At 49.0% G+C, this 121,896-nt stretch overlaps 1 protein-coding gene across 1 annotated transcript; it reads right to left on the bottom strand.

The window, feature by feature from the left end:
• Positions 1 to 18,595: 18,595 nt before the first annotated feature.
• On the bottom strand, positions 18,596 to 62,122 carry ISX (intestine specific homeobox). Its single transcript, XM_069491256.1, has 9 exons — positions 62,054 to 62,122; positions 60,776 to 60,919; positions 57,977 to 58,099; positions 53,109 to 53,281; positions 34,179 to 34,273; positions 33,024 to 33,329; positions 21,598 to 21,749; positions 19,778 to 19,894; positions 18,596 to 18,844 (listed from the first exon to the last, which is right to left on the bottom strand). Exons 1-9 carry the CDS (start codon positions 62,120 to 62,122, stop codon positions 18,596 to 18,598), a joined length of 1,428 nt encoding a protein of 475 aa, XP_069347357.1.
• Between the last annotated feature and the right edge of the window lie 59,774 nt (positions 62,123 to 121,896).

Raw genomic sequence — 121,896 nt, 5'->3', positions numbered from 1 at the left:
GCCGATATTTATTTTATCTTTGCTCTTTATGCTTAGACGTGTCCTCCCCATGGTCCTTCCTGCTTCTGTCCTGCTGTCCTTGGCTTTAAGGCACTTTATCCCGGTTTGAGGTTGGGCATCGTTATAGAGGGCTCTGCCCCCTACCCTTCCCTGCATCCCTCCCTGGACAGGGCTCCCACGGAGGGCAGAGGGCGAGGGCTCATGTCCCCGTGAGCCTCTGGCTCCCCAGAGAGAGGGAAGGAGGAGGGGTGGGCTAGAGGGGCCCATCTCCTCCCCAGCCCTCTGATCCACAGGCATGAGGGCAGCAGGGGCCAGGAGTGGGGTGCTGAGGGCAAGGAGAGGGCGCAAAGTGGGGAGCGTGATACTTGCCCTCCCAGGAAGGCTGAACCAATTCGCTGCAATGAGGCTGAGCCAATTCTGCTGAGATATCCTGGCCCCCAGACACACGGGAGCATATTTTGAGAGGGTGTGTGCTGACAGAGCTCTGGATCTGAGTTCTAGTCCTGGCTGGGCCGTGTGTGTGGCCCTGGACACACCTCTCTCTCGAGCCTCAGCCCCCTCATCTGTAGGATGAAGACAATCACAGAACCTGGCCTGTTTCTCGGTGTCGTTCCGAGGGTGCAGTGAACAGACGGATGCTGCAATACCTGCTCAGGGCCTGGGACCCCCGCTCGGCTTTCAGGGCTCCACAGTGCACCTTGCTTGGTGCCCTGCAGGGTCTGGCCCTTCCTGGACCCCAGGAGTGAGCCCTGGGACGCTCTGCCTCAGGTGGCCAAGCCGTTCCCCTCCTCAGTGCTGTGACAGCGCCACTTTATAAACCAGGCGCTCTCCTCAAGAGCTGTGCCCCGGCCACATGCTTTTATCCTGCAGCCATAAAGTGGAATCAGGGAAGAGTTTACAATCAAGGCCATAAAGCAATAATAGCAAAGAGGCCATTTCGCTGGGTTCACGTGGAGGTGAGCAAGGAGTTCAGAAGTTCAACACCTCCAGGCACTTCCTGGGTGGCTGATAACACTCCTGGGTGCTGAAAGGGGCTGTGCCCCAGCCCTGGAGGCTTCTCAGGGTCTGAATGAGGGGGCGTTGTTGGTGGTTCTCAGCTTGGACTGGTGGACATCTGCGGGCTGTAGTGTCGCCCCCAAGACAGGACATTGGGGGTGGGGTGTACCTCCTGGAGCTCAGAGAAGTCAGCTGAGCTCTGCTTCGTGGGGTCCCACGAGGCTGGGTTCATGTCCTGACTTGCCATGTCCTGGCTGTGTGACCTTGGACAGGTCCCTCTACCTCTCTGGGCCTGTTTCCTCACTGATTCATGGGGGAGGACGTAGCCTCCTCTAGCTGAGCTCGTGGCTGACACACAGTTGGGGAACAATGAAAGCAGCTCCCTGGGCTCTCCGTGCTGTCTCCATCCTCTCTCTGTGCTGGGCCCTCCACCCACCCAGTGCTCAGAGAAGTGGACCTACGGGACCTCAGAGTCATCTGTGTCTATGAGGGGTAGACGCATGAGCTTGGGCCTCTGGCGCCCAAAGAACTGGGTTCTAGTTCTGGTCTGAACACTTTCAAGCTCTGTGACCTCAGGCAAGTTGCTCAGCCTCTCTGAGTTCTAGTTTCTACCTTCATAGACGGCAGATTTTGGTACCAATGTTCTGGGGCTGTGCACCTGCACAGCGCTCCGTAGCTGGCCGCTGTCCCTGGTCCCGGGGGAGGCCTCACTCAGGGCATTACAAGGGGAGATGAGCTCCAGCGTCGGGGCTTCCCACCGCCACTTAGCCGGGAGCTCGGTCTGAAGAAGGAAGGCACCTGTCACATCTTCTAATGGGATTTCTCAGGCTTTAAAGGACAGAATAGAGTGTCAATGGCAAAGCAGATCGTGTAGGGTGGTCAGAAAAACCGTCCCATCACAGAAACCTGAGTATTCAAACCTGCTTTACCACCACAGGAGGCCGGCAGCATTTTGAGATCCTTTAGGGCAAATGATGTTCTGTGAGAATATCCGACCCACTGACTGCGTCTGTAAATAATGTTTTATTGGAGCACACCACACCGTTCACTTATGTACTGTCTCTGGCCGCTTCTGAGCCGCAGCGGCAGAGTTAAGTTAATTGCCGCAGAGACCATGAGGCCCATAAAGCCTGAAATGTTTACCATCTGGCCCTTCATAGAAAAACGCTTGTGTCCCCTCCCTAGTGGCCAGGGGACCTCAGGCTGGGATCTGTGCTCGCACCCACTGTCCACTCTCTATTTCCTAGATGAGGATGCTGAGGGTCGGGTCTGCTCACTGCCCACTTAGTGGCAGAGAGTGACTGGAAGGCACCACCCCAGGGCGGCTTCCCTGGGTCAGGCTACGGCGTGGTTACCTTGTGCTGCCTCACCAAGGGGTCACGCCAGCGAGGGCCAAGCGGTGGTGGGCGGCTGTTTCCCACAGCTGTGCCGCCCACATGTGACATGTTCTGCCGCCGGAGTGGGTTCCAATCCCCTCTTTGTTTCCTCAACCCTTGCAGGCAGATGTTTGTTGATAAATACTGAATGCATGAACGCAGAAGGGCCGCACGGGTGCATGTTTTAGAGGGCTTGCAGAAGGTCCCCTGGCCGGCACAGGCAGATTTGGAACTCAGATCCCAGCCTGCCACCTCCTGGCTTCTCAGAGCCTTCGTGCATCCCAGAGGACACAGCTGGGCATATCTCAGGGGGTGGCAGTGCTCTGCACCCAGCCTGTCACCCGATCCCTCCCCTCAAGCTCTCTGTCCCCTGTTTATTGCGTAGGTCCCTGCACGTTATCCACTCATCGGTCACGCGCTGGAACACGGAGTTTACCGAGCCCTTTAACGACGCTGAGTGAGTCACTTGAGAGCGAGGGTGTTTTCCTGTTGTAAAAGAAGTCGTGTTGGTGGCGTGCAGAGCTGGCCAGCCCCAGCCGGCAACTTTGTCCTGGGCTTGATTGCATCATGATTGAAATTTGAGGGAGGACCCAAGGGTGGAGAATCAGGGTTCTGAGGATCTCACACCCAGCGCTCCCGATTCTGTTTCAGTCGAGGCCGCCGCTGCCTTCCCACCAGCCTTGTCTTCCCGCCTCTGGGATTTTGCTCCTGCTGGCCCCTGTCCTGGAGGGCCAGCCCTCCGTTTCTGTCTGTCTCTGTCTCTGTCTGTCTCTGTCTCTGTCTCTTGCTCTCTCTCGGGGCTTAGGAACCTACTTCACCTTCATGGGACCTTTTCAGACCCCTCAGAGTTACTCTCATCGCTCGTCCTTTACCGAACTCCTTTGCCAGAATTAATTTTGTCACACCTTCAGGCCCTTCCCTTGGGTTGAACCATTTCCTTCCCTGTTTCTCCAGGCAGATGCCCCATTTCCTGAAACCCGCCAGAAAATGGCACAGGACTGGACATGCTAGAGCTTAGCACCATAAGTTGAACATTTGCTGTGTGCCAGGGACGGTGCTAAGTTGCTTACACACATTGCCTCATCGAGCCAACAGTTCTTCTGTCAGTCCCATTGTGCAGATGAAGACATCAAGGCTTCTAGAAACAAAGACTTGGCTCAAGCTTGCACAGCTGGGCAGAGGTGGCAGAGCTGGGACACAAGCCCAGGACTTCCAGAGCCTGGACTCTTAATTCATCACACTCGGTGGGTTTAAACCCATGGGGACTGGTGGGTGAGTCCTGCCCTCTGGTTTCTTCATTTCCTGAACTAAAGCCTTGCATGGAAAGTGTGTGTATTAGAAAGAACAAGGGCTTTGGAGACAAGTGGTCCAGGTTCCGGGCTGGGCTTCACTGTTTACTGTCCCTTGACCTTGGGTGTGCTGCCTCTCCTTTCTAAGTCCCCTTCTATAATGTGACGGTAACCATAGCAACCCCCTGGGGCCACTGAGAGGACGGGGGATGCTATGTGTGAGGTGGTACCGCAGTCCCAGCTCACCGAGAACATCTCTTGCCTGTTATTCTCTTTCCAATCCCCCTTTTCATGCTTTATGCTCCTCTAAAATCCTTATCTGATTTTGATTGCGATCTTTGTATATCTTGGGATTTAAACAAATCTTCAACTCCCAGCATATGGTGAGTGTCTCATAATCGTTTGTGAATTGATCAAGTTACGTTCAGGAGACATGTCTTGCGGAATTTCACCTCAACACGGGTGTTGGAGGCAGAGATATGCAGGTTTGACTCTTGCCCTACATTTACCTGACCCTGGCTCTGCAACCGGGCAATTCATTCAGCCGCAAGGAGCCTTGGCCTCTTTATGTGTTCAGTGGAGATAACAGAACTTATCTCATTAGGGTATTTTAAGAATTAAGCGAGATAATGAAGATAAAGCAATTTGCACAGTGTCTGGCACATACTGAGGCAAACACTTGTTAGTTTTGATGATAATAGTTATTCCCATTTTTATGTTAATTAATGAACCGGGAAGAAACTGATGTCAGAGAGTTGGGGTTATTTGCCCAAAGAAAAGTCTGAGAAGAGTTGGCACGAGGCACAGTTCTCCTCCTCTGTAAGCTGTGCACTGCTCAAAGGCACAGGGAAGTCTACAGTAAATAAACATTTATCAGGTACCTACCATGCGTCAGATGTGTGGTGTGAGCTGGAGGCACAAAGTCAACCTGGGCTTAGTCCTTCTTTCAAGAAGCCGGTGGCTTAGAGAGCGCGACAGGCAAACAGAAACTTCCCCAGTCTGATCCCTGCTCTGATCCGGGCACACGGGGTGCTGTCAGCACCTACCCCAGTCTGCGGGGACAGGGACAGCTTCCTGGCAGAGAGGAGGGAATATTCTTGACGGAAGGAACAGCACGTGCCAAGGCACAAAGACATGAAAGCACGATCCAGATCTCTCCCAGGAAGTTGGAGTAGATTCACCTTCCCAGAATCCTCCACTGAGGGTAATTAACAACCCTGGACATTAGATATAACATAAATATGAGAAGACTATAAAGTGGAGAGAAGATGTAGGCTGGCCGGGGAACTTGAGAACAAGGAAGGGCGTGGTGGTGAGTTCCCGAGTTTCTTTTTTCCTTCTATTTCCTAGACTTGAAGGTGAAGAAGCTGTCAACCTGGAAATGGACTAAAAAGCCCCCCAAAAGTCTGCCCTCTCTAGCCAGAGGACCAGAAAAGGGGCATCCTACTAAGATGGAGATCTTTTGAACAATAACTGCTTTATTCTAGTCAAGCACCACAGGAAAAAAACCAAAAAACAAACCCATAGCCCAAGGAGAGTTGGCCTCTACTTCTGCCCTGATGAGCGTGGAGCAAGGCACCCTAAACCCTTGCCAGGGCCCGTCTGAGGAGGATGAGTAAGGAGCCAGGAATTTTATCCCTGCTGGCCAGTAACAAGCGCCCCCACTCTGTGGTGTCAGGGAAGACCATGGGGGAGTCTCACTGTACCTGCCAGGCAATAAGCCCCTCTCCCTCTCTTTTGGGGTGATTTCAGAGGAGGCCTTGTGGAGAGTTAGGATTTTCATTATTGCCTAGCGATAAGCCCTGCCGCCCCCCACCCCGGGCTCCCCTCCGCCATTGCAACACCAGATCAGAGGGAGAGCTGGAACCTCACCCCCTCCTGGCAGTAATAAACCCCTCCCCCTCCGTGGGTGTTGGCAGAAGCCGTGTGGAGAACCTGGACTTCTACCTCTAACTGGCAGCAATGACGTGGCAGCCCTTTCCCCCCTGCAGAAGTGGAATGGTGTCAGAGACACAGAGCACAAACAGAAGGCTTCAGTAAGAGCCAGAGTCTCAAAATATAGTATAAAAATGTCCACGTTTCAATAGACGCTCACCAGACAAGAATGCAGAAGATCTCAAAGTGAATGGAAAAAGCCAGTTAATTGATGCCAATGTTCAGATGACAGAGAAGTTAGAATTATCTGACAAAGATTTTGAAGAAGTGGTGATAAAAATGCTTCAGTGAGCAATAAAGAACACACTTGAACAAACGAAAAATAGAAAGTTTCAGGAGAGAAATAGAAGATGTAAAGAAAAATCAAATGGAAATTTTAGAACTAGGAAATGCAATAATTGAAAGAAAAAGCTCAGTGGATGGGCTCAACGGCAGAATGGAGGAGACAAAGGAAAGATTCAGTGAACTTAAAGATAGAATAATAGAAATATGTCTCACCGGGTAAAGGAGACCAGACAGTGCTACTTGTAGGTGGCACCACAAACTCTTTGGGTGGTTTTGACTTTGGGCGGATTAGCCAATCTTCCCTTGTTATTCTGCAAATGGGGACACTGACGGTCAGGGGCCTGGGCACTGTCCAGAATGCATCCAGCAGGTGAGGACAGCTTGGACCAGTCGAAGCCCATTGCGAGCCCCGTCCTCTGTCTTGGGCTGCGTCTTCTCCGCGGGCTTTGTAAACATGCTGGAGAATGGGCTGGGGCTGGCGACACCGAGAGCAGAGTGACTAAGCAGTTGCCCCCACATACCACCTGCAACGTGTGGCCCGCCAGCCCCCAGTGAGCATCAAAGTGGCAAAACATGACAGAACATGTCCTGGGAGGACAGTGCTTGAAGATCTGGGTCAGGCGATGTAAGCAGGACGGGCTCATCAGATGGGGTGGAGTGACCTTTCACTCTGGTTTTAAACTCTTCGGAAGTGTTCTCAGCACTTTCCACAGCCGTGGAAGGGAAGGGAGTATGATCCGTCTGCAGAAACAGTTTGCATCAGAGAGGGTTTGTGAGCTGTGCTCACTGCTGCCGGGGGACTCTGCAGACACAGCCTGACCTTGGCTTTGGGTGTACTTTTTCACATCCCAGCACTGGAGCTGCAGAAGCCTCTCTCTGATGGGCTGCAGAGGCGGGTGTTTACCTTGCTTTTCAAAAAGGTCACTGGGCAGAGAAACTCTGACTGGGGAAAATTAGTTCCAGAAGATCGTGCCGTGGGTGGTATGCAAGCACAGGGCAATTGTCATTTCTTTGCAGTGTGAAGGCTGCAAGGAGCAAGAAGGCAGGAGAGAGGAGCTGGGAGATGCTGGGCCTCCGATTGGCCCAGAGAGATAAATACAGTCAAAGGCTTCTGTGGTCTCCGGGGACGGAAGCCATGGGTGGAGCAGGAACAAGGCCTACAGGGAGTGGCCGTACCTTTTTCGAATCATGGAATCTTTTGGTAGTCTGGTGAAACTATGGGCCCTTTCTCTGAATAATGCTTTTTAAACTGATGAAATAAAATACAGAAGATTTTAAAGGAAACCGATTATCTTGAAATTCAGCTATCAAAACAGCAAAACATTCGTAATACTGTAGCACAAGTGGTTCTTTATTAACACACAAAATATTTTGAGATATCTGCAACCACTGTGAAGGGAGAGGAAAATAGCTGCGGTGACAGTCACAGGTACTCTTAATACTACTGTGTGATTTGTTGTTTGCATCCGTAATGGAAGCAAATGCCACATCTTAGAGGTTTGTGGAAACACAGACGCACATGCCTACGGGTTGTGGGTGTATAATGAGGCATTAGTAGAATCGAAAGGCTCCAAAAAGGTTAGTGCTTTGAATAAATTGATTGTAGTTAAGGTTAAATAGAAAGGTATTAAATAATATCCTTGTTTGCTGTCTGAGATTCTTTTCTGAATCCTTTTAAAACTTTTTAGCGTGGTAAAACGTGTTAAATATATATTTTGTAATAATGATAACTTTTTTTTTCAATGTAGGAGGGAACATGTACTTATTTCTCCGTTAAGCCACAGTTAAGGTGTAAGTATACTGTTTGATTCTCATGGCCAGGCCAAAGCATATTAAACCCGGATGTATCAAGAAACACCCCTATAAGGAAATGATGTCTTGAGGGTTAGATGCCCCCAAATTCTGACCCCTGGGGACTCAGTGTAGTGCAGAGTCAGAAGGAAGGTCCTTTGGAACGTGAAGCTCTGCTGTTTACTAGGGGTGACCGTCGACTTCTGCTTGAGTCTCATTTTTCACAATCTACACATGAGAATTATAATCCATCCCCCACAGTGATGTGATGAGGATGGGAGGAGTAGGGGCTAAACAAATATCAGTTCCCTTGAGGTTCCACAGGTTGTGCACAACCTGCAAAATTGTAGGGGATGGCTCTGAGTACCCTTTTCCTTTGACTGCAAGACTCTCAATTATTCAGGCTTTGCCGGTGGGTTCTGCACACCAGTGACACACGATTCAGTCGAACAACTCCCTGCTGAGAATCTACAAGGACGTGTGCATGTTCCACATCGGGAGCTCTGAGAGTGGGGTGGGAGAGAGCACAAAGACCACAGAGAATATTTTAATCACATCTCCCAGAGACTTGTTAATGTACGCTACGGTAGCCGGGATGTACTTGGCATCTGCTATGCATTAGATATGCCAGGTGATGCTCTGTGCCTCAGTTTCCCACCAACAAAATAGGAATGCTAATAGTGTCTACCTCCCAGGGCGGTTAGGAGGACTCACTGAGTACTATTTATAAAGTGCTTAGGCGGCACATAGCGCTTGTCTGTGCCTGCCAGGGAAGCGGGAAGCGTAGTCACTTATCCAGGCAGCGTCCCTGCACAGCAGGCTTATCACTCCTGATGGTCAGGTGGGGAAACTGAGAAACGAGCATAAGATTACTGATGACATCATTGTCAAGAGAGAGGGACTCTGAGATCTCATTCGGCTCAATCAGGGAAGCTGTTCTTGGAAAACGAAAAGGTCGTTCTTTGAACATGCCCAGATTATTCCTACTTTGAAGCCGCTGCCCTTGCTGAACCGTATGCCTGGGACATGGCCCCTCCGTATTCTCAGGGTGGCTTCCTCCATGGTTTAGGTCTCAGATCAAGTGTCCTGCCCCGCAGAGGTGTTGCCTGGTCACTCTAGCTTAATTAGACCCTCTCCCATCTCTATCACATCGCCCTTCAAAATCTTCATAGTTCTCTGAAATGATTGTGTTTATTTTTGTTTTCCTGGTTCTTATCTGTGTCTCTAATACAGCAGGGAATTTCTCTGACTTGACCCTCACTGTTTTTCTACCTTCAAATAGTGCTTTGAACAATGCCGATTCTCAAATATTTACTAATTGACTGAATACTACATTGCTAAGTGGCTGTTGAGCCTCGGCTCACACACCTGCGCGGTCAGGGGGCTCATTACCTCCTGAGGCCATCTGTTCCGTTGTCTGTGGCTTTGACTGCCGGAAAGACCCGTTTATTTTTACTGGCTCTTTTGGTACCCACAGAAAAACGTCTGTTCCCATCCCTTTGGAGGTGAGCTTCATCTCTTCTTCAGTTGGTGGTCTCATTTCTGGTTTGTTAAAAGATTCCCCCTGTCTTTCCTTTCCCACCTTGCTGGGTCCTCTCAGGTGAGACATAAAAATGGGGGTTGTCACCCCTTATCTTTCCAAGGTACCCACCGATGGCTGATCGCCCACTCTTGGGAGCAAATACCTGCCCTAACCCGGGGCCTGTGGTGTCTCGGACCAGAAACCCACTCGGTCTGGCTTCTGCCCAGGAGTGGGAGGGAAATGTGATGAACAGACCCGCATTTCCCCGGCTTTGTGGTGCTATTCATAGATTTCTTGTGGGGGCAAAGAGGCTCAGTGGTCCAAGCCTGAGACACACTGGGTTCCACCGAGTCACACCTGCCTGTGGAGCCGGGTTTCTTTCCTGCAGACCTTCCCAGAAACACTGGACATGCAGTGGGCTCTGAGGCTCTCTAAGAGGGAGCCGCGGTTTACGAATTCCCACACCGGCTCATGCTAGGAACACTTGTCATCAGTTTCCTGCAAACATCTCAGGAACCACAAGAAAGCCAGGGTTGCTCACGCGGGAAGTGGCTGGGCTAGCTGTTTCTTCAGGCTTTCTAGCTCTGAGGTTTCGTGATTCCGCAGAAGAACCTTCCAGGGAGAGGACGTTTTTCTCCTAGCGAGGGGCCTGCCTCGCCCTGGTCTGATGGAGGGAGCAGGACGCTGACGGGGCTTTAAAAAATCTCCCCTTCCCGGTCGCTGTGGGCAGCCATCTTTCCTCCTCGTCTTCCCTGACCATTCTCCACCCCCAAGCAGGCTCCCAGTTTACGACCTCCTTCAATAACATCTCGGGGTTCTTGGGGCGATAAGGACCATCGTGTAATTGTTTGAGAGCTGTAAAGGACTTAAATTGGTTAGGATTCTAATTACCACCAAATGACTTTATTGCCTCCTGGGATAACAGGGCTGTAACTTTCCTTCCCTGGGGAGTTCAGGTCCCCACCCCAGGGGTCACACAGCGGTCAGGGCCCAGGCGGCTGGGGAAGAGGTGACAGGCCTGCTTTTCCCAAACGCGGAGAGTGCCTGGGAGCAGCCTGGGTGGTGAAGGCGACCACACTGGAGACCCCCTCAGCCCCTCCCCCTCCATCCCCCCATCAACTTCCTGGTGACCTGGGCAGGCCCCTGCCACTCTCTGTCTGAGTCGGGACACTCATCTTCGAGGTCTGCTCCTCTACCCCACATGGAGGTCTGGACTCTAGCTCTGTTTATTTATTCTAGCATCCAGAAGTTTCCAGTAGCGGGAGCCTTGAGGGGGGAGGCATAAACATAACTAGCCACAATGCAGGATTTATTCATTCATCTAATATTTATTGAGCATTTATCATCTGCTAGACCCTGTGCTAGAAAGGAGAATAGACACAATAAATAAGAGGTGGCTGTAGATACACACGAAGACTGTATATACACACAGACAACACGTGCTTACATACACACACCATCCGTACATTTATAAAAGCTTTGCTATTAGGCAAACCTGGGTTCAAATTAGTCCTCTGCTGTGGGACACTGGGTCAGTTGCATCCCCTCGTTGACACTTAGGATGCCCATGTCATGGGATTGATATGGGAATTCAAGCATCTGGCATAGGGTAGGACTTCAATATATGGGGCCACTGTTATCATAATAAAGGTACACAGTGTTATTGTAAAAAGGAAGAATCATCATAAAAGATAATGTATAACTTATCTGTGGTATCTATCTACAAAGACAGCATAATGCTTTTTCTAAGCTACAAAGTCATATGCAGGTAACGGCCACTAGCACATTCTAAGCACTTTTGTTATATAAAGGACATTCTTACTTCAAAGGAGAGAGTGAGGACCCTGCAGGTGGGGAGGGCAGCTCTTTGAGTTGTGCCTTGAAGCATGAGTAGAATTACAATAGCTGGGGAGAGGGGAGGGCATTCCTGGCCAGGGAGAACACAGGGCAAAGGGCAGGAGATAGGAATGCACCTGATGTGTTCTGCAGCCTCAGATCATTTAGAGAGGTTGGGGCACAGGGGTGTGTGGAAGCGAGGAGTTGCAGAGGTGGAGGGAGAAGGGCACTTCGGGAAACTTCGTTTGCTAATTTTAGTGTGGAACTTAAACTCATCTTCCCATTATCTCTGCAACTCTCAGTTTATTCATCCAATAAATGGGGATAACAAGACCTTCCTCAGAAGCAGAGGATTATATTAGATGATGTATTAATACAAATAGGTACTAAACATATGAAAATATTCTCAGCCTCATCCACATTAAAAATGTAAATAAAATAAAATAGTCATGAAATACATATTTTTGCATTTTAGATTGGCAAATATTTAAAAGTGTTAGTGAGGGTTTGATATACTCTCATGTATAAGGGGGAGTAGGAGTTACTAAATCATTTTCGAAGGCAGTTTGACATCAACTATCCATATTGTAAATGCAAATCTCTTTGACTCAGTAATTCTATTTTCAAGAATTTATCTGATACATATGCATGCATATATTAATAAATACTGCATAGAAGGATGTTCACAGAGGCTTTGTGATAACAAACACCAGGGACCGCCTCACGAGGACACTGGTGGAGCCTGCTGTGCTGTATTCACCCAGCTGCTGAAGACAAGACAGAGTGAAACGTGCCTCACGGGGGATTATCATTAGATACTTCATTAAATGGAAAAATCAAGTTGCAGCACAGTATTAGGATCTCCTTTGAGTAAGAGAAGGATAAAGATGTCTTTATCTGTAAAAACATCATGTGCATGCTGATGGCTGCTGCGTGGTAAGTTGGCTTTTGCTCCGTAACAGATTACCCCCAAAACTTAGTTGCTTGAAACAACAGCCACTTCTTGGGTTCATGATTTGTGGCTTGACAGGGTTCTCATCGGGTCTAGGCTGACTCGGGTCATCTCTGCTGGGCTGGCTCGTGTGTCTGTGGTCAGCTGGCCAGGCCACGGCTGCTGAGCGATCCAGGATGGCCTCCGTCAGGGGTCTGGGTTTGGCAGGCTGTCAGCTGGGGCAACAAGGGGAGGGGCCACCTGGCTCTCACTCAGTTTCTTTGTTTAGGGGTCCTGGGATTCCCAGAGCGCAAAGGCAGAAGCTATGGGGGCTCTGGAAGCTTAAGGCTTAGAATTCACATGTCACTTCTGCTGCATTCTACTGTCTGGAGCAAGTCACAAGGCCAGCTCAGGTTCAAGGGTGGGAAAGTAGACCCCTCCTCCCGATGGGAGAGCTGCAAAGTGTTATTCTGAGTTTACCACGTGACTCTCAAATGTCACCTCGTGCAGAGCTCTTCCCTGGGCTCTCCTGACACCTCTGCTTGAGTGTCTAAAGGCATCGTAAGCTTAACCTGTCTATTTACAAACTCTATTCACTACCTGTCTCAAACCTGCTTCCGCCTTGGGCTTCCCCCTCCCAGCAAGTGGCCACTCCTTTCTTCTAGTTGCTCAGGCTAAAATCCTGAGAGCGTTCTCCGTAACTCTCTTTTCTAATCAAGCACCAAATTCAGCGTTCACCCCCACCTCCCGGACACCAGCTGCTGTCACATGTCAGCCGCTGCCCACAGCCATCGCTCCATATTCTCCTTGCTGTCGCCTCCCCCACGGGGCTCTATTCCGCCGGCGGCAGCCAGAGAGATGCTGGTAGGATGGGAGTCAGATCATGCCTCTCAAAAAACCTTAACTTCTTTTCTGTCCCAGTGGGAGTACAGTCAGTCTTTCCCATGGCCAACGTGGAAGGCCCTGGGTCTCCTACCACTTCCCCAGTGCTCTCTGCCCCAGCCGTGCTGGCTTCCTGCCCGCCTGCTGATCCCAGGTGCAAAGCACACTCCTGCCCCAGGGCTTTTGCACTTAATATTTATCCAGTCTGCCTGAAACATCCTTTCCCAACTATTTGCACGGCTCACTCCCTCACTTCCTGCCCTTCCTCCCTGTCTGCCCTCAAATGGCACTCCCAGATTCACCGCACAGACCGCTCTGTCTAAAACAGCGGGCATGCACACACTCTGTCCTTTGCTGGCCCTGAATCAGCACCGGACATAATATACATTTATTTATTTACTTATTGTCTATCTCCCAACATTAGAACAAAAGCTCTGTGAGATCAAGGATTATATCTGACTTTTATACTGCTATATTTCTAGGAACCAGAACAGGGCCTGGGACGTAGTAGGCACTCAATATTTGTTCTGCCCACATGCAGTGCACACACACGTGCACGAGTCTATATGTGCATAGAAAATTCCTGGAGGGATACACAAAAAAGTGTGGCAGCAATTACTTCCAGGGAGTGAGCCGGCCGTGTCACAAGTTAGAGAGAGAAATGGTTTCTTCACTGATGATGTGCAGTGTTTGAATTTTTGCTGTAAGTGTATCATTTTATAAATGAAAATATTAACAAATAATAGAACAATTAGTGTTTTTTCTCACTTCTTTCATATTTTATAATTTTACATTCTGCTATCAAAGAAAATGTCTACCTGCATCTTCTGGTGCTGGAGGGAGCTGGGGGGTTACCCAATGGGCCACTGCTGGAAATCTCAGGAGGGAGAACGAAGGGCCAAAAGTGTTGTCTGGAGCCTGGGAGAGCAGGACACAGGGACAAGAAGAAGTGGACAGAGAGCTCTGGGGCTGAAAGCAAGAGGAGATCAGGGCCATGCACAGAGAAAAATGCCGCACGGGGCAGGCCCAGAATTAGAGCAGAGAAGCCCTCCCTGCCAGGAGCTCTTGGTCGTAGGATGGACTTTTAAAGTAATCTCAGGGAACAGATGCAGAGGACAGTAAGGTGGAAAAGCCCTCTCCGGCAGCGGGTTCCCTGCTTCTCGGGCAGATTCCCACGCCTCAGACAAAAGGTCTGAGCAGGATGTTATGGGAGAACCAAGGATGAGGAGCCTGAGACTGGGCTTTGCTGTCCAGCTCAGGAGTGAATCATCTGTAGAGGGTTCAGCAAAACACAGGATTCATTTGACAAGGAGTTGAGCTCCTGCTCTGTGCTCATAACTTTTATTTGGGGCTATCTGGCCTCACTTAATCGCTGAGTCTAGACTCCTGAAATGGTTTGGTTGTGACAAAAACTGGCTTAAACCCTGGCTTCCACCGAACAATATCAGCCCAAGTATCTGAAAAGTGCAGGCAGGGCTGGATCGAAGCTCAGTTATGTCTCCAGGCTTAGGCCTCATCTCCACCTTGCTGTCCTCTGCACCAGCCAGACCCTCAGGCCCACATCTTCCCAACTTCATGCCGAAAGAGAAAGACTGTTTCCAGGGGTCACCACCAAAGGGTTTGGACTGAATGCTGTTGGCCATACCTGAGGTCCAAATCATCCTTCAATCTAACTGTCCCCAAGGATTGGTGGGGGGAGGTGGGTGAAAAGTCCTGGCCAAGGCTGGGTTGCAGACCCTCCTAGGGTACAGTGAGAGGTGGAGTTGGCTCCCCCAAAACCACATGGATTGAGAGTGGAGAAATAGGGGTCCCCTAGGAAACCTAAGGTGTATCAGAAGAAAGGGAAATGGAAGCTGAGTTGACAAACAATAGGTGTTCACTACAGAATCCAAAATGTTACCTATTTGTATCATACAGGAGTGCTTTTAGCTGCAAGAAATAGAGACCAAACCAACAGTGGCTTACATAAGTACAGATTTAAATTTCTCACATAACAAGGAACCTGGAAGGAGGGCCAGTGTGTCTATGAGTCTCTTAACCTTTCCCTCATGTTCACATAGTGGCTGCTTCGGCTCCAGTCATCATATCCGCATTCAAGTCAGGAAAAAGAAGGACAAGGTGTGTCAGCCACATCTGTCTTCTATCAGGAAAAACAAAGCTCTCCCAGAAATCCCCCAGCAGACTTCTCCTGGGACTCTTAATCCAGAGCTTGGTCTCAAAGCCACACCTTAGCTGCAAGGGCAGCTGAGAAAGCAAGTACTTGGATTTTCCAAACCTCTATAGTGGAAGCTGGCAATGGAGAAGGAAGTTGGGAATGATTTAAATAAAACTTTGGCATTTGTTCATTTGTGCTGGTCCATTTTGTGCTGTTAAAACAGAATACCACAGATCCGGTAATTTATAACGAATAGACATTTATTGGCTCACAGGGCTGGTGGCTGGGAAGTCCAAGATCAAGGGGCCAGCATTCAGCGAGGGCCTTCTCATGTGGAATCACATGGCCAAAGGGCAAAAAAAGGCAAGGGGGGATAGAGAAAGAAAGAGAGATGGAGAGCTTAGAGGGAAGGAAAGAGGTCTGAAATTATCCTTTTATAAGGAACCCACTCTGGCGATGACAGCACTAATCCATTCATGAGGACAGAGCCTCGTGGCCCAATCACCTCCTAAAGGTTTCACTTCTTAATATATTGTTATGATGGCAATTAAATTTCTAACACATACTGCTTTGGGGGGACACATTCAAACCGTAGCAATATTTATATAATTTTGCCTTTTAAAAAAAGTTATCCTTGAATCTCTCTCAAGTCTCTAGTCCTCCTAGCTGGACTATGAAGCTGTCACGGGCTGACTCAGGTGTGTCCTACAGGATTCCTTATTATCATCATGCTTAAGCCTCAGAGCTCTTGGAAGAGCTGACGAAAGCGATGCACCCTTTCCCTGGGAAAAATAAACGCACAGACACTCAATATCACGTTCTCTCTTGGGAGTTCCTTGCCTTCCTAGAGACTGGTTTAGGAGCTCCGGGGCAGAGCTTGAGATGAGCAGAGCTGCTCAAAGTCAGAAGTAGAACGGGGTAGAAGGTGTATCGGGGAAAACGGCTTTTTTCTTAACACGTGTTGAGTGCTTCCTGCGTATTAACATGTATCAACTCATGGAACCATCACAGAGACCCTAAGAGGCAAGAACTGCTGTTATTCAGGGAGCAGGCACACAGGGCGATGTCATGTGCCCCAGGTCACGCAGCTGGTAAGAGGTCTAAAGTGATTCCTTTGTTCCCAAGACATAAGATAAAGGGAATAAAATAGTTCCAGGGGGGAAATCCCTAGGAAGGAAGAAATGGTCCCTCAGAATCAATGTGTACCTCAGTAGTGAAGTTGGACATCTGGTCACCTGAACCTCTTACGGTTGGCAGATGCTGTTCCTAGAGGAGCCTGGGGGAAGGCGGGTGTGTGGCTGAGAAAGGGGATGGGGACCCCGGAGCAGAGGGGACCTGCGCCTCTCCCATTCCACTTGGAAGTTTGGAGATCTTCAGTCTCATCCGTGCCCTTCCTATCACCAGGGCAGGGGGAATGGCCACGAGAGGTCTGGAATGAGTGAGACCCGCTGCCTGGCCCAGGGCTGCCACGGCCCCGAGGGTGTGGGAGAGCCTTCAGCCTTCCCTCCTGCTCACGAGAGAGGACGCCAGGCGCATGCTCACCTGGGGTGGCCAGGCGCATGCTCACCTGGGGTGGCAGGCTGCAGCAGAAGACGTGGACCACCAACAGGGGGTTGAATGAGGTGGTCACGCCCAAGGCCAGGTCAGATGAGACACACCTCAGCGGATGCCAGCGGGCGACTGAGCACGCTGGGAAGTGGACGTCCCCTGTGGTGGCATTTGCACAAACACTTTCTCACCCCTCACCCTCAGCTAAGCAAAGACCCCCATGGGAAGGAGGGGAACGCAGAGGGACAATCTCAAATGTGACTGCCTTCAAACCTGAAGGGTCTAAGGAATAAGTAACCGAGGAGTTACTGGAATAAATTTCCTGCAAACAACAGAACGTAAATCCAGTTATGGCAAAATGCTAGAAATTACATTTTGCACATTTGAGTTTGGGGCTATAAAATGGGTACTTGCTACCCAAGTTATGAGCGACTCAACTTTGGTAACTGGATTTTTTCTCCTTCGGTCTCTAGTCTTCTCTTCTCACCCAGAGTGGTCCAGAGACTACGTGTCAGTGGCCACATTCACGGGCTCCAAGCGATTTGGCACTTCTGAGTCTGCAGAGATATCCAGTGGCTGTCGTCCGTGGTCTGGCACATGGCGTGCCTGAGGGTGGAGCTAGCCTTGCTACCTCTGATTTACAGATGGAAAACCGAGGCCGAGCAAGATTAAATGGTGAGGTTACACAGTGAAGTAGACAGAGAGCAGGAAGAGACCTAGGCTCCCCAGCTCTCAGTTCAACTCCGGGGCGGGTCAGGGCCCCAGGTAGATTGCAGAAGATTCCTGGAATTTGTGCATGGAGGTCAGACTTGTGCATAGAGGTCAGTGCAGACTGCCCAGCTCAGGGGAGCAGGCGCCATGTCCCCCCAGCAAGGACAGGTCTCACGTGCAGAAGGGAGGCTCAGTAGGGAGCCTCCCTGTGAGCAGGCGTTACTCATCTCAGGGCTGGGATCCAAGGCAGCCACTTTTCTGGTGGAATCTGGGAGTAACAACATCGCTCCACAGTGGACCTAACCCTCACACCTTGCAAAGTACTCTCACGTCCTCTCAGAGCTACCCAATTGCTCGTTGAGGCAGGCCAGGTGGGAGTTACCGCCTCCCTTTCACAGACAGGAAAACTGAGGCTCAGACAGGGCGTGTGGTTTGCCCAAGGCCTCGCTGCAAGGAAACAGAGTGGGGTGGAGTCTCAGGACAGAGTGAGGCTGGTCTTCCAGCCGGCCCACCTGAACACGTCCTGGAAAGATAAACTGAAGGAAAAGAACTTACTGTCTTACTCTTCATGCCAGAAATGGTGACATCTCCTCTCAATCCTACAGAACAACTGAAGATACTAAATTCTGTTTTAATTAAAAAAAAAAATCCCTATATTCCTCTCTTACTCTGGGATGTGCAAATCCAAGCCACGAAGAGTATGTTAGACACGGGCCAACTGCAAGGCTATTGAACAAGTGTTCCGCTTGCAAGGGAAGGTCAGCACCACCCTTTGACCAGCCTGGATGGGACCCAAGCTGTTCATCCCTAATTATGGAGCGCTAGTAGCTGCTCAATGAATGTGTCATGAAGCACGAATGAATGAATGCACGAACAAGCAGCCTCTCTTGGCCTCCTCTATGCCTCAACGCTCACCATGGTTCACCTCACCGAAGTAAGGGTCAGAAGGGCCCTTAGAAATCATCTTGTGCAACTGCCTCGTGTTACAGACGAGGTCCAGAGGGGGTGAGTCACTGGCTAGAGGTTGCACAGCAAGTTAGAGGAGACACAGGTGCAGGAGGACAAGCTCCCTGGTCCAGAGCTCATCCTGAGGCCCCATCCAGCCTGTCTTCTGCACAGGAGAGCAGCTTTGGCCAGGAGAGATGGGAGCTGTCCTTTATCATTGACTTCGCTGCTGAGCCTGGTGCAACCTTCCAGCAGGCGGGTTGAGGGTAGCTTCCTGGGCTGTGCGCCGTCTTTGGATTGTGAGATCGGTTCCATCTGAGGCCCAGGGCACATTTGCCACCTGCCTTCACCTGGAACGGAGAGTGGCTCATCTGGGGAGAAGACGTCCGATCCCTATGTTGAAGTAGCACAGATGCTGCCCCATTTGGGGTGCAGAGGAGGAAGGATGCACAGTGTGGGGACGCAGGTCTGCTGGACGAGAGGGCTGGAGAGGCTGTGTCTCCCATGGGTCTCCCATGGGTGCCATGGGAGGAGGGTGATCTGGGCAGGGAGCCAGGCAGAGGCCGGCTGACCTTGCGCTGGTGGGCAACGCCCCATGGGAGGAGCCGGCCTGTGCAGAGCAGTGGGCATCAGCATGGGGCCCTGTCACAGGAGAGGTCAGGAGAGAGACGTGAGTTCTCAGTGTCACCCCGGGCCATCCCTGCAGCCCCCAGCCATCCCCCCCACGGCTTGGGCAAGTCAGGGTGGGGAGCGTGACCGACCTGCCCTGGTTTGCCCAGGGCTTTCTGGGTTTAGCACTGAAAGTCCTGTGTTGGCCTGTGCAAACCTGGATGGTTGGTCACTGTAGGTTTGGAGAAGTGCATGACGCGGGGTCTAAGGAAACCTGCTCCTGATCCTGCCACATGCGGCAATTGTGTTATGCAGAAAAGTCACTTTGCTTCTCAGAGACCAGCTTCTGCATAAGCAAAAAACGAGCAAATGAAAGATCCTGCCTCACAGCGTCACTGTGGGTGTGTGAAGACCTTTAATCCGGGGGCAGGGCAGGACTGTCTGTTCTGTTTGCTGCCTGTCCCCAGCGTTTAGCATCCGGTGCACACCCAGAAATGTGTGCTGTCGCCATGGGCGGCTAATATTTACGGAGCACTTCCTCAGGGCCAGCACTCTGTGTCTCAGTCATTTCATCCTTATTGTCCTCTGAGGGTCAAGGTGACTCCTCCAGGCCCTACCTCGGGCAAGTGCAGAGTTGGGTTCAAACCCGGGGAGTCTGGCTCCACAGCCCACGTGTCCAAGCTCCGAGTACTGTGTTTCCCGTGACCCTGTTTTGTACACTGTGAAGTTTTGCAAAAATATTACAAGCCCCTCCCTGGAGGAAGGAGAAGCACCATGACTGTCATTCACGGAAAGGACATGGGGACAGAGAGAGGTGGCCTCCTGCCCCATGCCGTTTCTAAAAGAATTTTCCTTGCACTTTTTACTGTAGGCAGAGCCTGAGGCATTTCCTCACATCTGGGTCTGGCCGGGATGTCCCCAGACAATGGCTCCCTCCAGCCCCACCTTGAGGACTCAGCTACTTACGGCCACGTCCGGATTTGTGGGCAGGGTCACGTCGGCCTCGCGCAGCTGCTGCGTCGCCCCAAGGCTGCCAGTCTTCTCCTGCTTCCGCCACTTGGCCCGCTGATTCTGGAACCAGATCTGTGGTTAGGGAGAGCGTGCGGATCAGCAGAAGTGTTTTTCTCCATCTGGCACCACCTGCCTCGAAGGCACAGTAACGACCCCTTCCGAGGATGGCACTTTTCGGTTTGTAAAGCTCTGTGGCCTCCAGGACTTCTTTGGAGCTGGCGGTCACCCTTCCGAGAGAGGACCGGGGTTGCAACCTGCAAAGCCTGCAGGGCCGGGGGGACCTGCCTGCGTGAAGCAGCTGGGTGCCTTGGGTTGGGAATGGTAGGGCCTGTGTTGAACAGAGCCTGAAGGGACAGCGCTCAGCTCTGGGCAACAGTCCCCACGTGCACACGTGAGTCCAGGGTTGTAGGTTCATCCAATTTCCAAGGTGGAAATATCGGTTTTTATGTGGCAGCTTCCAAGTTTTGGAATACTGTGCAGACCAAATAAAAGCCATGTGTGGGTCACCAGCAGGCCACCAGTTTGCAACCCCTGTGGGCAGCTCCTCTTAGTCATGAGTGCCCTGATGGTCCTTGGCACGTGGCCATCTCCTGGGCGGTAATTCTGCCGAGGCACGTGTTAGATTCTGGGCTCTCCGGCAGGCACAGGTGCTACCCACTTAGCTGGCGCCTGATTCCACATGGGAAGGAAGAGGGGAGAAGTCTACAGGGTTGGTCCTTAGCCAGAAGGAAAGGAGGTTGGAATAGAATAAAGAGTGGAACGGTGGCCTGATTTTGAATTAGAATGAGTCCATCACATTTGTGAAGAAAAATGGAGTGACTTAGAAAACTGTCCTATAGCCACAATTGGAGCTGGTGGAATCCCGCATGCTAGATGACACTTGCAAAACTGGGAATGAGTGAAGAGGCCAGGATGTGCCCTTGGTGAGTGACAATGGGCTACTGTATCTCTAATCATGCAGGAAGCAATAGGCACTCTGGGGACAAGAGATTACAGATGACAAGTTAGGCTGCTGGTGTTTAAACTGGGTCTCTGACCATTGGTCCAGGGTCCTTGCTACTTCTGTGCTGCCTCCAAAGTGATACCTACGTGGTCTAGATCAGGCGTTGGCAAAGTGCAGCCTGCAGGCTAAGTCTGGCCTGCCACCTGTTTTCAAATGGCCCATGAGCTAAGAATGGCTTTCACATTTTTAAATGGTTAAAAAAACTGAAAGAAGAAGAATATTTTGTGACACAGGTAAATAATACAAAATTCAAATTTCAGTTTGCATAAATAAAGTTTTATTGGCACCTGACCATGCTCGTTTGTTTACCTATTGTCTGTGGCTGCTGTTGTGCTACCACGGCCAGGCTGAATAGCTGCTGTGACAGTGACTGTGCACCCTGCAAAGCCTAACGTCATTACCATCTGGCTCTTTACGGAAGAGTTTCTTGACCCCTGGTCTAGATCGTCAAGACCTATTTTGTGAATGAGGCTGAGTGGTGAACAATGTTCTGGAATTATCACAGGGTGGGGAGGAAGGGCACAGGGCAGAGATCCATGGTGGTCACCATGGTGCCACCTTGCCCCTTTCTACTCCCAAAGGGGAAGAAACTGTCTTGTAACTATGGTGGCCTCATTTCTTGGAAAATAACGTTTGGCTGTTATGACTGTGCCCACGGGACAGAGACAATGGAAACTGTCAGATGGGGCAGCCCGGGAGGGCCGGGGATACCTCGCATCTCCCCCAGGGCCCCAAGGGCATGGAGGCTGGGGCTGAGGCAGGGGCACTGTACCTGCACCCGGGCTTCCGGGAGGTTGATCCTGGCTGCCAGCTGGCTGCGCACGTGGATGTCTGGGTAGTGGGTGAAGTGGAAGATCTTCTCCAGCTCTTGCAGCTGCTCCGTGGTGAAGGTGGTACGGACCCTCCGCTTGCTCTTCCTCTCTTCTGCACGGGAAAGGGTCCCGGTGGGGTCAGTGGCCTTGGTGTCAGCACCTTAGTGGGGCTTTTGTGCTTCCTTGTTCTACCCTTTCAACCCCTGCTGACACTACTGAGTCTTGGTCCCTGGCAAATCCTCTCTGATTGTGCCTTTCTGCTGTGCAGCCGCCTTCAATGACCCCGCCTTGTCTACAGTAGGAGATGGCAAACTATGGCCTCCAGGCCAAATCCCGCCCACTGTCTGTTTTTAAATAAAGTTTTATTAGAACACAGCTTCTCCCATCGGTTTGTGAATTAGCTCTGACAGCTTTTACACTGTAACGGCAGAGTTGAGTCGTTGCAACAAAGACCATATGGCCTGCAAAGACTAAGATAATTACAATCTGGCCGTTTGCAGAAAAAGTGTGCCAACCTCGGTCTACAAAGTAAAGGCTGAGCTCTATAGCAGTCGAGGCCCTTGGCAGCCTGTCTCCAACCCACCTGTCCAGCCTCAATTGTGCTCAGGGCCAACTATGTCATTGTGGGGCCCAGTGCAAAATGACAGTGTGACACCCCTTGTACAAAAAGCAGGCAAAAAGCTTTTTCCTTTCTTCCACAGTCTCTCTCTTGAACTGTCATGGTGGGTTTTTTACTTGCTATTTCATGTCGTGCTCCCCTGAGGGAGCACAAGGACTCCCACAGGGTATGTGCAGACCCTCGCAGGGACCCGGGGGGCCCACCATGAGACGTGGGGACCTGGATGCCCAGTGACGAGACTTGGCTCCACCCTGCAACTCCCTGCCTGACCTGGACCCTCCGAGAACCCGTCACCCCCTTCGCCTCCCAGGATGGAGGGAGGCAGAGGTCGCTGGGCAGGGGCAGGGAAACGGTTGGCCGAGAGCCCATCCCAGGGAGGTGGGAGGTGGTGAGAAGGGCACTGACTGTGGGGTGAGGCACCCAGCCCCCGGCACATGCTCTGCTGGCACATTGGGTGTCACTAACCAAACACGGATTCAAACACGCAATTGTTAAGAATTTCAAGGTGGTGACCGTAGGTGTTCAGCCCACTCGCAGGGCTGCCTTCCAAGAGCCCTGTGCATCTGCGTGGGTCACACACACACCACGAAGCCAGCCCTGCCTCCGTCACCCTGTCAACCCACACACCTCACTTCATTCAAGTTGGGCTACTTACCGTCTCTGCCACACGCCACGTGTGTGCTCATCTCTCTGGTTTTTCTCAGGCATCTCCCTCTGTCTGGGGTCACCTCTTGTCCCTCATCTGCAAATCTAATTTCTACTGGTTCTTCAACACCTAAATTCATTCTTCTAATCTCCAAAACTTCCTTCCTAATCTTTCCAGCCCTGGGTGATCTTTCTTACTGCAAGAATTTGATTCCACTTGTTAGTTTCATCACTCCTTCATCCATGTTTTTGTTAAGCACATGTGTCTTTGTGCCAGGCACGACACGAGGCAGTGTGCCGTAGAAATGAAGACTCGGTCCCTGGGTGGAAGCACCTCATCGTCCGGTAAGGTGGGGGATACGGACAGGCTTGCACGTGACCTAGAGTGCACGGTGATTGTGGCTTCAGCAGAGGGAGGTGGACATGTATTTGGCTTTATTTCCCAGAACCACCTCTTTTCTGGGGCCAGTAAAGCCCTCCTTTTGGAAACTATTCCTCCCACACACCAACCAAGTAGTTGTAGTAGGAACTGGATTGGTCCAAGGGTGGGGACCTGAACTGGACCTATCAGAATCCATCCCTGGAATTTTTTGCAATAGAACCAGGAAGGAGAATCAAACTCCCCTAGGGATGTAATGGTGGCAGATGTGAAATGTGAGATGAGGTCCATCAACCACCATCTTTCTTGTCATGCTGCTGAAGTTGTTCGCAGGGAGAAGGCATGGAGTCAACTATGTGACCTATTTTGGTGGGAAGCTGCCAGGGCATGTTGACAGATTAGACCTTGGCTAAGGGACAACTCTTCAGTTTTGGCTTGAGCAAAAGGATAGGGGTGTGTGTGTGTGTTTATGTGTTTGTATGACAGGGAAATCAGGTGTTCCATGTGGACCTGTTAGGTTTGAGATTTCTATTGGCTAGTCAAACAAAGCTATGCAATAGGCAGATGCTTTTATAGGTTTCAAGACTGAAAACCAGTCAGCTGAGTTCACGTTGCAGATAGACCAATCACAACGAAGAAAGAACAGTGGTCCTTGAATCTGGCCACAGCAGGGAGCGTAAGAAGGATCACGCTGCTGGCAGAATAGGAGCATTAACTGGCATTGCCTACAGCTCCTGGCTGGAGCCAAGTGACCGTGGACGTTGGAGGAAGGACCAAAACAGAAGGTAGGGGGTTTGTTTTCCTGACCACGAACTTCTGTGGGCAGAATTGCAATTCTAGTCTTAATTTGACCAAAGACAGTCTATGTGATACAATTTTCAGAACTGTAGGAAAAGCGCAAACCCTTTCCTCAAATCACTTTCCCTTCTGGGGCCCCGTAGAATCCCTATAATTCTGCTCGACTACCGTGACTCTCCTGATTTCTTCCTCGTTCCTATAAGAAAAATCTGCTCTCAGAGAATGATTGAGAACCTAGTACTTCCTGTGCCTGTCTCAGGGTCACTCACACTCGTGCTCGGAGGACCGAAAAGCTTCCAGGGAAGGGAGCCCACACGTGCCTGCTGTGTGAGCCCCCCGAGGGCAGGGACTGTATCTGAGACTAGCTCAGGAACTGGCGCCTGGTGGGAGATTAACAAACATGTGCTCTAAATGAATAAATGTGAAACCCAGGCTCTGCTCTCAACCCCACGGGACAGAGAGGACATTTCCACGTGACTTGTCTGAAACATACAATGTCAGATGTCACATGTCAGGACAACTGGCAAGAGCCGAATCTGCCACGAAGGAGAATATTTATTCTATTTTTAGAGCTGGTGGGGGTCTGAGCTCCAGCTGAGGTCTCCTGGCTCCCACCTGGCCCACTTTCTTTTTTTCCACAAATAAGAGAGGTAAAACCACCCCAGCTGTGATTGGGGTAGACACTCAGTGAAAAATAGATTTCATCTGTGATGGTTTAACAACTGAAGAGATCAGCTAACCTTGTGTATTTTGGTGCTTATTAATGATCCTGCTATCCTTGGGTAGGAGAAAACCCACTGAGCTGGATGTCAGAAGACCTCGGCTCTGCCCCTGGCTCCACTCTACAACTCGGGCCACACTTTATTCACTCTCTGGGCCTCTGTCTCCACATCTGTAAAATGGAGCAGGAGAGAGGGGTTGGATGGTCAAGTCAATACGGCCAATCCCCCTGCCATTCCGTAATCCTCCCTCTCTTCGGGTGGGCACAGATGGCTTGAAAGGCCTTGCCCCAGGCCTGCCCACAGCAGCAGTTTGCTCCATGTCAGGGAGAGGACCAGAGAGGGGACATTTCCTCTCTGGGAATCCACCAGGCCCAGTTGCGTCTATTGTGGAAATGGGATTTCAGGTCTGCTTTTGGTCTCACTCCTCCCTGCCACCCCTCACTTTTGTTGCTGGTCCATTTTTATCCCCTCAAAGTACTTTTGCTCACTTTTGCTGCCCTTGGCAGCTTTTTGGGAGTCACAGACAGAGAGGTTTTAAATGTCATTACCCACTAGAGTGAGAGGTTGGCTGTGGAGCCCCCTTTGTAGGACGGTTTCCTCTCTGCCTCTCCTTCTCCACCCTCCTTCTCTCCCTGAGTCCATACTGCTTGTTTTAAATCTTTGTTTTTTCTTTTTAAAGAGATATTTATTCTCTTTTTAGTGCTGGTGACGTGTTTAAGGCATAGAACTGAAGCCAATCAGAATCATGTAGAGAGAAATGGCAGGTGTTAGTCCATTGCCGAGAGCTTGGCGAATGTCTTCCCAGGACCTGGCTCTAGCAGGCACTGAGGGCCCATCTGCAGGAACAAGCCATGCCTGGCAGCATCTCATTCATTCACTCACTCATTCACTGGGTCAGCATTTTAGCTAATAGGAAATGATACAGTGCTGTTCTACAGGAAGTTGCAAACAAAATCACACACGGGGAGATTCTAGGCTGGCTGGGAAAACTGAGGCGTCCAGGACAACATGGAGCTGAGATCCCTCTGGGAATGGAGAACTGAGAGAGCGCGCAGGGTGTAGAACCAGAGCACAGGAGGTGAAACAACATGGAGAACAGAGGATTAGAAACGGAAGGGCGATTATAACAAAAATAAGCCACCTCCTCGGTTTCCCCCAGAAGGATACTCAGGCAAACAAGGTTCGTGATTAAGAATAGACTCCTTAATACAATAATGATTTCAAAGCTTCCACTTGTGTAAGGAAGGGAGCAGCTTTTAAGATATATATGTCTTTCCCCTATGCCCAGCAGGGCTGGAAGAGCAGGATTTGGAGGGAGGTGTAGTAGGAAAGGATCTAAAACCCTTCCCTGCATAATAGCCTGACTCTGACTTCAGGGAGAGGGGGCTTCCTGGCAAATCACGCTGGTTAGAAAAACATTTTTTCTCATTAGCTTTGAACTATACATTCTCAGGGTAAGTGTTTGGCCTCGAGAGATGATGATGATGATGATGATGATGATGACGCTGGTGATGGTGGTGTGTGTCTAACAGCCCCAGTGATCTCGCGAAGAATAGAGGGGTGCCTAAAGTTCATACTGGTGGGAGATGGAGGCTGAGCCCCAAACAGCCCAACCTGCAAGGCTCAGACTGCCCAAGCCCCTCCCCACAGATTGACTGTGGCTTCTTGGGGTGTCAATACTCAACACTGAATGTTCTCATGCAGCCCTTTCTGGGATGGCATTCCAAACTGAAGAGCCCCAAGCTGGAGAAACATAAAAAGGGGTGAAGAGGAGAGGAATCCCAGAGCTGACATCACTCCCTGTGGGTGGGGCCTCTGACTTATGACTGGAGAGACCAGAAGCCAGAGCAGTTTTGGAAGAGACACAGACTTGCACCTGGGGTCAGGGAAATGAGGTTAGGATCTGAGGCTGGACCTCATGAAAAGTTGGGAAAAGTTTAACTCCTTAGAACTACACTGTCCAATATGGAAGCCACTAGCCATGTGTGGCTATTTAAATTAAATAGAACAAAAAATTCAGTTTCTCAGCCACACTAGCCATGGCTTAATAGCCACATATGGCTAGTGGCTGCCATGTTGGACAGCACAGATACAGAATGTCACTATCATCGCAGAAAGTTCTGCAGAAACTACCTTAGAAGGTTTCCCACTGGATTCTTAAAAAAGTCGTATTCTGGGTCTAATTTTAAGTTTCTTTCTGCATTGCAATTTCCTCCAATTGCCACAAATCTCTGGAGAACAAAGTATCCAACAGGCATAGTGTCAACTTTGATGGCCTTGGGGAAACTGGAAGTACAGGGACGGCAAGAGGAAGCGAGGACTGCCCCACACTCACCTCTCTGCGGGTGCCTGGGGAGGAGGATACGCACGGGAGGGGATGGTGCCCAGGAGCTCTGGTGAGCACTCTTAGCAGAGTGCACCCGACCACGCTCCACAGGATGAGGTGGAATGGGGAAGAGCAGTGTCCAAGGGGTGGCTCAGGGAGGACGAAGTCCCTTCAGCTTTCCCACCATATGCAGGAGGAGGCTGCAAGGGGACCAGGAGTGCTGATGCTGGGGTTACGGACCACAGAGAGTTACAAGAGAGAAGCAGGTGAGAGAGGGCAGAACAGCATAATATGGAACAGAGACGAAGGTAGAATGCAGAATTTTGGAAGCAGAGGGACCTCACTAGACAAGAGGCTGGAAAACATGAGCTCATTGATGTAGCATGCACGGGACCGGAGCCTCCAGCACTAGGAGGGGCCAGGGTGTTCTTGGTCCCTGCTTAGAGAGGACAATATTCTGAGGCAGGATGGATCATCCCGGAAGGAGCACTGGATTGAGAGTGAGAAAATCCTTGAGTTCCCGTCCAGGCCTGGCCTCTCTCTACCAGGTTCTTGGCAGAGAAGCTGCGACCAGGTGATCACAGTGCAGCCCACCCTCTGCAGCCAGGAGTGGGCCTGCAGGGGCTGTGGGGACAAGGGATGAAGGCGGCAGGTACCTGCCACCCCTCTCAAGTTGCTCCTGTCCCATTATTAATGGTGCGGGTTGTGGATCACACTTCAGTGGGTCTTCAAAGAGAATGAGTCAGCAGAACTTAATTAAATCTGAGCCTTTTAGCACATCGATCATAAGAAATACACAATTTACACAGGTGATTAGGCCACCTAATTATGAAGCGATGTTTCTCTGTGCTCGGCTCCCTCCCTGAATTGCTCCTTCTCTGGGGTCTGCTAATTGGCCCTGGCTGCGCAGCTAAGGGCCGGGGTTGGGGGGTGTGTTTGCCATTGGACACAGTCTCTGGAAATGCATCTTGTCCTTGTCTTCCTAAGGCAGTGGGTTCAAGGAGGGGGTTGAGGGCACCCTTTGCAGGGGGGTGGTGTGGGTCAGGAATCTCCCCGGGGCTGACCTGTGCTGGCCTGGTCTCTCTAGTCAGGCCACAGGCTTCCCATAGCTCCCTTGTGCCTACAGGGCACAAGGCACGCTCCTTAGCATGGCATTCAAGGCCTTTCACATCCTACCTTTCTAGCATCATCTGTTTTCTTCCCCCTCTTCATTTCTGTGACTTTAGTCCCACCTGACCATTTCCAGATTGCCCAAACTGGCCACAGCCTTGTATTCTCCAGGTGCTTGTTCTCACTACTCCCTAAGTCTGGAATGCCTTGTCCTCTGTCTTTGTCTAATGAACTCCTACTCATCCATCAAAGCCCAAAGCCATCAAATTGTTCTCTTTGCTAAAATACATACAGAAAGCCGACCCAAGTGGCAAATATGCAGAATGCCCAAATTAGAGACACACAAAGTCACAGGGTCCTGCAAATCTGGGGAACAGGCCAGAACACCTGGCTGGTGGAACCATGTGTGTTGGGCTCACAAAATATGAACAACGGCCTTCTTACAAGGAGTATCTATCTGGGAGAATAAACCTCTTTAAGAATACACTACTGATCTGAAAGCAAAGAAACTTGAGAGTTTCCTGTATGGAGACTGAAATGACCTATGCAGAGTCCGGAGGCCCCTGAGGTAAGGAGCCAGCATCCCAGCGTGGAACGGTGTGGCAGAGGAGGGGGATCAGCAGAGAGAAGACTCCAGACCAGGCCCAAGCACACACCGTTCCACCAGCCACATGCTCTGGCCTAGGCTGACCTCAGTTGTTTGGAGGTGGACTTCTCACTCAAGCTTGGCCAGTGGGGTCCCTCCTCTGTGGCTTTTGGACATGGGACTTTAGAGAGCTTGAGGACAGTCACTGGAGGCTGATGTCACTCTGGGAGCAGTTGGAAGCCATTTGGAGAATGCCAATGAGCAGTGAGAAGGGGGTGAGCCCGCGCAGAGAGACACAGCTGCAGAGCCTTGATGGTATATTGTTGGTTCTGGCTCCCAGCACGGCTGAAGATAGCTTAACTTTCCCTGGGCTTAGTTTTGGAAACTATTTCTCAGCTTTCTTCAAGGCAATATACTTCCCTCTCCATTTTAGCTAACCTGGGATAATTTTTGTCAATTGGAACCAAAGAGTTCTCATGAATGTTGATCATTGTATACTTTCCTGTCTAAAACCCTACAATGGTTCTTTACTCCCCTTGGGATACGAAGCAAAAATAAAAATCTCCACTGTGGCCTCCAAGGCCAGTGTGGGGTGGCCCCTCTGGCTCCCAGTCCACACCTGGGACCCTTGAATATCACGTCTGTCAGCAGGTCCTTGTCCTTGTTGCTCCCTCTGCGGAATGCCCTCCCCTGTCACCCTGCTCAGATTGCAGCTGCGCTGTCACCTCCTCTGGGAAGCTTTCCCTGAGCTCCCGGACAGACCAGACCTCCGCTGGGTAGTCCCTCAGAGCAGCACACCACGTCTCCCCGGCACAGCCACGGTGGTACTTGCACTTGCATTAGTTATTGTCTGATGGCCCCTCGTCTCCTCTGCTGGACCACCAGCTAGCCGAGGGCAGGCCGTGCTGTGTTCGCTTGTTACACCATCCCCAGCTCCCAACTCAGTACCTGTGCTGGCTGTCAGATGGCTTTGCCAATTCCTTGACACTCCTCCTTTCAAATTCTCCTCCCCTTGAGTGGGCCCAACTTAGTGGCTCATTTCCAAGGAAGAGAATGCAGTGAAAGTGACGTGATGCTACTTCTCAGGCCAGGTCATCAAGGAAGCAGTCCCCCCCCCCACCCCGCCCGGCGATCTCTCTCTTGGATTGCCCACCCTGAGAGAGGCCGTTCTGGGAGGAGACTCAAGCAGCACGTGGAGCCCCTGCACAGGGAGGGACTGAGGCCTCCCTCCGACAGCGGGCACCAGCCTCCCAGCCACCGAGTGAGCCACCTCGGAAGCAGATCTGTTATTCCAGTCCAGCCTTCAGATGACTGCAGCCCCAAATAATGGCTTTCCTGCAATCTCATTAGGGACCTTGGGCCAGAGCCATCCAGCTAAGTCACCCCCAAAATCCTGATCCATAGAAACTGAGTGAGACAGTAAATATTTATCGTTATTTTAAGTCACTAAGTTCTGGGATGATTTGTTGTGCAATAGACATGCCTGGCACCCAGTAGGTATCCAGCAGCGGTTTGTTGCATGGCTGGATAAAGAATACAATGGATATATCAAATTTAAATTAGAGCCAACACTTTAAGCCTCTTTCTCCGCCCATTCTGTTTCTGCTACTCTGACATTCTGGGCCCTGTGGCTAAGGCTGATGCTGTCAACGCCTGGCTTCCACCCCTGGACCTTTCTGCCCTCCAGATCCACTTCCTACCACCAGGGTTTGTCTTTGTGGGTGAAAACCTCGAAGAATTCTGAGGAGTATATTTGCTCCATTTCCCAAAGAATTTGAGCTTCAGTTACACACGGCGGTGGCTGGTTTAATAACACACCCTTTATTCATTGCCTCCCCTTTCTTGTATTGTTTCGCGGCTCTCCTGCTGTTGTTCCTTGCACGTCTCAAACCCACTACTTGTGCTCAGGATCTTTCCCCAGGGTCTGTTTTCTGGGTGAGCCCACACTGGTACGAGGCTCTGCCTTGGACTTTCTCGTGCTCCCGCAGGGGCTAAGACTGAACCAGGTTCTCAACTCCGTCATGTGAATAGAACCAGCCTCCGGGTGTCCCTGAGCCCTGTAGGAATGTCCCCATGGCCAGGTTAGTTTGTGGCTTTGGTGGCAGGACTCAGAGATGGGATCCACCGAGGGAGATCAAACCACACTTCTCTTGGGGGAAGTACAAGCGGTTAGCTCCAGGTCCTTCTGCCCTGCTCCTTCCCGCTCTGACGGGAGCCCCTGCGTCTGCCTGGCTGGGAGCCAGAGCTGTTAATCCCCGGTGATGAGACCCACATGGGCCTTGGCCCATCCGTATTATTTGCTTAGAGTTTTCCCAAATAGACTTTTTTGTTTAACTCAAATAAATACATTTGTTTTAAAAGAAAACCCCATAACATGACCATAAATGGTTAGCCAGTCTGTTTTGTCATAAATAGGTAAATATGGAAGTAATTATAATATAGAACTATTGACCTAAACAATCTTTGTGTAGCCCCCAAAGTCATCTTGAGAAGTGCCACTGGGACTGTCACCAAGCCTTTGGAAACACTGAGTTCAGGCATAGTGGGAGACGTGTGGATTTAAACTATGTTCAGGAATAATCTAGAGTGGGTGGTCTCAGGCCAGCAGGTTTATTTCCAGCGCTAACTACTCAAGCAGTTTTTGTGGGGATGTATCTTCTCTTCCTGGTGTCGTTGTATGGTGGGCTCACAGGGTGAGAGTGGGATGGGAGAATTGCCGTAAAGTGCTGCGGGAGCCATAGGGCACTCTGCAGTGTTACTACTGCTATTCCGACCAGCACTTGCTGGGGGCTGCTCTGGGTCCGCCTGAGAGCTGATTGCCAGAATCTTCCACGGAGGCCTAGAGAGTGGCTTCCTTTCTGCTATCAGCGTTGTCAGGCTGGGGGAAGGGAGGGTGCTCTGGTGGGAGAGACCAGACCCCTCTCTCTCCCACTGAGACACAGAGGGGGATCATGGATTTATACAGCTGCGGCCAAAGAGGCTCAGGTTAAAACCCCAATGGAATTGCTTCTGTGAATGTTCAATTGACTGGAAGATAATGAACTTCCAAAAATTAAGCTGGGGACCCTTTCCCGGCGATAGGCGCAGTAACAGGGAAACCGCCAGCTGCCCGTGTGCCGGGGACTCTAGCCCTCCTGGGTCTGTCCCCTGCCTGCAGTTGAGCGGGACCCACCCCACCAATCAGACCCTCCTGTGGGAGACTCACCCGGCGGAGGGGTGGGGCCCTGCACATGACAAGGGCTCCCTGAGCTTCCTTTCCAGCATTTTCCTGGATTAAAGGGGTGAAAATGGGGAGAGAAGTGGGAACCTCATGGGAGATATTCCAGGCTTGGCAACTGTCAGGCTCAAATGGCCTTTGAGACATCACCAGCTCCGACATTTCTTCTTCCCTCACCCCAGCCGTGTCGCTGAGGACGGAGCTGAGTCTACCGTGTGCAGGGGCTTTCCGGGGGTCCCACAGCAGGCCAGGGCAGAGCCGAGACTCACATCTGGGACGCCTAGCAGGGTGTGTGTATTCACCTCAGTGCCCTAATGCCACCTCCCTCCCTTCCTCAAGGTGACTCTCAAGGAGGGCCCTGAAATCTATCTGGTCACTGTTGTTTGGGGACATGCCTTGGGCTGGTCAATGGCTTGGGGAAGGTGATCAGGGTGGGCAGGTGTGCAGGCTGAACTCAGATGATGGGGAGAAGTTTGTACTGGATCTTAGCAGGGGTTTTCGGGCAGCCAGAGCCGGGCCCTGGTTGTAGGTTCTCTGCTTACCAGCGGTGTAACTTGGGGACATGGTCCACCTCTTCCCTTTCACACACGAGCTTCCTCATCTCTCCAGTGATGACAATGACAATCATGCCTTTCTACTGAAATTAAAGGACAGTGCCTGCCACATCGTCAATGCTGAATAAATGGTGACTAGCATTCTCAGCTGGGGCCTGGTCACCCGAACGAGCCCGGGTCCCTGCATTCTGCACCTAACTGAGCCTTGGTGTCCACATTGAAAAAACACAATTCTGGGTTAGACTGAAAGGAATGGAAGGCAACCAGCTCAGAGCCTTAGCATTCTTAAAATTTTAGAGCCTTAACATTCTCCCTCTGAATTTTCTAGCCCTCTATTCTGTTGGTACGGACAGAGCAGCTTTCTCTCTGCCCGAGCCCAGCCGGGCCTTGGTGCCCAGGGAACAGAAAGAAGTGATCGGAAGACACTTACCCTGGGGCTGGTCCTGTGGGGGCCTCTCCAGCCTGGAGCCTGTGGCCACTGCTTGCCGAAGTCCCTCTCCACCTGCTCCTTCCGGCCTGACCGCGTCACTCCTCTTGGAGGGCCTCCTTAGGATGGCCTCGATGGAGAACGACAGGCCCAGCTTCTCTGGGGCCTCACAGCACCCCGAGCTCTTGCTCTCCATCCCCCTGCAGGGAGCGGGGCCCACCTTGGCGCACTCGGAGGGACAGAGTCGGGGCTCTGGGTGGGCCCAGGACGATGGCAGTGGGGGGTTGCGTTCTTCCTCCCCTGAACCTCCTGGGATCAGTGGGGCACGTGGAGGTGGAGAAGGAAGAGTCTCCAGTAGGGTTATTCAAGTGGGATTCTGTCTCCACAGCGGCTTCCATGGACCACTTGAAAACACCCCTGGGACCAAGGGGACAGACCACAAGGGAGGAGCCGGAAGGTGCTGTGTCCTGTCCCACAGGCTCACAGCCCTCGCCAGTTTGGCGTCAGACACTTGTCACCATTGCTAAGGTGGGCTCAGTCTTCCAGAGAAGGGTCTTCTCAGAGGCAGTTACTTTCATAATCATCAGCCTAGGCCAGTGTCTCTGAGGTCACTGCCCAGGGGGGACAAAGAAAAGAGTGAGAGACAGGAAAGGGCCTGGAAGGAGGAGGTCTGTCCCTAGAGGAGGTCTGGAGGCCGCATGTGCACCTTGGCCGCTTCTCTGGCTTGTGGCCCTTTCCTGTGGGCTCTGGCCAGCCTCTGGGGGGCTCTAGTGCCACCCTTGGGCTCCAGGCGGCTGACCAGCCCTGGGATGCACTGAAGCTTGAGGGGTCTTCCCAGAAGCCCTCCTGGACCTCCTTCACTTCTGCTCCTTCCAGACTCCAGGAGGTGCCTTCCGGCACATCGGCTCTCCTGCTGTCCTGCGGGTGGAGGCTGTGGAGGGGGCCCTGGGGTGCTGCGGGCCTGTCTCCTCTCCTCTCCAGGGCTGGGCTGAGCTGCGGGCTCTGATCCTTCTCAGGCGGCTCTGGGCTGGCCCTGGATTTCCTCTGCTCTCTCCATGACCTCCCTTCACAGGTCGAGCCCTCTCTGCATGGTCTGGGGTGCTCTCCCTTCCTTGTGGGGGCCTTTCTTTTTTTTTTTCCTGCCTGCAAGCCGCTTACCTGTCTCCTGAGACAGCACTGAAGGGACCCCTCTCTTGCTGGCGGGAAGCTGACCGTTGTCGATCTGTCCCTGCCAGGAATTCTGCTCCAAATGACTGTGTAACCAAGGAGGAGGGGGCAGTAAAACGGGCTGATAAGAGAGGAAACTCTCCACACCCCTCCAGGCCGGGGATGCAGGTGTCAGGGGACAGCAGTGGCAGGAGGCAGGGGGGTCCGAGGATGGGTACCAGAGGCCCCGAGGAGGGGGCTGTCTGGGGACTTGGCCAGGCCCGAGCAGGAGAGGGGAGGTGGGGGCAGAACGGCCAGGAAGTGCACCCGGCCCCAATAAAATGTGTTTACTCAGCTAGGAGAGTTTATGGGTCACACACAGGCTGGGGGCCGGGCCAGGGTGCAGCGGCTGGGTGTCGGCCGCAGGCATTCCCTCTCCGATGTGCTTTCGCTGGCTTGCAAATAGCAGAACAGGAAAGGCTTTCTGACAAATAAAGCCTAAAATCTCGGGAGCTCAACTGCTCACCTATGTCACACTGTGATGCCACCATCCTCTAGTTGTGGCCTCAAAGTTTTCTAGGGAAGGGAAAAGAGCAAAGGAGGGAATTTTAATGAGTCACATGTGGAACTGGTTAATAGAACTTCTACTTGCATTCTGCGGTCAGGATGAGTCATGTGACCCTGCCCAAATGCCCAGGGCTGAACGATGGAGTTTTCCTCTGTACCAGGAGGAAAATGGGCCAGGTTTGGTGGCCTTTACATTACAGAGGCCAGAGTCTCGTAGAAGCCAGGGGCCCTGGCAGTGGCAGTAAAGGAGAGAGGTAAGAAGAGAGAGGGGATCGAGCGCTCTCTGTGTGCCAGGCCCCATGCCAGGGGCTTCTTGCGCACCAATCTCCTTTAATCCACTCAACCGCCCTATCAATTAGGGGCCATTAACGCCATTTTGCAGGAGACACGCCCAGAGAGGCGGAGTGGGGAGCTGGAGGCTGCACAGCCAGCCACTGGACGCAGCAAAGTTCCAGCCCTGGAGAGTCTGGCTCCGAACCCCACGCCCCTCCCACCTCGCCTGTTCCCAGGGACCATCTGCTCAGCCCTCTCATGTCACAGAGGAAGAACAGAGCAGCACAGAGAGACGCTGCCTGAGTTACACCTGTTGTTTGCAGCACCTTGTTCGATTTCCTTTTATTTTGCTTCTCTCTGAGGAGGGCCCGGCCCCGGTGGGGGGGGGGGGTGGGGATCGCCCCCCTGCTGTGGACCTTGCAGCCCATCTCTGCCGAGGTTAGCCACAGCCCTGACATTCCTGCCTTCATTTCCTTTCTCATTTCCGTGTGTGCCCATTCTACAGATATCTCTTGAGCATCGCTGTGTGCCAAACACTCGGGGAATGTAGATGAAGGAGACAGAGCCCCTGCTCTGGGGACTCACCTTCTGGGGTAGGGGTGGGATAGGAAGGAAGGGGGGATGGCTGCGGACACACCAGTGGCACAAGGTGGAGAGGATTAGTGGCCAGTGATGGGATCTTATGGACAGAAGAGTGAGAGATCACGTGGCTGTTTGATCAAGGCAAGCTTTGAAGAAGAGGCACGACAAAGGAAGGAAGGCTGTCGTATACAAGTCCCCTGTCTTAATTGTCTCATTGAATCTAACCCCAAACTCACAAACATACAAATGCTGCTGAGGAGATGCCTTAACCCTGTTTGTTTGTTTGTTTGTTTTGAGGCAGAGTCTCACTCTGTTGCCTGGGCTAGAGTGCCGTGGCGTCAGCTTAGCTCACAGCAACCTCAAACTCCTGGGCTCAAGCTATCTTCCTGCCTCAGCCTCCCGAGTAGCTGGGACTACAGGCATGTGTCACCACACCTGGCTAATTTTTTCCATATATTTTTAGTTGTCCCGCTAATTTCTTTCTATTTTTAGTAGAGATGGGGTCTCGCTCTTGCTCAGGCTGGTTTCGAACTCCTGACCTTGAGCAATCTTCCCGCCTCGGCCTCCCGGGATTGCAGGCGTGAGCCACCATGCCCGGCCAACCTTAGCCCTGTTTATAGTGAAGCAACTGAGCTTCAGAGTTTGAAGTAACTTGCCCAGGGTCCCACAGCGAGGTGTGGTAGGGCTGGGAGTCCAGGCCAAATTCACATCCCTTCTTTTTCCCGTGTACCCTAATGACCCTCAACAGCAGCATTTGAATCGGGCATGGAAGAATGAGCAGGCCACGTGGCGATGACAGTAGGGACAGTGGCTTGGAGCAGGGACGTGTTGAGTCACACAGGTTGCGCCATTACTCATTCCAAGGATGGGAGATTTCATTTTCTCAAGAGGTATTTAGGAAGAGCGAGCTGGAAAGGTAGTTTGGAGCCACCCGTTCATTTATGCATCCACAACATAATTTCTAAGCACCCACTGTGATGTGCCAGGCGGTGATCTCAGTGCCGGGACAGTTGTGATAAACGTGACAAGAGCCATATTCGCATGAAGCTTAGGTGAGCACCAACAGATGATAAACAGGTAACAAATAAATGCCCAGTAGAATTTCCACTTGTGATGCCAAAAGATAAACTAAGGCACAATACAATTTTAGAGTTTCTTTTTGCAAACAGTGATTTAGGAATCAGGCAACCCCAAATCAGAAGGGGGTCAGTGTGGAAGAAGCAGAAGGCATAGGCTTTTATAGAGTGAATGGGGAAGTAATACAAGGAAGATATTTGATTGGTCACAGTTATAAAGTTGCCTTTAAAAAAAATTTTTTTTTTAAGTTTTTTGTAAAGACAGGGTCTTGCTATGTTGTCCAGGCTGGTCTCAAACTCCTGGCCCCAAGTGATCCTCCTGCCTCGGCCTCTCAAAGTGCTAGATTACAGGTGTGAGCCACTGCACCTTGCCTATAAAGTTGCCTTATTTCGTCTTTTCTGTTGGAAAGTCCCGATTTATGTAATTATAAGTTTGTTGGCTGCTTCTTTTTGGTTGAGCTTAAGTTCTGTTTTTCTTGAATGTAGGCATTTACAAGAAATAGCTCAAGTTTAGTTTCGCTTACGTTTGCAAATCAAGCAATGTTAAGGTCACTTACAAGGCCTACCTGGCTTTGTCTGCTCAGAGATTCTCTGTTTTAATTTACTTTTGCAGTGATAACGTTATAAATAAAATAAAACAAGATAATGAGCTAGAGAGAGGCCATTGAAGAGAGATACTTGGATTATTTTCAGATATGAATTTTATCCCGTGGGCAACACAGAGCCATGGATGCTTTTGTGCGAGACGGCTCTGCCATCACCTGAACTGCAGGTTGAGGCGGCGTTGGGAACCCACGTGAGACGGAGGTAAGTTGGGGCTGCGCGAGGGTGTCTGGGAGGGAGTGTGTGTCAGCATGATCTCAGCTGCAAGTAGCCAAATACCCAACCTGAAGAGGCTTCAACATGGGGATTTGTTAATTCATATGGTAACGTGTGCAGGTAGGAGGAAGCCAGGAGGCTTCATCCAGGCAAAATAGCAATGTCAAACCAGGCACTGTCCATCTTTCTTCTCTGCCATCCCCAATGCATTGCTTGATTATATCTTATTTTTAGTTTTTATTATTTAAAAAAGTATTTATTTTAATTGACAAATAAAAATTGTATATATTTATCATGTACAATATGGTTTGAAATAAGTATACATTGTGGAATGGCTAAATCAAGCTAATTAGCACATGCATTACTTCACATAGCTATCATTTTTTTGTGGTGAGAACATTTAAAATCTACTCTCTCAGTGATTTTCAAGAATATAATACACTGTTATTAACTACAGTCAACATGCAGGGCAATGGATCTCTTGAACTTATTCCTCCTGTGTAACCAAAATCTTGCATCCTTTGACTGACATTCCAACATCTTCCCAGCACAGCCCCCCACCCCACCCAGGCAACCATCATTTTATTCTCTGCTTCTAAGAGCTCGACTTTTTTAGATTCCACACATAAATGAGATCATGCAATATTTGCCTTTTTGTGTGTGGCTTATATCACTTAACATAATGTTATCCAGCTTCATCCATGTAGTTGTAAATGACTTCTTTTCTATGTGTACATATACAGAATTTTCTCTGTCCATATTCCATGAATGGACACCTGGTTGCTTCCATATCTTAGCTATTGTAGACGGTGCTGTGCCCGGTGCCTCGGTTTCATTTTTAGGCATGTCCCTACACGGCTGGGAGAGGGTTGCTGCTGCTCCAGGCCTCACTCAGGCCCATCTGAAAGCTGAGGGGGAGGGTTTGCTTTTTCCTGCTCTTTCTATTACAGAGGAAAACTCTTCCCGGAGGTCTTCCAGCACATTCCATTTATTTCCCATTGGCCAGGATTGTGTCACTCGCCCCCACTTAAGCCAATCGCTGGCAGAAAGAATGCAATGACTATGCAGTGTCCACTCCCTGAGACTGTGCTCTGGGACAGATTTCCTCAGCACTTTGGTCTCAGTTCCTGTGCAGAATTAGGGTCTTCCAGCCAGGAAGGAGGCAGTATTGCTGTTTGGGGGATGCCAGCCATGTCGGCTTCAGGGTGTACGTGACAGGCAAATGGGCTTTGATATGAGAAGATGGTGCCAGAAAGGGCGTGTGACTGTGTGTATGGGGCACTGTCCTGAGTGCCACAGGGACGTTGACTGCTTACTCTCCTGTGGTGCGTGGGAGGAAGGCAGAGAGGAAGAAACGAAGGAAGGAAACAGACACTCCTGAGTGCCTCGCCCTCAGGTTGTCCTGTAACCCTCCCCTCGTTGGTTTATGGCTGGACCAGGTCCAAGGCCCCCACGTTATGGCATTTAGTGCTCAGAGCATCCATGGGAGGTGGGGCTTGTTATCCCTGCTGCACGGTTGAAGAAACTGAAGCCCGGGAACGTACGTGACTCACTCCAGGTCTTCCTGTCAGCTGCTAGCAAGAGGCAAAGACGCATCTTGAACTCAATCTTTCTGTCACCCAATCCCAAGCTCTCCCCACCACTCCACACCTCCTCTTGGAATTAATTACTTTTCCGTTCTGAGGTTTAGGAAGGAGCTCTCAAAGATGCATCTGTGTGGAGACTTCCCTTGGTTGGATGTTGAGAGACTTGAGGTCTGTGGGGCTCCCCTCTCTACTACTTCTATCCAGAAGAATTTTTGAGGGACTAACTTTCTGTATGCATCTGGGATTCTGTGGTGCTGCCTGAGCAGAAGAGGGCCTTTGTCCTGTAGGGCTAGGTCATGTGGGCTGAAGGGTCAGGGACAATGGCATGAGGATGGCCTATCATGGGATGGCCTGATGAGAGGATCAGGAGTTCTCAGTGGACCCCTAGTCCTTGTACTATTTGCCCTTGAGACCTAACTGCATTTGACACGGCTTTCTGAGGGAACCAAGATGCCTTAATCTGCCATTCTGAACTCACGTTTGACTGATTCTTTTTCACCCTGGATTATGTTGAGAGCATTCAAGGCCCTCCCATAGTCTGCCAGGTCCTTAAGCTCTCTTGCTGGGGAGTGAGATCTTGTCCCTCCAAGCAGGGTGGGCAGATTGTGGAAGTGTCCCAAAAGGGAGAGTGGCAATTCCCAGAGCACAGGAAAGAACATAGAACAACACCCTCTTGGGTTTTGGCAATCAGAGTCTGGACTTGACTCAAAGTTACCTGTCATCCCTCTGGTTGGGCATATTCAGTCTGCTTGGACCTTGAGTTTCGTGTGATGGTTAAAATCCTCCACTTACATCACTGCTTCAAGTCAGTCATAAAATCTCAGAAGACCAGAAAGTCAGGATTGGTGTAGGATCTTCAGGGCCCTACTGAAGTGCTCTGGGGTAGGGCTATTTGCCTACAGATGTCTCCTATGAACAGTTGTGCCAAGAGGAAAAGCCCTCACCAATGGATTTATAAAGCACTAAGTGTTAGCATAGGGCGTGGATCTGGGGAAATTTCCCCCTCAGCCCTTCATTCAGTAAACATGAATTTGGTGCCTACTGTGTGTCAGACGCTAGACTAAGTAGGAGAGATACATGGAAAAAGAGTCGCACGGCTCCCGCCCCAGTGTGGTCATAGATCAGACAGGACACTGACAGTAAAGCGACAGACAAGTGCTAGAATAATTACAAATTACGGTAAGTAGTTCGAAGGAGTCAGCGCTGTAAATTGTATTACAGTTAGCCTTTGTTATTTATTACTGTATTTAGGAGGGCAATTTTCAGGCAGGGACAAAATGGTAATATCCCTTCCACTTTAACCCTTGGCGTTGCCACGCTTAAGGCTACTAACTCATGGTTGTATCAAAGGGTGGGGCTGTCGAGAAAAAGGAAATGGGACTTTCAAATCGCTGGAAATTGCTTTTATGAGAATCTCATGAAATGCCAAGAGACATCTTGGGTTTACTCCCTTACCTATTAGCGATGGGGTTGTCAGCAAATTAAAACTGGCTTTGTTAGTTCATTTCAATTTGGGTAAATGTGGACTTTGTCCTTGTAGTTCTTGGTTTGATAAAGAATGTCAGGAAAAACAAAACAAGTGAACAAAGAAGTAAAATGATTCTTGAATGGTGGCCATGGTGGAGAGCTGATGTGTGCAGAGAAGTTTGGAGACAGCACAATAGTTAGTGAAAAACTCAAATCTAGGGGGACCGTGGCAGTGCGTCCTGTTGGGGGTCAGTTCTTGAGGTTGTGACTCAAGTGATTATTATGCATCGTGAGGATTACGGTGTTCTTGGAAGTCCCTTAGGGATGTGCCTCGTTGAAATGTATGCATTGGTCTTGGGGAAGTCCCAGGCAGCAGGTTTTTCTCTCTCTAGAGGTGGAAGAAATGGCTGTTTTTCAAATAAGTCCTAGGTGAGGCAGTTGGCTTATAGGGTTCATATTTAATCCATTGATTCCCACTCATTGTGGTGAGATGAGAGACGCAGAGAAAGGACCGTCTGAGGGCGTCTCCGAGCTCACGCTCACTCAGGGCGGTGGCTCTACAAGTCCCCAGCTAGGTGATTCTGTGCCTGGGGAGAACTGTCACAGAACTCCCTGTGGCTGGGCCCCGCCCACAACGGTGATTTCAGAATCCCTTGGTGGGGATCTCACACACAACTTCAAGCTAATCAATCCTTAGGGAGAACAGATTCTGGGTATAGTTACCCTCAGCAGAAATTTGGAGTGTGAGATTTCTGAGGTCCAATTCCAAACTGATACCCTATATCCATGCTTCTCAAACTCCAATGTGCATCCAGACTCTCCCAAGGTCTTATTAAAATGAAGTTTCTGATTCCGTTACAGCCAGGTTGAGGCCCGAGGCTTGGCATTTCTAACATGCTCCTGAGTTATTTGGATGCAACTTGAGCAGCAAAGCCCTAGGTGATATGTAGAATTAAGCACCGTCACATTTGAGAAGCATTTCCTTAGAGGGTGGTCTTGACCCTGGCTTCACATTAACATTACCTGGGTGACATTTTTAGAAATACCAGTGCCAGGCCTCTCCCCCTAGAGTCCCCGATTCAATTGGTTTGGGGTGGGACGCAGGCTGCGGTAATTGAAAAAAAGTAATTTAGGCGATTTTAAATGTGCAGCCAGGGTTAAGAACCTCTGCTCCAGAGGCTTGCTGTTCTTTTAGCTTGAGATCAGTGCTGTTCAACAGAAATACAATGCATGTAAATTGTCACCTGTTGCTCTGTGATAAATTACCCAACACTTAATATTTATTATTTCCCAGAGTTTCTGAGGATCGGGGATCCAGGAGTGGCTTAGCTGAGTGGTTCTGGCTCAGGCCCCCTCACGAGGTTGTGGTTAAGATGCAGGCCGGGCTGCGGTTTTCTAGGGGCGGGCCTGGGGCCAGAGGGTCTGCTGCCAAGAAGGCCCCGTCATGGGCTGTGGATAGACACCTCATTCCTCACCGCCCAGGCCTCTCTGCGGGGCTGCTCACAACGGAGCAGCTCACTTCCCTCGGAATAAGTGCTGAGAGAGGAGAGAGACACACAGAAAGGGAGAGAGAGAGACACACACAGAAAGGGAGAGAGAGAGAGACAGACAGAAAAGTTGGTAGGGGGAGAGAGGGAGAGAATTTGCCTTTCCTCCACCTTTTATGTCGTGCGTGGGCCCTTAGTGGGTGGGATGCCGCCTGCCCACATTAGTGGGGTGGATACTCTATCTGCTTTACCCAGGCCACCGAGGCCAGTGCTAACCTCTTCTGGAAACACCCCGAAGACACACCCAGAAGCCATGTTTTACCAGCTATCTGGACATTCCTCGCCCCAGTCAAGCTGACACATAAAATTAGCCGTCACATATCTCATCACTTCTGATGTCATCTATTGGCCACGCAGACCAACCGTGATACAATGTGGGAGGGGATGACACAAGCTGTGAATTCCAGGAGGAGGGGGTGGGTCACTGGAGGTCATCGCGGAGGTGGTCACCGCAGCGTGCACGCAAATGATTCCAAATTCTCCAGTAGTCACATTAAACGGCATTAATTTTACTAATGTATTCTATTTACCCCAAATATCTAAATGTTATCATTTCAACATGTTATCTGCATAAAATTATGAATGAGATGTTCCACATTCTTTTTTTGTTGTAACTGTGATGTGTATTTTACACTTACAGCACATCTCAGTCTGAACTTGCCCCATTTCAAGGGGTCCATAGCCAAGGTGCTTACTCTCCTTAACTCTACATGCGCCATCTTGTCTGGATGTACCCACACGGTACAGAATCCCACTTCGTAAAAGGCCCATCTTCTCTTTCTCTGCAAATGATAGACCCGTTGGTTTACTTACATTCCAACTAAACCATCTGCCAACTTTTCTTTTTTACAAATTGCAAGTCTGGGTTTCTCAGGCTTATATTTTGTATGAGGAGCCCCTGGGTTTTTGGCACATTTTTCCCACACTATTGACCTTTTTATATCACTTGTGCAAAAATTTGTCAGGAACAATATAAGAATTGCAGCAGCAATGACTGATTTTGGCCTTTGACTCAGTGGAGAGAAACTAATTATGTGGAGAGAAACCAATTACGGGCTAAACTACAGGAGCTCGATATTAATCCCTGCCCTGCCACAGGTGCTTCTGCAGAACTCGCACCTTAGCACAGCGTGAGGGCCGGTCGGTAGGAATAGTGTCCCGATGAACCAGACGACAATTTCACCCACAGCACGAGAGCAATGTGCTTTGGTCCCTGCTTCCTTTAACGGGTATTTTATGACTTGAAAGGTTTTTGGATGAGCTGAATGCATTATCCTTTGCTATGGGGAACAGAAAGTTAGAAGTCTTTTCTATGCAGATGACATGGTTTTATTGTCATGAACCAGGAATGGTCTCATTACTGTCAGAAAAAAATGGCTCAGGATGAACTACTCCAACCCCCCAATTGTCATTTTTGGCAGATGTCCTCCAATATAGAGTTGGCTTTTACCCAACAACTCGTGAATTGCATTCACTCATTTAGTCACTTGGAGCTCCATTTTCCCACTAAACTATTTGGGGGGCTCATCAGGAGGCTATATTTGCTTAACATTAGGCATCGTATGGGTGTAGTGTTAGGATTTTTCTAAGTCCTTCTGGGAGATTAGTAAAATGTACTTTGAAAATCATTTAAGCTGAAATTATTATGGCTTATCTTGGTGGACTATGACATTGTTTCTTGATGTGGGAGCAGATCCATAGCTGTTTTCTGCAGAAAAACGGCTTTCTGTAGGTATTCTTCCCACAGGCGTTCCCAGAAAGTTCTCATAGGTATTTCCAAAGGTGCTTCCACAGGTATTCCCACAGGCATTCCCACAGGTATTCTCAGAGATATGCCCACAGGTATTCCCACAGATATTCCCACAGGCATTCCCACGGTTATTCTCACAGGCATTTCACAGGTATTCCCACAGGTATTCTCAGAGATATGCCCACAGGTATTCCCACAGATATTCCCACAGGCATTTCACAGGTATTCCCACAGGCATTCCCACAGGTATTTCCACAGGTGTTCTCACAGGTATTTATTTCCACAGATATTATCACAAGCATTCCCACAGGTATTCTTACAGCTATTCCCACATTTATTCTCACAGGTATTCCCACAGGCATTCCCATAGGTATTTCCAAAGGTATTCCCAAAGGTATTTCTACAGGTATTCCCAAAGATATTGGCACAAGTATTCTCAGAGGTATTTCTACAGGTATTCCCACAGATATTCCCACAGGTATTCTCACAGGCATTCCCTCAGGTATTCCCACGAGTACTCTCACAGACATTCCCAGAGGTATTTCTTTGTGCCTGTCTTTGTGCGAAGGGTTCACTTGACTGATTGTTAGCACACATGGACTCTGCCTTTAGCTGGTAGTGTGAATGCCTGTGCTACAGGCCAATCGTTGCCATAGACCATAACTTCACACAGGTTACTCTTCACATGACACCTCTAAAGAGGTGGGGAAAAATGTATTCCCTGGAATTCCTCATAGGAAGGGAACTGGATTTTGCTAAGGCTCACATGATGCTCCTTTTTTGAGAATCCACAGTTAAATTCTCCTCAGACCACTAAGCCAGGAAAAGCTCACTTCTGGGCAACTTGGCATTTTCTCCCATTTTAGATCACTGCCTCCTGATCACATGTAGGTGGTTTTTTCCCACGGCTATCAGAAAGCTAAGTTTAAAAATTTATCTGGCTTCTTGGTTCCTAGAACATCCTGGCCCTGTCCTCTTCCTTTTTCTCACCCTGGTTTCTTTATATATTTAAAGACCAGGCTGGGTTATATGTATTCAAATTAACCTCCTCAAGCCTTTTCCGGGATGAGGCAGAGATGTCGATGAATACTAGTACGAAGAACAGAACAATCCATCTGTCAGCTTAAAACAACCAAGGAGTATAGCGGGGGACAGGAACCCACGTTTCCTGCCTGCCCAGCTGCAGTTTTCCTGTCAGACCATGAACGAGACACGTGAGTTTCACAAGAAGAGTTTAGCTGTTTTGGAGGTGACACACTCCTGCCCCAAAAGATAGAAGTCCCGGAGGAAACATAACCACAGAGTTTTTGATACATAGGCAAGTCCCAAACCCAACCTGCCGAAACCTGAGGGGCCTCAGCAGAGGCAAAGAAGAATTTGCCTGTGACGCACGCACATGTGTGCATGTGTGTACATGGTGTGCATGTGTGTGTATGCGGTGTACGTGTGTGTACGTGGTGTGCGTGTGTGTGTGTGTGTGTGTACGTGGTGTGCGTGTGTGTACGTGGTGTGCATGTGTGTGTGTACGTGGTGTGTGGGTGTGTACATGGTGTGCGTGTGTGTACGTGGTGTGCATGTGTGTATGTGGTGTGCGTGTGTGTACATGGTGTGCTTGTGTGTACGTGGTGTACATGTGTGTGTGTGCGTACGTGGTGTGCTTGTGTGTATGTGGTGTGCATGTGTGTGTGTGTGTACGTGGTGTGCAGGTGTGTACGTGGTGTGCGTGTGTGTACGTGGTGTGCATGTGTGTGTGTACGTGGTGTGCGGGTGTGTACATGGTGTGCGTGTGTGTACGTGGTGTGCATGTGTGTATGTGGTGTGCGTGTGTGTACATGGTGTGCTTGTGTGTACGTGGTGTGCGTGTGTGTGTACGTGGTGTGCGGGTGTGTACGTGGTGTGCATGTGTGTGTGTACGTGGTGTGCATGTGTGTACGTGGTGTGCATGTGTGTGTGTACGTGGTGTGCATGTGTGTGTGTACGTGGTGTGCGGGTGTGTACGTGGTGTGCATGTGTGTGTGTCCGTGGTGTGCATGCATAAGTGCACTCTGGGGTGTGGACAGGGAGAATCGAAACCTTCCAGCCTGGCAAACAAACTCGTCATCATCTGCCCTCTGCCTCTGCTTATCTCTCTGCCCCAAATTTATCCAAGTGACTCCTTGTCCTTGAACAGCAGCATGTCCTCTCAGTGACTTTCTCTGCCCTCCCTGGCTGGCTCGAGTCCCCTTCTCTGTACAGCCTTACTCGTCCGTGTCCCTCAGCTCTCTGAACTTCCCACTGTTACAGTTCAAGTGGCATGGTAATTGTTTACGTATGGAATCCCCCTGCACCATGAGGCCCTTAAAATTTAAGCACGTTGCTTACTCATCTCTCATACCACACACCTGACACAGTGGCTCACTCTTGGCAGGTGCTTCAGTGAGGGTCTGCTGAACAGAAACGTGTGTTAGCACATTAGTTATTAATAGCATTATGTTTGACTGCATGTCACAGAATACAGAAATAAGTGTCTTAAAAAATACATATATACATATATATATATATATAGTCATGTAACTAGAGCCCCAGTGTTGTCAGGCCAGGGCTGGGTTGGCAAACCCACTGTCATCAGGGTCTACCTACTTTAGGACCAGCTTCTAGCCTCAAGGTTGCCTCACAGTCCAAGATGGCTACTGGGGCTCCAGACATCAAGTTTGCATTCCAGGTAGAAGGGAAAAAGGACCAATATCTCAGCCAGGTCAGCTTCTACTGGAGAGCCCTTCTGGAGAACCCCATTCAATGAACTTCTCTTTCATCTCATAGACACCCCCCCACATTTACCTCTACCCCTTAGCTGAAAGTAGGGATAGAAAATGTGGTCTTTCATCTTTGAACAGTGTCACTCTGAATAAATTGAGGTTCTGTTGATTAAAAGCAGAAACAAGAATATTGGATATGCAGCCAGCAGCCTGTACTATGATTCACAGTTGGGAGCTACAATGGGCAAGTCCCCCAGAAACCTGGAGAAAAGAAGTTAGATTTCTCTCTTTGTCTCTTTCTCTCCTTCCCCTCTCCCCTCCCCCTCCCCTTCCCCCTCCCTTTCTCTCCCCTCCCCCTCCTTCCTTCCTTCCTTCCTGTTTCTTCCTCTCTTTCTCCCTCTCTCCCTCCTTCCCTCCCTCTCCCCACCCCCACCCCTTCTCTCTTCTCTTTCTTCCTTTCCTTTCTTTCCTTCTTTCCTTCTTTCTTTTTTTGACAGTCTCCCTCTATTGCCTGGGCTACGGTGCAGTGGCCTCATCATAGCTCACTGCATCCTCAAATTCCTGAGCTCAAGCGATCCTCTTGCCTTGTCCTCTGGAGTAGGTAGGACTACAGGTGTGTGCCACCACACCCAGCTGAAATGATCCTTTCAATGACAAGGTCATAATGAACACATAATTCGCCGAAGCAGAGATTTGCAAAGGCAACTCAGTGAGCCACAAAGCCTGTAACCTCTCACGAATGTGTCCATGTGAAAAGGATCTGTCAGTGGGGACAGAGAGATCCTGTGACACAGAGGGAGCCCTCAAAGGGGCAAACATAGGCAGTGTCTCTTCCCCACCCTTGGGGTCAGGGCTGTAGCCAAGGGGAGAATTTTAGCAAGTGGGCTTTAGTTATTTTGGTTCCACTGGGAAGACCATACCCTTGAGATGTGTGTAACGAATTGCCTATGAATCCAAGTCTGCGTCACCATCTTGGAGTATAAATGGCTATAAAATGAAATGGCTCAAACCCTCCGTCACTAACGTGAGCATGCCGAGACTCGAACAAACGTATGTAACACAGCAGGCAATAAACGCTATGCAGGGAAAGAAGCAGAGTAAGAAGATGAGAACGGGAGGGAAGACGCCAGGCTGGGAGTGCAGCGTCAGGGAAGCATCTCAGAAGGGACGTGAGAATAGACACCAAGACTCTGGCATCCTTGTCCCAGCTCTGCTGTTGACTTGCTCATGTGGGATACACCACTGGGCCTCAGTTTCCACCTCTGTGGCCTGGGGGCGTTGGGCCTGGTGGCCAGAAGAGCGCGATAATTAATAACAGCATGGACAAGGCAGCGGGTGTGCCCTGCATTTGAACCCCTGCTCGGCTGTTAGCTGCAGTAACTGAGCAGGAGATCTAATCTCTCTGAGCCGCGGTTGACTGGTCCGGACAATGGGAATGAGAGCAGCTACCGCACAGGCGTGTTCCGAGGTGGCTTACGTGAGGCAGCGTGACCAAAGTGCCTGCACACGGTAGGGGCACAATTTAGAGCAGTTCCTTCCCCTGCCAACCCCAACAGGACCAGGAAAAGCCATCCTTTCTGGACAGCCTGCTTCCAGCTGTCACCGCCACTGACTCCAGACTCCCTTTTGCAGCCTGTCTCCCTGGTGACAGTTGCTATGACTGTCTCGGAAGTTCAACAGCTACCACTCACCACAGGGAAGGCCCCATGCGCTGCTGTCTGGAGTCCTTTTAACCCACGATTTATCAGGCTTGTTGTCCCTAATGACTTCTCAAATGAGCCCATAAATTAGAAATGTTAATACAGCAACCCTGGGGTCCTACACTGGTAGCCCGTGTCACAGGGCCCATTTATGGACCAGTTATGATCAATTGACATTCCTACCTGCGTTAGCATCAGTCAGGAAGCAAACGGCTCTCAGACTCACGCTCCGGCAGTTGAAAGGAGACGTCAGCGGTGGGGTGGAGGATTATGCGGCTACAGTGATGTGGGGCCTCGTTTCTCCTGTACCCACAGGTGCCTGCTACTCTCAGGAGTGTGACCTACATAGGCCTCTCACCCCTTTGCCCCACTTCTGCATCCCAGAGCTTTGCCTTCATGGACTCATTCATTCATTCACTCACTCATTCATTCACTCACTCATTCCCTCCTCCTTGCCCACCTTCCTGCCCTCCTTTGTTGAAGGCTTACTGAGTACCTGTACCTCTTTGGACAAATCTGTAATTGGATAAGTAGTGAAAGATGAAGGTGATGATGTTCAAAAAAAAAAAGCCCTATCTGTTTTTATGTATTTATACATGCCAGAAATTCCATTTTCCAGAAAAGGAAACTGGGGCACACAAGCAATAAAATAACTTGTCCAACATCAGAGAGGTTAAGTGACTTGCTCAAAGTCACACAGTAAAAAAAAAAAAAAAAAAGGCCAGGGAGTTTTGGGCAAGTTATTTTAACATCGTGTGCTTTAGTCTCTTCTTCTGTAAAATGGTGTTTAGAACCTGTGTCACAGGGCTGCTCTGAGAATTGACATAGGAAGGACTTCCTGGAAGAGGTGGCACTTAAGCAGTCTCTGAGGGGATGGGGCAGAAATGTGCTGTGGAGCTGGGGATGGCAACCCAGGGTTAGGGGACATACCTGGACAAGAGCTGCAGTGAGTTTTTTGGGGTTGAAGGGAGGCCGAATGTTCCTGCCAAGGATCCTGGGCTCTGGGCCTCGCTGCAGGGAGGGCCGAGCCTGGGAGGGTGGGCCAGGTCTCCTGTGCCTGTTCTCTCCACCTATGTCCAGCCTTTTGTGACCTAACCTAGGTGGGGATGCGATGGTGTCTCCCTTATGGCTACTGAGAGGATAAGAAGGGATGGGGCGTGTGACCATCACAGGAGGGTAGCGAATGGCGACTCGGTGGCTTGCGTTGATAGACCTCATTGTGGTCGGAAACAAAACCCGGACTTTGGAGCAGCTCTTACTTTGTTTAAGGCAAAATAGAAGAGGGGAGGGGGAGCACGTGGGAGCGCAGCAGGCACAGGAGGGGGCATTGGAGTGGACGTCGAGGAGCTGAGCTGCTGGGTCACCCAGCACTGCCGCAGAGGGGCGGCCAGCCAGCTCAGGGCTGCTGGCAAGACAGGCCGGAGGGACGGGCCGCTTGGCAGGGCTTGTCTGCGAGGTTTTCTGTATAGAAGGCAGTGCAATCCTTCTCTCATTCTGGAGGGGTCTGCTGGTGCCTCTGGAACTTTCTGGAAATGGCAGCATTCACACAGAGGGTTTTTGAACAGAAGAGGCCTGGAGGGCCCACTGGGCCCGTGTGGGGAACTGCAGCCCATGATCGATCTTCTCAAGGCCACAAGGTCAGTAAGTGGAAAAGCCAAGACATGTGGCACCTGGGTCTCTTGATGCCTGGTTTCATAGCACAGAAAATGCAGAGGGTCCTCGAGGCCGTCTCTCCCATGTGACAGAGGACATGGTCAGGAGGAAACAACCCGCTTGGCCGAGCAGGTTGGGGGCAGCGTCACACAGTGACTAAGGACACAGGCTGTCGTCAGCTGGTCTCAGCTTCACCTCCTAATTCTGCCACGTGCCGGCTGTGTGAGCTTTGCCTAGTTACTTCTTGGGGCTCGGTTTGCGTCATCTCTTGAGCAGGACTAACAATGCCTGTGTCACAGGGCTGTAGTGAAATGAGATCCCACAAGCACGGCACAGTGGATACTGTGGCCGACTCAGTGCACCCCTGCCTTGTTGGGCAGCGAAACTTTGGTTTAGGGGAACTGACCGAGGCTCCAGGCCTGGGCCCACATTGGCCTAAACCAAAAACCTAAGAATTATCCCTGACTCTGTTCCCTTACATCCCACACCAATCCGGCAGCAGATCCCACCACCTCCCACCGCCAGCACTACCACCACCTTGGCGTCCCGCTGGGGTGAGCTTGTCGTGTCCCTCCTGGACAACTGCACTTAGCTCCCTGCTTCCTCCTCTCCCTGCAGTCTGTGCTCCATGTAGCTGCCACGCCTGGCCACTCCTGCTCAAGAGCTTGCCCTGACCCCCCACGAATCCAGATGGGAACCCAAGGCCTAGAAGGCTCTGTGCAATCTGACCCCTACGGCCTGGCTGTGCTCCATCTACACAGACCTCCCGGCTAGTCCGTGGGACACATCAGACACATTGGTGTCTTTGCACTTGCTGTTCCCTCTGCCTGGAATGCTTTTCCCTACACAATCTCATGGCTCATTCTTTCTTTCCTTCCGGTCTGCCCAGACACCACCTGCTCAGCCAGGCTCCCCCTGCTCACCCCTGCTCTGGCATGCCCAACCCTCCTTTTCTATCTGGAACATTTATCCCCTTCTGAAACACTATTTAATTTACTTATTTAGTATGTCTATGGCTCAGGTCTTATTCTCTGTCCTGCCCACCGATTGGATTATAAGCCCACATGGGTCGGGATTTCTTGTCTATTTGTTCACTGCTGTCGTCTAAGCATCTAGCACAATAAATGTTGATTGATCAAAAGAAAGAAAGGCTCCGCCCCAGGTTTTCCTGGCTGGGGCCTCCCCTCCAGCCACATAAGTCTGCGTGTCTTCGTGTCACAGGCTTCAAGTCACCCTCGGGAGTATCACTTCCATCTCTGCCCCGCACCGGGCTTACGTGTCTCTCATCCTACCGGAGGAGACCCATCTACCACTGAAACATAAAACTGAATATAACGGAAGTTAATTGTATCTTTTGTTTAATACTATTTTATCATAATTAAAATTGTGCACTGAGTTTTAGAGTGAACAAGGAATGAATCACAATTTTCTCTGTTTGGTGGAATTTTTCTGACAAGATGGTATAAGGGTATGTTAGGACAACCTTCACTTCTTATTAAATTTTCCTTTAGCACAACTAGAAAGAGGGTCTTTTTTGCAAAAATGCTTGAGGGCTTCGTAAGTTTTCCTAACAGCTTCTCTTAGTACTTTGATGTTGAAATGACTCTCTTTTGAGGTACTTATTCATTATCCTCATTGATTTTTCTCTTTGTTAATTATTAACAAGTCTAACCCTTCTACATAGCTACTAATAACCCGCATTTTTTGAGTGCTTGACCATGTGCCAGGCTCTTCATGTCTGTTAATGGATTTATTTTTACAGCATCTGTACATGGTAGGTCCTAGTGTGGTGTGTAGGTTCTAAGGAAATGAGGTGTAAACAAGTAACCTGGTCTTGCTTGTGCAAATGGGGGCTTGAACTGCAGTCTGCTTGCTTAACCACTCATGGGTCAAAGATGGTGTTGTGAGCCATATTCTAATATCATTTTCACTGATCTCATGAAATCCTGCCTCGTTTGTGAGATTTGCATGTTCAAACAAAATTAACCTGCATTTCATGTGCATGGCGTGGGATGTTAAGGTCTCATAGTTCGTGAGGCTGGCTGGTGACTGCTCCAGCCAAGCGATGGGCCGTGAAACGTGGACAGATGTTAAATAAGGTGGAACATTTGAGCAATCCGGCTACTTCATTAGCGGTTTATGTTTGGCCATGGAAGGAACTGCATGAGAACTGCTCTGGGGATAAGTAAACTCACTGCTGTGTGTTGAGAGTGAAAAGCCCAGGCTTCACCCCAGGCTGTATCCTGGATTCGTTGTGTGACAGACATTATGAAAAGCCCATCATGACATTTTTGACAGGCTGGGACCAGGCCTGGGGGCTGGAAGAGATATACAGCAGGATATAGGCATCAAATTAACATTTGTTAATTGTGCTAGACTCTGTGCTAGACTTTCTGGGAGATTAAAATTAGTCTTTACCGTAAACCAAGCAGAAAGGTATTGTCACGCCCATTTTACAGATGAAGAAACCGAGGCATGAGGAGGTGAAATCCCTTGCCTGGCACTTAGATCTAGATTCAAATTTAGGTTTGTGGTTCTCCAAAACCCAGGCATTCTGCACTGTTCTGCACTGCTTCCTTAAGAGTAAAAAAAGATTAGCCGAGGGGGACGGCAGGGAGGGCCGGCAGAGTGGGGTTGGGAAGCAGCCAGGGCGGTGGAGGCAGGAAGGGAGGCAGCCTGGGTAGACTCGGCCGGGCCAGCATGCCAGCACCTGTTCCCCTGGCTGCTGCCTGGGCTCTCCGATTCCTTCTATTTGGAAACAGACTCAGTGTCTAGGAACGAAAAGGGAGGACGGCCCTCCAGTGATTTGATCGCTGCGGCTGACAAACGCTGGAGGACAGGTCACCCCCCAGTTTAGGAGCATCAACAGAGTCTCCTCTCTGCCAGCTCAGAAGTGTCAGGTTGACCAGATGGAGAGGAGCCGAGAGGTGAGGGACACAGCATGGTTTCCCCACGGAGCCCGACGGAACATAAAGAGAGTGCGTCTCTTGATTCATGTACCAATTACACACGGTGCTGTACATGACAAGGCTAATGGGAAATAAACCAGGGCAGCATCTGTCCATGCCGTGCCCACGCACGCTCAGCCCTGGCCGGCCACCTCCTGGCCTGGCCCTGGAGGCTGATGAAGGAGATCCTGTTCTTGGCTCATCTGGGAATCATTTGCAAGGGGCCCCGTGCACCTCACTGTCGGCCCAGGTGGGTCAGTTCCCTAGATGGTCCGGGTCCACCGCGGAGGGTCTTGGCTGAAGCATGGGAATTGGGCCCCTGCACCACGCCTCCTCGCAATTGCAGAGCTTCTGCTGGGCCGTACAGGGCCATGGCCAGCCAGGAGAAGGCTCTCTTCAGGCGGACGGAGCCCTGAGGGTACAGAGCTTGGTAAACAGGAGCTGGTGCAAGAGCATGGGCGATGGGGGCAGAACGGTGGCATGGGGCAGGGAAGCAGAGGGAACCCACCTGGGGGAAGGGGGCGGCCAGGCTCCAGGGCTGGGACATGGGCCAGGGCACCGCCCTCTGCCACTGCTCTGTCCTCCTTCCTCAATTCCCTCCTACACCTTTCTCTCCTGTTTGTCGTGACATCTCCCTCCAATCTCCCCACCCCATGCCAGGACTTTGGGGAACAGACTCTGGAGGAAATGGAAATGATTATTAACACAGGAGAAAGTGTGCAATCTCATCAGTAACCTGGGAAATGGGAATTCAAATGACAACGGGGTGCCTGGGGATTGTTTCATACAAGGGAGGGATATGGCCACAATGTTTCCCGAGGCAGTCACCTTTGCTCCTTTTGAATTTTGTATTTGGCGTGTAACTCTCCGGGTATGTCTCAAGATGCCAATGATTCAAGTTTTGTATTTTTCCAAATTCTGGAACACCGTAATACGGAAAGTAGGCCTTGCAGTCCCTGGCGGGTGATCCCCAAGCCTCTGCTTGGCGCCGGACTGCTCTGGAGCTGGCAGGCAGGTTGCAGAAGAGCCGTGGCACGGCCTGGGCCAGGACACACGTGGGGATACATGCGACCTGGGGCCGCAGAGCCCTGCAGGCCAGCACACCTGGGAGGAGTCCAGGGGTGACACTCCCTGCCCTGTGTCCTTAGCTAGGACCAGGTGGGCCCCAAGCTCTGCCACAAGGTGACAGTCCTGAAATGGGAGGGGCAGAGCCCCCGGGGGGAGGGGTATGCCAGGTAGCAGAGCATTGTCTTTCAGCCTCAAACCCATCCTTCCTTGCCCTGCCCGTGTGAGCACGGCTCGGGTACCAGCCGGCGCGATGCTAGGCCTCGCCAGTAGGGGGCGCTGGAGGAAAAGGTTTCTTTCCTGGTTCCCGCGCTTTGTTTCTTCTGGCTCCCCGGGCGCGGCCGCGAGCGTGTGGCGCCCGCAGCTCACTGCTGTATCTTTAGTGCCAAGAACACAGTGTGGAATTCAGTAGCAGCTCAGTAATATTTGTTGCATGGGTGAAAAACAGCCCCGGGACCAACAGGGCCTGGAGTGTGTGGAAAAGGCATCAGGGCTTCAGCACCGAGTCCTTCTTGCCTCAGTTTCCATAAGTAAGCCTCTGCCTTCTTCCTGGAACCCAGTTCCCATTGTCTCAGCCTGTCCATTCAGCAGTCACTGAGCACCTGCATTGTGCCATGAGCTGTGACAGGTGCTGGAGAGGTAGATTTCAGAAGCACAGTAGAGGGAAGCACAGAGAACACACCTATTTGGACCTGGAGAGGGAGGAAATCAGGGAAGGCTTTCTGGAAGAGAGGACAACTCAGCTTGCATCTTGAAGTTGGACAGACAGGGCATGGCCACCATGCAGCAGTGTAGGGGAATGGACAAGGCTGAATAATATTCATAACTGTCACCTACTCAACATTGACAGGTATTGTGCTAAGCACCTGGCAAGGATGATCTCATCTGTGCACCTGACCACCCTAGAGGCAGGTCCTTTTACTGTCCTCATGTGGCAGAGAAGGGAACTGATTCAGAGAGGTGCAGGTTTGTCTAAGGCGACACAGCTGATGTGCGCCGGGATCAGGCTCCATCTGGGCTTCTACACTGTCTGGCTGCACACTTACCTCTTCTCACACTGCACACCAGGAAACGGCCTGCTGGTGCTGCCTGAGTTTTTGCTCTATATTCCTTCTATGAGCGCCACCCGGTTCAGGGAACATCAGTCTTCCTGGCGGTAAGAGCCTGGTTTCTTGATTTCTTTGATGCTCAATTCTCCAAATCTTGACTTTTTCTAGATTTGGGTCTGTTCTGTCCCAGACCCCGTGTCCAGCAGACCCTCCGTGTGATTCACTTAGGGTGCTCTGGGCTGCAGGTGAGGGAAACCCCAACCCAGCCGGCCTTAAACAAGGAACTTGATTATTTCTGGAGACAGGTGTGGAGTCCTGTATCCACCGTGCCTCCCGCTGCACGCTGGGAACCTGTCTGTTTCCATCCTCATCAGACAGAGGCCCTGCCGAGGCTGGACACTGAAATCCTTGGGCCCCCAGAACCAGCCCTCTGCTGCTATTGGAGGGACTGAGGAGGGCTCCGTGGAGATTCAGGGCCCCGGGAAACAGCCCTCTCCCTGGTTCTCACAGCCCGAGAGACCACCAGGGTGAACCTTACACACAGCTGCCACGAGAGGCCACGACCCAGGGTCAGGACACTGAATTCAGATGAGAGGCCCTTGAGAGCACACCTCCTAGTAATGGCATCTCCACTAAGGAACTGACGCCAGCTCTGGCTTCGAGTCTCTGAAACCAATGAACTCTGTTTCCAAGCAGCTTATGTGAACTTCTTCTGCCAATAAAAGTTTCCCTTTACCCTCTCCTCTTCAGATGTACATGTGGCTTGTCATAGCTGTGCTTCTCTGGTTATAATTTCTAATTCCCAAATAAATGCAATGTATTTGGAGATTTTTTTCTCTAATTTTTTTTTTTTTGGTTGGCAACACCCTACCTCTATAGCACCTTCCTGTCATGCTGTCCTCTTCCCCCTCCTCCTCTTCTTCTTCCTCCTCTCCTTCTCCCACACTGCTTATTTTACTTCAAAGTACTCATCGCCCACTGATACAATCCATATTTATTTGTCTACTGTCTTCCTACCCACTAGACTGTAGCTCCTCAAGGACAGACTTCTGTTTTGTTCCTTGTTGTTTTGGAGCCAGATTATAATTGTTCCAATTTTGAGAAAGTTTTTTAATCATGTCATTTCTTGTCCACATTTTAACATCTCTGAAATTGGGATGTTTGTTAAAATCGCCATTGGCCAGGCAGCAATTATGATATAGTTGTCACAGCCTGTACATTTGAATCAGAACCTCTAGAACAGGGCCAGGTGTTGTGGTTCACGCCTGTAATCCTAGCACTATTGGGAGGCCAAGGTGGGAGGATTGTTTGGGGTCAGGAGTTTGAGACCAGCCTGACCAAGAGCAATACCCTGTCTCTACTAAAAATAGAAAAAAATTATCCGGGCATGGTGGTGCATGCCTGTAGTCCCAGCTACTCGGAAGGTTGAGGCAGGAGGATCGCTTGAGCCCAGGAGTTTGAGGTTGCTGTGAGCTATGATGATGCCACAGTGCTCTAGCCCAGGCAACAGAGTGAGACTGTGTCTCAAAAACAAAAACCAAACCAAAAACCAAACCAAACCAAACAAAAACAAAAAGAAAACCCTTCTAGAACAGGTATCAGCAGCTGGAAAGAAAATCCCAAGACAATAGTGAAACATTCTTTTAAGGAATGCTACATTACGCAGGTGCAGAGGGTGGCATTGCGTGTAAAACAAGGACAAAAGTGATTTTGAATCAAAAAGTGATTCAGAAGAGTTGGTCTCTGGATAGGAAGATGCTTAAGAAATATTTTAACCTATTTATTTTCCATACATTTTCCTTTTTATGTATTCACAAGTGAGATATGTGATATAAATCTATGTTTAAATAGCCTAAAATAACTTTAAAAAAATATAAAATAGAAAACTAAGTAATATGAAAGCATTGTGGTCTAGTTTAATTTGGCAGCATTTTTTCTTCTTAGTAGTGTATAGAAATCATGCTATCTTACAAATGATGGTGTCTGAAATCAGGGGTCGGCACTCCTTTTGCCTAAAAGGTCAGACAGTGGATACTTTAGCGTTTCCGGGCCATCCAGCCTCTGTTGCAGCTACCCAACTCCGCTGCTGCGTCTCAAAGGCAGCCACCGATGATACTTAAACACACGAGCCTGGCTATGTTCCAATAAAATTTTATTTATGGCATTTGAATTTCATAATTTTCACATGCCATGAAATATTATTATTCTTTTGATTTTTTTCAACCGTTTAAAAATGTGAAAAAATATTCTTAGCTCGTGGGCTGTGTGAAAACAAGCCTTTGGGCTGCAGTTTGCCGAATCCTGCATTCTTTAATAAATTCAATGAAAGGTGGTAAACTGTTTCACAGATGACAAAGTCAGGCCCAGAGAGTCATCGAAACGTCCTGCTCAAGAGAAAAGAATCCTCCATCTGTGAGTTCTCTAGACACTGTCTTCTCCGGTGCTCGCTCTGGTCTGCGCCCATCCTGCAGGCGGAGAAGCCAGGTCCGCGGCACTGTGCAAGGTTCAGGCTGCACGGAGAGCTGGTGGCATTGCTGGGAGGATGCTTGGTGTTTCAAACTGTTTTTCAGCTACGACATGGGTGTAGAGGTGCTGAACACAGTGCAAGGCACGTGTTTATTATTAATTCTGAGTTTATTCCCACCTCCTGCGTCGTCTTCCCTTTAGCCAAACTTCCATCCTTTTTGTCAGGGAGAAGACAGCCGGTAGCCCCCGGGCTCCGCGCCCCGCTGACCCCGCTGGGGCCGGGACGCCTCCGCCCCGCGTGTGGCGCAGGAGCTGAAGGCAGAGCCGGGACCGCGCCTGGGCCCCCTGCCCCCCCGCGGAAGCTACCTGCGCTTCCCCGAGCCATCACCGCGGTTCCGCCTGCCTCCCTCACCTCTTGCTCGCTCGCTCGCTCCCGCGCTCTCTCTCCACTTAGTGGTTCATTTACTGCTCAATCTGTGATTAATTAAAACAATTTAAATAACTGTGCTGATGCTAAATTCATTTACAGCCACCTCCGCCGCGCACGGCTGCGTGAGCACGGGGAGCCGGGCGCGGGCGCGCCGGCCGCCAGGGGGCGCTGTGGGCTCAGGTTTGACCGCGGCCTTGGCCTTGGCCGAGGGCGGCCGAGTCTGGCGCAGGGAAAGAGTCCAAACGTGCTGTCCCCCCGCTCCCACCCACCGCGCCCTCTAACGCGCGGGCTACCGCTGTGCCCTCGCAGTCCACAGACGTCCTCCGGGTCAATCCAGAATAGGAAACGCCAGGGATGCAAACTCCTTTGTCTTGCCGTAGGTCAGCCCTAGGATATTACCCAAGCACGTGGCCCAGGGACCAGGAAGGTCATGTTTACAGGAGGGGAAACAGAGGCACAGGCTGTGTGAAGGTCAGGACTACTGCTGGCCTCCGTTGGTGGGAGAAGAGTGGGCCCTAAATGCAATGACTGGTGTCCTTATAAGAGGGGTGGATGCAGAGACACAGATACAGGGAAGAAGGCGGCGTGAAGACCGACCAGAGATTGGGGCGATGCTGCCGCGAGCCGAGGAACCCAAGAGCCACCAGAAACTGGAGGAGACAAGGGAAGATGCTGCACTGGGTCCTTGAGAGTAGCGCGGCCCTGCAGACGCCTCATTTCAGACTTCGAGCTTCCAGAGCCCTGAGAGAATAAATCTCTGTTGTTTTAAGCCACCCAGTTTGTGGTGGTTTGTTAGGGCAGCCCCGGGAATCCGAGACAAGGTGTTTAGAAAGAAACCAGCATGTAACAGCCTACTCTGTGCCCGGCGCTTTGCTAGATGCCTTCGCAAAGGTTTTCCCACTTAAGCTGCTCAACAGCCACGTGAAACAGGTTAAATGAACATTCCCCACTTTGCAGGGGCACACACAGGTGAGAAGTGGGAGAACGAAGTTCAAGTGCAGGTCAGCCTGGATCCTCAGCTGGGCATGCCAGCGGGTTACCTACCTCACGCTCTGCGGTCCTGCAGTCTCCTGGGATCTTGTCTTGAGCAGGAATGAGACTGGGGATGTGCAAGTTCGCTGTTTGGGGGAGGGACAAGAGCTCAGATTCTGTCAGGAGGAGCAGGCCTGGCGGTGAGACGCGGCGCGGCTAGAGGACACTTGCTGTGTGGACGTGCGCTGCTCAGAGGCACACGGCTCCGTCCAGGCTGGCCCGGCACACAGAACCTCAGCACTCTGCCTTCCTTACAGGTTAGCATGGTGTGAGATTGGTGGGAGTCAAAGTGATCTGGGGCCAGGAATGTCACTCCTCTGCGCCTCAGTTCTCACCGTGGGTGATTTTGCCCCACCCCCGACAATGTCTGGAGACATTTTTGGTTGTCACAGCTGGGTGGGGGGTGCTCCTGGAGTCGAGTGGGTAGAGGCCAGGGCTGGTGGCCAACCCCATATGATGTGCAAGACAGCCCCTTGCAACAAAGAAGCACTGGGCTCCAAACGTCAGTGGTGCCAAGGCAGAGGGAACTTCTCTTCGTGATCAGGCTGCAATACCCCTGTGAGCTCACCCCACCCACTCTGCACTGCCTCCTCTCTCCCCCAGCACCCAGTGCTCCCCTGCCTGGAGCAGTGGGGCTGGCTGGTTGGGCGTCAGCATCTGCCTGGCTAAGTCTTTCTATGTCTTTCACGTCTTTGCTTAAATGCCACCTTCTCAAGGAGACCAAGTCCAACCACATTATTTAAAATTGCAACCTGCTCTCTTCCACGGCACTTCTAATCTCTCTTATCTTGCTTTAGAAAAAATTTTTTAATACTTCACAGCACATACCACCTTCTTACATCTTATGTATATTGCTTATTTCCTGTGTTTCTTGTTTCTCGTCTGTCCCCAACAAATAATTTTTTTTTTTTTGGTTTATTTTATTGACTGGTGTATTCTTAGAGCCTAGAAGAATGCTTGGCACATAATAGGTGCTCAATAAATATTTATTGACTCAAATGATGCCCCTTTAGCAGATTTTTTTTTTTTTCCTTTTGAGGCAGAGTCTCGCTTTGTTGCCCGGGCTAGAGTGAGTACCGTGGCATCAGCCTAGCTCACAGCAACCTCAAACTCCCGGGCTCAAGTGATCCTCCTGCCTCAGCCTCCCGAGTAACTGGGACTACAGGAATGCGCCACCATGCCCGGCTAATATTTTCTATATATTTTTAGTTGTCCAGATAATTTCTTTCTATTTTTAGTAGAGACGGGGGGGGGGGGGGTCTCGCTCTTGCTCAGGCTGGTCTCGAACTCCTGACCTCAAGTGATCCTCCCGCCTCAGCCTCCCAGAGTGCTAGGATTACAGGTGTGAACCACTGCTCCTGGCCATTCCTGGCCATCCACAGATTTCTAACGCACTTGGGCACATTCAGGGCTCTGAGCAGTCTGACAGCAAAGAAACCAGGGTAGCTTTGTCTTACTCAAGGTTTCTTAGTTCTCAATTGAACCTGGAATCCCCTTCCTCTGACACTGCATTCCTGTTCCAGCCCCCTCCTGGGGATATTCGTGGGCAACAGTCTGAAGAGAAGAGTTGGGGATCCTTGGGACAAAGTTGTAGGGGCGGAACCGCCCCCCAGGACACGTCTGTGAGGCAGAGGCGCCGTCTGGCCTGGATGGGCAGGCGCGTGAGAGGCTCAGCTGGGCAGCCCCTGCTCCACACCTGTGTAAATACTGTGTTTTCTGAGGCCGGGAAAGAGCAAGACTGCACGTGCCCAAGGGTATTCTTGGGAGGATCTGGGAAAATAAGCCCAGCCTGCTTTGCCTGATTCAACAGAAAACGGGCAGTAGTTGTATGAAAAATCAGCGTGTTTGTTTAGAAGGCACTGACCTGCCTGGGCGTCTCCTCTGAGGCCCTGTGTGCTGGGCTGTGGCATCCGGGGAACCAGGACTGGCTGGAGCTTGAGGGGATGCAGGCTTTGTCTGGAGCATGGGAAGGGAGGGTGACGGCCATGCCAAGGTCAGCAGGGGGATGCTGAGAATGGAGAAGGGGACGCTCAATGAGTGATGGGTGGACTTGAGTGCTGTGGAGAAACTTACGAGCCCAAGATTAGCCAGAGCCTTCCAAGCGTGAGAACACTGCCTGGACAACTGGGCCTAAGGAAACAGTGCAATGCCGTCCCCAGATGTGTCTGTACAGGGCCCTGGTGGCCAGCTGGCTCTGTGTCCATGTGGCTCTGTGTCCAGGGCATCACTGATCCCTGCAATGAGTTGGTGAAAAGTGAGGCCAGACCCAAGTTCAAATCTTGGCTCCTGCTGCCTTGCTGTGTGACCTTGTGCAAGTTGGTTAACCTCTCTGTGTCTTAGCTTCCTAGTTACTAAAATGGGGTAAAACAGTCCCTACTGCACAAGGCCGTTGTGAGGATGGAATGACTTAGTACACAATGAGGGTCTGGACTGCGGCATACAGAAAGTGCTCCCCGAACGCCATTGTTGGTGTTTTCACTATCCATTTGGAGACCTCTCCTCCTGGTCCTCAGTCCCTATGTCCTGGTGTGTACTTGGAACTTCTCCTTTTACTCCCTTAAAGCCTCTTAACATCTTGTTTCCTCAGTTTCCCATGTCACCCATGTCTCAGCTGTGACTTGGGCTTCCACAGCACTTTCCCCATGGACATCTGAACATCTCAGCACAGTGACCCATGACAAGTGCTGGACTTGAGCCCCCTAGATCTGTCATCCGGTTTTAATGTTTCCACTTGCTGGTTGCATACTTTAGAGCAAATTACTCGTGTTGGCTTGGATTTGAGAAATAGACAACTCGAACGGCTTAAATGGTGAGGACAACGTACCGAGGTTGGAGGGGCAAGATTGGCTCATTCAGCGGCTCAGTGAGGTCACTGGGGACTCAACCCAGGTTCTTTCTGTCTCAGCTCTCTTCTATCTTTAGCTTGTCTCTTCCCTCAGGGTCACCTGTGACCAACTGCCCACTTAGATTTCCTTCCTCTGCACCTGGGAACCTAGTGGTCAGTCTGTTCTGATTTTGAGGTCACCTTGCCTCAGTCGGCTTGGGTGGGCTCTAGGCTGTCTCCCCGTGGTCCAGCTCTGTCCACATGTTGGGGGACACACAGCTAGATCCTGGTGTATTGCACCTTCCTCCTCCTGCTCACTGCCTCCGGCTGGTAGCCGCCGCCTCTCGCTCCTAGATTCTTCAGGCAGGTGGTCCCCTGGCAGGCCATGGTGTGCCCCCAGCCCCAGGGGAAGGTCCCTGCTGGCCTCCTTGAAGGCCACGTTGCTGAGCTTGAGGCGAGGAGGTACCCTTCCCACTATTCCATCATCTTGGGCAAGGGGGGCTCTCCAAATAAAAGCCCCTCCATATACGAACCCTCCCAAAGCTGCTTCAACATATCCTAGATCGGAGGTGGGTGGTAAGCCAAGGATTACAAACAGAGGTCCAGTCACCTGCTTCACACGTCCTTCACAGGGACTTGGCCTGGACCTCATGGGCTCTAGATGGGAGGGGTGGGCTTGGGTCCCAGGTCACATGTGGCTTCTGACCTTGTGCTCCTGAGTTGGAGGTTTGGGAGCAGGTGAGGTGAAGTAAGGAAATGGGTGAGGTCAGCTCCGGCGTTTGGCTTTGGAGGGGCCTGCCTGCCAACAGCCCTGTGTTAGTCAAGAACTCACCTTGGACGTGGAATATCTTGGGGCCTGAAATAGAAATTGAGCTACAAAGAGCCCATTTTGGCATCTGTCACACTATTATTATCAACTTTGCTGCTATCACTGTTATTTAAGAGGATGAATGTGGACCAGAATCCCAGTTTCCTGACTCCCAGGGGGGTCTCCGGCACCCACCCCTCACTGTCTCTCAGAGGCTGGGGTCGCAGTCCGATGTACCAGGGACAGGCCCGTCTTCTGGAATCTCTGCCTTTCCTGCCAAAGCAAGCTCGCCTTTCGCAGGGAACATGCACACACACATACAGATGCTCGCACGCAGGGAAAGCAATTAAAGGAACCAGTGCGGTGACACAGAGACAGTCTGTCAACTGCACCAAGTTGACAAATTTTGCATTGTAAAAACAAAAACAGGAGCTTAACCCCCTCCCTCCTCCAGCTAAGAGTGCAACTGAAACAGCAGGTCTCTCCTATCGGGGAGCAGAGACAGGGCTGGCTGGGAAATCGGAGACTCTGTTGACAGAGGCAGCTGGGGGGAGCGCTGGGGGGACACTCCGGGTGGGGGAGGGCTCTGCAGCCAGCCCGAGCCGACGGGAAGGAGCCTGATGTTTACGGAGCACCTGCAGCCATGATGTGTGTGTGACCTCTCCTCCACCTCACTGTGACCCACACGCCGCAGGAGAACGCCCATTTTACAGGCGAGGAAGCAGGCTCCCAGAGGTGTGGGCCTGCTCCGTGGCCCACTGCCACACAGTGGCACCAGGAGGGTTTAGACCCAGTTTTTTCCTGACCCCAAACCCTCCCTTCTTTGGGTCGCGGATCTCTGCCCGGCACATTTTGACAGTCTGTTCACATTCCTTCTTCGTAGGAGCCTCTACTCTGTGCCGACTAAATTCTTCTACCTTGACCTTGTCTTGTGCCTGGCAGAGCTGGTGTTGAACACATATTTTACAAATTGACCTCTGGTCAGTGCCAGGAACTATTCTAGATGTTAAGGATTCAGTGGCAAATGAAACAAAATCCCTGCCGTGACAGAGTTTCCTTGCTGGTGGGGAAGGCAGAAGGCTGCAAAGAAGGCTCTAATGAGGGCTGACTCTCACTGTGTGCCAGGCACTGTCTAAGTCTTGACGTCTTTCTACTCTGATTCCTGTAATCCTGCTATCTTCTCCAGGTTAGGGATGAGGGTATCGGGGTGCAGGGAGGTGAGTATCCCATGGCCACCCAGCTGGTAGGAAACAGCTGGGGCAGGAACACAGGCCATCTGGTCCCAGAACCCTTGCTCTTGGCCCCAATACCACACCCATCTCCTTGCACTGGGGAGTGCTGTAAGGAGAGAGCAGGTGGGCGCCCAGGAGGGTGGAGCTGCTGCTGTGGACTTGGGGGGCTGTCAGAGGAGATCTCTTTGCGAGGTGATGATGCACAGGTCTCTCCCTTCCCTGGAAGTGAGGCAGGGATGTCCTCTCATGAAGTGCTAGGGTACTGGGACAGCAGTAGCTCATCCCCCAGCTGCCCAGCATCCGCTCCTTTTCCACCCAGCGACATCGAACACAAAGCACTAAGGATTTTAACAAATAGATCCTTTAAAAAACTTGGGTTTTAAATGCATGTTATTCTTTTTATTTACTTCTGTGTTTAACAAACACTACTTGGAATTACTTTTGGCCTGCTCTTGCCGAAGAATTTTGGTATTGAAAGGAAACTCCTGGGGCTGGAAGCCTGGAAGCTCTGGGCTTTGTCCCTGCTCTGCTGGGGCTGTGCATGCACAGGAAAGGTGTTGGCCTCTCTGAGCCTCAGCTTCTCAGCAAGGAGGTGAGGATTATGTCAGCTCCTTAGCACGCTCCTTTTAGTATCTGGCTCAACGGAGAAGGCTGGCAACTTGGCCGGCCTCACGATGTCTGAGAGTTAGCAATGTCACAGTGTGTGCATCTCAGAAGAACCTACCTTTACTCAAAGCACAGAGCCCTAACCCCGTCCTGCGTTCACAGCCCTTCCCGATATCTGGTATCGTCTGATCCAGTAACTACGACAGCCCTCCCTCCATCATAAGCAGCCCAGGCTGTATGTGGGGCAGGTGGAGGAACAAGTGTCCTGTGTTTGTCTTTAGGCATCTCGCGCTGTGGGTGAGGCTCCTCCTGGGCCCACGGTGATGCTGTCAGAGGCTCTGCCAGCTGGTCAGCAGAACGGCCTGCGGGGTGAGGGCACAGGCTCCATGTCACACAGGTCTGGGGTCTGACCTTGGCTCTACCCTCCGCTAGCTGTGTGGCCTGGGGGAAGTTACTAAATCCCTCTTGGCCTCAGCTTTTCTATAGAGTGGGCGTTGTAAGAGTGGAGATGCCTGTTGTGTACCTGAGATTGGTGTTGGGGAGAAGAATTGTGGCTTGAGACTGACTTTTGGGAGCCACTGGTGCGGGGGAGAAAGTTCAAGTTTAGAGAGAGGAAGAGATCTCTTCTCTGTACGTAAGGGAAACAGTCCGGGGAGGGAGTCTCTGGGAATGCTAGTAAACAGGAGGCGGAGTGGGGAGAGAGGAGCTTGTGGAGGGGCAGGAAGGGGCAGCGGTGATTAGGAGCAGCAGCAGAGTGATGCCTCATTACAGTGTGAGTCCCGCTCACGCTTCTTCATTAGACCTGTTTCTTGAAGGAAAGCATTGTCTTGGTCATCTCTGATTCCCCACATCTGACACAGTGTCCACAACATAGTAGATACCCCCAAAATATTAGTATGCTCTCCACATTCTCTGAACTCTCTCTTATCTGCTTGGCTGCTCTGAGGCTGTGTTCCCTTTCTCCACCCTGCCTGCCTCAAATGGCCCATGACACCCTGTTCCAGGTGATGACCGTGACTCTCCTTAGGGCAGCTTGGCAGGCGTCACGTGTCCCTCAGTGCCGGCTGCCACGGCAGACATTGCTAATCGATCACGGTACTGTGTCCTCTGGGTCTGGGCCTGGATTTCAAGTCCTTCTCGACTCCACGTTGCATCACCAGCCAGTGCCAGTCACCAAACTTGGGGACTCAAGGTGGACCTGCTGGCCCTCCTTGCTCCAGTGGTGGGTTCCGGAGAAGCCAGGAGTCCATCTGGTTCACCCTGGCTCTCGAGTCCCCGCTAAGCTGGGCCATACCTGGCCCATCTCGGTGTGGCTCCGGCCATCTGCGAGGTCTGCACTTTGGAGTTTTCTGGCCTAGTTTGGTTCACACCATGGTGGCTCTTAAAAATATTTTCCTGGCAGCAAATGGGTGTCTTCCTGCTGGGAGGGAAAGAGATGAAGAATTAGCCGCTTCCCATCTGAGAACTTCCACTGGAATTGATTTATCCCAGCAGAAAGAGCCCGGCATTTTCCTTCCAAATTAATATGCAAATGAGCATAAGCAACACCTCCCACGGGCAGGTTCAGAACACAGCGGTATTATCCCGGAACATTTATTAGCACTATTAATAGAGTTCACTGCCTTACTCCTCCCTCCTGCTTTTATTGCCATTCTAATTACGGACCATTTTGTTTCATTTCATTTTTCCCCGGCTCTGGCGCGGGCCCACTGTGACGGTTAGGAAGGATGCGCTGCCGGGCGAGTGGGCTGCGCGGGTGGGAGGCTGCGTTCTCCGTGGGCGTCTCTCCGCACGACATCGCTCTCCTCGCCTGGCGCCGCCTCTCTGCAGAGGGCACTTGCTTCACGCCTCTGGCACCAGGGGAACGTGCAGAGGGAGGCTGCTGAGCCCGGGAAACCGCCCTCGGAGCGCTGCTGTGGCTGAGCAGCCTCTGAAAGGGCTTTGGGTGGCATTCAGTGGACACGGTCCCCCATCCCCAGAATCCCAGGCCCTGCGAGTCCTGGAGGAGGCCGTGTTCCTGGCACCCTGTGTGTGTGAACCCATTTTGTTCCCACCATAAGCTAATGGGGCAAGGGCAGGATCCTTGTTTACTAAGCAGGAAACTGAGGCACAGAGAGGGTAAGTCACTTGACCTGGGTTGACAAGTCTGGCTCTAGACCTTGTGTTTCCAACCAGTGTCCCTCCCAGGGCTATGTCCTGGGCCTCACCACCTCTCTCCTCTCCCTTGGCAAAGCAGCTGGGCTCCACCTGGGCTCCCCCGGGGAAGAACCCCCTCCCCTGCTCAGAAACAGAAGACCCTCAGTGTCGTCAGGATTCGCCTCTTTAGAGGACACGGTGGTTGTAAATGACAAAGCAGTGATTTTGCCATTGTGGCGGGAAAGGCTGTGGCTTTGTGTTGATTGGGATGCCGAGTCTGGGGTCCCTCCGTGTGTGTGTGTGTGTGTGTGTGTGTGTGTGGTAGAATGCCCAGCGTCATAAAGTTCTAGGTCTAGCTAAAGCCAGATGCTTTACTCTATTCATTAATTTAATCTTCACACACAAAACCTCTGAAAAGGGTATTATTTTTGCCCCCAGATGAGGAAACTGAGTCATTGAGCAGTGAAATAACTTGCCTGGAAGTCACACACAGAGTATATGGCCTGTGGTCTTTAACCAAGCAAGATTTGCCTCAGTTTCCCCACTGCGACCAGGTTTTGGGAAGCTGACGAAATGGTTTAGAGGCTCTAGACATTGACACGGGCCTATGACTTTTTGCTCAGCTCTATTGGAAGAGCCTTAGGGGAGGCCTGTGTACTCCTCCCACAAGGGAGAGAACACACTCGTGTCTAGAAACCCCCACCCTGTTTTTAAAATCACAGAGAATATGTTGGAAAAAAATGATATCTTCTGCCCCACCCACCCAGCCATCCATCCAGTCAGGTGTCACTACTCAGTGCTATGGCTGCAGAGATGCTAAGCTGGGACAACTTACGCAGCCTCACCAGGAGGTCAACTCTCGCTGCCAAGCAGGAGTCGGCCTGTCTTCGTGTTTCCCAAAGGGCAGTGCAGACCCCAGGCATTTGCCCAGCTCTGCAGAGGATGCCAAGCTTTGCTGTTGGGGCTCACGAGATCTCGGCTGTAGATGTGTCTTGTAAATCCCATGGCTCTATCCACATTAGAGCCACACTGGCACCTGGGGGTGCCTACTCTGTGCATGTGTGAGGGCTGATGGGCAAAGACGCATCTGCGTGGGGGAGGCATTGCTTTACAAGCTAGGTTGGGATCTACCAGGAATTTTATTTAAGCCTTTGGCCAAGTCACTCTCCTCTTTGGGGCTGAGTTTTCCCCACCCAAAAGGGAAAGTGTGGTTATGAATGAGGGTGCCATGTTCTTGAGGTTCCCTCCTCTTCCTGAGTTGCTATAAGGCTCAGATGGGCACGCTGATACCTAGCCCAGAGTCCCCTCCTCACTCCAGCTTTCCTTCTGGCTCTTCCTGCCCGCCCTTCCCTCTCTGCTCAGAGTGGGCTTCGCTGGGGGTGGCTGTGGAAGGAGCTGGCAGGGCGCTGACGGTGGAAGCCCGGCTGCCGGGATGCGTGGCTGGGCCTGGCTAGGGGAAGGAAAGGATGCTTGAAAGACACAGACAGGGCAACATTTGTTTTGCATCTAGAGTCAAAAGCCACTCTTCCTTTAACAAGGTGGCTGATGTGACTGTCAGGGCAGAGGCATGGGTCTGAGACCTGGGCACTGAAACTCTCTAGGTGTTGCCATCTCTGGGGGCAGCCATCCTTGACAAGGCCCCAAGGCCACTGGGGTGGGATTCAGTCACTTTCTGTAGGGCTGTAATTAGAAACCAGGGGTCAGTGGGTGCCACGGGTAGTCCTGGGGTAGCTGGGGAGAAGGATTGTCCGTCACTTGCTTCAGTACCATCGACCAGTGTGCCTCTTGCTGTACGGAGGCTGGGGAAGGCCATGCTGTGTGATGACGAAGAGCAGCTTCCAGGGGGATGAGCAGGGGAGGCCGGATGAGCTGGTGGGACTACCTTTGTGGGGTCTTGGCTTTTCCTGAGAAACCCAGGCTGGCTGATTCCTCAGCCCGAGTCAGATCACCCAAAGGTTGGGGGATTTCCAAGAGGTTGGTGTCCCCTGTTTAGGTGGGTCCTGCCATGAAATGTTTCCAGAATAATTCAGATTGACACCAGCTGGAGATTTCATTAGCCAATCCCCTGGCTCACAGGTGAGCTCCATTCACAGTAGCCAGGGTCTCTCGGGGACCTGCTGTGCACCTGCTGCGTGCCATCATTGTGCTAGGCGCTCAGCACGTGGATGAACTTCTCATGAACTCTTCACTACAACCCCGTGAGGTAGGTGCTATTGCTTCTGACCTTACAGATAGAAAAACGGAGACCCAGAGAGGTAGAGAACTTGTCCAAGTTCATGTATCTGGTCCGTGAGGAGAAAGGTCTCATCCCCACCCCTCGTGCCCCTATCTGGTACCACCCCGTCTGCATTTCTTGCTGCTTTGCAGACAGAAGGGCCGGGTTGAGAGGGAGCATGGAGTCGTCTTTGCAGGCAGGTGAGACCATGTGAAGAGATCACAGATGTGGGGCTATGCCTGGCACGCTTGATGTTGGCGGGAGGGACAGTGAGTACACATGGCACTTGTGTAGGGAAGGAAGTCAACCGCACAGAATGATCATTACACATTCACAGGTTACTTTAGCTGCCTCCACTTAACTGGGGTCAGTGTAATGACACGGTCAAGTGCACAGGCTTGACCTTGAGTAGGGTTCTGATTCTGCCACTTGGAGGCTGATGACCTCAGGTGAGCTGTTTCACTTGCTCTAGTGCCTCAGTTTCCTTGTCTGTAAAACAGGGCTATGAATGGGATCTACATTATAGGGTGGTGGTAGAGTGAGATGAACACCTGGGATTCTTAGCACAGCCCTGGGCATTCAACTGGCCAGAGTCTGTCCTGTGCTTATTACTGAAGAGTTTAAATGTCTCTCTGGGTCTGGCTCTGTCCGTTTTGCTCAGCATTCTTTTAGGGAGCCACAACACGCCAAGGCATCGTGAGAGGGAGGAAAAAGTAAAAAAAAAAAAGGCCCCCAGGTGGGAGAGGCAAGGGAGGGCAAGGCAGCTCCCAGGACAGGCTGTGGAAGGGAAGGTTTGGGGCCCGTGGCCTGACAGTCCACCTTTCGAGTCTCTCTGCTATTTGCCTGGTTTCCCCCAAGGGCTGATGCTGCTCCAGGCAGTAGGAAAGTCAATATTCTCTTCTCTTCACTTCACTTCCATTCCTGGCCTAAGGAGGTCAGCAGTGGTTCTTGGTGGTTCTCTTATTCCCAGCGTCAAGAGCAGACTCCTGCTCTTGGCCCTGCCATGTTCTGGGCGACACTGTCCCTTGCTGAGCCTCCGATCCCTCTGATGTAAAGTGGGTGGGTTGGACTAGAACTGTTTGTTTTCATGCTGTCCTCCATGGAGCCCTCAGAACCTCTTCCCACCCCGCTGCAGGGGTGAGGAGGGGAGGGGAATGCGGAGGGCACATTCTCCCATCTCCTCTTTATATGGTTCCATGGCTTGAAACATGGTCACGTGGATGCAACCCATTCTTCACAGATGCTCTTGAACTGCAGGGCCCACTCTGGTGCACTGAGTAGACAAAGCAGGGAAAATGCATTTGGACAGAACCCTGGGAGAGGAAGAGCATCCTCACGGAAGGCTGGGTAGAGCCCAGCTCCAACTCCATCTCTCAGACAAGACCTCTCCAACTTTCTAATGGCATTTGTCTTTCAGCCAAGAGGACAACAGACATAATAAATAATACCTGCATAGCACTCATTTTGTTCCAAGTGCTGCTCTGTTTTTCATACACGCATTCCACTCACAGCATCCCTATGAGGGAGGTGCAACTATTAGCCCCCTCCTGTAGATAAGCAGCCCAAGGCTTGCAGAAGGCTGAAATGTCTTGCTTGGGGTCCTGTGGTGGAAGTGGCAGGGCCACCGTGCCCTAAGGTCCAGGCTCTTTGTTCCCTGCTGCTCATCACCATAGTGTGCCCCCCACCCCCTGCCGCCATCTCAAATTAGAAAGTCATGAGCTGATCATTTAAGGATTGCAAATAATGGAAACTGACCACGGGTGCTGTATTAGTTTGTAGGGCTGCCATAAAAAAGTACCACAGACTGGGGGACTTACACAGCAGAAATTTATTTTCTCACAGTTCTGGAGGCTCGGAGTCCAAGACCGAGGTGTCAGCGGGGTTGGTTCCCTCTGAAGCCTCTCTCTTTGGCTTGTAGATGGCTGCTTTTTCCCTCTGTCTTCACATGGTCTTCCCTTTCTGTGCATCTGTGTCGTAATCTTCTCTTCTTATAAAGACATCAGTCCTATTGGATTAGGTCCCAACCTAATGACTTCTTTTTAACTTAATTACATCTTTAAAGGCCTTATCTCCAAATATGGTCATATTCTGAGGTACTGGGGATTAGGACTTCAACATATAAATTTTGGGGGGACACAGCTCAACCCAAAACAGTTGCCTCAAGTACAAAGGGAATTGCTGGAAAGATATTGGGAAGGATATCAGATAAACAATAGGTGGCTGGACCAAAGCATTGGTGGGACCCAAGGCACCAACTGAATCACGAGAACAGCCTGGAGGGCTGCAACACTAGCCCTGTGACCCCCGGCCAGCGAGAGGGGAAGAGAGAGACTGAATCTGAGCCGGATGTCTGGGACCCCAAAGCTCTCTCACAGCTGGGGCTGTGAGGGTGAGGATGGGTCCTGTAGACTTCCGCAGGGGCTCAAGGGTGCGAATGCCCTAATCCCCCCAACACAGCCTGCCATGGGGGCATGCTCAGAAGGGACTGGAGAGTGCTGTTACGAAGGAGATTTGGTTCTGGACCCCCTCATTTCTTTCCCCCTCCCCACTCCAAATTAAAATCGTCTCCTATATGTGCTCATTTGTCTTCCAAGCCAAGCTCTGTGTTCCTTAAGAGCACCTGTCCATGCCTCAGCTGTGACACATGGCAGGAGCGTGAGACTTACCTACTGAGTGCTTACTGTGTGTTAGGCACTGTGTTATGCGTCTGAAATTTCTAAACTCATTTAATACTCACAGTGGCTCTGTAAGGAGGTATTGATACATATGAGGTACTTCAGTGCTATGGTTTGAATGTGTGTCACCTCCCCCGTAATTCGTATGTTAAAACTTAATCACTAATGCAATAGTGTTAAGAGGTGGGGCTTTAGAAGGTGCTTAGGTCATGAGGGCAGAGCCCTCGTGAATGGGATTAGTGCTCTTATGAGGGAGATATGAGAGAGTTTTTAGCCCCTTCCACCATGTGAGGATGTAGCAAGAAGGCACCATCTTTGAAGCAGAGTATCAGCCCTCATCAGACAATGAATCTGCTGGTGTCTTGATCTTGGACTTCCCAGTTTCCAGAACTGTGAGCAATAAAGCTCTGTTGTTTATGAATTATCCAGTCTAAGGTATTTGGTAATAGCAGCAGAAATGGACAAAGACACTGAGGGTAGACAGGATTCTTTTAAGATCTGGTAAATGAATTCACCCATTCATTCAGTCAACAAATATTTAGTGAGTACCTAGCTGTGCTAGGCTTGATGCTACAGAACACAGTAGTCCCAAGCCAGGCATGATCTCTGTCTTCATGGAGACCAGAGGCCAGCAAAGAGGAAGGAATTCTAACTCCTGTTGACTTCAAAACTCCGGCTTTTATCTATTGTTTTGGAATGACTTCTAAGAGAAGAACAATAGTTAAAGAAAATGACACCTCACTTGGCTTGCAGAGGCTACCTGTCCTCTCAGTTTTTTCATTTCTGCCTTCGGGGTAGACTTTCAGGGTTTGAGTCTTGGAAAGGGAGTGCTTGAGGACAGATGTCACATTGATAGCTCATTGAGAACCATGCTTCATTTTTTTAAGTTCTGCTCAAAGGCTCCCGCAAGGTAGGAAAGTTGATGGAGGAGTTGAGGCTCAGAGTTTCATCTGAACAGGATAGATTTTATGTATTCTGCAGCCATGGTCTCTGACCATAGCTCAGACCTCTCCTAACCCTTCCCCTCCTCTACCCCAGTTCTGTTCAACAGAGCACGATTCCCTTTCTCTCCCTTTTCTCCCACCGGATGCTTAAATCTGGAAGTAGGAGCTTGCTCTTTATAGAATCCCTTCCTTCTAAGACCAACTCAGAGGAAACAGGACTTAATTACTATTGGCTCTGTACTTTATTTTACTTTGGGAGACAAAGTTTAATAACATTTAGGAATCAGGACAAACTGTTTTTCCAGGTTAGGTTCTGCTGACCTGCACGAAGTTCTCTCGGATTCATCACACCTTCTAAATCAAAGCTACTCAATATGGTTTTTACTCTCTGCTTTCTCTAAGAAGAGACCATCATAAACAACAGTGTGTGACTCAAATTCTCCCGTTATCCTCTTCCCATAAGGTAACTAAACATAGGTAAACCCTGAGGCTGCCTGTGGCCCAGTCTCCCAACACAGTGTCTCACTCAAAGAAACCCCTTTGGTCAACCAAAAGGAAATTAACAGAATTTCATTTCTGTCTTGGTCTCTCAATGGAATGCCAAAGAAGAGAATCCATTCTTTATTTATTTGTCCCTTTGAAGGACTATTTAGGATACCATTGATTATAAGATGAACCATTTTTTTAGTACCAAGAATGGAAAAAACCCTGCCAATTTAATCATGTTCTATTATCAATTGTAAAATGCAGCTCTATTTCAGAGTTGTTAAAATGTGAAAAAAAAAATGCATGTATTTAGCTTCAGTGCAAAATAGTAATGCCTACTACAGTGACGACAACAACGGCAGGAAAAAGAACAAAAAGGGGTATAGAAGAGCCGTGGCCAAGAATCTCACCTGGCCTTTCACATTCCTGGCGTTGTACACCAGACACAACTATTAAAAAAAATTGATTCTTATGCTTTTGTCTGTATCACTAAATAATCTTTTCATCTTTAATTTCTTACCAGCTTATTTTCTTCATATATATATACATTTTTCAATTTTAAAGGCTCAATATATTACAGATCTAGCTTTATCTCCCTAGAGGGAATCATTGTCTTGAATTTGGTGGGTGTTACTCTCATATATATTTTTATATTTTAACTACATGTGTTTGTATTCATACCAACAAACAAAACATTACCAACTTTGGATAAGGAATGTGCTTAAAACACACCACCCCCCTGAAGACCCTCTCTCTCCAATACTGACTGCTCCTCTCAGTCCCTTTATAGAGATGGCAGCTGCTTCCCCTCACCCCCAAATATCTCTGCCTCCCCCTCAACTCTCACCTCATTCCACATTCTGCCTGACCGCCAATCTGCCCGCAGTCTATATTTCCTCTCTCTTGGCTTATTGTGTAGATCAGGTTGATAAACTTCTTTTGTTAAAGGCCGGAGAGTGAATATTTTAGGCTTTGTGGGCCACGGTCTCCGTAGCAACTGCTCAGCTCCGCCACTGCAGCCTCTACGCAGCCAGAGACAGTGAGCATGGCCATGTGCCAATAAAACTTTATTTGTGTACCCTGAAGTCTGAATTTCATATAATTTTCACATATCATGCGAAATAGTACTTTGATTTTATTTCAACCATTTAAACAATTAAAAATCATTCTTAGCTCTTGGGCTGCACAAAAAACAGGCGGAGTGCTGTATTTGGCCCATGGGCCAGAGTAGAGTATTTTAGCCTCTCAGATGTTAATATTCTCCCAGCTTTGCCCATTATCCTAAATTCTTCCCAGTGGAGGAGGGACAAAGGCTGAGATCAGAGGGGAGTGCTCCCCGTTCTTATCATCCGGGGGTAGGGGGACTGCGGGAATACGCCTGCGTTCATAATACCGCATCTTCTGCACTAGGAGGATGTCACACGTTCCCTCTTTCTCTCACTCTCTAACACACACAAAAGTGATTCCTTTAAAAAGTCTTTTGTACGACCACTCCATTTGGCCAGGAGGGTTGAACCCCCCGCACTTCTTTAATCTTCCCAGCCCCCACCCCTCGCCTTCCACAGCCTATGCCTCTCCCCTGGCCAGCGCTTGTGTTCAATTCAGGTTGGGAGCAACAGGCAGGATTAATTTAAAGAGAAAAGGATTCTGAGTCCATAAATATTTGTTCAGTGCCACCCTGTGGGCTGGACACATAGCTGGTTTATTTTATTTTTCTTATCTTCATAATCTGGTGAGGAAGCTGAGGCTCAGTGAGGACAAGAGTCTGGTCGATGGGGGCTACAAAATTCACCTCCATTTTGCTCTGGGAGCTCTGATGGCCTCTAAAAAGCTATTGATTTCTGGGAAAGTTGAGCCCAGGTGTTGGTGGATTTGTCAACAGAAGGAGGCAGTAGAAAGTGAGGGCCCTGGGCTGGGGGCTGGGTTCCCTGTGTTTTGCTCCTGTGTCCTCCTCTGAGAGCTTGTGCTACCTTGGGCAGATCTCTTGCCTCCTCTGGAGGCTGGGGCCATGCAACTCGATGGTGTGACTTTGGCCAGTTTTACCCTAGGACTGGGAGTAGGACTTTCCCCCCTGCACCTCCAGCCCCCTTCTGGGTGTCAAGAGCCTCGTCTTTAGTCTTGAAGGGGTTTACAAAAACACAGGGCCATTGAAAAGAAGGATTTCCATGCAGGAAAGTCTGGATGGGCTCAGCAGAGCCTCTGCATGTGGGCTGGAGTCCTGATGCTGGACTGCCCGTGGGTGACCTGTAGTTGCCATGCAGGATTGATTCGTGATGCTGTCCTTGCTTGAAAGGCAGGCATAGTCTGGGGTGTTCAGCTGGCCCCCACACAGCTCCGTGTTGCCGGGCACGGGGGGAGTATGAGACCCCTGTCAGGCTGCCTCGGTGCCCTCCACGTTTCCTAACCTTCTTCTTGGCCACACCTCACCTCTCCATCTTCTACTCAAAGCCTAGTGTTTACCCATTACTTTTAAAAAGTTAAAATCATGACACTTATTCAGATATAAAATGAACAAAGATTTCCTTTAACTCATTAGTTAAAAGGGGATCAGTAAGATGTTAAAACCAGTTCAAAGGAGAACACACACATACACACGCGCTCACGCACCAATTAGGGCTGCTGAAATAAATTTACCGACAGATGCAAAATTAGTTAAATTAGCTTATATTCTACAGGGCATCAGTTCTCAAATTTTTTGATCTCAGAATCTCTTTACATTCTTAAAAATTATTGAGGACGTCAAAGAGATTTTGTTTATGTTGGTTATATCCATCAATATTTGCCATTTTAGAAGTTAAAACTGAGAAAATTTTAAAACACAAGCTCACATTCCATTAGCCTGCAGAGAGAGCAGTACCAGTAGCATCGAAAGTCATGTAGCCTCTGGAAAATGTCACTCTACACTTGTAAGCAAATGCAAGTAAAAAAGGCAAATAGTGCCTTACTATTATTATGGAAATAGTTTTGACCTAACAGATTCCCTAAAAGCATCTTTATCAATCTCCAAATGTCCCCAAATGACATCTTGAGAGCCACTGCTATTGGGCAAGAAAATGTAATGGTTAAGGTTATTTTTTCCTGGTAAAATTCAGTTTCATTGCCATGGACAAGAATAAAATTCATTTTCATTGCCATGGACAAGAATCATTTGCATTGCCACAAGCTTTCTACAACTTCTGCCCCCACAGAGCTGCAAAATAGCCCAGCTGATTGAAGTCTGTCAAAAGAGCTCATCTTGGTGGGAGTAGGTAATCCGGGAGATCCAGGAAATAATGCATAGCACTCCAGGGAAAGGACACCCAGCACTTGATTTTGCTCACTTCCAAGCCTTTGTTAATTTTTCCCGACGCCAGGGAGCCCTCCTCTGGTTTCCCTGGTGACAGAGCTGGCTGGCGCTCTCCCTTCTGTTTCTGGTCTGTCCTCACGGCATAAGCTCCATGTCCTGCTTCCCTCGGGTCCTTCCTTTTGGTGCTAAAGAGCTTATTGTGGAAGGAAAAAAGAGTACAGTGAAAGATTATCATAATCCCGATTATCCTCAAGGCAGTGCGGAGAAGAAACAGTGTAGGATAAACATTCAGATTTGCTCTTGTTCCAGCACAGTTCTCTGAAAGGCCCCTTCTAAGCCTGGGATCCCAGGAGCTGTGGATGTGGCCGCTAGTCTGTGGTTTCGTCTTCAGCATCGGACAAAACCACAGACTAGGGGCCATATCCGCTGGTAAGTCATTTCTATCTTGAGTCTCACCCTGGTAAGGAAAGGAAATACTTGGTCACGAGCCCAGGATCACGGGTTGGAAGAGAAGTCTAATCTTGTGCGTTCTGATAACTCCAGATGGGAACATAGATAAGATTGGTCCAAGGAGAAGAAGAGGCAGAATCAGCAAAGACCTGTCCATGCATGGCTACCTAGACAGGATGGCTAGCAGGGCTTTGCATGAACTAGGATGGCTTCTGGCTACACAAAATAGGAGAACCTCCATAGTGGCTTAAACACATCAAGGATTGTTTGTCAGAGAGACCAAATGTTTCACCTCTCTTACCATGTAGGCCCCCGTGTCTGTCACCTTGAAGTTGTACAATGGCTGCTGCATCCCTGAGAGGCTTCCAGGAGGAAAGAAGGGGGAAGGGGCGCACACACACACACCACACACACACACATGCGCACGCGCATGACTTTTTCTAGAAGGGAAAAGATCCCCTGGGGCTTCTGCTACATCTCACTGGCCAGAACTGTGTATACAGCTCTTCAGGCAGGTGGGAAATAGGTTATTTTAGCTTCTCAACCTCTGAAATGGAGAAAGACAAGGAGAAATTGGTTATAAATAGTCTTTGGGTGGACAATTCACAGTGTCTATCCCAGCCCCCTCGTGAGAAATGCCAGGATGAACTGACTCAACACAGAACTCAAGGTAAGGAGCTGGGGGGTGAGTACAGGTCCTCAGGGTGGCCCCCGGGTCCCTGCCTCTCTCTCAACTGTCAAGGTCCCTGCCCACCCTCTGTGCCACATGCCTCATCGGTGCTGCCATACCTACTAGGGAGTTCCAGTTTTCTGAATGCACCCTTGTTTCACACCTGCATGACTTTTCTCATGCTTTCCTTTCTGCCTGGAATGCCTCTCCATGCCCACCTTCCCTCTCCACATGGTGCCATGCTATGTGCCAGGCGTGAGGATTACTGCAATAAACAAGATCACTGGGGTCGCTGCTCTAGTTGGCTCTTTTCCTGCCCTTGGACTGGGATTTACACCATTGCTTCCTGTGGTTCTCAGGTCTCTGTACTCAGACTGGAATTATACCCTTGGCTTTCATGGGTCACCAGCTTACAGACAGCTGTCATGGGATTTCTCAGCCTGCATAGTCGCGTGAGCCAATTCCCCATAACAAATCTCTCCAGATGTGTACATCCCATTGGTTCTCTCTCTCTCACCCTGGCTAGTACCGGTTATACACCTTTGCATCCTTCTCTTACTGTGTATAACCTGTTCATTGTGCTGACATTTATCAGGTGCCTCCTGGATACAGGCACTGTTCTAGAGGTTAGAGATGGACCCAGAACAAGGAATAAAAAGTTTCTCAGAAAAAAGTTTGTGGAGGTGAAACGAAGACATCCCGGAGGATTTTCCCCCAGTAGACGTGACGATCTAGAATCCTAACCCGGCTGTTGAGATTGGCTGATGCCTTTGGAAAAACAAACCAGTCACCCGCCTAGTTGATCGTGGCCTTCAATGTGCCATTTCCTCCTCCTCTGCTGTTCTCCCTGCTGGAGAAGGACCTCTGTGAGTAGGAGGAGCTGTCCTGTTCAGAGAGCCTCTCCTCTCCTTCCTGCCCGCCTCAGCTCAGGTGTCATCTCCAGCAGGTGACTCTGCAGTCAGTTGCCTGGGAGTCACTATGAAGTTTCTCTGCAAAAACTAGGACTCCAAAAGAGGGGGCTGAGTGAGGAGAAGAGGCGAGTATTGAGCCGCAGAGAGGCAGCTCCCTGACAAAGATCTTGGGAAACTGTTTACGACATCACAATTCATTTGTGGGTGTCTGTTTAATTTATGGCATCAAAAATGCCTGTGAGATCTTAGACAAATTGCTCCAACTCGCAGGGCTGCGGTGTTCTCATCTTGCCTCCTCCCTGCTGGCCTTCTGCTCCTTGCACACAAGCTCTGCTGCCTCTGAGCCCTCGCACTTGGCACTCTGCACGCGTGGGGACACTCTTCGGGCTTCTCTTTATGTGACTGGCTTCCCTTCAGCCTTGAGGGCTCCGCTTAGAGTTTACCTGCCTGTCCAAGGCAGACCTGTCCTGCTCAATCCTCCAGTTACACTCTGTCAGATGACCCTATCGTGTTGTCATTTCAAAAGTCAATTTTTTCATTATTTATAAACAATTTCATTATTTATCCTCCCCCCCGCTGCAATGTAAGTTCCATGAACTGTCTCGTCTGTGTCTCCAGGGCCTGGCACAGTGCCTAGAACATAGTAAACACTCAATAAATATTTGTTAGGTGAGTCAATAATAGGCAGTCGGTTAATGAGGTATTTCCGGTGGCACCGATATCACCATTAGCGAGGGACAGAGATCTGGCCTGGGAGATGGGGGACATCTGGTACCTGAGTGTTAGCCTCAGCTGCTGCAGAGTGACGTTCTCTGCTGGTGCGCGAACAGATACGTCTTCATTCTCTGGGCAGCAGGAGAGCCAGAGACAACACAGCATGGGCCCAGGGAATCAGTCATCTGTTGGAGACAGAGTCTGATCGGGCTGATTTGCCGTTTCAATCTGCACGGAAGACTGGTGTTTCTGACACCTAGAGGGGACAGATTTGCTTCCAAAGGAATCCTGGTTTGTGGGAGTGAAAAATGAGCTCAGCGTGGTACAGAGGCCCGATTTGAATCTTAGCTCTGCCACTCAGGGGCTGTGTTACCTTAGGAAAGTCACTACACCTCCTTGGGCCTCATTTTTTTCTTTCTTTGTGAAGTTGGGGAGATGGTGAGAATTCAATATCATAACGATGGATACAGAGGTGTTTGTAACATGTCAAATCCGATGCACTTATGAAAGATTCTCTCCTCTCCCCCTCTTCCTTCTCCTCCTCTTCCTTCTTCCATCTCATCCTCTTTCTCCTCTGCCTCCTCCTCTTCCTGACTCGTGTATCATTCTCTAAGTCCAGATTTCCATTATATAAAATGAATAGCAGGTTTATTAATATGCAAGGAAGGAAGGAACTGTAGAACTAAATTTCTCTGAATTACAGGGGATGGAGACATGGACACCAAATTTTATTCGATTCCCACACCAGCTTGCCTGGCTAGAGATTTTAAAGGGTTAGCCCTGGAACAAACACCTTGGACCCATCACTTCTCTTCCTTGGGCCTCATTTTTATCTTGAGGGGTGGGGTCTACCAGGGATGGGCAAGTAGTTTCTATGCTAGGGACGAGCCTGGAGCTCTAATGGGCCCCATGGGAAATGGTGCCAGGCTGGACCAGAGATGGCGGCCATGTGTCAGGAAGAGCGATGGTGCAGGTGCCTTGTACTGGCCTTTCCTGGTACAAAGTGCTATTTTGGGTGTCTCCTTGCAGTGATTCTCTAAGCTGTCACAGTGAGTCAACCCAGAGATATATGCAGCCTAACATTTTGTCTATGGCAGAGGTGCCAAGAGAAGTATCATCGAAGAGTACACCTGTTTTCCAAGACTTCAAACCTTAAAGTTTAACGATTTGCTTCCTAACAGGCTTTGATAATCGGTTAGGAATCAATCGCTCATGAGTTTAACTAAGCTTTCTGGGAAATGATTTAAAATTTTCACCTCGGCAGCCTCCTGGGGAAATGAATTCTGTAAGTTTATTACCTGCTGCATCACCTGGTGCTTCTTTTTAAATTTCTTTTTTAAATCATCCAAGCTACGAAAAAAAAGATGGGGGTGGTGGCGGCGTCTGCTTCTGACAAGGAGCTGGAGAATGTACTCACAGTCACCTCTCAGCCTGCCCTGAATTCTGTCCTTTCGTCTCCTCCCTTCTTGGTCCGTGACTTTCCGGAATGAAGAGGCCGATTGTCTGCTCCTCAGGCAACAGCCCGTCCACGCAGTGCAGGCGGTTCTGACCTTTCACAGTCTGGAGTGAATACCGCCTTCTCTCGGAAGCCCATCCGAATCTCCCCAATCTGAGTGTCCAAAGCACTTGGGGCACCGTAAAAAGTATCTCCTGCATAGAGAAAAACTCTATATTTTAGGAAGCACTTCCAGAGCCTTTTGGGCCCCCCAAATTATAATAATAGCAACAGTAATAGCTAATATTCATAACATCTTGCTGTGTGTCGGATACTGTGCTAAGCATTTTATCTACCTAGATGGCCTTATCTTCACATCCCACTTTTGAGAGAAGTAGTATCATTCCCCTTGAATAGGGAAGGAAACCGAGGCACTGAGAGATTAAGTTATTCTCTCAAATTTAAATGGAAGAAAACAGAGGCTCAGAGAGGGTGAGTGACTAAATCTGGACCATAAAGGCAACAAGGGGCAGAGCTGAGGCCTTCCCTGATGTGGCTGTTTGCTGGCTCAAAACCAGCAAGAGAGGGAGAGACTTCTCCAGGAGGGGTGCTACAGTCTGACATAACATCATCACATAATCACTTGTATGTAATCGAGTGCATCCTCTTACCTTAGCTACTTTCTATTGATTAGAAGCAAGTCACAGGTCTTACCCACACTCGCGGGTTTTGAGGTGTCTTTTTCTTATTTCCCCGATACTTTCTAATCCCCAGCTGTAGTGGGGTTGAGTGGCACCAGGTGTGTACAGTGTGTGTGAGTGGGGCAGGGGGCTGCTTGTCGCTGGGGAATCATTAGTTACTTCCTAATGCCTGGGGGGCCTAACACCACCCCAGTGCTTAAAGGGGTAGGTCTGACCTTCTCCTCTGTAAGAGCCATTTCCTCCTTGTTAGCTTAAACATATGAACTTGTGGTCCAGTAGGGCCTAATCAATAGCCTGGGGCTACCCAACAGCTGCCAGCGTCCTGCCAGAGGCTTGGAACAGTTAGTAATTGTCATTGAAGCTGAATGTAAGGAATGAGATGACTCTTGGCTATTTGCATGTAATTTATCAAAATTATATCACAGAACTGGGGCATGATGAAGGATTGCTGTCAGAAAGGAAAATAGGTACAAATAGGTCCTTAGGCACCTAAGGAAGAAGGATTGGAAGGAAAATGGAACCAATCTCCGCTGAGCTCACTGTGTGTGCCAGGAGCTGTTCCCAGCCCTCAGACTTCACAAAGTCATTTAACTCTCATAAGTGCTCTATGAGCCAATGTAATATGTTCATTTTTCAAATGAGGAAGCTAAGGTTCAGAGAGGTTAAGTAACTTGCTCAAGGGCACACAGCTAATAATAAATGGCAGAGGCAGGAATAAAATCTGGCTCTGTTTGACTGGAGGGCAAAGTGCTTGCCCTCAGTGGTAGCAGCATGGGCTCTCTGCACTTACCTTTACTATCTAAACAAATTAAACAGCTCATCTGCATATGGATTTCACAGCAGGGGACCCAGGGGAATGTTTGGCTGGATCTGCCCTGTAGCAAGGTTGAGGGAGGGGAGGGGCAGGGAAGGAAGTGGCTATAGCATTGCCTCCCTTCTAGGACTCCTCATAGCTCCTGGAGGAGGAGCAGGGCAGTGACACACAGCCTGAGATCTTCCAGGTAAGGCTTCGAGAGCACTTGATACATCCTGATCTGTTTAGAGAATACTGGAATTATGTCTCCAAATTGTCTCCCAAATATTTTCACTTTCTTCATCCCCACTGTCACCTTCATAGGTCTCCATCGTCTTTCTCTTGTAGACAATTGTGACACCAAACATGTGGCTGGCTCCAGTCCTGCTCCTTTCTGATCCATTCGAAATAGGACAGTTACTGGCATCTCTTCAAAACCAAAAGTTATCAACCATTTAATCTCCTTCCCAGAATGCTTCAAGGGCTTCCCTTTGCTTTTAGTATTGCGTCCAAACTTCTAGACACGGTTTCTAAGGCCTGCAAGTTTGTCCTCTCTTTAACTCCTACTTCTCATCACTCCTTTCTTGCTCTTTCTAACCAAATAGAAATCATTTCTTTTTCTAAAATGCTTCATGCTCTCCCTGGCCCCAAGCTTTTGCTTGATACACTCTTGCTTGCTCTATCCCCACACCCCAGGTGATTCTTATGGAAATAGGTATGTGTTTTCATCACCCAGCACTTCTTCCCTCTTCTGGAAATTGCACCTTGATTTTCCTTTGAGGAACTGCCACTCTCAGGCCATGGGGTTTTGTAGGATTGTGAGAGCACCCCAGTTCCTGGCCACAGGGAATCCACTCAGGACCTGACTGTGACTCAAGCCTGGCCAGTGTGCATAGCACTGGGATTGTCGCTAGAACTATTAGGAAAGAAGGTTTCTCCTCCTCCAGTGGTTAAGCTAACAGCTTGCAAAGCGAGAGCTTTGGAGCCTCTTTACCGCCCCCTGGTGAAAGACTGATTGAGAATGAAGCTCAAACAGAGGAACAGAATCCAGAGACAAAGACCATTTCTTGCAATATCACTTCAGCATCTAGATCTAGTCCTGCCTGAAGCGTGAAACCCTACACTTTTCAGTTACATGAACCAATATATTTTCTTTTTTACTTTGGCCATTTTGAGTTAGATTTCTGTCCCTTGTATTCGAAAGAGACCTGCCTTATACACTCATCTTTCCAGTTATAGCCTAAACCTTGTTCTTCATGCCTTATTTTGTATTTTAGCAGGTTTAAATCTCACTGTTATTTGATCAATAATTTTCATTGAATATCTACTATGTTCTAGGTGCAGGGGATTCAACAAAAACAGATCAAAACTCCTACCCTCAGGGAACATATATTCTAGTGGAGGAGAGAAGTAACAAACAAGTAAAATATATGGTTTATTAATAGTGATAAGAGTTAAGGAAAAAGCAAAACACATTGGGGGAAAAATCCAAGCTATAAGGGGGAGGGTAGGCGAATGTAAATTTTGTATAGCGTGGTCAGGGAAGACTTCTCTGAGTTGGAGGCATTTGAGCAAAATCCTGAAGGGAGTGATCTATGTGGCTGTCTGTGTTCCAGGCAAAAGGAACAGCACAATTAAAGATCCGAGATGGCAACATGCTGGTGGGTTATATACTCTCACAGTATTACAGCATGGATGCTCCCTCTTCATATTTTATTTTCTCTGTGATTCAGTCTGAGGATTTTATTTTGACTGCTCTTTGATTCTTCTGCTGAGTCCAGTTTGCTAAGTCCATTCATTGAATTCTTCATTTCAGATACTGTATTTTCAAGTTTTAGAATTTCCGTTTATTTCTTTTTATAAATCTTTCCTTTATCTTCTAAAATTCTCTATCTGACCACTAATTCTGCACATGTTTTCTTCTAAAATTCTTTAACGTGTTTATAATAATTATTTTAAAGTCCATGTTTGCTGGTTGCCATGTCTGGGTCATCTGTGGGTCTATCCATATTGACTTTCTTTTCTCTTGATTATGGTCACTTTTTCCTGATTCTTTGTATGTCTCATCATTTTTGATTGTGTGTTGGACATTTTGATTAAAAGAATAGTAGAGACTAAACTAGATAATATATTTTGTTTTGCCCAGAGAGGGCCCACCCTTTTTCCTGTTAGGAAGCTAGGGTGAGAGGCTGATCATTCAGATCCCAGCGTGATCAAGCTGAGCTGGGCTGAGTTGAAACTTTAGTTTTAGTTTACCTCTGGTTTCAAATGGGATAACAGATATCTCTCTTGGTGCTTCATCCCAGTATCCAACTTCCTATGCTGCTACTGCTGAGAGATGGTCCTTTGATCTTATTAGGATTTGGGCTGGGAGGGAGTTGGTTTGCAGCTTTAGTTAGTTTCAGTTTATCTCTGGATTTAGCCTAAGGACTGCACAAAACTGCAAGATCCATCTCTGCTTTCCAGCTCCTCCCCCACAGCTGCTTACTCAGCACAATTCCTGTGGGGGAGAACTGTTTCGCCAAGAGATTTATTATTGCATTTGGACTCTTTGAGATTCCAATCTGTCATGCCAGCCCACATTGTCACTAAAAGTTTGGCTGGCTTATCCTTGTTCCACAAACCTCCTCGGCCCATGGCAGGCCTTCCTCTCCACGCCCACACACCCAGACCCAGCAATCTGTCCCAGGTATGAGTGTAGCAGTTGCTCTTTTCTCACTGATGAAGGGCTTGTTCCGCTCTGGCATTTGGTTCATTTAAAGTCCTTTGCATCCACTACTCTTTGATGACTTTAAAGAGAAATGTGATATTTAGTTTATCTGGCATTTTGTTCTGTTAATGATGGGAACGTTGGTCCTTTGTAACGTGTGTACCCTAACTGGCAGTGGACTTCCTACATTAATGTCAGTGACAGTTATAACATTCGTGATTACTTGTAGAATTCCTGACTCCCTTGCCAATCCATAAGCATTATGAGGGCATAAATTGTGTCTGCTTTGTTCAGTGAAGTACAGTTGATGCCTAGCCCAGGGCTTGGCACATGTAGGTGCTCAGATGTATCACCCAGGCCCCCACCAAGGTCAAGTGTAGGAGCAGTGAGTTGAGTAGGACCATCCCAGTCCTTAAGCTGCTCATAGTTGAGATGTGAGCCTGAGTCAGATCATACTCATTCCTTCAATTGGATAAGCCCAGGTTTTAGGGCTGTGTCTCCAGCTTCATCATGATTTAGGGAAATCATCAATTTTGGCATGGGACATGGAGGGGACAAACTTCCTTTTGTTCAGCTGGGCCTCCTTCCATGGTCCATCAGCTGAGTGCTTCTCTCCTCTCTGGGTGGGGGAACAGCCGGATCATGGAGGGCGGGTGTCAAATTTATGGGAAGATTGATGGTCTGGCTGTCCCAAGGGCTGTGAGTCTCAGCTTGAAGAGAATCACATGCATGGAACAGGCTCTGCTGAGTGGAGAACCACTGACATTCAAGTTCACCAGCCCCTGCTAGGGAAAACAAAATCAAGATGAGAAAAGCACACACCTCCTGACACACTAGAGAGATGTTTCTACTCAATCTTTATCAACAACAAGAAGAGAAATAGCAACTATTTATTGTTATTCTCTGTGCTGGGTACTATGCTAAACTTGTATATATATAAACTTATATACACACACATACATCATTTAGTTCATGTCATCCTGTGAGGCAGATATTCTTATAATACCTACTTAGCAGGTGACACACTTGGGTTCGGAGTAAGTCAAATTGCTTGTCAAAAGTCACACAATTATGTCATGAATTGTATACCTCTTCTGTGCCAGCCACTATAAATTCTCTTTACAAACATTGTTTCTAATTTTCTGAATTTGATAATAGGCCATTTATAAACAAGGATACCGAGGTTCAGAAAAAGTAAGGATTTTCTTAGCATCACTTAGCTGATAAGTGCAAGAGTTAAGATTTGATCCCAGATCAATAACTATGAAACTGAGAGCATTTCCCTTCTGACCTGGATATCCTTTGTCTGCCTGTGTCTGTCTGGATCCTGTCTCTGCCCTGCTCTGTGCCCCAGGAGCCTGCCCTCTATATACTGCACCTGCAGGGCTCTTGCCTTGACTTCTGGCTGGGTTTGGCCAGTGGGGGGAGTTGGAGGCTGGGAGGACAGGGAGGTTAGGGTCTGGGTGCACCCTGACCTGCCTTCTGTGCTGTGGTTTGGGTGGTGGATGCATCTCTCTCCACAGCTCTGGAAGGCAGCCCCCTTTTTAGGACCCGTCTCTCAATTGGACTCTGATAGCAACTTTTTCTCCCCTTGTCCTTTCTGTCCTGGGATGGTCACAGCTCCCTGCAGTTGCTGGTGCCTGGGTGCCTCAACATCTCCTCTGGACGCTCTGAACCCTGCCCACCCTTGTGTGCCCACCCTAGTCCTTCATTAAAAATCTCTACAAAAATACCAGCTGAGTGAGTTTCTGTTTCCTGCCAAGACCCTGACTGATATAATTTCTCATCAGAGTTCCAAAATTTGGGGAATAAGATTTCAGAAGCTAGCTTGGCTTGGAGCCCATTTTGAAAAAATGTTCCCTTCCTTCCAGAAAAACAGTTCCCATCCTGGCCTCATCTCACTGTCCCCTCTGCAGGTCTCCATGGTTTGACTCCAGGCTGTCCCCCCCACACAGAGCACCTGGCCTCTGGGGTTGGTGACTGTGTAGCATTTCCGGGCATCTGTGTCTCCAGTCACCCTATTGTCTCACTTCTGTGGCACCAATCACTGTGGCATCTGAGAGCAGATACAATCTAATTAGACTCATTCTGGGTGTTGGTGGGAACAGAGGGACAGATGTCTCTTCCTTGTAGCTGTGGGAGCTGTTCCTGCTTGCAGGATGATATATGAGTGGGATCTTTGGGTGGGAGCCCTCAGAGAGCAACTTTCCAGTCTGTCTGGGCCAAGATGGGGGAAGATTTGGCCAAAGATCTCGTCTTGGGGAGGGAGCCTTCACTCCCTGTTGTTCTAACCCATGTCTCTCTTCTCAGGTCTGTCTCCCGCTGCACCAGGCATCCAGCAGGGCTGGAAAGCATAGATCAGGGCTGGAGAGATGGGTAGGTGGGGACCTGCGCTAAGTGGAGACTGATGACCAGAGTTTTCTGGCAGACAGCAGGTGTTATCCCTCAGTTGGCTGAGGAGGCAAAGGGGAAGGAAGTGACATTCGTGGCACATGCATCACTGATAGTCACTGCTTGGTATGCGTTGTCTCATGTGGTCCCTACCGCAACCTTAGAGAGGGGTGGCGGCATCCCTACTTTGTGGTTGATGGAACTAAGGTTCAAAGAGGTTGTGTGGTCTACCCAGTGCACATGGCGGACAGCTGTGTGGACGGCTGGAAGAGGCAGACCAGGGTGGTTAACCCAAGTGTGACCAACCCCTCTCTACACACCTCCACAGGTCAGGTGAGTCTGCAGATGACAATTGCCAACTGGCAAAGCTTCTGGGGAACACGCATCCCTGCCTCCTTTTCCTCTGTATCTCCCTTTTGCACAGTGCTAGGCACATAGCAAGCTGCCCTCCAGGAATTCCTTGAGTCCTAGGCTGTCTGAGACCTCAAAGATCACCTTTATCATCCAAAGAAGGTGGCTGAGGCCCAGGGCAATGGAGCGATGTGTTGGAAAGCACACAGAGCACGGAGGTTGGGCAGAGCCTTATAAATGGTCCTATAATGCCAGGGGTGATGTGCCACACCACCCCTCCCGCCAAGCCAGCTCCATCTGCCCTCTGTCCGTGCCTGCAGCTCTTCTCCTTGCTCTGTGTATTCAGTAACACCTGCAGGCCAGCGAGGCACAGATGGATCACCTGTCCAGTGCAAGGGTCACAGATTCAGGTTTCCATCATTCCCAAATGCAGGATTGGCCAATAGTGTCACGCCTCACAGTATGCAGTAGGATTTCCCTTTGCTTCTGCAGAAATCATTTAAATCTTCCAAACTTTAGTTTTTTGGCCTACGAAATGGGAATAATGGTACTTGCTTCAGAAAGCTGTAGTGAGGATCAAAGAGCTACTGGATGTGGCAAGACCAAAAACTTTAAACAATGTCGAGCCAATGTGAGAGGCTGTGGAAGCAGCAGAATGTCTACACCGGAGGGGGAGAGGGACACAGCAGCTATGCAGGGCTGCTAGGCAAACCATTGTGACGCTGGTTTGCACAGAAAGCATTTTTTGGTTTTAAAGCAAATTTACATTTTCTCTAGGGTTTTTGCTAGGTGGCTGATGGAAGCAGGGAGGGGGTAGTTAGCCCCTCAAGCTTATCCTTGGTGCCCTGTTGGTTATTATAAGTGATATTACTGATATCACAGAATGGCCTTTTTTATCTTGTGGAACCCAGAGGCTATCTTAGTCACTAGCCACATGCAGCTATATAAGTTTAAATCCATTAGATTTCTATAAAGTTAACGATTCAATTCGTTAGTCACACTGGGCCCCATTTCAAGTGTCCTTAGCCCCGTGTGGCTAGCGGTTGCCATATGTGCCAGCCCAGATATAGAACATTTTCATCATGGCAGAAGGTTCTGTTGAACAGCACTGTTCTCGAAGATCCAGCAATGCGAAAGCTGGCCAAGTGATCAGAGTCCATCTAGTCTGATTCACAATTTTGCCAAGAGAGGAACTAAGGTACAGAAAAGTACAATTATCCTGGGATCCAATGTGCCCAAAGTGCTTGGGTAGTGACTTAGGGATGTTAAGTAATCAAATGACACTCTGGGGGCTGAGGCCAGCAGCTGAGGGTGTTTCTGGAAGAGAAGGGCATCCCTTTCCTCGACCCTGAGAGTGTCCGGATGGGATGGAGGTAGGGAGAGAAGAGGTAGACACCTGCCTGGGGCAGCTTGTGTGACTCAGGTCACTGTTTTTTGGTGGCTCCCTTGATGAAGGACGCTGTGTCTGCATTCTTAGACCTTGCTGAGAAGCCTTGGTGTAATTCCGTGGGTGACTCTGAGATCCCTGGCTTGGAAGCTCCACTGGTTAGATGGCCTGGCCAACCCAAACTGGGCTTGACTCTAATTCCAGCAGAGTGACAGGGAGCCTTGGGAGTCACGTGGCCTGGGGTTAAATCCACTCCATTACCCCACGGTTGGTGAAACTGTGTGCAGGCCATTCGACCTATTTGAGCCCCAATGTTCTCAGCTGTAAGACAAGCATAATAGTAATAGTTGTCTTCTCTTAGGGTTGTGGAAATTAAAAAAAAAATGAGCAGATAAAATTGTATGTATTTATCGGGTTCAACATGATGTTTCGAAGTGTACATACCATGTGGATTGGTTAAATCTAGCTAATTAACAAACAAATTGCCTCACATCGTTATCATTTTTGTGGTGAGAACACTTAACATCCACTCTGTTTTTCAAGAATACAATGTATTGTCATTAACTGTAGTCAGCATGCTGTGCAATAGTGACTTGAACGTAGTCCTCCTGTGTAACCATAACTATGTACCCTTTGACCAATATCTCTCCAACCCACCCTCCCCCAACCACCCCAGCCCCTGGGGACCACCATCCTGCTCTCTACTAATATGAGATTCGCTGTTTTAAATTCCACATACAAGTAAGATCATGCAGTGTTTGTCTTTCTGTGCCGGGCTTATTTTACCTAACATAATGCCCTCCAGATTCATCCATGTTGTTGAAAATGACAGAATTTCCTTCGTTTTTATGGCTGAATAGTATTGCACTGTGTACACGTGCTATGTTCTCTTTAGACATTCATTCACTGATGGACACCTGGGTTGCATGTAGAATATTTAGCATAGGGCCTAGCCCCAATGAACGTTCAATAAATATTATTATTAAATAGTATCATTAGAGGTGCTTTAATGTGTAATTCCAAATGTGCCCAAATCTGATTGTTATTTGAATTACACAGTCTTATTCCGAAATGATTGTAAAAATTCGTTGCAGGATTTACCATGTTGCACATCTACCTTCCTGTGTTTTTCACATTGAAAGTATTTCTGTGGCTCCAGCTGGAACCTGTGAAGAGCATCTTTTCAGCTCTTCTGGGGTTCCTAACACACACCTTTGGGGATGGAGCTGGTTGGGAACCTTTAGTGCGTTTGGATGGCAGACCAGAGAAGATGCTGTCTCTCTGGGATCGGGGCTTGTGGGAGGGCTTCCAAGCTCGCCCACTCACAGCTCTGGCCCATAACTAGTGGAACAGCACCTTACAAAGGTTCTGGGACTGAGTCCAGAACTTCTCATACACAGATCTGAGAAACGAATCTGCTGCAATTGTTAGAGCCAGCTGTTCCCCAGACTGAGACTTCAAAGAGAAACAACTAGAGAGGAATCCATTTCCATCTCTGAGTGCATAGGCCGCAGAATACCTGTGGGAGGCTCTTGCCAACAAAGGTCAGACTGGATAGCAGTGGAAACGTGTGTGCATTAACACCCACAGTTGTACATATCATGCGAGCCAGGGGAAATGCAAATTGCAGAAAAATCCCTTCACGAGAGGGTTGGAGGATCATGCAAGTCACCAAGAGGTGTGCATTATGGAAGGAAAGAAATGCCAGAATTAGCAGGCCCCCAGCTGCAAATGATCTGCCCATAGGTCAAGATTTCTAGGCCCTGTCTTTCATTCTAGGGGGCCTGGGAAATTATGTTTGGTAATAAGGGATTTCAGTCCATACTTTTTATTCAACTTTCCTTCCATTATGGGCATGCAGGGAGTCTAAGGACATGGATGTAGAGAACTTCAGCTTAACAGGATGCCCCAGTGATATCTGCTCTCTCGAAGACAAAGGCAGCCAAAAAATGACTTTAATTCTTATTTATCTCACTCAGACACTTCCTCATTTGCCCATTTATTTAATACACATTCACTGGGCATGTAGTAAATTCTATTAATACTTCTATCAGTTTTCTCAACTGCAAAATGGGAATCCTATTAGAACCTAACTCACTGGGCTGTTGTAAGGATTAAATTAAATAACATACATAAAGCTTTAAGCACAAAGCCTGAAAACAGCCTATGCCTAATAAGCGGTAGTTTAGGAACAGTTTGCGGGAGGTACTGTGACAGGCATTAAAGCCCCAGAGATAAAGCAAACTCTCTCCTCTAGGGAAGTTCTCTAATGGGGAAGGTGATAAATTATCTGCAGAGGCATGTTCTAGCTACAATACGGGTACAGAAGAGGGCGTGATTACCTTTGTATGAGAGAGGAAGAGTAATTTTCAGAGAAGAGAGGCATTTCAATGGGGTTTTGAAGGATGGATAAGAGTTCACCATGTGATGTGCAGGGGAGTCTTTTCCAGAAGAAGGATCACCATGTCTGAATACAGAGGCTGATAAGAAATCCCTCTTGTCTTTCTCTCTGTCTCTTAGGCTGAGGCCCTAGACAGTCCTGCCAAGTAAAGTAACTAACCCCTGTGTGTTATGGGTCAGGTACCAGTTCTCAATGCTCTATCAGCCCAAACAGAACTGTGCTGGCTCCACTTGGAACCTGGATGCTGTTACCTTGGCACCACGCTCAGCTTGGCTTTGGACATCGTGATGTTGATCACACACCGTTGGCTGGGCTCCTCCCAGGCTGACCTCCCTGGTGACTCATGAGACTCCACCATCCTAAGGTGGTGGATCCAGAAACAGAACCCTACATCTACTCCCAAATTTGATCAGAAAAAGGATGCCTGACACCGGGCTGAGGAATCTGGGGAATCCGAGGGGGGAAAATTGCTTTCCTACAGTTCCTGAGCGAGCGAGGGGTGGAGGTGCAATCAGAATTCAGACGGGTCTTGTTCTCAAGCCTCAGTTCTCCTAGGGTTTGCCCTGAGTCCTCCCCCACTTCACAGCCCTTTCCTTCCTCCTCTGAGGACCCTTCCTTCGCTCATCCTTTAAGTACCTGCCACATGCCAGGGGCTCCTTTAGAGCTCGGGACGACCATGAACCAAGTCCTTGCCCTGTGCCTTACATTCTAATAGGGAGGGCAGGGGATGGCAGAGAATGGCAAAGTCCTGACCTTCACGGAGTTTAATTTGAACGGAGGTGACAGATAATAAATACGTAAGCAAAGTTAGCACTAAGCACCGTGAGGGAGGCAAACACGATGCGTGACAGCAAAGGAAGTGGGGAACCGCTTTGGCCATCAGGGGAGGCCTGTGTAAGCAGATGGCATTGACCGGAGTCTTGAAGGATGAGGAGGGAAGCGTTGTCTCGGCCAAGCAATGCCTGCTGGGACCTCTGGCCGGAGCAGCTTGGGGCCGTCTGTTTGGAAACTGGGTCTGCACCCAGCATGCAGGAGACGGTGCCCTCCCTCTGCCACCCCAGTGATTCGTGCGGCCCTCCCCTGCCTTCTCACCTCTGCCAGCAAGGCCTCCCGGTTTTTGTCTACTGGGTCACTTCCTTCTGTGTTCACAGACAGTTTATGTGTCACTGTGCTTGGGAAGCTCTTTAACCCCTGTGTCTACACCAGGCAGAGTTAAGGCCTTTCTCTGCTTGCAGAGGAACTTTCCTGAACACAGCGATCACATGCTGATTACACGGTGTGGGCTCGTCTGCTCATTCGTCTGCGAACATCTTGAGGGCAGAAACGGTGCTGGGCTCACCTCTGCTGCCCGGCACTTAGTCGCTCACACAAGTAGTAGGTGCATAATGGCTATCCGTTGCACGAACGCATAAGTGATTTAGCTCCCTGAGGGCAGGAGCCACATCTTCGAACTCTTCCCACCCCTCCCTGTCCCTCTGTACCCCCCGCAGTGCTGGGTACAAACTGAGAACCTGATAAATGCTTATGGAATAAATGATTATTTTAATTACTCAATGAGTCACCACAGGGTTCCTTTAAATAGCACTTATTCTGGTGCATTTAAATGTTCATTTATAAATAATTAACTATGTCACCAGGAGGCTTGGAGAAAGGAGACGCGTGGGGAGGGAGGAGCTGGCAGAAAAGCTGCAAGGTTGGGCAGGACAGTGGCAGAGGAAGGAATGATGGCTGGAGCCTGGGTCCTGGGCACCAGCCCCTGACTAGCAGTAGGAGCTCAAGCTCTCACAGCCGTCTGCAGACGGGGAGAATGGTTTGGCTTCAACTGCTTCTCAGGGTGGTTGAGAGGACCGGACGTACTCAACAGTCTTCTAGGACTAGGGGTGCAATGGTGCACATCGCAGATGAGCTTGTCTTTAGAGGGCTTATAATCAAGTGAGTTGATCGTGGTAGACCTTGCGGGTGGCTCCCTCTGAAGCACACTTCCTGGTATTCACACCTGTGGAGTCCCTCCCACCTGGACTCTGGGCTTGGCCATGTGGCTTTTTCGGGCCAATGGGACATTAGCAAGTGTTACGATACGTGCTTTGCATGTTGGAGTTTCTCCTCTTGGAATGCTCACTCTGGGAAGCCAGCCACCATGCTGTAAAAAAAGGCCTGTGTTAGACTACTGAATGAGGAGGGACCATGTGGAGAGAGAGGCCCCAGAGCATGAGAGGCTAACCTGGATGTTTCAACCTTAGCACTGCGCCCAGCTGAGCTCTCAGGTGCATGAGCAACCTCAGCTATACCACGTGGAGCAGAAGAACCACCCGGTTGAACTCAATCAACCACAGAATTGCATAAGTAATAAATGATAATTGTTTTAAGCACCAAGTTAGCACTGATCACTGAAACAAATATACGTGGACATGCATTATACAAATGTAAGCTGCTAGCTCTAAAATTCACTTCCAGAGGAAGTCATAGGACTTGGGAAAGCTGAATAAATGTAAGCTAGTGGGAAAATATAACACTAACAATTTTTTTTTTTTTTTTTTTTTGAGACAGCGTCTCACTCTGTTGCCCGGGCTAGAGTGCCATGGCATCAGCCTCGCTCACAGCAACCTCGAACTCCTGGGCTCAAGCAATCCTCCTGCCTAAGCCTCCCAAGTAGCTGGGACTACAGGCATGTGCCACCATGCCCAGCTAATTTTTTCTGTATATATTTTTAGTTGTCCATATAATTTCTTTCTATTTTTAGTAGAGACCGGGTCTCGCTCTTGCTCAGGCTGGTCTTGAACTCCTGACCTTGAGTGATCCACCCGCCTCGGCCTCCCAGAGTGCTAAGATTACAGGCGTGAGCTGCCGCGCCCAGCCAACACTAACAATTTTTATTTACTTATTGAAAGCTCATGATATGCCACAAAACCTTCCGATAATAATAATTACAACAGCTCCCATTATTGAGATTTTTCTATGCACCAGACATCGTTCTGAGTGGCTTACATGAATTATCGCATTTAATCCTAAACTCTATGATGTAGCACTGTATTAATCCATATTTTTTTATGTATAAAGAACCTGAGACACAGTGGGGTTAATAACTGCCAGGTATTACGCAGCTAGTAGGAGGTGGAGCCGGGATTCGAGCTGGCTAACTCTAGCCTCTTGCAACTCAAGAGTATGGTTCACCGACCGGCAGCATCCGCCTTACCTGGGAACTTGGTAGAAATGTCAAGTCTCGTCCCCACCTCAGACCCACAGGATCTGAATCTGCATCTTAACAAGGTCCCCAGGTGATTTGTGTACACATGAAAGTTTGAGAAGTGCTGGTCTAGATCACACTCAGGCTTGGCACGGTTGGTTAACAAGTTCCCAAGTGATTCTTATGTTTATTAAATTTTGACAGCCACAGGCCTCCAGGAGCAGCCTTGCTTCCAAAGGGCCCAGACAAGACTCTCTCTGCACTGTGGAGTAAACAAAGCTAGGCTTTCAGGTAAGGACGTGTGTGACACAATGAAAATAATATACCTTTCAGTGCTTGGCTGACTTGAATTTGAAGCTACCTCTGTCACCTGTGGGCTGGGGTAATGAGCAAGTCATTTCTGGTCACCTCAAAGTCCTTCTATGTGAAATGGGTGTGGTGAGACCTAAGTCATCCTCACCTTCAGCTTGCCTGATTTGATCCATGCAAGGAACCATCTGTTTTTCTGTTGGGCTAAGAGGTCTGTCACTAACTTCCTATAACGTGAGCACATCTAGAGCATTTATGCTGTTGAGTAGTAGAGAACCTGGCCCCCCTCCACCGCCCTCCCTTACGTGTGAGATGAGCGCTGGCTGCCTCATCTCCAATGAATGGACCGACTGGGCATTTCATTGCTCAGGACGGAATCTGGTGATTTACGCGCGCGCGCGCGTGTGTGTGTGTGTGTGTGTGTGTGTGTGTGTTGGGGAGGGCAAGGAGGAGAGGGCTCCTTGACACTTTATGAATTTTTTCCTTGATTTTCAAGGACAAAGTTTATCCCCTTCCCTCAGGGTAGCTGTGTTAACCTCAAGGTGATTTCCAAGCCAACTAGAAATTCTTAATTGTGGGAAATGGTTTTGACCATTTTGCCTTTCTTTTCCTGAGGGCTGGGAATTCACAGTTTTAGGAAATAAAAGTAGAAGTACTTTGGAAATGGAAAAGTCAGAAGTTCCAAGCATGTGTGCTAAATTAATAGGGGAAATACTTTTTGGACCAAGGTGGGGGTACACTCTAGGCCCACTAGGAGGTCCCTGCTTACGCTGTGCTCGTGGAAAGCAGGGGCATGCCACTCACTCTGGCCCTGGCCGGCCTCTGCCCAGCAGCCTTGCTCATCTCCCAGCTTGAGCATGGGCCCTGGGGAGCCACGCATAGGAGGCAGCCCACTGGTGCCCTGGGGACAGAGTATTTGGCTTTATGCGGCCACACCTAGGAAGGAATTTACCTTCCTGCCTAGCAATGCAGACCGGAGTCAGTGATGTGGATTTTCAGCTTGAACATCACACCTGAGTTCTTCACGGTCACTTAGGCCTGGTTTTAATTTGTTCCCCTCCTCTTGATAGCAGCTTCCCTTTGGGCATGGCTATTTAGGCCTCCTTCCCTGTGAAATAGCTTGGGCTCTGCGAGGTAGGAGCTTAATGGGAAGGGAGGCTGCAACCAGTGTTTAATTCTGGGCATCCAAGGATGTGAGCAATGATTGGCTTTGTGCACTAATCTGCTTAATGAACACATGTCCTGGGAAACCTGGGGGCCACTGGGGAGCTACTAACAGAGCCTAGGAGGGCAGCCAGGGTGGGGCTTTGCTGTTTCAGACTTGACTGTGCAAGGCCTGTTCAAGGCACTCGATGCGCCGTACATCGTTAATTCTCACCCCAGATGCTTATCTTTGTATTGCAGATGAGGAAATAGGCTGAGAGAGAGTAGAAAACTTGCTCAAGGTCACACAACTGACAAATGGTGAAGTCAGGATTTGCCTAATTTCTCTCTTGCAGATCTGGTCATTAGGACTTCAGACTCACCAAAACATTGAATCTGAACACAGAAGGGACTTTCAAGTGTGTTTAGTCCACCTGTCCACTGAATACAGGAACCCCATTGATACCATCCTCACCTGTGGCTGTGTAACCTCCACCGAAGTAATTCAGAAGGACAGGGGGCTCACTACCTTCTAAGGCAGCTGGCTCCTGTGCTACACAACACTGCATTGACAAAGTTCTTTCCCTTGGGCTGAATCTCCCTCGCTGGGTCTTCCTCCTGGGATCCTAGCTTGCTCCTGGGTCTTCATCCCCACACAGCTTTTCAGAGGCTGAGGCCTCACTGCCTTTGCTCTCTGATCTCCTGGCAACCCCGTCTTGTCCATTCAACTCCCTGGCTGTGCCATTGTAGATAAAGGAGCCCACCTGACATTGTTCCAGCCTACAAAGGGCTGATTTGTCCAAGGGAGTGGACTGAATATCAGGGCCTAAGGAAGCATTTCTAAGAAGCAGGGACCAGAGCCAGCCTGGCAGTGTTTAAATAGCAAAATTCTCACTTGTTCTGCTTGCCTGGTGGTGCACAGCCAGCCAGTGGCAGAGGGTGCTCAAACCCAGGTGGGCTTGACCCCGAAGTTTGCTCACCTGCCATACTACATACTTCTTCTCGTGGGCTCATCTGCAATAACCACCTCTGAGTCTGCTGCCAGGACGCCCTGGCCTCTCTTGATCATCCAGGAACAGGGACGCCCCAGCAGAGTCAATGCCCACAAGTTGGGGAGCTTCTGGGCAGAGCCCTCTTGGCCAACACCTACTGTGCACTCCCTGGCTTCCCAGGAGGGCTGCTCAACACAAGTGTGCAACTAACCCACTGTGTGACCTGGGGCAAGACTCCTCCCCTCTCTGGGCCTTGCCTTCCTCCTCTGCAGCACAGGAGCTTTGGGCCAGGCCAGCGTCTCTCCAGTAGCTGCCTGTTCTGCCAAGGACACTACCCCGGAGCCTGCTACTCAACTGGTCTGTCTTGGGCAATGGTATTTTTTAAGAGCTCCCCAGGGGATTCCAAAGTGCAGTGAGACTTATGAACCAGTGGGCTAGAGAATAATTTCTTCTTTGGATTTGTAAAAAGATCTGGAGTTTACCTAGTTTCGCATGTGTCGTCTCATTTGATCGCCATGAGAAGGGGCGGGTAGGATAGGGATTCTGGTTTCCACTTTGGAGAGAGGAGCTTGCTCAAGGCCACCCAGAGGGGAGACAGCAGCATAGCAGAGCTTGGATTCTAAATTAGAATTTCTAAGTCCTGGGCTCTTTTCATGACACCAGGCTGCCCTCTCTGTAGCCCCTCTCTGCTCCAGTGGTCCTGTATCGCTCACTGCCAGAGGGGCTGGCATCCTCCCGTGCAAGCCTTCTGCTGTTCAATATTAACAGTAATAACAATAATAATATGGTGACATTTATAGCCTACTAGGTACCCACAATGAGCTGGGGCCTCCATGTGCATTGCTTCCTGGAGTTCTCCCAGCGACACTTCTGGGGGGGCATGCTACCCCTGAGTTCACAGATGAGGAATTTGAGGTACAGTGAGGTTTAGAAATTTGCCCTGAGCCATACAGCTAGTTCATGGCAGAGCTGGGTTTCAACCCCGGTTTGTATGATTTGCCAAGTCCAGGCGCCGTCCGCAGTGCCACACGGCCTCACGCCAGGAGCAAGGCAAGATTCAAACCTTCCTGCCACCCAGACAGCCTCGTGACTCGGGAATGACTGACAGTCACTCCTGGGTATTGACAGATCTCTGCCTTCCCTGGCAAGGCTCTGCTGAGCCCTGTGGCTTGGATGCAATTACACAATCAAAAAGATAAACAAATTAAAAGAAGAGCAGGGCTCTGTAAACAGCTTCTTTAATGACTCTGAGGACCAAGCCTGCCTCTCCCCTTTGGCACGGGCATCTCTTGGCATCCTGGATTCCTGGCTTCCCTAATAGGCCTCAGCAGTGTGTTAGATCAAGGGGACAGGCAGGGTGAACAGTCCTTAGAGTACACACGTTGCTTTAAAAGGGTGCGTGTTTGAACCCAGGGACTCTAAAACCTTGGTGGCACACTGGGATCCCTTTCCTGGGAGCTTGTTAGCAATGCAGGTTCCAGAGCCCCACGCAGATATGCTGGTTCTGTAGGCCTAGGGGGTCTCGGGCCCAGGAATCTGCATCCTACACAGATCTGCCCAAGGTGACTGTGACTCAGCTGGCTCCTGACGGCTGCGTTTGGGAACTCCAAGTTCTTCCTTACATAAGGCCCAAAGTGGGGAGTGACTCGTCCAAAGTTACAGGTCAGCAGGAAAGCCGAAGTCCCCATTCAAGCTCTCTTGATGACCTCATCCTACCTCATTTTGGGAATTTGTTCTGTAGTGCCAGGGAAGTGGGGTCATAGCAGCCAGGTATATTCACTTCCTAGGGCTGCTGTGACAAAGTATTTAATACCACAAACTGGGCGACTTAGAGCAATGGAAGCTTATTGTCTCACAGTTCCAGAGGCCAGAAGTTCAAAGTCATGGTGTCAGCAGTCCACACTGCCTCTGAAGGCTCTGGGTAGGATCCCTGTGTCTTCCAGCTTTGGTGGCTGCCGGCGGTCCTTGGTGTTCCTTGGCTTGCAGCTGCATCACTCCAGTCTCTGCCTCCATCATGGCACGGCCTTTGTCCCTTCGTCCCTGTGTGTCTGTGTCTCTATGTCTCTCCTCTTTTAAGGACACCAGTTATTGGATTTAGGGCCCATCCTATTGGAAACTGGAACCATGCCAATTCTGTTCTTCTGGTGCCAAAGTAGCCCTGGGCGTGGGGGCGGCGGGTTCGCACTGAAGGATGAAGGAGGGTCCCCTTCGCAGCAGACAGCCTGAAGCAGGGGAGGAAGCAGGTGCTGACCCCAGCCTGCCCCTCCCTTGCTGTGTGACCTTGGGGAGTCTCTGGGCAGCTTGGGGCCTCAGCAGCCTCCTTTGTAAGAGGAGGTCCAGTGGGAATCTCTGCCGTCATTTCAAGAGGGGTTTGTCCCTGTTTCAGTCCTCACGACAAGTACCTGGTGTTCAAAAGCCCCCCTTAGTGGGTCTCCTCTTCTCCAGCCTTCCTTGGGGCCCGTTAGCTACAGTTTTCCATTTGACTAATTTGGATGATTTTGCTTTTCTCAGCATTTATAAACACTCTCTTTTCCTCCCCTATCTCCTCCAACCCCCAACCACGTTTTTCCCTCTTTCCAACTCTGCTGTTCCGAAGTGAGGTCAGGTGCTCACCGTACCCAGTGAGTCTAATTACCCGGGAAAGTAATTAACATTTCTAATAGAAACTGCCACTGCTCATTTTCATCGGGGCCACACAAAAGCAATAAGGTAAAAGAGTTTAGTAATTCAAGACTCGTTATTGTGGGCTCCCCATTCCATTCTGCAACTAAGAAGACTTTTGCTGGGGAAATGAGTGTTCTGAGCCTCACAGAGAGGGTCGGGGTCCCCACTGGAAAACCTCAATGATTCTTTTCCCCATCTCCTGCTCTTTTTCCCTCTTCATCTGGGGCTCCATCTTCTGGCTTCTTTCTTTGTGTTAGTTTGTTTTGCGTTGCTATGAAAGAATACCTGAAATTGGGTAATTTATAAAGAGAAGAGGTTTATTCGGCTCTTGGTTCTGCAGACTGTACAAGCATGGGGTCAGCATCTGCTTCTGCTGAGGGCTTCAGGGACCTTCCAGTCAAGGCAGGAGGTGAAGGGGGAGCAGGTGTGTCACATGGTGAGAGCAGAAACGAGAGAGAGAGAGAGAGAGAGAGAGAGAAGGGGTGTCCAGGCTCTTTTAAACAACCAGCTCTCAAAAGGTGTGAACCAATAAAGCCAAAACTCCCTCATTATCTTGGGGAGGGCACCAAGCCATTCATGAGTGATCTGTCCCCAGGACCCAAACACCTCCCACCAAGTCCCACCCCCATCACTGGGGATCAGATGTCAACATGAGATTTGGAGGGGCCAAACATCCAAACCACATCACTCTTCTCTTAGACAAAGCCTCGTTCTAGAAGCAAAGACTGAATAACCCATAAAGACGCTTGACTGTAACCTGAATGATGCCTCAGCTGGAAGTGTGGGATGTGTAAAGATCCAGGAGTGAGTTGGGGTGGGTTCCCCAAGGACAGGGCTTTTGTCTTGTTCACTGCTGTCCCCCAGCACCTAGGACAGTGCCTGGCATGTGGCAGCTTTCAACAAATATTTGTGGAATGAATGAATGAATGAATGAAAAGTATTGAGAAAAACATTATAAACCACTGTGTACCTACCACCTAGTTTAATGAATACTGGCATTTTGCCTTACTTCCCTTGGTTCTTTTTTTTCTTAAAGAAACATAATGCTATAGATACTGTTGGAGGCCCCAGTGGTCACCTCCCCATTCCCCGTCCCCTTCCTGCCTCCCAATAGGTGACCCTATTCTGATGTTGGTGGATAGTCTTCCAGTCTTGTGCTTTTATATATGCATCTAGGATTCTTTCGGAGTTTTAAAATTTTACATACCCTGCAAACTTTACCTAACTTTCTACAATTTGCTTTTTATATCAACATTATATTTTATTCATGATGGTACATGCAAATTTAATTCACTCATTTTAAGATTGGTATAGAATTCCATTGTATGAATATTTCATCATTTATTTATTATTTCCTCTCTAAATGGATATCTACGTTGTTTCCAATTTTTTGCTATTACAAACAAAGCCACAGTGAACACCCCGGGGCATGTCTTCTATGTACACGTGTGAGAAGAGTTTTTCTTTTTAGATCTGGGATGTGGAACTGCTGGGTCTTAGGGTATGTGCATGTTCAAATTTACTAAGTGTTGCTAAATTTCTCATCAAAGTAGCTGAACTGATTTATGCTCCCTCCTGTAATGATTTCTGTCTATCTGGGAGGTTGCAAGTTGACGTCTTATTATTGCTTATTGTTTCTATTTCCCTGACTTCTAGGGAGGCTGAGCTCCTCGTCACATGTTTATTGGCCATTCAAGTGAACTTGTCTGAGAATTGTCTTTTGATTGCCTTCATCCATCATTGTTCTGAGTTGTTTGTCTTTTTGTCACTGACTTGTAGAAATTCTTTATATATTCCGGACACTAATCTTTTGTCAGTCATGTGCTTTGCAGATATCTCCAAGTTTATGGCCTTTTAACTTTGTTTAGATGGGCTTTGTTACACAGACAGTGTACATTTAAATGTCAGAGCATCTCCCCTTACGCAAAAAGAAAGGAATTAGTGCTGGAATTTCACGCATCAGGTCAGCAGGTTATGGAGAGAGGAGGACACAGTTTTGGGGGCTGAGAACTTCACTGCAGTCCTCATCACTTCACTGGGGATTCCCATAAAATCTCTTTGACTCCCAAACCCTAATTTTGTTAGTGGGGACAGGGCTGCTTCCCGCCATGGATCCCAGACTGTTCTTGTGTCTGAAAGGGATCCCCGTGAGACTGTACCGTACAAAGGCCAGCAATCCCAGCGGCCACCTCTGCTGCAAAACCAATGGCCAGACTTAGCTAATTTGCAGAAATGAGCCATTTTTCCTTTCTGATATATGGCAATGAGAGACAGCAGGAGGGAGGAACGGAAGCAAACTGTCCCAGATTTGTACTGGGTTGTACAGGGTTGTAGGAGCAGTAAACACAGAACAATCCTGCCACTTCTAGAGCTCAGAGCAGGGATTCAGAAGTTCAGACAGACCAGCCAGGGAAAGGTGCCTTGGGAGACCTGTGAGTACCCTATATCCACGGGTAGTGGAAGCCTTTGCAATGGCAGACAGACACTGGTTCAGAAGGTTCCTTTAGAACCTAGAACCATGATTATTTGGGGTATCATATCTTAGCATGTAGTTTTTGTTGTGTAACTATTTACTTTGAAATTTAGTGACTTAAAACAACAGCCATTTACTTAGCTCATGACTCTGTGGGGTTGGCATTTTCGGGTGGGCTCCTTGAATGTTTGTTTTCTACTGGTCCTGGCTGGTCTCACACTTGTGTCTGTGGCCAGCTGTTGGTTATCCAGGAGGCTCTCTTTCTGGGGGTTGGCTGGATATTGGCTGGGGTGCTAGAGGTAGCTGGGCCAGCCACCGCCTCTCCTCCTCCAGCAGGTTAGCCCCGACTTGCTCATACTTTGTGTCGAGTCTGCAAAAGTTGCAAAGCTGATTGAGACCTGGGCTTAGTGACATTGAGACAATGTCACTTCTGCCATATTCTATTGGCCAAAGCAAGACATAGGCCATTCTAGGTTCAAGAAGTGAGAAACAGACTTCTCTTCTTTATGGGAGAAGCTGGAAAGTGTTATGGCCATTTTTTCAATCTAGCATAGATAGAGAATTCTGAGATGCAAACCCCAACTCAGGGGGCTTGCCAGATCTTATGATCAACCCACTCCACTCGTAGGCTTAATTATCATCACAAACATGTGTATAACTGGGGCAGAATTGTTAATGTATGCATAGTCATGCCCACTTTCCCTCTGTACACGAGGGAGACATCTAGCATTGTCTGATGTAGGTTACTTTTCCAACCTTGGCATGTGGCGTGTGTGGAGACACACACACACACACACACACACACACACACTGTACAGTCATCTGGAGGAAATAGAGGAGCTGGCTTGGGGAGATTTGGTTTGGAAAGGGTTGAGAGTGACTTCTGGGAGAGAAAAAGAAAATGAGTGGGGGAAGAGGTAGAAAGCAGAGAGCCCTTGCTGGCAATTTTAGGAAGAGCCTTGAGGCAGAGCAGAGAATGAGGATCGAGAGCGAGGCTTTGGGGCAACTGCTGAGCATGAGAGAATCATAGATGGGGAGGAATGAAGAATAAGATTTGTAAAGACTGTGGCCGTGTATTAGGATTTGGGTCTTTTGCACTACTCTTTGGAAGATTCAGGTACAGATTGGAAATTCTTTTGACTGAAGGGCTCAATGGAAGACCATTATAAGACTGGACCATGTGACCTCTGGCACCTAATTGAGGTTATGTCACTTGTTATGTTGCTGAGGCATGATCCTGAACTTTCTCTGCTCCCAGAGTGATGTATGGGCACACACCTCAGCCAAGAGAGGAACCCCCAACTGTTCATCCCCTTCCCTCAGCTGGGCAGTTCTCTCTCATCCCTGGAGTTGGGGTCTGCCATGGCATCATTCAACCATTCACCTGGAAATCTGCAGGCTGCCCCGTGCTGTGGTCTGAATGTTTGTGTTCCCACAAATGCATGTGTTAAAATCACAACTCTCAAGGTGATGGTGTTAGGAGCTGGAGCCTTTGGGAGGTGACAAAGTCATGAAGGCTCTGGGATTAGTGCTCTTATAAAAGAGGCTCCAGAGAGCTCCCTCGCCCCTTCTGCCACATGAGGTTACTGTGGAAGGTGTTGCCGATGAGGAATGGGCCCTCACCAGATACCAAATATGCCTCTGTCTTGATATGAGACTCTCCATGTTCTAGAACTGTCAGCAACAGATTTCTGTTGTTTATGAGCCACTCAGTTTATGGTATTTTTGTTATAGCAGCCTAAACAGACTTAAGACACTCAAGCCTGCCCTTCTCTTTATGAAGAGGACATCTGTAGGATTCATGGAGGAGACATTCTCCCACGGTAGAGATTGCCAGCATTTGGGCCATTTGAAGTGGCACCTTGTCAAAAAGGTTTCCCGTCCAATTGTTCAGTTGAATTTGTTGGGGGTGTGGGGGAAGGAACTATAATATGATGGAATTTAAGATGAATTGTTTTCGATGTTGAAACACATCTCTGAAAGTAAATATTAGTACTCCTGTATTACAGATGAGGACACTGAGAATCAGACAGGTTATTTGCCACAAGTTATATGGCTTGCAATTACTAGAGCTGGTATTGAAACCCAGGTCTGCTTGGGTTCCAGAGTTCCCTGAAATGGACTTTACGGGGGCCTTTGGTGGCCCAGTGTCTGTGCACACTTTCCCTGCACTTGGGGAATCCCCCACATGGAAGTCCATGCCACCCTGAGGTACGGCCCAGAGACTTGCTTTCCCTGCAGCCATAGCCCTGGCGTATGACCTCGATGCTGATAACCAGAAGTGTCTGCGCAGAACCTGAATTTTCAGGGCAGTGAAGTGAAGGAGCAGGGGCCATGCAGAATCCGCTCAGATGAGAGCAGGGGCAGGTGTCTCCGGCTTGGCCGAGGCTCTAGCAGAGCTGAGCTCTGCAGGGTTAGTGCCCGTGCGGCATTGAGGAGTCTTTACTGGAGCAGGTCTACACCTTGATGTGGTGTTGTTCCTGGCTACACAGCCTCTGAGAATGATTCCTGACCCACTTGGAGACCTGTGAGTGCCCTGACACTCTAATAAATTCCTCTTCTGCTGGAGTGGGCTCTATTGTTTATAACCAGGAATCCCAAGGGGAAGGGTTTATTCTGTTCGTTTTTCACATTTTTAATTGTTTTCATTATGGTAAAATACACATAACATAGAATTTACTATTTTAAACTATTTTAAAGCATACAATTCAGTGGCATTAAGAACATTCTCAGTGTCGTGCAACTACCGCCTCTGTGGTATGGCTTTTAACATATGTGTTTCACTAAATTCTCTTAACCTCTCTTCAAAAATAAGGAATTATTAACCTTGCTTTATAGATGAGTGACCAGAGCTCAAGAAGAGCAAGTGATTTACTGAATATGATATCTCTAGTAATAAAAGGAATAAGTGATAGCCACCATTTATTGAGTGCTTATTACATGGAAATTTCCCTCAGAAAGCCCTGCGAACAGGCATTATTAGGGCTCCCAGTTTTCAGTGAAGAAACAGGCTGAGTGAGGTCCAGGAGCTCACAGCTGTCAGACGGCTAGGAAGCAGATTTGGATTCTAACCCACGTTTGTCTGACCCTAAAGCCCTTGGTTTCCCACCAGCCTCCCCTGTCTCCTGGGGATTGGAGTCCAAGTCCAGGTCTGTCCCACGTATCATAAAGTTGATTGTCCTCAGGGGAGTGTCTCCTGCCAATGCTGTCACGATGGGGCTTCTCCCTCTTCTCACGCACACCTGGTTTGGAAAGTGAAGCCAGGAGGATTGATGTGGGAGGTTGAAGCCCTTTTCCCTGTGTCCTGGCTGCCATGGTGCCTGGGTCATGGTTAGGTGCTCAGAGGGAGTTTCTTGCATGGAACTGAGGTCTGTTGAACCCAGGGTAGAGTAATCTCTCCCAGGCCCGTGACTGGGCCAAAGTGCAGTAGCAGAAATTACTTGCAAACTTCAATGGTTGGAGTATAGGATAAAATAATAGGTGGATCGTTGGGTAATGAACTGATGAAGGAGGTAGAAAACTAGAGTGAAGAGACATTGGATTTGGGTATAATAACAAGGGTTACAACAGACATGGCAACACTTCTATTAGTTGAGCACTAGTTATATTCCAGGGGCCATTCTCGGTGCTGGACACGAGCTGTTTCCAGTGCTCACCACCACCTAATAAGATAAAAACCACTGGGAGCATCATTGGAAGAGCAAATCATACGCTTAAGTGCAGGTCCTCTGGTCAAAGAAAAATGAGTCCAATCCCAGTGCAGCGTGTGGATATTGAGTATTCATTCACTCAGCTTCTGTTTCCTCTCCTGCAAAATGAGCATGAGCATTGCACCTCCAGCAGGGGGTTTTGTGAGGTTTAAGTGCATTAATGCCTTTCAAGTGCTTAACACAGTGGCTGACACAAAGAAAAGCTCAGTAGATGTTGGCTGTTATTGTCCCCATTGGACGGATGAGGAAACTGAGTGCCAGGAAGGTTTAAGGAATATGAATAAGGTCACCAAACTAGCAAAGGCAGAGTTGAATTATGAGCACAGGTTTGATCTCAAATCTCCTGCTCTTTCCAATCTATTAACGGGTATTTATTAAGCAACAATTACATGCTCCCATCTAAAAAGGCAGCAAAGAAAGAGGCAGACAGAATTCCAGCTCCTCAAAAAAGCCAGTGTTTCTGTGGGGAGAGAGACACTAGCATGTAGCCAAGGAATAAGCAAGACCGTTCTGGTGCCTTGAAGGTGATGGAGGAGAGAGTGTGACAGAAAGACGGGGACGCGAGGTGGCAGTGTGGGGGAGGGGCGACCTCCTTGAGGAGTGATGTTGGAATGGAGGCCTGGGGAGCTGACGGAGGCAGTGACTTCAAGGTCTGGGAAGAGTGTTCCCAACAGGAGGAACAAGTGCCAAGGCCCTGGTGCCTTTCAAGGAGAGAAAGAGGCCCAAGTGACTGGAGACCACTGAGGGAGGAAGATTTGGTGACAGCTTGGCCATTCATGCCTTCTGAGCTCCAGATCTTGCCTGCAAAGCAGGGAACGTTGTCTCCAATGTCTGCTTTGGGGACTGCGTTAGTTTGCCTGGGGTGCTGTTAATAAAGTAACACAAACCAGGTGGCCTAAAGCAACAGAAAATTTGTTCTTGATCCATTCTGGGGCTGGAAGTCAGAAGCTAGGGGGCAGCAGTGGTGTGCTCGCTCTGAAGTTTCTAACGGGAGAAACTGCCCCCTCTCTTAGCTTCTGTCATTGCTGGGAATCCTTGGCGTTCCTGGGTTTGTGGATGCATCACTCGAATCTCTGCCTCTGCCATCAAATGACATCCTTCCTGCGTGTCTGGATCTGTGTCTTCTCCTTTTCTTGTATCAGTCATATTGGATTTTGGGCTCACCCTATTCCAGAATGGCCTCGTCTTAATGACAGCTGCAAAGACCCTATTTCCAAATAAGGTCACATTCACAGGTGTTGGAAGTTAGGACTTCAACATATCTTTTTTGGGGACATAATTCAACCTGCAACAGGGAACAAAAAGTAGTAATATTTGTGAAAGCAACATTTCAACTGCAGAGCCCGTTGCAACAGACCAGCCCTGTTCTTCTGCTGGGGAGGATGTCCAGGAAGGGAGGTGGAGGGACGAGTCAGGCTTGGGCATTGAGAGACCTGCCATGTTACTCTGACCCCACCAGAAGATGTTCATGTCATCTCCAATGAATCTACAACCTCTTCGACCTCATCTTCCTCATTTTCAAATGAGTCCTTCTGGCTAGATGATGAGCCTTTGAATTCCCGTGGTTTTGAGAACATTCCACTCTATCGACCATCAATTACAATTATTTAACTGGCTAAGCAGGAGGTGGTACAGTCAATGCTCTTCTCATTTCACCTGAAGTTGCACTCATGAATATTTCTAAGAACCTTGAGAAACACCACAATAAATAATAATAATTGGGGTTATTGATTAAGTCACAGACACTTTACTTCGTGCTTTGCCACTGTTAATTGAAAAATCTGCAGGCAGCCTGGTGAGAGACGTATTCACTGCCGCCCCACGGGTCATCTCCAGGGGGCGCTGTTCACTTGTTCTTTGAACTTGTCGTGCTCTGGCGCTGCGGAGATGGTGGCCCTGTAAGCGTCGTCAGTCGCCTCCTTTAGAGATGGGAAAAGTAGCTCAGTGAGGTTTGGTTACTTCCCTGAGCACCTGCTCATCGTTACATTACAGGCAGCGCAGAGACTCAGACCCAGACTTCTAACTCCAGAGCCCGAGTCTTTGCCAGGACGCCAGGCTGCCACCTGCAGACCAGAGGTGACTTTTTCAGAGGAGGGAATGTGGGCCTGGAGCTAGAGAGGTCTGGGTTAGTGTCCCAGTTCTGTGACTATGAACAAGCCACTGAACCCCTCTATGCCTCAGTTTCCCCATCTGGACAATGGGATCACACTCATTCCCACCCCGTAGGCCTAAATCAAATAAGGACTATATGGGGTGCCCCTGAAACTGTGCGTGGCGGGTTGTGCACAAATGGCAAACGTCCTTCGCCACGGAGGAGGGTCTCTGAGCATCTGCTCCTTGCTGGCAGGTGGAGGGGCTGGGGATCAGCACAGCCCTTTGAAGGGGGTCGTCTTTTCCAACTCAACATGACACAGCCACAGGGAAAGTTGTTTTAGTTCCACTTAGTTTGATTTATTATTGATAATGCTGAAGATAAATTAGAATCATTAAGAGGCTGCAGACTGCAGGCTGTTTTGAATTCCAGGGCTGTCTGCTTTGCAGTTACTGGGAGCTGAGTGAGTACCTATGCGTGTTTAGAGGAGGAGGGTCCCAGGAGAGTGGGAGGCAGGAAGCCCTGTCCGGAAAGCCTGGGCGATGAGGGAGGAGGCACGGCGTGGAACTGTGTTAGCTGCCAGGGCTGCCATAACGGGATGCCGTAGACTGGGTGGCTTAAATGATGGAGATTTATTTTCTCTCAGTTCTTGGAGTCTGGGAAGACCAAGATCAAGCTGCTAGCTGACTTGGTTCCTGGTGAGGGCCTTCTTCCTGGCTTGTAGATGGCCACTTTGGTCTACATGGCTTTTCCTCTGAGCATGCAGAGAGAGAGGGAGAGCAAGCAAAATCCCTGGTGTTTCTTCTTATAAGGACACTAATCCTATGGGATCAAGGTCCAACCCTTATGACCTCATTTAACCCTAACTACCCCCTAAAGGCCCTATGTCCAAATACAGCTTCACTGGGGGCTAGGGCTTCAATATATGAATTTTAGAAAGGGGAGGGCACAATTCAGTCCACAGCACACTGCTTTTCGCCTCCTCCCAGAGACTGCAATGACTCTTGGTACCATGACAAGAACAGTTGCCAACACCATATTTTTCTATATCCTCACAAAAACATGCAATTTAGGAACTATCACTAATATCCCTTTCAAAGATGAGAAAACTGAGGCACATGAAAGAAAATCACTGGCCTAAGGTTCCCGGCTGGGGAGGGATAGGGCCAGATTGGGGACTTTGTGCAAGTGACCCCTTGTAGCACTCACTGTTCCTTGTCAGTCATTTTCACAGGGTGGCCTGGTGGGAAATGCAACAATTTTTGAATCAACCTGGGGTAAATACTACCTCTATCACTTATAAGTTGTGAGAACTTCAGCAAATTATTTGCTCTCTAGGAAAGCAGTTGTGTCACCCATAAGGGGGTAATAGGATTGCTCTCATGTAGTGTTGCTGGGATCAAACAAGGTAAGGTATGACACGTACTTAGCTTGGGGCCTGGAACGTGGTAGCCACTCAGTCAGTAGCAGTCATCTCCACCCTGGGTGCTATGCATGCCCACTGAGGTCTCAAGAGGTCAGGAGGCCTTGAACTTGCCCATTGAACTTCCAGAGGTTGTGGTCTCATCTCTTATTCAAGTATTCAGATCTTCACCAGACTCCTTCCCTCTTCTCCCGATCTTAAAAAGTAGTCCCAGGAGAGGGTGTGATAAAAATCATTCATGTTAAAGTAGAAATGATAACGAAGGAGTTTTGCGGTAGTCTTTGATAATTTGAGGCAGTCTTTGAAACCATGCTTTTTAATCTTCGCACAGAATCGTGACAAGGTCAAACCTGGATTTTGGTCAACCAGTTATTCAAACAATCTTGTTCAGGCCCTCTTAGGCATTAGGCACTGTGAGTCAATGCAGAAATGACTAAGATTTAGACACTGCCCTGCAGAGACTGATCCCTACATCTGCCCCTTCCTCAGTTTCCCTTCTCATTAAAGGGCATCACTGCTTATCCAGTAGTTCACGTCAAAACCCTCAGCAAGACGTCCTTGATTTTTCTTCTTTCACATCTCAGTTCTATCCATCAGCAGGTCATTTCAGCTTCACACAATATCCCAAACCCACCCACTCCTCGCTCCCTCCACAGCTATCACCCTAATGTAAGCAACGTCGTCCCTTACCAGGACAACAGTAGCCTCCTGGCAGGTCTTTAGGATTCCACCTTTGCCTGCCTGTGATCTGTTCTCTGCAGAGCAGCTGGAACCATCTTGTTGGAATGTCAGTGGCACCACACTGTGCTCCTGTTCAGAGTTTCAGTGGCTTCACGTGGGACCTAGACTACAATCCCAAATTCTTACCCAGGCACTGAGGAGTCGTGGTTAAGTCACGGGGTCTGGAGACAGACTGGATTCAAGTCCTAGCTCTGCTGCTTTCCAGCTCTGTGATCTTGGGCAAGTTATTTTATCTTTCTGTGCCTCAGTAGTCTTGTCTGTAAGATGGGGTTAATATCATTGCCTATCCTGAAGGATGTTGTGATATTAAATGAGTTAGTATAAGTAAAATGCTTCAAGTAATGCCTGATACTTTGTAAGCTAGTACTTCGTGAATGTTAACCTTGATCATGGTGGTGCTGTCTGGTGAGGCCCTATTTGATCAGACCCCTGGCCACCTCTCTGACCTAACTTTCCTCTATTCCCTCCTTTCCTCATTATTCCGCAGAGACACTTCCCTTCTTTCTTGACCTAAATATACTAAGCATGCTCCTGCCTCGAGGCCTTTGTACTTGCTGTTCCCTTTACTGGCAATGCTCTTCCTGCAGACACTCATGAGACTCCTTCCCTTATATATTTGTGCAGTTGTCACCATCTCAAGGAGGACTTCCCTGATGATACCCTTGTCAGTTTACTCTTTTGCCCTGCTTCTTTTTCTTAATAGAGTTTATCACTATCTGATAAATGTATTTATTTATTTATTTATTTATTTATTGTTTTTATCCCTATTCTGGTTATCTATTGAAGCATCACACCCCAATCTAAAACTTGGTGTCTTAAAATAACATAAATCATTTTATTATCTCCCATGGTTCCTGTGAGTCTGGAATTTGGGAAAGGCTCAGCTGGGTGGTTTTAGAGTGATGTCTCTCGTATGGTTGCAGTCAGATGTTGGCTGGAACAGCAGGGGACTGGGGCAGCTGGGACCTGGTGTGGCATTTCTATCTTTTCTTGTAGACTCAGGACTTTTCCATGTGGGCTGGCTTGGGCTTCCTCACAGCATGGAGGCCTTGGGATGATCAGATTTCTTACATGGCAGTCCCAGTGCAAGCATTCCAGTGAATTAGGTGGAAGCTGTTTGGCTTTTATGGCCTAGCCTGGAAGTCGCAGAGTGTCACTTTCTTTTTACTCTGCTGATCAACCAATCATTCAGGTACACTCAGGTTCAAGGTGAGTAATGGAGATCCCACCTCTCAATGAGAAAAGGATCAAAGAATTTGCAGACGTGTCTTCAAACTACCACACTTCCTAGCTAGAGATGAGGTAGAAACTTTGCTTTGTTCATCATTCTATCCCTGGCATCTAGTGTCTGACACCTAGCGAGTGCCCCCCAAATAGTTATTGAATGAATACGGCAGTTAAGAATGTGCTAAAGTCTAAACCTGAAAAGTACTTTTATCACCATAATTCTCTACAGTCCCAATAATCCATTGAACTAATTGCTAAGCACACAGAAGAGATGATACTAATAAAGCATGAGAAAAAGAACTTCATTTAGAAAGCAAAATGCAATGTGACCTGCATAGACACAATCACCAGGGACTTATCCTTGGAGGTTCATATCTTATTCATCTCTGTCTCTTTTATTTTTATTTTTTTTTACATATGCCCCAATGCATGTTTGTTTGTTTGTTTATTTATTTATTTCAAAACATTAATTAAGGGGGTACAAGTGTTTTTGTTACATGGATACCTTGAATAAAGCTTAAGTCAGGACGTTTGGTGTGCCTGTCACCAGAATAGCGTTCACTGTACTCAACAGGTAAGTTTATATCCTACATCCTCTCCTACCCTCCCCCATCTTAGTTTCTCATGTCCTTTATATCACTTTATGCCTGTGTGTACCCATTGTTTAGCTTCCACTTATTAGTGAGAACATGTGTGTTTAGCTATCCATTCCTGAGATATTTCACTTAGGATAATGGTCTCTAATTCCATCCAAGTTGCTGCAAATGACATTATTTCATTCCTTTTTATGACTGAGTAGTACTCCATGGCATATTTATGTATACCACATTTACTTTATCCGCTTGTGAATTGATGAGCACTTAGGTTGATTCCACATCTTTGCAATTGTGAATTGTGCTGCAATAAACATTTGAGTGCAGGTGTCTTTTTGATAAAATGACTTCTTTTCCTTTAGGTAGATACCTAGTAGTGGGATTGCTGGATCAAATGTTACGTTTACATTTATTTCTTTGTGGAGTCTCTATACTGTTTTCCATAGAGGTTGTATTAATTTGCAGTCCCACCAACAGCGTTGAAGTGTTCCTTTCTCTCTGCATCAACACCAGCATCTATTATTTTTTGACTTTTTCATGTTGGTCATTCTGATAGGGATAAGGTGGTATCTTCTTGTACTTTTAATTTGCATTTCCCTGATGACTAGTGATGTGGAGCATCTTTTTATATGTTTGTTGGCCGTTTGTCTATATTCTTTTGAATACCTTCTGTTCATGTCGTTTACCCACTTTTTGATGGGGTTCTGTGTTTTATTTCCCCTGATTTGATTAAGTTCTTTTTAGATTCTGAATATTAGACCTTTGTCAGATGTATAGTTTGTGAATATTTTCTCCCATTCTGTAGGTTATCTGTTCACTCTGTTGATTATTTCCTTTGCTGTGCAGAAGGTTTTCTTTAATTTAATTAAGTCCCATTTATTTATTTTTGTTGTTGTTGTATTTGCCTTTGGGGTCTTAGTCATAAATTCTTTGCCCAGGCTGATGTCTGTAAGAGTTTTTCCTATGTTTTCTTCTAGAATTTTTATGGTTTCATGCTTTGCATTTAAGTCTTTTATCAATCTTGAATTATTAATAATTATTGTATATGGTGAGAGATAGGGATCCAGTTTCATTCTTTTGCATGTGGCTGTCCAATTCATTTATTAAACTCTCTTGAGCCAGCATCATGCATCATGCCTCATACATCGTTATACTTCAGCCCCACCACAACAGGAAAATGTGACAAGGTGCTATTTTAATCCTTATTTTATAGTCAGAGAAACTGGGAAAATTGACCAAGGCCACACATCCAGGAAACAGCAAAGCTTGGACACAAACCCGGGTCCATTGGTTCTGATTCCTGTGCCCTTGACAGCTAAAGCAATCCTGCCAACCCAGAAATTGTGCTTAATGAGCTCAGGAGACCAGTTTCTTTATTCAACACCTGCTGAATTCAAATAAAGTAGTTCCACCATATTTCACAGGAAAAAATATATTAGTCTTCTTATACTTAAGTTTGTTTCCCATAATTTTTCTTTAAAATATCATACATCTGCTGTTCTATGTGTTCAAAAGACAAGCAAATGAACAAATGGAAACGTGTTTTTTTATAGAAAAGTGACTGAGCTGTCTTTAAGATTATTTATGTATTATTATTTAGGCTTAAAGACCAACATACAAATAATATAGTCAGATGTTAATCCGACTCTATCATCGGCACTATTGTTCCTAGTTTGATTTATAGGAAAAAAAAATACATCCATGTGTCACAATATTCCATATAGAAGTAAATGTTTCTGAATACTCGAACTCCTGAATAAATTAAAGAGTTCAGAGAAGTCTGGATTCAAATCCCAGCTCCCTTATGTCAAATGAAAAACCACTCCAGACTTAGGATAAGAGAGACTTTCTTCAAAAAGACTGTTGCAGTAGGGAGAACACTCTGACTTCAGGATCTTGAAGCTTCTGAAATCAAACAGAAAAGGGCTTTTCTTGTATGGGGGGTGAGCAGGGCTGGCAGGACCTGGGGGAAGGCTGGCAAGCTGGGAGGGTGGGCAGGTGGTGTGATGGGGCATTTAACAGGGCTCCGTGGCCTCCTGGAACGAGCTGTTCTGCACTTTGGTGCTTGCTTACATTTGGGGATGAGCCTGCAGGAGGGAGAGCCCTGGAGAACTTTTGGCCAAGCCACGTCCACGGGTAGCTGGGATACTTGCCCACCCACTTCTGACCTGTGTGAACTTGGACAAGTCATCTTCCACTCAGAGATTCAATTTCCCTTTTTTCAAAATGTGGACAATAACTGGTCTCTACCTCAGAGCATGGTGAGGATTAGACGAAACCCTTTGCAGAGGACCATTGACTTCTATTTCCTCAGGGCCCAGAAGGCACCCGAGGATGTACTGAGTCCCCGTCCCCATTAGCCGATGTGCTTATACACCTGCACAAAGTGGAGCTGGGCCAGGCCACCTGGACTCATGTCTGTAAAGTGCTCTGAGGCCGCAACACGAGCGAGAGGCTGTTCCCACTCTCTCTGCGTGTGAGACCCCCCTCTCTTTCCCACAGTGATGACATCTCAAATGCACGCTTCATAAATTTGTTCTTAGCCACAAAGAAAAGGAACTGGAAAGTTCAATTAAAAAGGAAAATTTCTTTTCTATTACTATTTTTTTGATGCATCTGTTTAGGGAAAATAAATATTTTTTATTAACCAGGACATTCTTCAGATGCACTTTATGATGCCAAAACTGAGCAAAATGCTCAAAATCTTTAGTTCCTAGGAATAAAATCTAGAAGGTGGGACTTGAGGAAGGGAAAGGACCCAGGTTTGGAGAATGAGGAGTGTGTATGCCACCTCTGTGCCCCTTGCCTGGCAGAGGGTGTGGCAGATGGTGGAAAAGAATCATTTGTCCAACTGACCTAGGAGCACCCCCTGAGTCAGACACTTCATATGCACCACCTTGTGGAATCTAATTCCAAGACTCTGCCCAGAGCTTGGAGCCCTCTGTGACCAGCCCTGCTCTTGTGACCTCATCTCCTCCCCTCCCCCTATCCTCCTCCGGCCACGTTGGCCTCCTGGGCAAGGCTGTGCCTCCACTGGGGCAAACAGGATCCTCCCTCAGGCCACAGCACCAGCTCTTCCCTCAGCCTGAAATCAGCCCCCTCCCTCATTTAATCAGGTCTCTGCTCAAATATCTCCTCTCCAGAAAGGCCTCCCTGACCCCTGCACTGCCACCACCACCACCATGTAAAACAGCACTCCCGCTGCCTCTGTGTCCTCCTGCCATGATTCCTGTATGCTCATGGGGTGGATTACCCACTTGAAATGATTTTTCACATTTGCTTTCCAGGTTCATGGTAAGCCCCCCTAGAATGTAAACTATGACACTGGGGACTTGGTCTCATTCACCACCGGAGCTGCATTGTCTAGAACAGCGCCTGACATGAACATAATAGGTGCATGATAAATATTTTCTATTGTCCCACTGAATCCAGCCTGGAAGGTTGGTACTGTGGCCCCCATTTGACAGATGTTTTAAAAAATTACAGGATTTCCTGTTTTTTTTTTTTTTTTTTAAATGGCTGAATAGTATTCCATTGTGTATATGTACCACATTTTCTTTGTCCATTCATCTGTTGATGGTCACTTAGGTTGCTTCCATATCTTGGCCATTATGAATAATGCTGCAATAAACATAGAAGTACAGAAATCTCTTCCACATATGATTTCCTTTGAATAAATGCCCAGTAGTGGGATTGTTGGATCATATGGTAGTTCAATATTTAATTATTATTATTATTTTTTTGAGACAGAGTCTCACTCTGTTGCCCCGGCTAGAGTGCCGTGGCATCAAACTCACAGGAACCTCAAACTCCTGGGCTTAAGCAATCCTTCTGCTCCAGCCTCCAGAGTAGCTGGGACTACAGGCATGTGCCACAATGCCTGGCTATTTTTTTCTATATATATTTTTAGCTGTCTTGATCATTTTTTCTATTTTTAGTAGAGACGGGGTCTCGCTCTTGCTCAGGCTGGTCTCCAACTCCTGACCTCGAGCCATCCTCCCGCCTTGGCCTCCCAGAGTGCTAGGATTACAGGCGTGAGCCACCGCACCTGGCCTCAATTTTTAATTTTTTAAGGAACTTCTATGCTGTTTTTTAGGGTAGTCTGTATGGTTTTCAGTATATAAGATTATGGTGTCTACAAACAGGAACAATTTAATTTCTTCCTTTTCAATTTGAACGCCTTTTATTTCTTTCTCTTGCCTAATTGCTCTGGCTAGGACTTCCAGTACTACGTTGAGTAGAACAAATAGAGAAATTAGCTGTACTAATTTACATTCCCACCACCACTGTATAAGGGTTCCCATTTCTTCATATCCATGCCAACATTTGTTATTTTTTTGTCTTTTTGATAGTAGCCATTCATTTGAGCAGATTTTATATATAGTGAGAGATAAAGGTTTAATTTTATTCTTCTGCATGTGGATATCCAGTTTTACCAACACCATTTATTGCAGAGACTGCTGTTTCCCCATTGTGTGTTCTTGGCACTTTGTCAAAAATCAGTGGACTGTAGATGTGTAGATTTATTTCTGGGCTCTTTATTCTGTCCCATTGGTCTATGTGATGGTCTTTATGTCAGTACCATGCTGTTTTGGTTACGAGAGCTTTGTGGTATATTTTTAAATCAGGTGGTGTGATGCCTCCAGCTTTACTCTCTTTGCTCAAGATGGCTTTGGCTCTTCAGAGTCCTTTTTGGTTCCATCTATTTATATGAAGAATGTCATTGATATTTTGACAAGAATTGCATTGAATCTGTAGATTTCTTTGGGTAGTACGGACATTTTAATGATATTAATTCCGTTAACCTATGTACAAGGAATATCTTCCCACTTATTTGTCTTCCTCAATTTTTTTTTTTTTTTTTTTGAGACAGAGTCTCACTTTGTTGCCCAGGCTAGAGTGAGTGCCGTGGCGTCAGCCTAGCTCACAGCAACCTCAAACTCCTGGGCTCAAGGGATCCTCCTGTCTCAGCCTCCCGAGTAGTTGGGACTACAGGCATGTGCCACCATGCCCGGCTAATTTTTTCTATATATATATTTTAGCTGTCCATATAATTTCTTTCTATTTTTTAGTAGAGATGGGGTCTCGCTCTTGCTCAGGCTGGTCTCGAACTCCTGAGCTCAAACGATCCGCCCACCTCGGCCTCCCAGAGTGCTAGGATTACAGGCGTGAGCCACCACGCCCGGCCCTCAATTTCTTTCTTCAGTGTTGTGTAATTTTCAGTGTAGAGACCTTTCACTGGTGAAATTTATTATTGGTAGCCATTGTAAATGGGATTGCTTTCTTGATATTTTTTCAGATTGAACGCTATTAGTGTGTAGAAATGCCACTGATTTTTTTGTATGTTGATATTGTTTCCTGCAGCTTTACCGAATTCGTTTATTAGTTCTAATGGTTTTTTTTTTAGTGGAGTCTGTAGGGTTTTCTCTATCCAAGATTATGTTGTCTACAAACAGGAACAATTTAATTTCTTCCTTTTCAATCTGAATGCCTTTTATTTCTTTCTCTTGCCTAATTGCTCTGGCTAGGACTTCCAGTACTACACTGAATAGAACAAATAGACAAAAACCGTATGATCATTTCAATAGCTGCAGAGAAAGCATTTGACAAAATTAAACATCCCTTCACGATAAAAATTCTCAACAAATTAGGTCCAGAAGGAATGTACCTCAACACAATAAAGACCATATGTGAAAAACCCATAGCCAGCACACGGAACAGAGATAAGTTGAAAGATTTTCCTCTAAGATCTGGAACAAGACAAAGATGCCCACTTTCGCCACTTCTGTTCAGCATAGTCCTGGAAGCCTTGCTATGTTTTATCTCATTTATCACCACTTAAAATTACATAATCTATCTTGAGTGGAGTAGTATTTACCGGAAGATAAATTTATTGCACTGGAAAAGGGAAAGTTATCAAGTTTTGCGAGAAGAAATATTATGTGGTAAGTTCATGAATTCATAGGAACTGGTATAAATCATCATGACCCTGTGAAGAAACAGGCAAAAAATAAGGAGGTTTCAGCCCCAAAGAGCCCTGTTTTCTGATGAGCACAAGAGTGAAGTAAGAACACGGCTGGGCTTTGATGGAATGGAGCGGAGGGTATGATGGAGATAGAGGCTGATCTCCCACACCCAGTGGCTTAGGTATTGGGGCCCACACAAATAAAACGAGAAAAGCCCTATGCAAATGAAGCAAACAACATTGAAGACAGAACAGCTCAAGGATGGAGAGGAATTGAGAAGGGCTCAAAAATTGAGGGGCTTCGGCAGAACAAGGATGAGATCACAAAGGGAAGACATTGAATGATGTGTAGAAGAGAGTGACTGAGAGTTCTGGGATCTGCCTATACTATTTATTTCTCTCACTATTGCACTTGCAGCCAATTCTAATCGGCTCTGCAGTCTCTGCAGTCTCCCCTGGTTACTCTTGTTGCCCCTGTTGCATGACCAGACAATCACAGAGAGCAAAGTGTGTGAACCACGATTTATCTGTTACCTGTTCCCTGCCTGTATCCCCCACTAGGTGCGCTCCATGAGGGGAGGGACTTGGTCACTGCTGTCTCCCCGGCACCTAGAACCATGCCTGGCACATCATAAGAGCTCGATAAATAATATTTGCATCAATGAATAAAGAAAGTAGACAAATAAATAAAATAAAAGCCAATTCTGACAATTCTAAGAAAGAAACAGATGACTGGTTTGAGTTGGAGTAAGTAGAGGGGGCCGTCCTTTGGGAACACAATCAGGGAAGTAAAGTTTAAGAGGAGACTCCAGGAAGAGAAAGATTCAGCCACGCTAAGAGCAGGGAGAAAAGCATTTTGGGTGGAGGGAACAGCATGTGCGAAGGCTTCAATGTGGGGGAGAGTTTGGCATATTCTAAGAACTACAAGCAGGTTGATCTGATTTCGGGGGGTGGTATGCGCAGAGCTGGAAGAGGTCAGCAGGCGTCATGAAGGAGCTGGGGTTTTATTTTAAGATTGATCCCTGCTCTGTCTAGGGAGACACAAGTCAATTTTGCTTTGAAAACAGAATTCTGATTTCTCTGTAGAGAGTGGATTGGAGGCAGACACGAGTGTAGGTGAGAGAAAATCAGTGGTCTATGTGAGAAATGATGCTGGCATGCACTAGGTTTTTGGCTGTGGAATTGGAAAGAAGGGGGTAGATTTATTTGGAACTTGCTGATGGACTGGCTATGGGAGGTGAGGGAGAGAGGAATCAAGGATGCTGTATCAGCTCGCTGTTGCAGTGTAACAAAATCTGCCCTCCCATCTTCAGTGGCTTAAAACAACAGTCATTTATTATCACAGCTCACGCCTCCCGTGGGCAAGTCATGAGTTGGCTGCTCTAAGGTGGGATCCCTCCTGATCTCAGCTGAACTGACTCGAGCTCTGTGGGTCAGGAGGGGTGGGACTGATGGGTCCCCTGCTTCAATCTGGGCCTGTCTGGGTCAGCTCAGCTGAGGCAGCTCTGACCCAGCGGACTTTCTTCCGTCCCCTCTGGTATGAGCAGGCATGTTACACTCATGCTGGAGGCACAGGCGCAGGAGGCAGCAAGCCTAGTTATACAAGAGCATTTCAAGACTGTGTGTCGCATTTGCTAACATTCCATTGGCCAAAAATAAAAGTCCCACAGGGGCAAGGAATCATGGTCTAGCACAGTGGGAGAGTACCGCTCCCAGTTAAATGGCAAAGGGCAAAGGGTTGGACCATTAACACCATTCACCACTGATGCCTCTCTGCTTCTGGCCTGTTTTTAATTATAGTTTCCCCTTTGGTCCACTCCAAACAGTCTTCCTCTCTTTCCACCCCCTTCTATTTACTTATTCTTGGAGGTTCTGCAGAGGAATGAGACAGCAGAGCTGGAGACCTGCCCTCCTGCCCAGGGTGGGAGAGTAAAGGTACCCCGCAGAGTCTTGGGGGGTTTCTCTCCTTTGCATTGGCTCTGCATCTGCAGAGCTGAGAGTGGATGCAGAGTCTGGCCACAGTCCCGTGTGGGCTGATGCTGAACGTGGAACACACAAGTGCAGGTTTACGAAAGCAATTGAGAAAGGCCTTGGCTGAAATGCAGTGAATATCTGCAGCTTAAATACTGGAGCGATTATATCATTTGTGGAGTTTTGCAAGCTAATTTGTTTGCTGCCTTTTCAATTTGCCATTCAGTTTCCATGGTTTCACGGTTGGTCAGAGATGGAATATTTAAGCCCTATAGACAAAGCTTGAAGTTGAAGTGCTAAAATGGCTGAGGAATTGTTTCATAGTAGGCTGGTGGAAAGACGGCTGTCCAGGCACTCGAGAGAGTGAAAGTCCAGCTCTGGTTTTGCCATCTTCGTGCTGAGTTCCTTCTCTGTGCCTCGATTTTCCCATCTGTCATGTGATGATAAGTAGAAGAAGTAGCAGGAGTAACAATAGCTAATGTTTATTCAGTGATTACAGCATGCCAGGCACTCTATGAGGTGCTTTATGTTCAAGATATCGCGCAGTTCTCACGATAGCCACTGGGGTAGGAGAAACTATTACTATCTGCATTTTTCAAGGTGGTAAAACTGAGGTTTTCCCACTAGCACGCAGCTAATAGGGTTGAAGCCGGGAAAGGAACCCAAATCTGTCTTATTTCAGATTCCAGGGGCTTAACATCCCATAAAAGAGTCCCAGGTGGCATAGTGGGCAGCGCCTGTGCCCAGCCCCTCCTCTCTGGTCCCTGTAGCCCCCTCTGTGCGCCCAGCCCAGGCACTGCCTTGTTGCTGCAGCCCCCGCCTGTGCCTGCCACTTTAGAGGACTGTCCTTGGGCGCTGGAGTCTCCTTGACCCCATGCAGAGCTGACATGCCTGGGTACAAAATGCCCAGCTCTTCTGCCTCCAGGCAAACATCGGCAGAGTCCGAGGTGTTGTATGTGCCCTAAAGTGCCCCAAGGGACTGGGCTGAGGCTGAGGCTCCTGAAATTGCTCCCTTGCCTAGCCCCTTCCCCTCCCTGCCCTGCTCCCCTCAACCCTGCAGGGTGCTCCTCTGCTCATTTTATAGAGGAGGACTTTGAAGCTCATGGAAGGAAGGGCTATTTCTAGCATTGCAGGGCCATAAGTGAGGCTCTAAAGTGAGGTCCCGGCTATGTGTTCCTCCAAAGACCACGAGTTGATATTCTGGTGACCACAGTGTGCTGCCTACGCCTAGGGGGATACTATTTTCTGTACACAAGAATACCCTATATATGTGGCTAGAGCACACTGGTGACAGGTGGTGTCCATTCTGATTGTACTGGTTGTAAACTGTTTCCAATATTATCCCTGCCTATACTCCACACCTTTACATGTCACAACAAGTAGCGTGTATTTGGGGGGAAATGCAGATCGCCCTAGAAGATCTGGGGTAGACGGCTAGTAGGGTCCTTGCTCTTCCCTCCTCTCCAGAGCCCCAGCACACAGCTCTTCCTCTTCCCTGCGGCAGCTCTCCCTCGGGCTGGGTCTGCGGAACTATCTCTGCACAAGGGCTGCCTTTAGCACCAGGCTCATTTGCACAGTCACTGAAGAGTGGTTGAGGGCGATTAGGAACCAAGCACTGCGCTAGATGAAAACGACACTCTGAGAGGTCAGGGAGCTCGCTCAAGGTCAAGCAGCCTGTAAGTGCAGAGCTGGGATCTGCATGAATATCTTCTGAGTTTCTCTCTGGGACTCTGCCCACCCTCCTTGCAAATGGGCAATGGAGAAGATGAAATGTGCAAACTCCTGTCCAGCTGGCCTTGGATCCCTCATCTGGATCTCCAATGGGGACCTTTGTCTTTCAAAGGTGTAAATGACTCAAACCCCTGTGAATCCCTGGGGATGTCCAGAGCCTGTCCCCGGGTGTCTGAGGAGTGCCAGAGGCTCACCGTCTCCAGACTGCTCAGGCATCCCGTGCTGCCTCTGTTCAGCACAGCAAGGACCTCAGTGAAAATCCTGTCTTCTCTTTGCGTTTCCCTGGGTGAATTCACTCACACCAAGCACCAGAGGGCAGCGGAGACCTGGTTGGAGATTTCTGGGGGAGACATTGAGGCATCATTCATGGTACAGCAAGAATCACCACTCTTGAACGTAGATTGGCCATCTTGCCACTGTGGAATTTCACTGCTCCCTTAGTTAATCCCAATCTATCTCCATCCTCCTGCCTCCTCACTCTTCTTCTAATCTCATTCTCCACTCCGTCTCTGCTCCCTTTCCTAGGGGCAACTTCTCCCTTCCTGGCTCAACAGAACCTTTGGCAGTTGTTTCATTTCTGGATTGGTGCTGCTGCGGAGATGACAGACTGACACTTGGCGTCAGAGCAGTGCTTTGAGATT

The sequence above is a fragment of the Eulemur rufifrons genome, chromosome 16 (assembly GCF_041146395.1).
Source record: "Eulemur rufifrons isolate Redbay chromosome 16, OSU_ERuf_1, whole genome shotgun sequence".
NCBI classification, from domain to species: Eukaryota; Metazoa; Chordata; class Mammalia; order Primates; family Lemuridae; genus Eulemur; species Eulemur rufifrons.
This window is presented reverse-complemented; position numbering and strand designations above follow the sequence as displayed.

Bases quoted from the DNA above. Each gene is read 5' to 3' on its own strand.
- ISX (XM_069491256.1), bottom strand. From the start codon at position 62,122: ATGGCCTGCCAGGGGACCACCTGCCTGAAGAATCTAGGAGCGAGAGGC. The intron at 21,750-33,023 runs GTAAGTGTCTTC...TTTCCCGTGCAG, and splicing joins CCCACAGGACCAGCCCCAGG to AAGAGAGGAAGAGCAAGCGG. The intron at 18,845-19,777 runs GTAAGTAGCTGA...CTCCTGTGACAG, and splicing joins CCACAAATCCGGACGTGGCC to GGCCCCATGCTGATGCCCAC.